The following is a 115,022-nucleotide window of genomic DNA, read 5'->3' on the forward strand; positions in this document are numbered from 1 at the left end:
GCAACCTAGGGCACTAGAGTGCTTTTGTGGTTTCAGGATTCACCAAATTTGGTGTTAGTTATTCTTGTGCTGCTGATGGTTGTGTAAGAACACTCATACTAATAACAAAATCTGTAGCTGTTTGATTTTGAGATGTACATAGCGTTGCATAAGCATAAATTGTGTGCTCCGTAGCTTCTTGGGGCTTGAAGCATTTTACTGATATATAGAATAACAAAGTATCTTAAAACACTGTGCCTCTTTTCTCTCATGAATACCTGTAACTTCTCTTAGAGATTGGGGACAAGAGAAACATTTAATTCAGTGGAAATATAGAAGTTAGCTCCTCCTCTAAATCAGGTTCCTCTGAAGCCGGTTTCTTGCTGGAGCAGGTTCCTCAATCTCTGATTCCAAGTTGCAATATCAATGTGGAGATAATTCGTTACTGTTACATCTTAGTGCTTTGGACAGTGCAGTTAGCATAGCACTTATACTATTGTTACTTCTGCTCGTCCTTTCCATGAGTAACGCCATCAGCATGCTTCCTTGAATCTGCTCTTCCAGCATCCTCGAAGATTGGTATCTGTAGTTGTTTCGGGTGAAAACAATGGGACCTTGCCGAAGGTCCGCTGAAATGGAGAAGGCTGGATTCGGTCCAAGTTATGTTGGGCCGAAGGTTTCCTGCACAGTAAACACACGTAAACTAGCCTCGGGGGTGTTGCCGAGGAAGGCCCCTCCGATGCTAAAGTCAGTACAATGTGTAAGAAGAAGACACTATGCAAGAGAGTTTGTTGCTTGAGGCTTTTATGGAATATATCAGAATATATGAATGAACATATGAATCTATGAATCAATCAGAATGAATCCCCCCTTGAATCTATCAATATGATGCTTTATACCTCATTATACATGGAGAGGTTGGGCCTTAGCCCAATTGGCTTGCTTTGTGGGCTGACCTTTGACCTTAGCACAATTGGAGAGTTGAACCTTGACCTTGGGCTTTTAATTGGATCATTTAGTGCTTAGGCCCAATTGGACTAAATTGGACCCAAACAACTTGCCCCCCAGACCCGATTCGGAAGGATGACGGGTCGGGTTTGATTTAATTCAGAAAAGGAGGGAAGTAAATGATTTAATTAATCCAAAAATTTGAATTTAAACCGTAATTAATGAGATAACAACGATTAATGATTGTGGAAGTTGGACGGATAATGGGCAGTTTAATCACAAGATCATGTGTTTAACGGTTACTTAGTGGAGTATTTAAGAGAAATTAAAACGCAGACTTCTCGTATCCCGTACCTGGAGATATAAACAGAGGCGCGTCATCTCTCCTCACTTATTCACCAACACAAACCCAGAATTCTCGAGAGAGAAACCAAGAACCCGCATCAAAACTTCGCAAATTCCCCGAGCATTAAGCTTAGAAACTGAGACTTGCCACTACGAACTTGTAAATCGGCAACTTTCGCTTCAGATTAAGGTAAATTCCTTTGATTTCAGTTTATTTTTCTTCGAATTCGAACTCCTTCCCCTTTTCTTTCGACTTTTTTCTTCGAAATAATCAATGGCAAGAGGAGTTAGAGGTAGAGCCCGTGCTCCAAGAAGAGCAAGGCCGATTCCCGATCCTAGGAACAGGATTGGGACCTGGAATGGACAAAGGCCAGAGTCTGACCCTGCTGAAGGGATTAGGGCGACTCCCCTCTCCTCGGCTCCTCCTCAGAGAACGGAGGAGCCGAGCGCTTCTGGACGGGATGATGAAGTTCCCGCTGTCCTTTGGGATATCCTCCCCGGGTTTTCAGAATGGGAGAATGCCGAAGTTGCTTCGGCCATGATAAAGAACCGCCCCTACCCATGGTGGGTGGAGAATGCCGATCAATATCGATTTGCCGAGCAAATTGAGTTGCATTACGGCATTTTTGAAGCTGATGGGTATTGGTGCCGAATGCCCTCGGCCTCCGATAGAATCCATCGTCCACCCCCGGGGTATGTGGGGGTGTACACAAGACAGCTTCAGTACGGGCTGAGGTTCCCTTTGGACGTATTCGTCCGAGACTTGCTGATCCATTACAACATCTCTCTATGTCAGTTAACTCCCACCAGCATCCGAAGGGTGATGACATACTTATGGGTCTGCAAGTTCTTCAAGTACGTGCCGAACCTGCACTGCTTCAAAAAGCTCCATCGGCTAGTGCCAAATATTCAAAGTGGGCACGGAAGCCATGGTTCTGGGTGGTACCGGATTGAGTCCCGGCCCCAATACCTAACCATGTGGCCAAACGACTCTTCAGACAAGGACTGGAGAGGTCAATGGATTTGGGTTAGGGCACCCACAGATCCGGGCCACCCTTGCGTCTTCAGCGCTCCCCGGTACCTCGCTGAGCCTGATCCCGAAATGGGAAGTCTAGGTCCCCCCGCAGATAACGGGGCGGATCCGAACCTGGATCAGCAACATATCTTCGGCAAGCTGCCGAACCGGGGGGGCAGTGGCCGAATGCAGCATATCCCGGAGACTTGGCTCCCCGATACGCATTACGTTTTCCAAGAGAACATGCTAGCAGCTGTTGGCCTCAGCCGAAAGTTTAAGGATGGTAAGCTTCTTCGGCTGGGGCCGAGGCTTTTTAACTATCTCTTTTTCTTCTCTCGCTTCGCTTTTTTATGCTGTGCCAACCTATCTGAGCTAACCTTTCCCCTTTCTTTTTTTCAGAGCGGGACGAGACCAACGTTGGCATTAACTACGCTCGTCTTGGTGTCAACCGAGAACGAGTTGTAACTGAACGGGCCCCGTCTATCACTGAGCCGAGGCATAGGGAAGTTCATCTAGACTCTTCCCACTTCCAAATTGAGGCTGTTGCTCTGTATCAGAGGCAGAAGCCTTGGTGGAAGAAGAGAGACCCCTGGTTTCAGCTGCTGGACGAAGAAGCTGAAGCTGCCCGCACAGCCGAAGAGGTTGCACGGGTTCTCGAAGCTTGCGAAGGAGGAGAAGGGTCCTCCAGAGCTGCTGAAGCAGAAGCTGCAGCTAGAGCAGCTGAAGAAGACGAGGCTTTGCTGAAGACCTCGGTGAGCTTTCAGACTTAACTTTTTCTTTTTTCTTTTCTTCCTTTTTTTTTTTTTTTTTTTACTCACATTCTTCCTTCCCCCTGTCTGTTACAGTCTGAAGAGAGTAACAGACACAGAGAAGGGAAAGCTCCTGCTCGTCCCGAAGACCAAATACAAGGAGAGTCTTCAGATTCAGATATGGACGAGCAGCCCCTTCTGAAAAGGCGCCGAAGGATGGCCATCATCGGCCCTCATGACTTTCAGAGGAGGCCGATGACCATCGGCGTTGCAATAAGGGAACCCGAGGAAGGCAATGGATCGCCGAGGGTTCCCCGGCCACCACCCCAATCACCTCAAAAGACCCCTCCGCCACCTCCTGAGATGGAGGTGGATCAGAGAACTCCCGAATCTAAGGGAGGGGTCCAAGAAGAAATTAAGGAGAGTGCTGCTGAGCACGAAAACAAGGATGCCGTGATGTCCAGTGCTGAGGGCTTCACGGCAGACATCGCAAGAGAGGTTGAGGCTTTCGTCCTCACCCCTGAAGAAGAGGAGGTCATAGTAATTGACTCCTCTGAGAAGGATGATGCTGAGCCATCCAAAGCTAATCAAGCTCCATCGTCATCCTTCCCTTCTTTCCAGACTCTGCAATCTGGAGAAATGGGTTTCTCGGCCCCCCGAATTCCAATCCCAGACCACATCTGGGACCTCATATGGGGTCAGAACCGAGAAGGAGCTGCAGCCTACTTCGGCGATTTTGCTGGCATGTCCGAAGTAGATAGGGCAAGGATCTGGTCGCTGAAGGCCACTGCTGGGATGGGCGAATCCAGCAGATCAGTTCCTGACCCAGCCAGGTCTAACCAACTGCTGATGATGCAGGTAATTTTCCTTGTCTTCATTTCCTCTGAAATTCAGCTCTATATATTTTTTTTATTTATTATTTTTTTTTTTTTTTGTCTTCCTGTTTTCAGTTCGTGCACAATCAGACTCTCACTGTAGAGCTGATAGATACCCTACAAGATAGGGTAGACGCTGCTGTGCACGACAAGAAGGTGGCTGAAGAGGAATTAAAGCTTGCTAAGCTGAAGCAAGCAGCAGCTGAAGAGAAGCAGCAGAAGGGTGAGGAGTATGAGAAAAGAGCTGCTGAAGCCCTCAAAACCTTCTGCGACGCTATGGAGAAGGAAATTTTTCCCCCACTGATGGAAGGGGAAAAATTCCTCCAGGAGCATATGGGAGTGGACGTCTCAAAATTCAAGGCTGCTGTTGAGAGCCGTATTCAGGAAGGAGCTGCTGCACAAGCTGAAGTGCAGCAACGTCTAGAAGCTCTTGAAGCTAGCCGAATGGCTGCTGAAGAGCTGCTCCGGGCCAAAGATGTCCAACTCTCAGAGGCTGCTGCTGCTGCCGAAGCTCAGAGAGCTAAACTCCATGAGGCTGAGGATCAACTGATGACACAAAAAGTTGAAGTGGCCCAAGCTCAGACAAAGGCTTCCCAAGTTCAGCAGGAGCTGAATGAGCTGAAAGGTTCCTCATCCAAGCTCGCTGATGAGCTGAAGAAATCCAAGGACGACTTGGAGGAGACCCAGAAGAAGCTGGCTGATGCTGAGGCTCTACTCAAAGTCCGTGTCTATACCCAAGAGGAATATGAGATGGGTTTCAGAAACGGGTTCCGAGTATGCCTAAGAGTCTGCCTTCATGCTGAACCGAAGCTGGACTGGTCTAAATGTGCTGAATGGGTCCAGAATCCCGAAGACCCTCATATGAAGTATGCAACTCCAGCCGAAGCTGAAATCCTTAAGGCTGAGGAAGCCGAGGAGGAAGCTGAGAGAATGGAGTTGGAAGCTGAACAGAGGGAAAGGGAGGCTCGGCAGAGTGCAAAGCCCGCTTCTTCTGCTGCTGGGGCTGAGGCCACCATGGGGCTCAACGCTGATCAGTCTGATCCTCAGGCTGAAGCATAGGAACTCGGGCAGTCGTCTTCAGAATCTTGCGGTTCATCATGTGCTTAACTTTAGACTTGCCGCTTTCTGAATTTTTTGCCTTGTTTTTTGCTTCAGCTTGCCTTGTCGTACAGCAGTTTATTTTTTTTTTTTCTTATGTACGTATTTCGGCAGCTGTTATTTTCCGCTTGTGGGCGGCTGCCGATACAGTTTAATTGAACTTGTAGCTCAATTTCTGAGCATGAATTATATATCTGATGCTCTTTTCTTCAGTTGCTTTGTTTTTGAATGCTTTACTGTTTCTGTTTCTTCAATTCTGCCGTACATACTTGCACTGAGAGTGCTTCTTGCCCCCCAGAAATTGAAGTATGACTTCAGCGGAATAAGCAATTTCTTCACTTCTTCAAAATGGGTATCCGAAACACAGGGCCAACTGAAGGCAATGCTTCTGGGATACAAGTCTTACTGAAGATTGACTTCATCTGAAAGTTGGATATCCGAAACACAGGGCTAACTGAAGGCAATGCTTTGGATATTAGCTTTCTGGGATACAAGGCTCAGTTAAGGCAATATCCCAGAATTGTCCATGGACTAATGTCTTTGGAGAACAAGTCTTACTGAAGTTTGACTTCAGCTGAAAGACCAGTGTTCTTTAAAAAGACGCATATCCGAAACACAGGGCCAACTGAAGGCAATGTTTCGGATAATGGCTTTCTGGGATACAAGGCTCAGTTAAGGCAATATCCCAGAATTGTCCATGGACTCATGTCTTTGGAGAACAAGTCTTACTGAAGTTTGACTTCAGCTGAAAGACCTGTGTTCTTTTAAAAAGACGAGTTTTGTCAGCAATCTGAAACCCAGTTACCCGAAGGCGAAGGTTTCAGACGAGGCTGATATAAAAATTTTCAACTGTTGCTGTTATCCTTGATTTTCTGTCTATCTTTAAAAAATGGATACCCGAAACACAGGGCCAACTTAAGGCAATGTTTCGGATAATGGCTCTCTGGGATACAAGGCTCAGTTAAGGCAATATCCCAGAATTGTCCATGGACTCATGTCTTTGGAGAACAAGTCTTACTGAAGTTTGACTTCAGCTGAAAGACCTGTGTTCTTTTAAAAAGACGAGTTTTGTCAGCAATCTGAAACCCAGTTACCCGAAGGCGAAGGTTTCAGACGAGGCTGAATAAAAAAACCCTTAAAGAGTAGATAGAACAAAGAAAATTTTGAAAGGATAAAAAGTTGCAAACATTTATATAAATGGCGGTTCCTAGGCCTTTCATTAGTTCAAAATGTACTTACAAAGATTGTTCTGCCCCGAAGGGTTTACACATGGTATTTTTTCAGTACATCAGCGTTCCAGTGATTTTTCAACTCAGTTCCATCCAACTGCCGAAGTCGGTATGTCCCTGGCTGAAGCTCATCATAAATTTCATAAGGTCCTTCCCATGCAGCTGAGAGTTTCCCATGGATTCGGCCTTTCTGAACTGCAGCAGCATTCCGAAGGACAAGGTCTCCAATTTTGAGAGGCCTTGCATGGACCCTTCGGTTATAAAATTTGCTGATTCTCTGCTTATAGACGGCCATTCTATCTCGGGCTGAGTCTCTTACTTTGTCGAGGAAATCAAGAGATTCCCTCATCAGTCGCTCATTCTCAGCCGAGAAGTGGTGCACTCGAAGGCTCTCAGAGCCAATTTCCACTGGAAGGACGGCTTCGGCACCATACACCAGTTCAAAAGGTGAGTGGCCCGTTGCCTCTTTTTCAGTTGTCCGAAGGGACCAAAGGGTTCCAGGGAGCTCCTCTAGCCATTTGGACTTTTGATCTTCCACCCTCTTCTTGAGGGCATTTAAGATCTGTTTATTTGCAGCTTCGGCTTGTCCGTTACTTTGCGGGTGGCATACCGCTGAATATGCCAGTCTGATGCCGAACTGATCTGTATACCGCTTCAGCGGTAAGTTATCAAATTGCCTCCCATGATCGAAGACAAATACTCTCGGGATGCCAAAGCGAGTGATGATATTCTGCCAGATAAATTTTCTGACAGTTTGCTCTGTAATGTTCGAGGCTGCTTCGGCCTCGATCCATTTACTGAAGTAGTCGACACCAACTATCAGCCATTTTTTCTGGTACACAGCCTCTGGAAATGGTCCCAGTATATCCAGTCCCCATTGGGCAAACGGGAGTGGATTAAGGATCGGCTGAAGATCCCTTGCTGGCTGATGGATAACTGGAGGCGTATTTTTGACATTTTTCGCATTTCCGAACCAGCTCCTTAGCATCTGCGATCATGGTGGGCCAGTAATATCCAGCCCTCAATGCCTTGTGGGATAAGGTTCTTCCCCCAATGTGGTTCCCACAGATGCCGAGGTGAATCTCCCGTAGGATATAATCTGCATCTGTTGGTCCCACGCATTTCAGCAATGGGGCTGAGAAGGACTTTTTCAGAAGTTCCCCCCTGAAGACAATGAACCTAGAACTGGTTCTCTTCATCTTGGAGGCCAAAGCTTTATCCTCAGGAGTTTCTCCCCGAAGCTTGAAAGCTAGGATGGGGTCCATCCAACTAGGCTCTGGGTCAGCGCAACACACTTCAGGTGCTTCGTCGACACTTCTCTCTCGACGCACTTCTACATATACAGATCTGTTCAGCTCGGTAAAAGATGAACTAGCAAGTTTGGAGAGTGCATCGGCTTGAGTATTCTGACCCCTTGGGATCAGCTGAACCTCAAAAGTTTTCAGCTCTGCAATGACTGATTTGATCTTGGCAAGATAAGCTATCATGGAGGGCTCTTTGGCCTCGTAGCTGCCACTGATCTGATATGCAACTAGCTGAGAGTCTGTTTTTAAGCAGACATGATCGGCTTCCAAGGAGATGCACAATTTTAGGCCGGCGATTGCTGCCTCATACTCGGCTTCATTGTTCGAGGCCTTAAAAGAAAACTTTAGTGCATACTCAAAGGATTTGCCTTCGGGAGAAGTTATCACTACTCCTGCCCCGAACCGTTTTCGGTGGAAGACCCATCCGTAAACACGGTCCAAACTTTCTTTTCACTGTCTAGCGCTTCTTGGTATGAGCATTCGGACAGAAATCCGCTAGAGCTTGAGCCTTAATGGCAGCCCTCGGACGGTAGCTGATGCTGAATTCGGTGAGCTCAAAAGCCCACTTGGCTAGCCTACCAGATTTTTCAACCTTGCCGAGAACTTTTTCCAACGGCTGATCAGTTAAGACCACTATCTGATGGCAATCAAAATAGGGCCTCAGCTTCCGAGCAGCTACTACTACTGCGAAAGCAACTTTCTCGAGTAGAGGATAGCGAGTCTCGGCATCCGTCAGTGTATGACTGACGAAGTAGATCGCTTGCTGACTTTTACTCTCTTCCTTCAGCAATACTGCGCTGATGGTGGCTGGGCTAACGGCCACATATAGGTATAAAGTTTCTCCTTCAGTTGGGCTAGCCAGCGTTGGGAGTTGAGCCAGATGCTCCCGAAGCTGTTTAAAGGCGTCTTTTTGCTCTTCCTCCCAAACGAGCTCTTTTGTTTTCGGGAGTTTCAGAGCTTTGAAGAAAGGTAACCCCTTATTCGAAGCTCTGGAAATGAACCTCGAGAGGGCTGCCATTCTTCCGGTGAGCCGCTGAACATCCCGCTTCGTTTTCGGCTCAGGAAGGTCGAGTGCCGCTTTGACTTTAGAGGGATTGGCATCAATCCCCCTTTTGCTGACCATGAACCCAAGGAATTTCCCTGACTTCACGCCGAAGACACACTTCTTCGGATTCAGCTTCATTTGATGTTTTCTCAAGGTGGCGAAAGTTTCAGCCAGGTCCTTTACATGGTCCTCTAGTTTTTTTGCTTTTGACGATCGAATCGTCAACATAGACTTCCATGTTTCGGCCCTTTTGATCGGCGAAAACTTGATCCACCAGCCTTTGATAGGTTGCCCCCGCATTTTTCAATCCGAAGGGCATCATTTTGTAATTGTACACCCCAGCGTTCGTGACGAATGCTGTCTTTGCTCGATCGTCGGGGTGCATAAAGATCTGATGATACCCCGAGAATGCGTCCATGAAACTAAGCTAGGCATGGCCACTTGTCGAATCGACTAACTGATCGATCCTCGGCAAGGATAGAAATCCTTTGTACAAGCCTTATTTAGGTCCGTGAAGTCAACGCACATCCTCCAGGTACCATTGGGCTTCTGAACCATCACCACATTTGCCAGCCATTCTGGATATTGGCAAGGTTTGATGAATCCTGCCTCCAATAATTTTTTGACCTCGGCTGCGATGTCTCGGTTCTTATTGGCGGAGTAATTCCGCTTCTTTTGCTTAACTGGTCGACACGTCGGGTCAACATTAAGCTTATGGGAGATGAGGTCTGAACTTATCCCGGGCATATCAGCTGCCGAGAAAGCAAACACATCTCTGTTGTCCCGAAGGAGCTGAATAAGTTCACAACGGGTGTTCGGATCAAGGTCCATCCCGATTGTTACACATTTCTCACCGTCTCCTTCGGCCAACTCAACTGTTTCAGTCTGTTGGTCCATGTCCATTGCCGATGGACTGGACTCTTCAGAATCTGGCCTGCTGCCAATGTCAGCAGGTGTCCCAGTCTTTTTGTTCTTCGGCTGGCTCTCTGAGTCTTGCGGCTCAGCTGAAGAGCTAGCCTTTTCCCTTTCGGGCCCTTTTTCTCTGGGCACAGATCCTTGGGCCGAAGCACTTAGGCCTTTTGGCTTTTTTGTGCTTGGCTCTCTTACTTTTTCTTTCTCCTCCTCATCCTTGTCGTCATCTGGGCGACTACTGGATGGCTTGAGGTAGTTGCACCTTCGGGCGTCCTTTTGGTTGCCCTGTATCCTTTCGGGGAAGCCGGCGTCTGAGACGTAAATCATCAGCTGATGATAAGTTGAGACGACCCCTTGGATCTCGTGAATTATGGGTCTCCCCAAAATCACGTTGTACACTGAAGGAGCGTCGATGACCAAAAATTCAATCATGACGTTCCGGGCAGCCTCATCGCAACCGATGGTGACAGGAAGTGTCACCTTCCCATCTGGATAAGTTGAAGCCCCATTGAACCCGGATACCGGATAAGGTACCGGCGTAAGGTGCTTGGGCTTCAGCTTAATTTGATTGTAGGCCTTTCGGAACAGAATGTTTGCTCCACTGCCACCGTCAACAAGGACCTTACTGACGTCGTGGTTGGCCACCGTGGCGATGATCACCAACGGATCCTCGTGAGGGAACGTAATCCCCCGGCAGTCGGCGGCTGTGAACGTCATGTTCGGCACCGGCGACTGGGGAGATTGAATGTCAGCGTTGTTCACCTGGTGAGTCAAACCTCTAAGGTGGCGCTTGTGCTCCCTCCGAGAGTATATTCCTCCCGAGATAACATTGATCGGAGGGAATTTCCCCTCCGGCTTTTTACTGTTTTTCCGGGGGAAGTCGAGGTCCTGCCGAGGGTCCTTTGCTGACCTCTCGGATTCTTTTTTCTCGCGGTGATCCGCGATGTATTTTTTCAAGTATCCCTTCCGGACCATGTCCTCTATCTGGTCCTTCAGTTGGATACACTCCTCAGTGTTGTGTCCCGAAGACTCGTGGAACTCGCACCACTGATTTTTATTTTTTCGCTGATACCACTCTGGGAGTGGTCTCGGCTTTCGGTAACTCTGCTCCTCCTTCGTCACGCTGTAAATTTTGGCGCGTGGAAGAGAGAGCGGAGTGTAGGACTCGTATCTGCCTGTGTATGAGGCAGATCTTTCCTTCTTTGGGTCGATGGCCAAAGATTGCTCCGGGGCCTTTGACTTTCCCTTTGCCTTATGGCCTTGGCCTTCAGACAAGGGTATTTGTCTCTGTTTCCCTCCCCCGAATTGAGGTTGGGTTTTCGCTTTGTTCCATTCTTCGGCTCGGATGAACTTATCCGAAGCATTAAGAGCTTCCTCCAAGGTCTGCGGGGTATGCATGACCATGAAGTCTAGGAACTTTCCGGGCTGAAGGCCATTCTGCATTGCAAAAACGGCTAGCCCCTGGTCCAGCTGGGAGACGCTTGATGACTCGTTACTGAAACGGGTCAGGTAGTCTCGGAGGCTTTCGGTTTCCCCCTGTTGCAGACTCATGAGCTCTGCGGTAGTCTTCTCTCGGCGGTTTGCCGTGGAAAACTTGCTCCTGAACTTGGAGGACAGATCATCCCACCCTGTTATGGAGCCTTGCCTTACTCCTTTGGAGATCCACGCTTGCGCGACCCCCTTGAGAGTGGTTGGGAAATATTTGCACCAAGTCGCCTCGGATCTGGGGCAAAGATGCATATGACTCTCATACGAGGCCACGTGATCCTTCGGATCCGTGGTCCCGTCATATGTGATGTGCGACGGTATTTTAACCGTGGGTACGCGCTCTTCCAGTATCCATTGCTCGAATGGTGAACTGGCGGGTAACATAACGGCCTTGCCCTTGTTCCTGGCCGAAGGGACCGCGCTCCGCCCTCTTAGAGAGGTAGGAGTGGTTTTCGTCCCTGGCTGGTAAGTCTGGGCCTCGGCTGCAGGGAACGAGAGGCGACTGTGCACGCTCGGTTCCTTGCTGCCGAGTCGGTCAAGGACACTTCTGCGAACAGTCTCAGGTTCTCGGTGAGTAGATTCTGGCCGAGAAGCTGAGCTGCTGCTCTTATGCGCTTCTGGTCTTGAGGATGAGGATCCTTTTAAAAATTGAGGGTTCTTTTTCCTCTGTTTTTCATTTTTCCAGGAATCCTCCTCCCACTCTTCCAGTTCCCGGAAGGAAGGAAGCTTCCCACCATCATGGTCTAACTTCCTCCGCTGATGCCGGGTATGCGGAGGAGTTCGATCACGAGGTGGTGGCATATTTTGTGCCCTCATCGCCTCCATGAGTACTGCCAGCGCTCTTGCCACCTCTTCCGAGCTGGGCCCCGTCAAAGGGGTCCTCGGCCGAGTGTGGGAATGAGGGCGTGCAGCCGATGGTTGGCTTTGGGACACTGAATGTGTCCTATGATCGAACTCATCCCTGCTAGACCGAGAGTGACTCGGCCTATAATGAGAGTCATGAATTACGGGAGATAGGGAATCCTCCTTGTATGATCCTCCCCCCGAGCCGGCACCCTTGGGAGAGTTCCGGTCCGGCGAGGGTGATGGTGTAGGGGTTTTAGGCTTTTCGCCCGCTCCTTGACGGAGGCTTTTGCTCTTGCGGTTCTTAGCCATTGCTGCTAAGATAATTGCAAGATGATCTTGGTTAGGAATTTGGCTTAAAGATTTTTGAAAGTCGTCCCCACAGACGGCGCCAAATTGTTTTGGGTGAAAACAATGGGACCTTGCCGAAGGTCCGCTGAAACGGAGAAGGCTGGATTCGGTCCAAGTTATGTTGAGCCGAAGGTTTCCTGCACAGTAAACACACGTAAACTAGCCTCGGGGGTGTTGCCGAGGAAGGCCCCTCCGATGCTAAAGTCAGTACAATATGTAAGAAGAGGACACTATGCAAGAGAGTTTGTTGCTTGAGGCTTTAATGGAATATATCAGAATATATGAATGAACATATGAATGAATCCTTGAATGAATCTATGAATCAATCCCCTAAATGTATCAATAATGATGGCTTTTATACCTCATCATACATGGAGAGGTTGGGCCTTAGCCCAATTGGCTTGCTTTGTGGGCTGACCTTTGACTTTAGCACAATTGGAGAGTTGAACCTTGACCTTGGGCTTTTAATTGGATCATTTAATATCTAGGCCCAATTGGACTAAATTGGACCCAAACAGTTTGAATTCTCAACACACACACTCGTGCCAAAGTCCCTATAAAACATAGCAAGTTCATCCATTTCTTCTATTAAAAGACCTTCCCACCTCCCTTCATTATCACATAATTCTTCAAAATAATATTTATCAAAAGTAAAAGGTTTACAGCTTATTGTGACATTTCCTTTTTAGGGACATAAATTGATCGAGCATGATAAAAATCAAAGAAATCAATCATAAATAATTAAGCAAAGAACAAATTGTAGTTACAGCAAATAACCTCGATGAAAACCCTAACATCAAAATAATAATCACTTCCGACATTGCTCACGGAAATCGCTTCAATCAATTTCCGGGGCGGCGCAAGGGGTGGGGGTGGGGTGGTCAATTGGTCGTTCAGGCCATAGGTTGGACGAGGCTGGGGTTGTGTTTTTTCTTTTTTTATTATTTTTTTATTTTTTACAAAAAATGAAATATACCTGTTAAATAGCAACACGTGGCAACTAACCTAGAAAAACAGGTTACCAAAATAATCCAACTGCTTGAGGATTGTTAGAAAAAGAATAGGGTGAAATGTGGGAATGTTTTGGAATAATTGAAAAGTGGGATTATTAAGAGAAGATAGAGCAAAAGTGGGTTATTGGTTGCCTAAAAAAAAAAAAAAGTTATTAGTTTTCATTTTTCCTTAATGATATTGAAAAACGAATTTAACAAAATCTAATAAGAATCAATTGAGGAAGGACTAAGGGTCTGTTCTCATTGACTGAACTCAGCTAAACTGAACTGAATTGAACTGAACTGAGCTGAGTTGAACTGAACTGAAATGAATATTTTACAAGAGAAGGAAATTAGGAGCTGAACTGAACTGAGCTGAACTGAACTGAATTTCAACGTAAGAGAATAGGCCCTAAGAATCCAAATACAGAGTACATGAATACTTTCGTCAAAAAAATAAAATAAATAAATACTCGTATAGCAATTCAGCACATTTTCTACTCGTTGTCTCATACAACTTTTTGAGTGGTTCCGTCGTCGCTTCGCAATTTTGAGAGAACGTAAATTCTTGTGCTGATGTCGTAACCAAATCGAAGCAATAATCAATCATAGCCCCGCATAATTAAGGAACAAATTAAACTCAAATAAAACCTTGTCTTTCGAAAGAGTCCGAAAAACCTTGTCTTTCGAAGGAGATATAAAAAAAACTTTATCTTTCGTAGGAGATAAACTTTTTCTTTCGACGGAGACATTATTATAATCTAAGGAAAAAAAAAAGCTTAAAAGAAAATAATGATTGGGGATTTCCACCTATGAAATCTGATGGAAACCCCTTCAAAATTGACAATAGAGGCTAGAGTTTTTCATACGCGGAATTTTAGATCAAATAGTAAAAACTATTCGTATTAAAATCTAAAGGAAGTAGGGTCGGTGGAAAAACAAATAAAGTATGATAGTTGAGAGGAGAGAATATGAAAATATTAAAGTATGATAGTTAGAGGTCTACTATTAGAGGAAAAAATTACTCGCAATAAATAGATGAAAGGTTTCCAAAAAAGAAAATAGAACAAATAATAAAATACGACCGCAAAGGGAGAGTGGAGCAAATAATAAAATACGGAGGGAGTATTCGAAATTCAAGACCGGAGATTGGAACTAGTTAATTAAGGATCGGGACTGATAAGACCTAACTTGACCGATTTGGACCAATTTTAGAAAAAAAATAAAAAAAGAAAGAAAATACTCCTTATACTTCTATTTTTATATAAAAAAAATAAAGGAAAAATTAAATGTTTAATGTCATTCTTATTCCATGACAATGTACGTGGTATAATTTTATATCATTGGTGTGGTTGCTCACTTGCTATTAAAGAGCAAGTGAATAACATCATGAATGACTGAATGTACAAGGTATGTAGTTGAACCAATATGACCAAAATACCTCTAAATTTATTAATAGCTAGCAGCAATTGCATACTTACAAACAAGATAAGGATTTTGAGCAACCTAGAATGCAAGTTTTTCTTTGTACATTTCTAGAAAGAGAGGCAAGGTCAATTCTAAATGCAACCTTTTTCTTTTTTTTTTTTTCTAAGACATGAATTATGTACAACAAAGAATTTCGATCTTCTGTTCTCCTTGTACCAAACAAAAAGGAGAAAATAGCCCTAAGATTATGTACCAAAAAGACCCAAGAAATGAAAAAAAAAAAAAAAAAAAAAAAAAAAAAACGATTCCGTGTAGGGGATCAAGAATTAGTTCACTTGATAAGTTGATATGTATCAGGGGCTAAGTCTCTAGAATCTATATTTATGGTAGGCGATTCTGAAGGTTTATAGACATCATCAAAATGGAGCTTAAAATCGCCACCACTAGTACCAAATTCAACAGGATCAGTTGTTCGAGACAACCGGTGGTAGTTGCCCCAATCCAATGGTTGTTCGTGCTCATCTATGCTCCTCTCTGAGTGGCTTCCGTAGTAATCACTGGCATTGTGACGATTAAATTCAGGAGGCTCGAGAAAGCTGGCTTGTTGGGGCCTGCCATTGTATCTGAACAGCGGAGGCTCAAGAAAGCTGCCTTGTTGGGATCCACCATGGTGTTGAAACTCAGGAGGCTCAAGAAAGCTTGCTTGTTGATGCTCTGCACTGCTAGGCCCACCACGGTCCCACCAGTGGCTCCTAGCAGATGGCAGCATAGTGCTTGAGTCGTGATGCCGCAGAACACTTTCCTCCTCCGGGAAGACTGGAGATGATGTGGAAGCTTCTAGATGGCTCTTTGACCGATTCTCAAAGAAATTAGGCCAACTTTCTCCATGATTGGCTTCAATGTTTAAGGATGGCTTCCAGAATTCTTTGCTTTGATCATTATCAATGTCCATAGAAACTGATGGGATGTCATTAGTACCAATAACATGACGAGCCCCGGACACATAAAACCAATCGAGAAGGTAAGGGTGAGTTTTAGGATCAGTTTCGATAAGCCACAGAGAGCCCAAATGATAACCCGGTGCAGGACTGTTGTAAGGCGATTCTCTTCTGAAGTAGCTGTTTCTGGAGTTCTGATCTATCAAACTTGGACTCTGTTGCCACCTTCTGGGTGGTGAATGCCCACATCCAGGATTAGGCCTTCTCAACTTTTCATTCCGGAATGCTCTGAGAGTGGTTAGAAACTGCATCCCTTGAGCATCTGATTGCCAATAGGGATAGCTGGTTTGAAAGCTGTAAACAGAAAAGACAGCTTAAATACGTTAACAACATCAACAACACAAAAGTAGCATGAAAATGAGTGCAAGTCGAGAAAACTCGTGCCTCAGAAAAGATTTTTCCATCTTTCCTTGGGAGCTCCTCAGGGTGGGAATTGAATTGTATGGAGAAGCATAATTGCCGTTGCCATGCTTTTGAAAGTCAAAGGCACTAAAGCTGCAAGAAGAATGAGATACACTGGGTAAAACAGGAGGTAGCATTTCACAAAAGGTCAAACGAAACATAAGCTGTTGATACACAAACCTGCAAACATCACCAACTCCATCTATGTATACCGTAAATTCAGAGATGAACTGCAGAATGTCATCAACTTTCTGCAATAAAGACACAGCATAAACTTAAAGTCATTCAAACCAAGTAAGAAATGAGTGATTTAATTTAAATGAAAAATTAATAACCTTTGGCACAACATATATGAGCAGATAAGGAGTTAAAAATATAGAGGCCATCTCCTCCAGCCACGTCATTGCTGTATACTGCAAAAATACATAATTTATTAAGCATTTGTAGCCCCATGCTATTTAGTTAGCCAAAGATTAAACAACTAAAACAGCATCAGGTTTCCAGCCTATGAAATTACCTGAAATAAAGTTTCAAACTCCATCCTGACCATCTCTGTATTTTCTTTACCACGCCATCTCTTTGGCATGTGATGAGTGTGCTGAACCACCAAGGACATTGTGCCCTCGGGGTCAAGAACTAGAAGCTCATCTGTCACAGCATCCCGGCTGATATGCGTAATTGCTCCAAATACAGCAACATACCAAAACAAATTACGGCCAAATATCTTCAAGAATTACAACAAAAAGGCATTATAATAGATTGTCAGCCACTGTATCAACATACATAGGGTCCATTTTCTGTGGTGAATTCAAAAGGTACAAAAAAAGAAGAAGAAATTACATGGCCCTCCAGCAAAGATTCATCCAGCAAAGCAATAATGATCAGCACCGCCGCAAAGCCTCCAGATATGAATGAGATGAATTTAGCAACAACTGAAATTATGGGAGATGGAAATTGTTTCAAGTAATCTGAAGCATGTATGACACTGCTGTTTATGCGGTGTCTAAAGAAGTGTTCCACCTACAATGCAGGGGGATAAAAAGTCAATGACAACATCAAGGAATAGGGGTACAGAAAATTTTATGGGCACATCATCTTAACACTATGCAGAACATTTCGGGTGTTGGATAAAACATTATTTTACATTTCACAATACTCATCAGTTTCTAAATCACCTTGATGCAGCTAGGGCATTGGAGTCAATCAACTTTCTAATACACCTTTTGTCTATACCTAAATAATTTACATTTGATCTCCAAATATGTTAGCACCATAATATTACAACCCCCAACCCTACCCATTCCTTGAAACAAAATGAAAAATATAGTTGATGGCTAATTCATACATGATGAACAGAAATAAGTTTAAGAACAGGTTCTCATATCTCAATCGTTCAACGGCTACACAAAGGGTGTTTGTTTTCTACATAGTTCAGTATGGCATCTTGAGATTTCACTACTTAATCACAGATTTCTAAATTATCGGAAGAGCTTAAAAACTCCTAAGCGGACGATTCACAGTCCTTAAGTCATTAAACTGTAAAACCACCAAGCAAGCAACCTCCATGTCACTAGCATAGTTGAATGTAGCAACTGCAAGTTGATATAAGCTCCTAAACAGTAATCCCTTCTAGTGTGATTAACACTGCCTAGTGCCTACAGACACTACAGACAGAAGCTCATTAATTCTATTTTCAAACTAAACTCACAAGAGCTCCTACAGGTATAATCTCAATACTCCTATTGCTACCAATGAGCCAGCCATGACAAACAGAATGTAATTTTGGCGTATATTAAACGCAACTGAAAAGCAATACACTGAATGTTATGTCCTCACGCGGCACTACAATAATTGAACTCTTGGAAGTGGCAGACATGAATATGTCAAACTTTTGTACATTATCACAGGCTCGTAGTCTCTTCAGCTTTTTTGCGTCTACTTACATTACCATTTTCCCCTCATTTTAGAAAGCACATATCACTTCCAATACCCCTCCCATATTCTAAACTTAATAATTGTGTCAACTTTAAAAAAAATGTGAGGCACGAACTCATTCGAATTAAGCCAACTAGGATATATTTAGGCCACCCTAGTACGCAACAATCCTTGCATGAATATATCAGCAAGCTAGATTCCATATTGCCATCATAGCCCAACCAACCACCAACACAATAGGACTGCCACTTCCTGACAAAAATATCTTTAACAGAACCATTATCTAGGGCCACAAAGCCATAGATCAGATCTTTCCTGTAGGTACGGAGAGAACATGGAGATAAAATAAGGTTCAGGACACCAAAGGCTCGAAGACTGCAGTTGGAAAAATCTATGTCAACAGATGAAAAGCTATAATTGCATCCTAATAAGTATGCTATATCAGAATTCAGTACTGCATGTTCTGCAATTTTGTTCTTGAGTTTTACTTTATAGGATGTACATTGTAACTATATATAGCCCAATGGCAAATGAATTAGAAGCTAAAGCTAAAACTGTTATAACATTCAATAATGTTGTACAGGCACATTATTTGTCATAGATCCCCACTTCATGTCAATTTACTATAATGTAGGATCGGTTGAGGAATGAGATACAAGAAAAAGTCGGGGTGACACTGATTGAGTACAAGATGAGGGGGAATCGCTTAAGGTGGTTCGGCCGTGTAAAAAGGAGACCAAGTGAGGCTCTAGTAAAAAGGCTCGCAGAGTTGCAAATTGTTGGGATCGCAAGGGGTAGGGGAAGACCTAAGAAAACTTGGAAGAGGGTGATTGAGAGTGATATGAGTGCTTTGGGGATTTAGGAAAATATGGTGTTGGATAGGGCGGTGTGGAGGGGGATAATTCTCGTCAACATGTCATGATTGTATACATACTTTTGTTTATTTAATCTTATTATTTACTTTTATTATATTACTCAGTTTGTGTTTTATGAGCTTTATTGATTTCCCTAGCTTAGAGTTTTCTGAAACCTTTATATTAATTACTCCCATGTTTTTACCCTTCCTTTAAAACTTTCTTCAATTATATTAATTACTCCCATGAATTATATTCTTGGTTTCCTTATAAAACTCTCTTAATTTTTACTTGGATGCTCTTTCTTTTTCTCACTTTACACACCTTTTTTCAAACTCTATCAACTGATTAACCTTGTTACATCCCTTTTTCTATATCGGATGGTTCCTCATGACGATTCATGTTATCTGACCCCAAATTATTTTGGGACCATGGCTTTGTTCTTGTTATTGCTTTATTCATCGCCCTTAGCCTTAGACCCCCCTTCTATTTCAATATTAGTAAAGAAAACAAAGAGAAATGAAGGGAAGGGAAAATAAAAGACAGAGAAGGGAAAGAAAAGAGATTTTATTTTCCAACGTTTGGTTCTTAAATAGATATGAAGGGAAGAGAAAGGAAATTTGATTTACTAACTATTATTTTTCACTTTCATGCAAATTCCTAGTGGAAATGAAAGTAAAATTTTGTAAAGGGATTTTCCTCCCCACAAGTATATAAAAAAGTGTGCCTAGGAGCTGAGGCGCCATGCATTTAGGGTAGAGCATAGCACAATCCATGTGCTGCACAATCTGCAATTCTGTAACCACACTCTAGCTGATAACCCCAACCAGTATAATATCTTTTTTTTTGACACAAACCAGTATAATATCTTAGATCAGTATAGAGTATAGATCCAAGAATAATTTGATAGACAATTTGACACATCAAATTGCTGTACAATGGAGTATGTTCAAATATTTATATGTTCCTGGAAAGATTCAAATAAACAAAAAACTTAAGGGAAATAAAGAAAATACTACGTAATAAATTTACAAGTACAATGTAATACTGGTAGTAAATATCAGCTATTAAACATATGGAACTATGAATTGCATGGATGTCTGAATTTTTTTCTGGATTGCTTCAAAAATCAAAATGCTCTCCTTGCTTCTTGGTTAGTACTTTGGAGTTATGTATATTAGTTGTCACATTGATCTATTTGAAAACTCCCCAAAAACTTGCCAAGTTTCTATTATCATCAGTCTATAAATTTGTATATTACATAAACCTATATGGTAAAGCCTAGGAAAGTTATAAGAAATGATGTTCCTTTCTAATCAACCTTTTCCTAAATTAAAAATTAACATAGGGCAGGGAGAGTATGTCCAAAACTAGTAACACAATCAAACTTAAATACCAAAATGATACAACAAAACCATGCCACAGGAAAAACAAAATAAAACACAAAGTGTAGAAATACTTGCCTCGTTAAATTCCCTAAACATCCACTTTGACAAATTTGACCATCTTCGAGATGATGCTGTTGTTGGGTGGTTATAGAATTGTTCAGCGTGCCTCAAGAAGAGATAAACCAGCATGAATATTACTAAAAATGGAGAAAGAAGAAGCATTGCCAGTCCAACTACTACAAGTCTTTTCCTCAAAGCACCGGGATTTGAGACAAACTCCTCCCTGATACAGAATTTCCTGCAGGCATAAAAGAGCTTTTCAGCCACTAAATGAACACAGCATCAAATCCCAAAGCTTCTCTTGTACAGAAACATTAATAGAAGGGAAACATATGAAGAGAAATCTCAGAGAAGTTAAATCATGGTCTCGTTACAGATATATAGTTCACAAAAACAAACTGCTTTCTCATAACAACGAACAAAGATGTAATCAACATAGTCAAAATATTCAGTATAAAACAAGAACTCAGCTTATTGTGCATCCATTACCAACTGATCAGCATAAACATCAAGGCTTGTTGCCTTACTTGAATAAGAAGATGGTGAAAAACTATAAGAACAAAACTAACCAGCAACACTCAGCACATAATACAAGGGTCAAATGAAGGCAGCCATACCTTTAAGGTCTGTATTAGTGTATTAACCACAGTTAGTAGAAGCTTGTTTCCGTTAAAGTTTATGACAAAGTTAGTCATTTCGTACAGATTTCAGCACATGAAAGAAAGCAATCCCAAAGCAAAGAAGTGAAACATGATTGGATAGGACTTTCATGCATAAGATTGACCCGTGAAGGACTAGTGACCTTCTACCGCAAGCAAAAACAAAATTCTCATGAAATGAAGTGAACAAGATGTGGGAGAGGAACGGACATAACAGCCAAGGATTCCACATAACATTCTAAATTTGGAAATGAAAAAATAATTAAACAATTCATCGGCTTATACTTTACTCCGTACTTCAAATTTTCTTGTTTTCACGTTAGCCAATGTATCTTCAACCATTTATTTATCTTTAATCATGTGTTTGTAAAAAAATTATAAAACTAAATTTCTTAAAGTAAACATTGAGATGAATCTAACAAGACCCATATGACTTTTTTTTTTAATATAGCATAAATCACGAAATTGTAATTGAAGTTGAGTATGTGAATAATTTACACTATAGAAATGTTGCAAGTAAAAAAGGACGAAGGCAGTACTATAGTCATGCAATTATTACCTGTCAAACATGCTCTGTAATATGGACCAATTCAAGGTCCACTCAAGTGTCTTTGTCAATATGAGGCGTTGACGGCCCCTATTAGGGCCAGACTTGACAACTGGACCAGCACCAGGGATCCACTTAGATATAGGGAAAGCAAGAATCCCCTTGTTGATCATGCCAATCAAGTAATTTTCCTTCCGCATCAATCGCATTACAATTTCATGAGCTGACAGATCCTTCACAACACATAGCTTCTGTGAATTCTGAACACGAACCACTTTTTCAAGTATAGAAGGCCATGGCATGGTCTTCAACTCATCATCTGTAACATGGAGACTGCAAAGAACGCATTCTTAAATTAGTGTATTCCCAAATCAAGAGGCAACACCATATCACCATCATACCCCTGCCACAATAGAGAAAGGGCGAGAAAGACCAGAGAGAGAATGAGGAATATAGCAAATACAAAGTTGTGCTTATATAAGCTTACCAGTTGTAATAAAAGTGGCGTATCCTAAGAGTCTCCTTAAGCTGAGCAAAAAACCTTAGAAAACAGAAGACCCAATATATGGAAAATATACCCAGATACCCAAGAATAATTGCCTTGGGAAGTGTAAGTGGGGTTAATGGATGCGCATGGAGAGCTTCTATTGCAAGGTCACAGGGCTTAGTTCCAGATTCAACAGCATCGATTCCACATTTAGCATTGCGGAGACCATTCCAGTCAACGAATAGTAAGAAAAATCCTGAAAAGCATATTGTAAAAGCAAGACTCAAGAGTTCAACTATCCACTTCACAATGATGCACCAAAGTCCTTTTTCACAATAGTAGCTATACAGCCTTTCAAAGAACAGGTCCAAATCAGCAATAGGTTCCACTTTCAGGCTCTCCCCGTTAAGTAGCCCAGAAGGGCTTTCGCTACCAGGACTCGGCACCCTTCCATATTCAGATAGTTCGATCTCAGGAGGAATATCATTGAGTAGGCCAATGGATAGTGAAGGATCACCAGGTTTTTTCCACTTGAATATGCTCAAAGCATTTCTACCCCCTTGCCAATTGGACATTATTTGCAAGCAACAGCAGTAGTTGTATACGGTAAGTCCATTCCCCGCTCAAACCCACAAGAGCTAAAATTAGATGCTGATGGTCCTGAGATTGATGCACTATGTATGCCTGCTGAGTTAACAATCAAATGAAGGTCCTGAGATTGATACAATAATAACACACTCAATAAAAACAACAAAACCCACAAGAGCCAAAATTAGATGCACTATGTATCCCCACTGAGTTAACTACACCATTAATCGAAAACAAGTAACTATAATGTATAAGAGGGCTGGAAGTCTGGAATTGGAAAATTTCAGGCAAAGAGAACCACCGCGATTCCCTAACAAGTTCAGTGCTATATCAGCTATAAATCTAAATTGTCAGCATTGACAGATAAGCAATGTAGTGACATTATAAGTGTTCAGCGCCAGAACTCCTAGAAGCATCCCATAACTAATATGAGCTCAATTATCAAGAATCCATGGAATTTTCAAATTTTGTAGTTTAGAAGTCTTCATGCAACCACTAGGGTGAACATAATCTGTGCATATGCTGAATAACCCATATAAATCCAATATGTTCAAAGTCATCACAGTAGTAAGACCTTTCATCCTCCATCTCATAAGTCAAAATAAGTCAAAATAAATCAAAATGTGGTATCATAATTCAGTATTTTCATAGCAAAACAAATATTAACACACATTCAAGTTAGTACAAATTGGCTTTAAATTCCATAGCACATCCAATTAACGAAGATGAACCAAATGACTAAAATCAAGGGTTACAAAAATGTAATAAATTTAACTCAATTAGCAATAATTTGATTAAATTAACAACATTAACTATCAAAAAATTCCAAGTACAGCTAAAAATTCAGTCAATTCAACACCCAACCAATACTTTACCAATTAAAGGATAATCAAACAATACTTCAATTCAGTAATTAACCATAATCTGGAAATCCCACCCCCAAAATTCAAAATTAAACAAACCCCAACTTTAATTTCCTGTAAAACATTAAAATAAAGACCAAAAAACAAAATTACCTGAAAACCCACAAATTATTATGATCAATTGATACACGAACAACAAAAGCGCAGCAAATATCACCCGATTAGACCTCGAAAAAGGGGATTTTTTTTTCCGCAAACGGTGAGAAAGAGATGAGAGAGAAAGAAGGAAAAGAGAGAAGTTTGGATTGCGTGGAAGTAATAGGGAATTTCGGGGGTTTGAGAAGAAGAAATTGAGAAAACAGGAAAAAGTATTTTAATAATTGGAAGAAAAAATTGAGTAATTTCTTATCTTTCTCCTTTATTATTTAATTTCTTAAATAAACTAGTTACAGAGTTCTTTACCCAGAAGAAAGGAAAACGTTGTTGTATTTTGCCGATTTGTAGACTTGGATGGGGTTTTACAGAGCTTTTTCGCATTCACTGTGTTATTGGAGTTTTTGAATTTTTTTTTTTTACCCCCATCAAGTTTTGTTAAGTGGATGTGTTTTAGATTTTAAAGTATTTCGAGTTTAAGTCGGGTTAGGACTTAATGTCTTGTTGGGAATATTATTTTGAAAGTGATTAGGAATTTTAGATCAGGTTAGGTTTTGTTAGAAGTGTTATTTTTTGGACTAACGGTTGAGAATAGAGATATTCTATTTTATTGGACCTAAATTTATGAATCAACTTTAATGATATCAAGATTCAAGACGTTTAGTGGTGACCGGGTGGGATGATCAATTTTTAAATTTTAAATTGTAGGCATTTTACATTTTTACCTATGAAACAATTTCTTTTTTTAAGGAAAGTTTTTGTTATAAGAAAGTTTCACTTTGTGGTTTAAAACGTGAATGATGTAGGATGATTAGTCGAATTGTAGTTTATAATTAAAATTTAAATTCAATTTTTACATATCTTTTGCAATTTTATTTTATTTCTCTAAGGTAAATCTATAGTGTTAACATGAGTAATTATCTTAGAAATTTGTAAACTCCTTAGATTTATAATGCAATTTTTCTATGATTGTTATTAAAATGCAATTACTTCCATTGATTTCTTCTGGAAAGATGATTATGCAATTTATTTAAAAGCATTGCTCTGTGATTTTACAGTTGATCGTGATGGATTAGCAACTTTAATATTATCACTAAACATAGATATATTAAGACTTAGCTTTTGACTCAAACTCGTTGTTTAACACTTGGATTTGCAAAGTCAATTTACCGCTCAATTCTCTTTTTAGAAAACATAAGACTATTTTTAATATCTCAATCCTCGTTGCCAATCAATCCATGAACATAACGAGTCAAGTAAGCACATTCATTCATCACTTCTATACACGTCCACTCATAAAGCTTGCATAGATGCTAAATTTTCAATTGGACCATACATATACTACTACAAATATCTTAGGCCAATTGTAGACCTCATATTATAGCCATGACTATGGCTCTAAATGCTTTATATCTATCAAAATTATCAATACAAATTGTTAAATTATGCATACCTAAGTGATCTCGAATTACAACTCACCATCTACAAGCTTCGGAGCTCATTTGACCATACCATCTAAGTTTAGAGCATAACATCCAGCTGGGAGCTAATATTATATTACAATTAAATAATTTTTTTAAAACATGGAGAAGAAGGCGGCTCATTTGAGGGGGGACATAATATCACTAATTATTACTGTAAGATGAAAAGGCACATATGGTTTAATCATACTCCATACCTTATCAATCTATTATAGACACTACAAGTGATATAATCTTGTTTAATAGATTGATAATTGCACTTGTATTATAGTTGTATATCTCAATTAGATTAACCAGGTCACCTTATATCATAAAACGAATTTTACGAGTATAATAACATATTTTCAGTTTAATTGTAAAAAAAAAAATCTGTTCCTTTTAGGTTAAGTTATTTGGAATTTGACACTCCTTTCTTCCAAGTTGTTTTATTTTAAAAAAAAAAAAAATTCAATCAAAAAACAAATTTACAACATTACAGTTTGGACTAACATGGCAATTGGGCAGGTGGACATTATCCATTAGTTCATCACACAATCAAACCATCAAAAGCCCATAAATATCAACTAATGGATAATGTCCATAATATCCAAATTTTCAGCCCACTAATATATGGGCTAGGGCACACAACACAAGCCCATAAAAAAGCCCACAAAACTCCCCGCGAAAATAAGCTTACATTGGCGGTAAAACACCTTCCCGCCATAAAACCCTACTCCCCTCTTCTCCCTCTTATACCCCCCAATCTCCCTCCATTTTTTCCCACTCATTCTCACTCTCTCTCTCCTCATTCTCCCTCCTCAAATCCCTCTAATTTCTTCATTTTCTTGCTTCTTAGTTCATCAATGGAGCCCTCTGAACAGCCATTGATGATCCCCTTCAAGTCAAAGAAGCCATTGCTCGCTACTCCAAAAAAGAAGAGTATTATTACCTCGAAAGCCGACGGTCCTGCTATCGCTACCCCGGAACGAGCTAATCCGAAGCCGGTTACTCGGATCCGTAATCAGAAGTTCGCGCTATCGGTTTCCGAGGTTCGAAGAACTGCTCTTCAGCTGCAGAAATCTAACAATGTTGGGTCGGATCTTAGTAAGGTGGTGCCGGAGAAGGTGGTCGGAAGTGGGATTGGTCAGAAATCTAAGGGATCCCAGAAATCTCCTGCATCTTTGCCCCAAAAGTATGGATTGATTAAATTTTCGAGCTATTTTTTAATTGATTTGACCTTTTTTAAAAAAAAAAATCAAATTTTGTTTGTTTGTTGTGTTTGGTGGAATTTGATGTTTGTTTTATGTGGAATGTTTTGATTTTCTAGCTATTTTTTATGTTGATTTGAGATCCTTTGAATCTGGCATTTCGAATTAGCGGAAACTAGGGTTTATAAAATTGTGCACTAATTGTGGTAATGCAGTATGATATTCTTTGATTTCTGGTTGTTTATTACCCTGAATCGTGGAAATGTTGTTGTAGTTGACTTCAATTTATGTGAATCGTTGAGGCTGATTGATGTTTCGTGAATTCGTGAATGCTGTTATAAATCTGGAAAAAATTAGGGTTTAATCTTATTAAGTGAATTGCATTTTTGAGGTGTCTGTAAAACCCTGGAGTAATTGAAAGGTATCTATGAGGTTAACTTGATGTTAATTAGATTTTCATTGTGTCTTGACATCCTGTATGCTCTATGTGTATGAATCTAAAATTTGCCGATTTCGCGGCAAATTGAAAGCTGAATTAGTGAAATGTAGTTCACTCTTCTGATATTTTGGAATCAGTGATTGGTAGTTTGGAATTTGTAAAAGTTTTTATGCTAATCTACATTGTCAGCATGTTATTGTAAATTTGGGTTGATTGAGGTGATAGTATCTTATTAACTTATTAAGTTACAATGTTAATGAGTTGTAATACAAGATAATGAAGATTGTTTGTGTTGATTAATTAGTGTTGTACTAATCCTATACTGATTTAATGATAGGTATGAGATCCTATGTGACTTTTTCAATTCAATGGTTGGTTCAATTCGGCTACTCCGGTTGAGAAGACAGCAACCAACCTTTACTAAGCTTGCTAAGAGTATCGAGTCATTGACAGACAGGTAATTGCTTTAGAAGTATTTGGCATGGAACTTTTTTTTTTTTTTTTTTATGTAACCTGGTTGATTTGTTGTACTTCAGTTCATGTATCTTAAAGTGCATTGGACCTATCTTATTTGTCATAGGAGGTTCACACTACATCACTTGGCTCAATTGAAGCACATAATGCCAGAGGTTATTGTGGCGAAGAAACTCCGTGTTCAAGATGATGAAACAAAATGTATGATGGAGGATCTTCTTTTGTCTCTAGAGGTGGTTGCATTGGAAACTGACAAGAATGCTAAAGGTGGTAGTGGGTTTTCACAATTGAAAGATATCTTTCGATCACGAATGCTTGACTATTACAAATCTCATCATGAGGTATTAAATTGGTGTTTCTTTAATCTTTTAATTGGAGGCTGTTGGACTATGAATTGATGCACTTACTGAATTTTGAATTGGCTTTTGTTCACTATCAGGATGAGGAAGATGTTCCTGAAGGAGAATTACCGCATCTATTCCATCAGCCAAAGCAGGAACCTGTGCAAAACGTGATTAAAAACCCTGCACCATTGACTGCATCACTTACCGGTCCCTCATTTAAGAGGCGGTTCTCATCTAGGCCTCTTGGTACTCCAGTTCTGGATTCCATGGCTGATAAGCCATCATCCAGCTTGTCTGAAACCGGAACCAAGGAATCCTCATCTGCTGAGGCTAATGATGTGGATTCTAACACTGTAGTTGAAGCTGATGCAGCAACTTTTGATGCTGCTTCAACACCTGCCAAACATGCTTCAATATCTATGAAATTTGCTTCAACACCTGCAGAGCTTGCTTCAACTCCTGCAAGGCTGATGGCAGCCACACCTTCAATACGCCCTCCAAAACGTACTCTCATGACCCCAGATCATGATACTAGTGAATTACCCAACAAATCAGCTAAACGTAGGTCCTTGAACTTTGATGAAAGCAATGTTGATATTGATGAGAGTATTGCTCCTACACAAGGGTCCAATCTTTCCAAGGATGATGTCCTGGATATACTTCCGGAAGGCCTTTTACAGTCGGTAAGTGGAGCTTTACCTTTGTGAAATTTGTTTGTGTTGCATATCTGAAGGAGGTTTTAACTGAGAAGAACTCCATTTTGCAGTTGATGGAGAAAGAACAGAAAATCTTAGAAGAGAACAACCCAATCCTCTTACAAGCAAAGAGGCGGCAACAGTTGATGGCGGGTGTACCTAAGCTCTTTGACATGATTCTCCTCTTATTCAAGTCTATCAATCGATCAGTTGTCACAAAAGAGGAGCTTATTTACAAATTAATTGCTGGTCATTTGGATGTAGTTGATAGAAGTAAGGATTTGCTTCTACTCTGGTCAATTTATAACTGGTCATTCATATATTGCTGCTGTTCTCACTGTAAATGTTTCTGTTCTTTTTTGCAGCCGAGATTGAAGAACAACTTAAGTTGCTACAAGAAGTTGCACCAGAATACATATCTGAGCAGCTGAGCCTCAGTGGGGATACTCTTCTACGGTAAATTTCCTTCAAGGCCTTTTCTATGATGCTGTTTCGCATTACACAAATGAATATACTCCTTATAGGCTTATATCAACAGTTTTGTTAGTGTTTGCTGATGTTTATTTTTTGTGGTCTTTGCAGGCTCAACAAATCTTCATGTCATGAATCAATACGTACCAAGCTGTTCGAAGCAAAATGAGATTAGAAGGCTTCCATAATCTGACAACATGAAAACGTAAATGAGCTTTATTAGATTTTTGTAAGTTAATCCAGTAGAAAGGCAAGTGGATGAACCAATTGAGGCTTCAGCCATGCTGCATTTTGTACATGTGTAGTGTAATAGTGATTGATTTCTTAGCTGATCTCTTAGTCTAATTTAGTGATTTGTATAGAGATTTTCCAATATATCATGACGGAATCCATTGATTATATGTGTCAAGCTCTTCAAATTTCTGTCAAGTTTGAATGCTTTGTCTTTTAACAAAAATTATTCATCAAACTCGTCTTCTCCTTCAACTGCCTGCTACCTTTAGCACTAGCCAAACATTGCAGCTTCATGCCTTGAACTTGGAAGAGGTCTGCGACAGTTGGGGACTTAATGGGTTATGTAAATAACTACGAGTTATATGGAAACCTTATGAAAAGGTTACCTAGCATGTAACAAAATTTTAGGTCCTAATTGCAAAAGGAAATGATAATTGAAGGGAAACCTCCTAAAGTCTTGGTAGCTAGTACCCTATAACCTCTAAAATGCTTGATACTATTAACAACACTTTTCCTTACACAGTTACACTATGATATTGGAAGTTACATTGTGGGAGGTTTTCACCCGAGTTCTTATCAGTATCTTCACGTTCAATTTTTGTAAGAGTCATAGATGTTTGCAACCGATCACTTTTGTTAAGGCAAATTTGAAGGCTATAATATACGAAATTGGAGTAATTTAGTAAGTGTTTGGACTCAGTGTCGGAAGTTCACAAAATACTACGAGATGCATCATGTGGTCATATAATATTGCTTCGACCCATATATGACCATTATTAGGCTACATAAAGGCTTTGTGAGAACTTATAGTCAATACAAGAGACGTGTACGAAAACGGATAAATTGGATGTTTAAAGGCGAATTGGATGATTCCACCCACCCAATTGGACTCTCGGAGGCTATTAGGGTCCACTATAAACATCTCAGCAATTTTTATTTCCGGGCCAAAAAATACCAAAATTTTCCAAAATTGAAGACTATTTATCCACGTTTTTTTGAGCAATTTTAAAGGTTTCGGGACCTAGTGTCGAAAAATCTTGAAATACTAGGGGATACATCTCGGGGTCATATAATGCCGTTTGGAAGCATATATTATCATTATATGTTGTCATAAATGTCCGTGGTACGCTTGGGTTTATGAAATCGGTGCAAGTTGTAAATAGGTAAGTTGACCGTTTAAAGACATTTTGGATGGTTTTACCCACTCAAATAGACTCTTGGGATGTATTAGAGTCCATATTAAGCATATCGACAATTTTTGTTTCCGAGTAAAAAAAATTAGAAAATTGCCCAAAATTGAAGGCTATAATACACGATTTCGAGTCAAATTTTGACATTTTTTCAAAAAAAGAACTGAATGCATGGGGGTGAGTCTTGGATCATATAAGGTGGTTTAAAATCGTAAGACATCGATAAATATGTGTATACGTACCAAAATGAGTTTTGATTATTTTGAAATTCACCCGAGATTAGTTTACAAAAGTGCAATAAGAACAACACTTTCCCTCTACTTATCATATTGAATAACTTTTGTTGAAAGTAACTACTATCACCTCGGGCTAAAGATGGTGTTGGGTCGGGTTGGCCCAAAGCTCGACACAGCCCATCATGAAAAAGGCATGGCACGCATGAAAAAAGAACGGCATGGCACAGTACTTGTGTGTGGATTGTGGGGGCCTTTATTTGGAAGAAGCATGATAAGACACGACACGAATGGGCCTGACATGACAAAGTAATGCAATTTTGTTTAGGTACGCAAGCCCGGACACGATACGACACGACACTATGGCACATGGGCCTAAGCCATGCACGGGCCAACCTTTTAAAAACTTTAACCCAACACGACACGGCACGAAACTCGTGGGTTGAGTCATGGACCAAGCCTAACCCCTAAGCACGTGGGTCTGACATAAGGCCCGACCCGACACGGTCCAAAGCTATGTTTACCTCTGGCACATGAGCACATCCTTTCCCGCTCAATCATTATGCAAGTAAGAATATGGTCACCCTCTCCAACACCTCCAACTTGACTGAAACTGTAGTAGCCATACTCGAAAAGTGCAAAACTCTCAACCATCTCAAACAACTCCAATCCTCTCTCATCACTCTTGGTCATGCGCAAGCTCAGTTCTTCGTCTTCAGACTCATTCGTTTCTGCACCCTTCATCTTTCCGACCTTCATTACGCTCATTTGATCTTTGATCATGTCAATTCGCCAAATGTTTACCTCTACAGTGCAATTATCAATGCTTATGCAGCTAAATCCAATCATTTTGCAGTTCTTAGCTTGTATAAGAACATGGTTGATAAGGGTCGTCCTCGACCTAACCATTTTGTTTACCCCAGTGCTCTGAAATCAAGTTCTGAAGTTTTTGATTCTTATGGATTGAAAATGGTGCATACCCAGATTGTAAAAACAGGTTTTGGATCAAACTCTATTGTTCAAACTGCACTTGTGGATTCTTATACTAGGTTTTGTTCTGATTTTGGGACTGCACGCCAACTGTTTGATGAAATGTCTGAGAGAAATGTTGTATCTTGGACTGCTATGATATCTGGTTATGCTAGATTGGGGGAGATGGGGAATGCGATTATTCTGTTTGATGAAATGCCTGAAAGGGATGTTCCTTCTTGGAATGCTATAATTGCTGGGTGCACACAGAATGGGTTTTTTCCGGAGGCGATTTCGTACCTTAGAAGAATGTTGGCTTCATGTGGGATGAAGCTTAGACCGAATGAAGTTACTTTGGCTTGTGCTCTTTCTGCTTGCGGTCAAACGGGTATGCTTCAGCTTGGGAAGGAAACACATGGCTATATTTGTAGAAAGGGTGTTGGTGGTGATTCTTATATCTCGAATGCATTGATTGATATGTATGGAAAATGTGGTTGCTTGAAGGAAGCTAGACTTGTTTTTGACACTACACCTGTTAAAAGTTTGACATCTTGGAATTCAATGATCAATTGTTATGCACTTCATGGGCAAAGTAGGAGTGCACTTGATGTTTTTGAGGAAATGATGCAAACTGGGAACGATGTGAGGCCTGATGAAATTACTTTTATTGGTCTGTTGAATGCTTGTACTCATGGAGGTTTGGTTGAGAGAGGATATTACTATTTTGGCTTAATGACCGAAGTCTATGGTATTGAGCCTCAAGTTGAGCACTATGGGTGTGTAGTCGATCTTCTTGGTCGAGCAGGTAGGTTTGAAGAAGTTATGGACATTATCAGTGGCATGAAGGTCAAAGCTGATGAGGTTATCTGGGGTTCCCTGCTCAATGGGTGTAAAATTCATGGCAATTCACATTTAGCGGAGTTTGCAATCAGAAAGTTGATTGAGATTGATCCTAATAATGGTGGCTACATGTCAATGTTAGCAAATTTTTATGTGGGATTGGCTAAGTGGGATGAGGTCCGTGGAGTGAGGAAGATGTTGAAGGAGCAGGACGCACAAAAGATCCCTGGTTGCAGCTGGATTGAGGTTAACTGCAGAATCCACCAGTTTCATTCTGCTGATAAAACACATCCCAGAGCAGAAGAGATATACAACATACTGGAAAGTCTTTTTGATTTTATTAACCAAGGATTACTAGATCATGTGACGTAGAAAGCAATATAGCGACTTTCATAACCTGAATCTTTATTGATAATATACAGAGGTGGAATGTGAATAAGAGAGTAGAAAGTACTTATTCCGTAGTCTAATGGTCCAACCTTCCTGATGAATTGGGTTGAAGTGTCAATTTATAATGCAGAATAATCTGCATGCTTTTAATGACATAGAAATTATCATAATGTTGTCATAGGTTCCTTCAACATATATTCCTGAATTTCATGCTCCTTTATTTTGTCAAACTCATCTCTCAAAAACTAAAATGTGGAAGAAAGATTAGTCAATTTTGTCTCTTAATCACCTGCAATATGTAAACATTCTGATGTACTTTGCTAAATGTGGGATGGTCAGACATCTTGGTATCTTATGTATTAATTCTTGCTCTTGTCATGATATCTCAATACAAAATCTGCTATCATGTTTATTTCTAACTCTCTATACTTGCCGTGATATCTGTTTTTCTAGCGTATATTGCTGTAATGTTGTTTGCATGAGCCGGAGAATTGCCTTTTTTTTTTTTATCTTTTTGTCTGCACTCCTGTTGCTGTTTGATAGCTTCTGGAATGAACATTTTGGTGCAAAGCTTGGTCCATATGCTACTGTCTTTTTCAGTTAGTTGACGAGAGTATCAATATTTTTTCTTCCTTGCAGGTTTCATCTAGTGATCCAGTTGCTCTTTTTCTGGCACTGTCACTATTTGCATCTTTGGTTCAGTCTGCTTGGTGGCAGACAGGGATGGTTGCTTCTTAGTTGAGACTCTGATTTCTTGGTCTTTTTCTTTTCCCCATAGCAACAGATACAGACCTATGATGATTGTAACTCCTCCTATGATGCTGAACAACCAGTCATAATTTAGGACGTCTAATATATTCGTCATAGTAAGCACAAAGAGGATTTTAGTAATTTCGCTTACCTGCCCGTGTATAGTTTTTCACCAACAATGAAATATGCGAAAATCACCACTAATAGTGTTTGTAAGGGACAAAACATAGTTACAAACACAGGACCTTTTTCTTTCGAATACCATACGATCATGATGAAGTTTAAAGCAGAGGAAACCACTCCCTGCAATTTATCACCAATAACTGTTTATTATGTCTTCCAGCTAATGGGAAGAGGGGGGAGGGATTTGTTGAAAATGTATTTTACTCTGTTATTCCCAGATTCAACTTACCCCAAACAGAATAGTGGCTATGTCTATGAAGGAATGCCTGACCCATGCAGCTGGTTGATGTCGAACTGCCAAGGAAGTGAAAGCAGCAGATTGTAATGCTCCTATAAAGTTTGCCCATGTGGCTAATGACAGTGGTGCTGGATATCTCTTCAAAGTGAATCCCTGCAAGGATCAACATCATATTAACAGTATGTTTTTTTGCTTGAAAACTCTTCCGTTTAAGTTTTCTTTTCTAAATGCCAAATTACTGCTAGTACCAAGTATTTTCCTATTCCAAATGAGTGGTCCGTACAAGCTCAATCTAGTAATTCCATTTTTAAAAATCAATCTGGTACTTGTATTTATGATGTAATATTTTGGCTCATGCTAGCACTTATAAATAAGTCATTAGGATGTGAGTTTACTAATAGACTAATAGCCCTATTACTCTCACATGCATTGTTGCCTTTGTTGGATACAAAGTGTTTCTTATGCAATTGAAACATTGATGTCCTTGAGATAATTCTAGACTGAAACTCATTGTATCTTCCTTTTCTCATTTGTTTTTGAAAGCTTCTTGAACACATGTGTATGCTAGGAACTTCTTTGAACATGTACTTGGTTGCATTGTGCTGTTAAAAATTTAGCTAGGGATTGAGATACCTGCATTGTGAACCATATTGACCAGGATATGCAACTTGCTAGTGAAAGTATTGGACCTTTTATCCAATTTTTGTGGAACTCGCTTTTCATCAGGTGTATTGGAGGTTCATACAGGCGTCTGATTGCTGGTCCTCTGTATAATGCTATGACCATGACCCCAGCTAATGATATTAAAGTTCCAGTTGCTTTTGCTAGTCCTCGACGTTTTCTCAAGTTTAGAGTCTCCAGCCTGCATATGATTTTGGAAATACCACAAAGGTTAGTTTTTTTAACTGCAATTACATGCTTAAATCATTTTACATTAGAAGGTAAGATCTGTGTTTCATTAATCTGCTAAAGGACATAGCTATTACAACAGAAACTTGGTATCACCTGAATATTACTGCTAGTATAAAAGTCAAAGTAGGAATCGTGTTTACTGTTGCTGACAGAAATGCTGGTGAAGTGTATTGTAGACTTGCAAAGTACATGTTTATTGTTAATCCCACTCTGGTATCAGTGGGGAAAAAAAAAACTTTCAGATCTCTTTTTTACAAAGATGCAGTAATACAAACTGTAACTTTTACAAAGATGCAAAAATGAATCAGGAACTTTCAACTGTAGAATTGAACATATTAGAAGTGAGTAGTGACGTACCCAAGTAGAGAATAGAGAAAGATTTCCATGAACATGCTGAGTGTCATCTTTGGCCTTGTTTTCCTGCACCAAGGGATTATAGTGACAACGCTCAGAATGTCAGAATTAATAACAAGTGAAGATTCAAATCATTGTCAGTTTTTCCCCCTTTTTTAATAGAGGGGCGGGGGGGAGGGATTTGTAGACTTGTATGCACCTTTCAAGGAAATAGGCAAACGGAAAGACTGCAATACAACCTACTATGTGGCGGTAGGTGACGTAAACATGAGGATTCATCCCATGGTTGAAAGCAGCTTCTGTTATGAAATAAAGAAAGGCCGAGGCCAACTGAACTAAAACCATGAATATGTGTGGCCTGAGCCTTCTGCAAGTGACCCTCATACTAATAGAATCAATAACCATGACTTTGTATTATTGAATGCTCTTCTTCCTCTTAATAAGCATAGCCTATAGCCAATGATGTCTTTAACTTTTATAATGGACGTTTTTAAAAGCTGTTCGATTCTCTTGGCATATTGTACGTATCATGTTCTTGACCCATTCATGGCCGTGCTTTCTAATTTGCACACAAATGAGAGTAAAAGAAATAATATAATTCCAAAAGGAGAAATATTCTGTGTGTCCCTGCCCCGCCCCCTTCTTTGCATACCCAGGATATGTTATTTTATCAATATTCCCATGTTTTCATGTACAGAAATTCTGTAAATATATTTGATTGAAAATATAAATGGACTTTATCTTGTCTGATTGAAGTTCTTGAGCATTGGTGCACTTGCAGGGAAATAAGTGGAATATTCAGTGGGCGGAAGGGAGCAAATGGTGGAAATGACACAGGAAAAGTAAGAAAATGCTACACTGAAGCTTCGTTTATTTTTTTTCATTTATTTATTTTATCTGGCTCTAACAGTGCAATCCACTAGATCTCTTGCTTCTTGATTTTTTGAAATCTATTTTTTTGCTAATTATAGCCCTTAATGAGCATTAAGTTTATGTCCTTTATTTAGAAAGTTAGGAAAAGCCACGCGTTTGAGTGTTACTGAACTGTTTTGTACTTCTACTATTAACATTTTGTTTTTGTTTTTTTGTCTCCTTCAGCTATCTCTAGTTGAGTGATCACTCGAGCTCTTTGGCTAAAAGTTTCAGGGGAGGTTTCACTCACTTAAGCGAGATTCTGCATAATCATATGGCATTGCCCTGCGTTTCCACTTTCTTATCTGAGGTACTTTAAATAATCTGAGGTAATCTAATCAGGTTTATTAGAATTCTAGAAGCACTGTCTATAGCATAAGCTTGTTTCTGTTCTCCTAGGAATAGTCAGGACTCTAGGCTGTGGCAGCTGCTGATATAATATTTGCACTGGTTAATCAAGAAGTCAGCTCACAAAGTAAAGTAGGAATGGCACAGTGCGCTTGTGTACACGCATGTAGCAGCTGGAATATGATTTTGAACTGTTTTATTAAACGTGGTCTAATGAAGACGGTCTACTGAAGTAGACGAACCTACTTGATTCTACCTATAGCAATCTCAAGAAAGTGAAGATCACGTCTCTATTTAATAAGCTGAAATTTATCTTTTCTAAACTTAGAATTCTTTGAGTCTTGGTAAAGAATAACATTCATATGCTTTATGCTAACTAGTACTATTTTAGCACATTAAGATGCTTATTCTCCAAACTTCATAGTGGACCATGTTGGTTATTCTTAGTGCCCAACTCTCTTTTCACTTTTGGTGTCCCTGTTTAGACTTCTGGGGACTGTATGAAACCTGTGTACTTGTTACCATGACATAGATCAAATCTGATGCGAGCACATGTGGCCGCTTAAAACAGTTGCTGCGCTGTTGTTCCTTTTTCGTGTTAGCTTACAGATTCCAATTTGTGATCTTACATGCAGATATGCGAGAATAATGGCTGATGCTGTGTTTATAACAAGTATCCTTATCGGCCTTATGGTTCTTTGATTCTTGCACATGTCTCCTTTACACAGATGGAGGCGTCGAAACCTTGGATCATGAAAGGGTAGTTATGTGTTCAATCTACTTAGGGTGTCCTTTTGGTTCTGGTTCTGAATGCTGGAATTTTTTTGTGTAACAGAAGTTGAGGGTGACACTTTGGGGTCCCAGAACAAATATGATGCATTGGTTACCAATCTTACCTTTTCTAGGTATCTAAGTTTTGCTGGCTACCGTTATTTCTCAATGGATGGGTGGTTTAGTTTTGATTATTTGGGAGTTCGAAAATTATGAAATTTAAGATTGTTCGCATATATACCAAATATTCTAATCTTGTTTATCGATGTCACCTTGTGTACTTGTATATGATTAATTTACGATTAGTATGCCATTGCCCATTATCTGGCGTGCTATATAAAGAGTTGTTTCAGCATGAAATGAAAAGGATAATACTCTTTTGACGAGTTTTGAGCTGTGTTTAAGAACATTAGCCCCGGAATGATAAGTGGTCCTCAAATGGGCATGATCAATTAAGTGGTCAACCAAATATTAAACATAACCAGAAAACCTCTTACGGAGATCATGGTTAACTGGTTAGCATGAGAGGACACAACACGATATGACTGGCAAAGTAGCCCCTGGCTAGCCAACTTCAACATTGTCTAATTAATCTTTTAATCAACTAACAAAGCGGTGCTAAAAGGATCATGCGGTTGATCAGGCTCCAAGCCTACAACCATGGGAAATTGGGTCAATTGCAAGCCCAATGTTAATGGATGATACAACACCTTTTATGAAGCCCATATATATATATATATATTAAATGGATACTGTTTTACATGGCTTTGCCACATCATCAACAATAAAAATTTGCTTTTATAAAGTTTAAACTCAAGACCAACTATTTGATCAACTCTTAAACCGGTAAAAATTACCTTAAACTATAGTACCTTAAACATTAATAAAAAAAAAAGGGTAAAATTGGCATTAACACCTTTAGTTATAGTTCGGGTGCACCCAACACCTCAAACCCGAACTTTGAGTTATAGTACTTATAGAAATAGATAACATACTATCAACTACATATTGATTTGCAACGTGTACCACCAATTATCCTTTAATTACCATAAATATCTCAATCTAATTGCCAAAATATACTCATTAATGACATGCGTTGCACTCCAATTTACTAGTTGGTGATGTGTCAACTATTAGTCAAAATTTAGAATGTTTAATGCACCCAAGCTATAGTAATAGGTGTTGAGGCTAATTTTACGAAGGTAGTCTAGATAGCAATTAAAATAAATGTGAGTTAAATATACGGAGTAAATTTAGGTTTGCATGTGGACTGCACTTTGTACGTACTTACGGCTTTGCATATAAACATGGTGGCCACGATATCATAAGCATCTCAATCTTGAGCATAATATCTAGCATTTCAGATGAATGGTCTATAATTTTCATGTGAATTAATGCACTTTAACTTACGTCTTCTATCAAACAACTATTGCTCTTACGTATTTTCTCTAAATGTTAAAAGCTTAACAATGAAACCATTTCATATATAATATATATGTCTTATATCGGAAACAAAATTAATCATGAATTTTAAGCACAATTTTGTTAACACATGCATGTAATAACCCCGAGTGGTGCTTGACAAAAGAAGCAGAACAATCTAGCTATAAAATTATATTATATTTGTTAAATAAAAGTTTAACTCTTTGCTATTATATTTTCTATGGCGTAGGCCTCCCTACTAATTCAATGAAGATTCCCAAGATCGTTCCAAAAGAATCTCAACTCATTATATTAGGGCAAAATATTATTGTTTTGAACCCATGAAATTGAAATTTCCTTTCTTGTTGTATCTATACCCTTGTTGAAACGACAATATCATGCACCTACATACGATTGTTATATATATTCCGTCTTATTTGATCAACCCTTTCATTTATACGTGCCAACATAAGTAAATAAGTTACACACAAGCTAAGCTAGTTTAGCGTGCTAATTATATGCACTTGTATTTGGCTCTTTTAATTCACATTTTTATTTTCCTTGATTGTTCTATAAGTTTTTTTTTGTACCATCAATCTACACTCTTGACCCATGACCCGCATTGATTCAACTCGTCCAATCACCATGTCTACATGTCCAACAAAATCGGTAGGCAATAGTTTTCTGGTTACCTTAATTGACATTTGGAATATCTTTTGATTTCTCAAGAATCTAGGAAAAAAAACAACGTTTTTTTCTTTAAAAAAACATGCATTCATGAGGTTTTACGCTTTCATATAAAAGAACAAGCATGGTAAGATTTGCTTTCACTGTACTAGGCCCCTTAAATTATAATTTATAAAAATAAATAAAGTAAAAAAAAGAAAATTTAAAAAAAAAAAAAAAAAAAAAACTTGGTTTGTTCAATGTATGGCAATCATATTAATCATGCATATTGTCAAAATTAGAAATTATAATATGTAAAAAAGCAAAATGGTGTTTTCAGTGTACATAATACATAGGTGATCATTGGCCTCATTGGATTCCCTTTAACTTGGATTTTTTTTTTTGTGTGGTCCCTTTCACCCTTTGGAAGTGAGATATGTAAGGTTCATAAAGTCTCATGGCTAATTAATCATCAAGCTAGCATGGATTGGTAATCCAATGATAATTAAGTTTTGTTTTTGCTAATTTGTATATTTATTGAAGTTAAACAATTCAAGAAATAATTGGATCACCTTTTTTTTTTTCCTTTTTTTTTTAGAAAAAAATTGTCTTAAGGTTGTAGGTAGCTATAGATCTTTAATTTCGAGTTTTTAGATTGAAAGACATTTGCAAAATGTTATTCATATTATCGGTTTTTTAAAGTTTGTACTGTGATCCCATATTGCAACACAATATTAACAAGTCTACAAATTTTGTATAGCTAACTACTCCTCCCTCTAAAAAAATTAAAATTAAAAAAAATAAATTAAAAAAATAGATTAAAAATAATTTATAAAAACTGGCCTATAGGAATAAGGAATTTAGGGGAGGTGGATGGTTTGACTGTTTAAGTATAGCTAATAGCTAGGACGGCTAGTCAAATTTTGATCTTAACATTTCATGCATTTTTGACATCGCATTATATCGCACTCTTTGTATGTAAAACGTCATTGAAAAGCAAACCATTGTCGATTTTTTTTTTTTTTAAATAATTGTTTGTATATTAATCGTATTAATTTCACTTTCAAAATTTTGATTAAATAACCAAGAATCACATATCAATTGTTCCTCAAAAAAAAAAAAAAAAAAAAAAATCATATCAATTGCAAATTAGTTTTTCTTTGATGTAAAATACTTTTAATGAAAATTTAGTTTTTTCACGGAAAAATATTTTCAAGAAAAACTACAATTGCAAATTAGTTTTTCTTTGTTTGGTTTCATCAAGAAAAGCTATAAAGAAAATAAAATTAGGGGTGGAAATGTAAGGATGGAAGAGAGGAAAGTAAAAAAGGAAGACAGAAGGAAAATAAATGTGGCTTCCCTTTTAGGCTATATTGTTCCACCATTGGAAAACTGTTTTGCACCCCTTCACAAACCAAACACACGAAAATGAGAAGAAAAATAAAATGAAAAAAAAAATCATTTTTCATGAAAACATTTTACATCAAACCAAATAGGACATAGATTGAAGTTAAGTTGAAAAAACAAACAAGCAAAATCGGATGGAGGTTGATGATCGAGAACTTTACGTGTTAGTGTGGAAAAAACTTATCTAGCATTGAATAAATGATAAGAAGATAACATTATGCACATAAAAATAATAATAGAGCTATTCCTTTTTATTGTGGAATGGTCTTGTCTTAACAAATATTCCATAGATTGAAATATTGATTGCATGTGTACATATATATATACTCGTATTAGAACTTCTTACTTAGCTTGGTAGTAAATTGTTGTAGGCTTTTCGTTTTTTCTTGAGACCAAACATCCAAATTAAAGACAATGCATAATGTTTAATTTCTCTTTATTAATTGACCGTTAGATTTTGTTCATCCAAGTGTGTATATAACATATAAACAACTATTTTCTCCAATTTTTCAACATTAGAAAAACTATTTCATCAAATATGACTCCAAGGATAAAGTGAGTGGATAAAGTAAGAGGAACAAAGTAATTCCATGTATATTAATGTATTTTTTTTTCATACATGATCCACTCGTCTCTCCTAAAAACAAGAGTAAGCCAAAAAAAACGAAAGTAGTATACATTAGACCTTACTCGGCGGATCAAATTTGAATGCCCTCCCAAAAACCCCAACCCTCCAACCAACTGGACCCAGTGCACCCACTTTGTCCAACCCCTAACTTCACAAGCCACACACATTGATTTAATTTTGAAGTCACCTAGGAGCTACACCATGACTTTCCAACAAATTTAATCAAATAACTTGGCTTATAAAACTAAATATCATGCTAAAAAGTGTGTTTTAGCACTTCATTAATCCTATAATCCAACTTTAAATTACCTTTTGACCTTAACTAATAAGCTAGATAGGTATGAAGTTCATATAGTTGACTAATCATAATACACACATACATATATATTAAAAGAAAAGCATATATTATAATGTACATTATATTATACTCCTAATATTAATTATCGCATTACCTAATTACTATTCAAAGTATACCTTCGAAAATGCGATCATAAATAGTATATTTCTAATTTGGTAATCCATTTTCTCGCCTAATTATGTTGACTATTTTGGCAAGAGAATAAAAATGGAAATTTAAGAGAGAAAAAGCATTTTTTTATATATTTTTTTAAGTTTTATTTATTTTGGGTGGGTTTGTGGAAGAAGTACTTATTGGTAGAAAGACTTAGAAGTCATCTCTATAGATTGCAATGTTAGTAAAAAGCTAAGCTGCAAAATCTGTTAAACTTGATTTTGGTTCCCTATTCCTTCTATAAATAATTAGGGAGGCCAAAAGAAATATAAAAGGAAACCTTAGAATTTTCCAATTTCCATGAATGGTGGCCTTGGATTTTAATTTTTTATATATAAGCTTGAAAATGTTATTAATTACATTTGTGCATGTGTCTCTTTGGGAGAAAGAGTTCCATTTTTAATTAGAAATTTGCTTTAAAACTTAGGTTTGGATTCATTTTGAATCCTTAGAGCTAGATTTTCAAGGTCCATTTAGTATATTATTATTGTCAGTTTAATTAATTTTTAAAATCATACAATATAAATGAGATGAAAGTATAACAAGGGTCTGTTCACTTCAACTTAATTAACTTCAGTTTAGTTCAGTTCAGCTCTTAATTTTCTTCTCTCATAAAATATTCATTTCAACTTTATTCAGTTTAGTCTATTTTAGTTCAGTCAATTCAGCTCAGTTCAGTATATGTGAACAGATTCAAAGTTTAGAATTTAGCATGTACGTCATGAGTGATTGACACCTATATATGAAACAAAGGTAATATATCAAATGTCCGAGCTAGGTTAAGAAATCTGTGCCCCTATAGTGCTTTACATAAGACTTGCCTCATAATCTCGTATATAAGTATGAATAGGACTTGAAACAGTGGACCAAGCCAACTAGAATTTGAACACCTTGTAGGATCAAAGTACTTCATTCGTATAGGGTTGACAAAATAAGAAAGGAATGGTGTATCATTATAATTTGTCACTTTGTACTCATGATCATCATTTTAAATTACTTTTCTAATGTATTTATATATTTTTTTCACTGGTTGGAAAAAGATGTATAATGATTATATTGATCACTTAACCAGCTGAATTTTCTTAGATAATTAACCATCTACTCGAAATAGCCATTAGAAAGACTTGAGTAGGGATCTCTTTAATTATTTCCCCGGCCAGAGCGAGTAATATATATATTCTATCCATTCGAAATTAATTAGTTGAATTATTCTATCCACTCGAATTATTCTATCCATTCGAAAGTAATATATATATTCTATCCACTCGAATTTTCTTATATATATTCTATCCATTCGAAATTAATTAGTTGAATTATTGCCAATATGACACTCCTTATTTTTTAAAAAATAAATACTCATCAATAATATACTATGTAATTGATGCATTGTTTCCATCTCTTCCAAATTGCATGATTTAAGCAAAAAATAATAATTAGATCAGAAAATTCTTTTTTATACTTACCTTTAATTACTACTCCCTTCATCCATGCATGAAGTTCTTCTCATTTCAGTCTCTAAAACTTTTAAGTTTATAAAGTTTTATTCATATAGTAATAAAGATATGCTTCATTAATAGAAAAAAATATGCATTATTTTCGGATTATGGTAATTCGGAATTTGAATTAGCTTGGTCACAAACTTACAACAATAAGTCTTATATATAGGACATGCTTACATTAATTTTACTATGAGACGATTATTTGAGGGTAACTTTAACAATAACTTAAATCCGTCTTACAAATAACTTAATGAAAGTCCACCTAAATCAATAATGTGTTAACTTACAATAGTATGCAAAATCTTGCTTTTGTCTTTTATATTATAAAGTTAAAAAGATCTTACTATACCATAATCAAACACTCCCTACATACTTGATAAAGGTTAATTTAATTTCTTAGTGAAGAGTGCTTGAGAAAGTTATAGTTGACCTATTTATGTAAGGGAAACAAGTTCACGATCCATATATGATGCATGTTGTTTGAGAGCCATTATTATGGTCGTTAATTCCTTCATAAACTCATATCTCATGCTTAATAAAATTGAAACAGTTTTGAATAAATGGAATGATTTAAGTGATGATTTTTGCCTACATTTAAAAAAAAAAATATAGTCAATATAGGTGTATGGCATTTTGATCTATTACTTCCGACAAAGTGAATCTTCTTGATTAAAGCAACATTTTTATGTGATAATTTACCATGATTGATTTTTCTTGTTATGATTTCACTTTTTTTTTTTCATCACTATTTTTGTTTCTACTCCTACATGACTACCAATTGAATTTGGCCTTGTTAGCTCAATAGACAAATTAAATATGAAAAAAAAAAATTATTAGGTTTTTAACATAAGATTTTATAAAGGTGAGAGTATGAAAAATGATTAGATATGATCAATGGTAATAATCACTATATATAGACCTTTGTTGTAGAAATCATTATACTTGAAGGATAATGTTGAGTTGGTGTGGTGCAAGAACATAAAACTCTCAATATACCGACCATGTCATGAATATGGGTTAGAGGAAATAATTCAAATTATAATTTTATTTTAAAGGCAAATATATAATAATAAATTTACAAAAGTAGTACTTTGTAAGTTTTTTTGAACAATGTAAGAATTGTTACATTATGGTGTTACATTATTCCAATATGGTATTATTTATTTTTATATTTTTATCAAAGGAAATAATCTGCATGTAGACCTCTTACAAAAATTTTAAAATTAGAAGAGCTATCTAAATAAATGAAAATAAATATAACAAAATTAAAATTGGCTATTAAATTTATTAGTCGGATTGAAACACTTAGCTTGTAGTAATACTGTACTACCAATCTACCATATGGTTTGTAAATCTTAAGTTATTGTTGCAATTCAAGAGCAATGTCATAACAAAATTTCATTGAGATATATAGTTCAATTATTTTACATGCAATGCAATCGGAAAGCTGTACGTAGAATCTTATAATACTAAGGATTAATTATGTTTTGCATGCATGCATGCAAATTGCAATGGAGCTTGAGTGTTTGACGATTGACATGTAATAAACACTCCAAATAATAATAAGTAAGCACGATAGATGTGAAATGACTATAAATTAACTTGAAATATAAGTAAATTTTATTACAATTCTTTTAAAATAGAATAAAATTTTGACATAAGATTTTACTAATGTCACTACAACTTACTCATGTATGTGAGCGTGTGGTAATACTAATGAGGCTAATGACCAAGGAAGATAAGTGTTTGTATCTATGACTTTCTTTTCATGGCTACAAATGGTTCGATCACTTTATTTGCTATACAAATTCCTAGCTGTTAAGTTATATATATATCGGCAAAATATATCTAGTAGCTAATGCCTAATAGATGCTTCGTATTTGGCAAATAATACTCCTTTCATTTCCTCAAGAAATAAAAAAATTAATAATACTCCTTTCATTTCATATTGTCTTTTAAGAATATTATTATGGACAATATAGTACTCCGTAGTACAATATATATAGTACGTACGTACATGGATCGCAGAATGTATTATGAAAAAATCGGTGAAATGGACATATAATACGAGGATAATAATAATAAGTTATAGGGATAATTTGACTAGATAATGCATGTTTAATAGCTTTGACATATTCACTAGAATAGATAGAGCATAGAAAGGAAATCAATTCAACTATTGGAGAATAGTAAGTTGATAGGGAATACAATACATATGGTACAAACATTATTTTCCAAATTTAAAGGATAAGACTTCCTATAAACCATCATGTTAATTAGATTTTCTACATGGATTAAACCTCACAAATAATCCAAATTAATTAAAAAGGAAAAATAATACACATAAAAACCATACATTATAAAGATAAGGACAAATGAATTTAAGGTGGGTGGGTGTCACAACTTTTAGCAGTAAAATCATGGTGCAAAAAAAGCCCTTTTTTGTGAGAAAATTTGTGGTTAAAAAGTTTGATTTTTTTGGATGTGTAAGAAGAGTGATGGGAGGATAAGAAGCAATTCCTCACCATAACATCATGTTGTTGGCCATTGATTCACTTCTTTTATGACCTACTACTCAATTACAATTTGGATTTCATTTTTATAAAAAACCCAACAATTTTTCCACTAACCCTTCAAAAATTAAAATCATAATTCCCAAAAAAAAAAAAAAACCTAACTTTCTCTCTATAATTTGTGAGTTTGTTGCTAAAAGAAGAAGGGTACTTGTAAATTCACTATTTGAGCATAGTAAAGAAACTAGTGGTAATGTTATTGGCTAAGTTGTGCATGGTGCGTAGGATAAGGAAGGGTAAAGGGTGCGTAGGATAAGGGCGGAGTAGGTTAGAGATTGGCACTTCACATTGCACACTCAAAAGCAAGAAATTTTTTTCAAAAAGCTACTCTAGTTTTTAATTATAAACACCCACATTAAAAAAGGAGGCTAAAGATCAAAACTTGGCTCCAATTTGCTGATTTTTTAACTTAAAAATTAAAGGGAAATGAAATTAAATTAAAAGGGTCACTTTCTTTTTCTACTTTTTGGGAATTTTTCTCTCTCATAAAGGGGTGGGGAGGTGATGGAATTGATTGATTTTCAGAGGATTGAGCTTCTTCTTGTTGCTGAGGAACTTGCTGTAAGAGAAAGACTCAAACTTTGAGCAAAGTAAAAAGAAAAAGTTCATTACTTCCATTCAAATTTTTACAGCTTCTTCAGATTCTTGGTTTGCAACTGAAATTACTCTCTTCTGTTGATTAATTATAGCTTCAAATTTCAGTTTTTGTTGAGAATTGCAGTTGTGTTTTCATCAATTCTGCATCAATTGATTCATACTTTTTTGACTAACAATGTCTTCTGATATTAGTTAAATTATAAGAATTCTTGAGTTTTTGAGTAAAGTTTGGATTTTTTTTTTGGTGAATTAGGTAATACCCATATAGTGAATTTGTATTGATGATGGAATATTGTTTGAAAAAAAGTGTTTATAAAGTAAATCATGTTGTGGGTATGGTTAGTTTTGTGAAATTGTTGTGAATTTTAGTAATTTTAAGGGTATTTTGATTGGAGACTGCTTCTAGGGTCTGTGTTTAGGGTCTTTCGTTACTTCAATGGGGAGAGATTGCCTGCTGGTACCAAATGTTGGACCGCCAATAAAGCGGCGTGCAGGGTTGAGGAGGAAACAGGCTGGTAGAGGTTCATACAGAGGAAGTTAGATTAGATAATTGAGATATTTTAGGCTGGTGATTTTGTGTGACAGATTGACATTTTTAACTAACAAGCCCGAGCTCGGCGGGGTGCAATTGTTCTTAGTTGGGGAAGGGGGATTTTAGACTTTAGATTTGCTGGTGAGTGCCAAGATGGCAACTCACTTGCAGCAGTTGCTTCGGAGCCTATGTTGGAATACTGAGTGGAATTACGCGGTATTTTGGAAGCTCAAACATCGTGCTCGAATGTAAGTTTCTTCTCTCTAGCTTGAGTTGATATTGCCCTTTACGCTTTCATTGATGTTTGTGTATTGTTTGATTACTTGGATGCTGCAGAGTTAAGATTATAGGATGCATTACTGGAAATCTATAAAGTGGCATTTGAGATGATCACACACTATTACTAATTAGTAATTACCTTCTAACTAAATGTGGTTGGTAAAATTAGGATATAAACTGTGTAATAGCATGTATTAATGTCACTTCAATTTTACTTTTCCAAATTTAACAGTAAAGGTTACCAAAATGCTGAAGTCTTGTGTTAGTGTTGTCATTTTATTTGGATCTCTGTTGCCTGTTTGATTTGGTTAAATCTATAGAACATTTGACAAACTAATTAACATCTGCAATATCATGCCTAAGATGCTCATTTTGACATTTTCACACATCTTTTTCTAGTAGTGTTGTCAATTTTTTGATTTAATTTTTTTATTAAAATTGTTGGTAAACCCTAATTCGACAAAGTCATTTTCTTACTAGGTTCGACCCTAAGTCGTTTGATGTGTAAGTCATGTAAAAGTATTGTTTAAGATGTTACTTTTTTTGATTCTTGTAACATGCGTTTTTGGACCATTTGACTAAAGTAAATTATGACATAGAATTTTGAAAGTTATGTGCAAGACATTCATTTTCACACATCTTTGGTGTTTTGAGGTATTACAATTTCAGTCTTGATTGGTAGAGGTATTATAGTGAAATTTACGTTCTGACTTTGTTGGAGCAGATAATGCCTCGTTTCCATATCCTTCCCCTATCCCTCTCCCCAAATGCGCTATATACAACCATTACCAGACCACAATGACTCTAGATTTGTAGGCATGTCACATAATAACATGTTTGTGAATTGAATTATATACTGTGAAATTTATTCCAGGGTATTGACTTGGGAAGATGCTTTCTACAATAATCACTCTAAATTTGATTCTTCGGAGAGTAAAAGCTTTGGTGAAGTATTTGAAAGCTTGCATGATGGGCATGTTGCTCATGATCCTGTTGGCCTGGCCGTGGCAAAGATGTCTTACCATGTTTATTCTCTTGGGGAAGGGTAAGTTTTGCCAGATATATGGAGTCCTTGTAATGATTTGTTCTTCGAAATTTTCTTCTGTGTGTAAATTCGTTTAACAGAATTTCTTGAACAGAATTGTTGGCCAGGTGGCTGTTACTGGAAAGCATCGTTGGATTTTTGCTTGTGAACAGGCAACGAGTTCCTGCACACCACCAGAGGTGTGTTGCCACTCATGAATGGTAGTTTGTCTTAATAAGATAATTTTATATTAATCCCCACTTATTCCCTTTTGTATATGTTGTTTCTGTACCCAGCTCTGTGATGGATGGCAAGCTCAGTTTGCAGCTGGAATTAAGGTATGCCTGATCTGAGGTTATTAAAAAAAAAATTCTTGTTTCTGTGCTGTGTTGGGTACGGACTGAAGAGTTTGCTTAATTTAAACTTCATTCTTCTGCAGACCATTGTCGTTGCACCTGTTGGTCCACTGGGAGTTGTACAACTTGGCTCCCTGAACAAGGTGAGATATTTGTTTTTGAATTCGTTAATTTTATTTTATTAAAATAGTTGCAATCATTCAATTTTAAATGTCCATAGACTCCGTACGATAAATATAAACATGCACTTTAGTTCAGGAAATTAGAAAGTTAAACCCTCTAGAATTGATGAAATGACTAATCTTGCTTGCATAATAATCCAGTTTGCTGAGTAAATTTTTCTGAATGAGCTTGTTGCCCTAGACAGGTCCATATGAACTAAAAAGGGTTAAACTCGTTGCTTTGTTAGAAGTGGTATTTCCCTTTCAATCCCTTAGACTCATGAAAGTAGTACTTCTAATCAATGTGGGTATGCGCTTGGGATATTATAAATAAACATGGTCAGGATGAGTTTGTTTCACTAATTTTTCTGTGTACTCCAAAGACTCGTATGCTTGGCAGTAATAATAGTGATTTTAGATGTAATTTTGCAAGGAAGACCCCATCACAATGTGCACTTTATTTTCTTCCAAAATTTTCATTACCACCGATAATCAGTGGTAATGGAGGCTTTTTAAAACAATAAGACTTGGGAATACTTGGGGATTAAGTTGCATTCTATGACCACTGGCATGGAACTTTCCTTGAGATAATGGGTGCAAAATCATTATCAATACTACTATTTATTACTGCCTAGAAATAAACGAAATTGTATCAATCAATTTTCACATGTTGCAGACCAACTCTTTAGATGCTATCATGTCTATGTTAAAAGAGCTATAAATGTGAGGATGATGCTATTAGCAAATGACAACATCTCTGTTTTCATTTGCTAATAGCTTCATAGCTCACCACTGTCTACTATACCCGCAGCATCTTCCTTGATAGAACTTAGCCTATACTTCTATGTTATAAACTTCTTCATTTGTTGAACTTGGCTCTTCCTCCCATTAGAGTTTCAATGGAAGCTATAACAGTATAACTATTCCAACGTCCCACCTCTTCACAAATCAGCAGTTAAAGACGTAAATTACTAAGAAATGGAGTAGTATCGTCAGAACTTGTCAAATACATTTTGGATATTTACAAGTCACTCATGGACAGAGATTAATAGAAGTTATGAAATATATCTTGGATATATGTGATTTCATATTCTTTAAGGGTTTTGGTCTGCCGGGTAGGGGAAAAGAGAGAGAAAGAGAAGGGGGGGGGGGGGGGGGGGAGGGGGCGCTAGCTTGTGTAAATGTGAAGATTGTCAAGATTATAATTTCAGCTTCTTGAATGACAATGTATGTCTTTCTAAACTTTGGTATCTTTTTTGGGTGTAGGTCAATGAAAATATGCAGTTGTTGACACATATTAGATATGTATTTTCTTCTCTTCAAGAGTCAGCATGCCATATCCAGACTCCAATACAAAGCAGTCTGCAGAATGTGCTCCAGATGGTATGAGGCTCTCTTCCCCCTTCTGCATCTATATTATTTTACTTTTTTACACATCTTGAACTTAGCTATCTTCTTTACAGTCGGATATACCAGTGAGCACTTTTGGTTCAGATGTCCTTCAAGAGTGTGTACTTGATCTTGATAAAACTGCACATAATGACAACACTTCTTCCCATTCTCTTGGTATTCAATCTCCCAAGAGACGCCTTGTTGATTCTTTTGGGGGATCTTTGTCTGTTGTGCATCTTAGCGAGGCAGTGGAATTGATGAGGAAAAATGGACTTATTCAATCAATATCTGAAAATCAGCAAACTACTGATCTGCTCAATGACATTAGTTGCGAAAGTAACGGTTATAAGATCCAAAATGGAGTTACTAGTACTGCACGACAAATTTGTGCATCCTCTCAAAGTTGCCTTACAGAAAATAGCTCTTTACATGATGTTAAAGTTTCAGCTGAAAAGTCCAGAGCTCACTTAGACAGCAGAGAACATCCTTCTGAGGAACTAGTTCAAAAACAGGTCGCTTCTGACCCCTTGGAAAGACTTAAGTTGGAGGATATTTTGGATAATCAACCAGAATTTAGTTGCCTGGATTCTCTAGGCAACTTCAAGTCACCTGTCACGTTCTCTGCTGGAACTGAGCTTCATGAAGCTTTAGGACCTGCTTTTCTAAAACAGTGCTACCCTTGGTCTTGGGAATCTGAAAATCCAGAAGGGCTAGCTTCTCAGATGCCAGAGACTATGGAAAGCAGCTTAATTACATCAGATTCTGGGACAGATCATCTTTTAGAAGCCGTTGTAGCTAATTTTTGCCGTAAGGATGCTGCTTTTAAGAGTGCAAAGTCACTTTCTACATCCGAATCTATGTTAACAACTGAAAAAATGCCAGAGCCATCTATTAATAATAGCCATACGATTGGTTCATCATCATATTACTCGATTGGCTGCTCATCGCTTCTAGAGGAAAGTACACAGAACTGCTTGAACTCTTCAGAATCTTGTAGCATTAGGTCTTCAACTAGTTCATACAGAGAGCCAATGGTGAGGCCAGCTGATCAGGGTAAGGCTAACAAGAAGAGAGCAAGACCTGGTGAAAGTTCTAGGCCTCGGCCAAGAGATAGGCAGCTTATTCAAGATCGGATTAAAGAGCTTCGAGAGCTTGTGCCCAATGGAGCAAAGGTATTTCTCCTTTGGCGCAAATTGTGGAAACTGGTGCTTGTATATGGAAAAATTCTACTATATTGATATGTTCCCTTTTAATTGTGCAGTGCAGCATTGATTCGCTGCTGGAGCGGACGATCAAGCATATGGTGTTCATGCAGAGTGTCACAAAGCATTCTGACAAGCTCAGTAATTGTGTTAAATCTAGGGTAAGAACAAACTACCATACCCTCTTGTGTGTATATTTTTCTCACATTTAATCATGTCACTATTCAGTAAAATCTGAAGATGCTGTGTTCTATACATGATCAAACTAAATGTTCAAATAAAGCAGAAATTGTGTGTTGTTGACCTGACTATATATTCCAAGAGTTTTGAACATTATACAATCTATTTGAATGTGTAGGGTTGCAGTAATGAAATGGGAGCTCTAGGATCTAATCAAGAGCAAGGCTCAAGCTGGGTCGTGGAGGTTGGAGGCCATATGAAAATATGCCCAATTGTGGTTGAAAACCTCAACATGAATGGGCAAATGCTAATTGAGGTTTGTGTGTCATGCTGATCTCATTATTTCAAAATCTGTCCAGGAAAGAGTTATAAAATTGGACTAAAAAGTCTTCTTGTGTCTTATAGTTTACTTTTTTTGTATTTACAGATGTTGTGCGAGGATTGTGATCATTTTCTGGAGATAGCAGAAGCTATTAGAAGCTTGGGTCTGACTATTCTAAAAGGCATGACTGATAATCACGGAGACAAAACATGGATGCGTTTTGTGGTTGAGGTAAATTCTGAACGCAGATCCTTTATCTGCCTTGAAACTGCTCCCCTAATTGATTTTGTAATCCTCGTATTCGGCTTGTCATTTTTGGAGCTCTCTATATCAAACTTTTTACTTCATATATCCTTGAATTGTTTCACATTTTCTAATTAATTTTTAAATTGATACATTGCAGAGTCAGAGTAACAGAAACTTGCATAGGATGGATGTCTTGTGGTCACTTGTTCAGCTACTTCAATCAAAAAATACTGTCTAATGACTTGCCAGCTTGGTGTCAGCAACTTCAATTTCAGCGCTTTGTTTGAGGTTCTGTGAGTTGTTTAGTGATGTTTTATGATGACTACCTTGTTTAAATTTAGTGTTTTATGGTTGAGTGATTTGGGTTTGCTTGCTCCCTTTAATTATATATAGTGTGCCAGAGAAAAGAAACCCTGAAATTCTAAAGAAATGGGTCTTTTCCACTTACTTTTATGTTGTGTTTTTCACCCCAAGTTGTAAGTTTTCGGGAGCTTGAAACCCTTTTTAATGAATCTGAAGTGTGCATTTATTTTTTGCATTGCTCTACTCTTTCTTTCCTTGTGTCTTCAAGCTTTACATGAGAAATCTTGACATGTCTTTTATTTGAAACTACCGTTATTTGATGTGTAACTATAACAAGAGAAACAAAGAAACTAGGACATTAATGGGACTGCTGTAAGAATTGTGAGTCCATCACAGCTCAAAATGAGGAAGAGCTGGCTGCCCATCAAGACCGTTGGCCCTATAATAGGCTAGATATTCGGTGGAACTTGTTCCCCTGTACAAGGGTGGGTTGTTTTCTGATAGCAACTCCTCTATTGGCTGGTATATCTCATTTTTCTTCTTGGTGCTTGGATAGAAGAAACACGCAGCTGATGCCCGTGGACAGTTTTTCCTTAGACGTACTCTGTGTTCAACGCTTCTGAACTTGGCATTTGTGATCAGCTGCATTTGTCAAAAAGCATACGAACTTAGACTGTACACCAGTTATGATAGTTTATATTGGGAGAGAATTAGAGAGGAGCTAAATAGCGAACTGGTATAATAAAACCTCAATGGCTCTCTATGTCAAGGTTTGGAATGAAAATTCTCAAACCTGAGGATGCCAGGTTGTTTACCAAAATTTGAAGTGTCAAGATGAGAATCACTTGATCTTTCGAAATTCTGTACTGTACTTCAGGCTTAAGAACGATTGTATATCATCATTTACCATACCAGCCTAGCTACTTGGCCAACAATAGAGACTAGAGAGTAAATGCTAAATAGTACCTGCATTAAGTCTCCAAGATGGACTATTAAAGCTCCTGGCCTAGGTTGAATGTCAATCCATTGCTCTCGATGGAGGACTTGGAGGCCACCAGTGTTGTCTTGCAGGAGAATCGTCATGAAAGATGGATCACAATGCTTCGTTGCACCTAAGGTTAGGTGTGGTTCTGGGCATGCAGGATAGTAGTGGCATACCAAGTTTGCAGTTTCCATACATTCAATCTTGGCTAAGTAGTCCTTTTGGAGTCCTAAAGCCGCTGAAAGTATTTCAGAGAGCTTTTTCTTGAGACTTAATATATTTTCCATGTACTTGGTTATTGCTTCCCTGCAAAATTCTCGAAGCAGTTTTAGTTACTGTTAGTTTAGCAGGTGTTTACTCCTCTTGCAAGAAGTTAATGGTCACGTTGATAATAAATTTCTGTAATTTAGAACGTTCTTCTGACAACTAATTCTCAATCAAGGTGATAAAATAGTGAAACAGAGAAAATTTTAGTCAATGACGGAGAAAGAGGAGCTGAGCAGTTTAACCTGCAAACAAGAGGCACTTCTTCAGGGTTCAGATCACCATCCTGATAGTCACAACTTATCGAATCCCTCCAATTAGCGACTCTTGATTCCAAAAGATTTCCATTGCTGTAGTACTTCACCTTGTGCTTGACATCGCGCCTGTAGAACCTTGTTTTCTCACATGTGGGCTGTTCATGGAACCTCCGAATGCCTTTCAACGTTTCCTCCATGACTTCCAATGAGATCCCATGGTTAATTAGCTGGAAAAAGCCCCATGTTTGAGCAGCCTCGCGTATTTCTTCCAACATCTCTGAATTCTCCCTGCATCCATCAACACCAAAGTCTATCACCGGAAACTCAACCAATTGGGATGCATCAGAATTTGATGAAAGGTTTTCTGGTGGGTGAATGAAGATTCGGGGTATGGTCAATAGACCAGAGTCCGTGAGCCCTTTGACTCCGGCCTTTGTTTCATCGAATTCTTCGACCTCTTTTGCTCGGTCATAGAGGTGTTCATGGATGGGTTTGGCTGCTTTTGCCATGAGAAATGAGAGTTTTGGAGAAGAAACAAAGTTCTTGGTGTTTATATTAAAAATTGACGCAAGAGAAAAAGATGAAGACAAAGGCTACCTCCTTACTTTGGATTGTGAAATTTATCAACACATTTAACATGTTTTTGGACAAAAGACCAAAACATGAGCTGAGGTACTCAACTTGGCATTTTCTCATGTCAACTATAAAACTATTATCCCATTTAGAAATACTTTATGATTTTCCACATTACTTATATGGTTGTTTATGTTAATAATTTAAGGACTAATGATATGGACACATAACCAAAAACATGATATGAAAAATGTTACCTATAGTAAAAAAACTGTTGCATCAAAATATTGTAATGTGATATCAATTGTCTTTGATGTTTTATTTTTGGGTTTTTCTAAGCTATACCCCTAAGGTATTCGAGTTTCTAAGGTGTACCCATGCTTTTTCAAGTTTCTAAGTTGTGCCCCTCAACTTACTACCATTGATGAATGGTGCCCTCCTTGGAACTTCCACGTCACCTAAAGTTAACTATAAATTTAATAGATTGATGATAAAAGGTAGGGAAATGGTAGGAGAAAAAAATCTTAGCCACCGCAACCCTAATAATGAAAACTGAAGCCACAAAATCACACTCTCAAATAACATTTAAACAACTAATAAGGGTACATTTTAGTATTGATAAGGAGTATAAGGGCACAGTTTAGAAACTTGAAAAAGTGTGGGTACACCTTAGAAACTCGAATACCTTAGGGGCATAGCTTAGAAAAACCCTTTATTTTTTAAATACTCCCTAGCTCTAATCTATAATAATTGTCTTATTTTGACTTTTTTTTATAGTATTTATATATTAACGTGGATTGTAGTTTTTAATAATGATGTATTAAAAGCAACTAGTATCATGTAAAATGTTTCTAAATACTAAGTAGATATTTATGTGAAGCTTAATAATATTTACTTATATGATTTTTGTTCGTTAAATAATATATAAGTGGTCAAACTCATGTATTGGCATGTGTGCTAAGCTTGACCGTGATAATTATTATGAAATAGATATAAGACCGATAAAGTTAATAAGGGTGATATTTTACATTATTGTTAGACCCAAAGTGTATCACTAGGAATATTGTTGAGATATGAGTTTTAGTTTGTTACAGAGCAAAAAAAAAATTATAATCCATGATATTATTCGCTCAAAATTAGTAGATTAAGGGTGTGTATGACAAAATATAGCTGTAGATCTCTCCATTCATTGAGAAAGGGTTTACGGGCCATATCTATTAGCTATGATGGTAATTGTTAGCTGTTAGCCGCAAAAATAAATAATTAAGTATGATTATTTGGTAAACTAGCTACCAGTTGTAAAATTCTAAAAATATAGAAGAATTATTCCAACAGCTAACTAGCTTTTCGCAAAAGCTACTCCAACCACTAAACTCTACTCCCATCACTACATTGTCAAACACTGATATTCTTTACTAAGGATGTTTCGATTATTCTTTACTAAGGATGTTTCGATTCTACTTCCCTCCTGAACAATCTACAAGATAACCTTGGTAAGGATGTTTCGATTATTTGGATAATTGAGGAAATTAGGGAAGTAGGGGCCTCTTTTCTTAAGTGTGCGATTCTAAAGGTCCCTAGAGAACAGGTAAAACGGGCTAACGACATGGCCAGAAGATGTCGTCTTACTTTGTCGAATGTTTCTTAGTTTTTGCTCCTTTGCTATTGTAAAAAAAAAAAAAAAAAAAAAAAGATATTCTTTACTAAGTAATGGTTTGAATAAATCAAATTACTAAAAGCTACTCAAAAGATAATATCGAATGTGTAAATGGTGAATGAGGTTTTTGTCGGTTTGATTCATCTTACTATAGCTACTTAGAAGAGGAAAGTGAAAAAAGAGTGATTAGAAGTGTTTTTCAACTGTTTGAGTAATTTTTTTTAATATAGATACCAATTGCATGTGACTTGCCTAAGATATTGAAGTCTTTGAATAAGAAATAAACTTTGGCTACGTTCACTTTCATTCAAGTAGTTGGACACTAGCGTAGCAAATAGCAAGAACTATATTGTGCTTTGTTGAATTATTTTAACCAAATTAGGTTGCAAAAAAACAACATAGGTTGCATGTACATTAGAAGATGATACAACATATGGGAAATATAACAAATCCAAAACAAATAAAGCCAAAGACTTGTTCTTTTCTTTGTCTTTTTCATTTAAATATGACAATTTTTTAACATGAGATAGGTCTCATTTGGTGTGACATTGATATTAATGCAAGGGAATGGGAGCCAAAATTAGTGATTTTGCTTCTTTTGTTTTGTACGTAGTAAAAAAGTAAACATAGAATACTCTATGGGTGAATTTATTTTTTAAAAAAATTAAATAAATTGTACTCCGTAAAGGTTTGTTCCATAATTTATGTAAAAAGGCAACTTAATAGGTTTATATTTTGTCTAATTAATCTTAGTTAAACAAAAAGCTACTCCATACTCCGTATAATAGTTTTAAAATGTAAGATAAAAAATTATTTGCTAGTATCCAACTAGTTTTTTTTTTTTTTTTTTTTTTTTTTTTTTTTTTTTTTTTTTTTTTTTTAGTATTCATTTAGTTAAATAGAAAGCAATACAAATTATAAAAGTACTCGTTGAAAAAATTATAAGTATGCAATAAAAATTCAGCTATATATGTTTAACGCTACAACTCTATCACATACAGTACTTCGTTTGAATTACTCTTTGAATATTTGATTCGATTTTTTAATATTTTTTATTTTTTTATTTTTTAACCTTCTTGAATAATTTGTGTCAATGAAAAAAGTTATGATTTTGTTTTCTTTCATTCTATATTCTAAAAGCTTGAAGGCAATGGCCCATTTTTTAAAGCAAAAGAAGTTTATCTTGCAACAATAGTTTCAGTTGTATACTTGTATGGCCATTCCAATAAAAAAAAGGGTGGATAATAAACTAGTGAATTATTAGAATATATGCAAAGGTAAATTTATTTAATATATCCTCTTTGATACCAAAAAATTCAAAATATTTAAATAATTTTGCCGTCTTTTTTAATCAAATTTTATTTAAAAGCTTTATTTGGAATGAAATTCTGTATACAAGTGTCATTTAACTGCAAAAAGAACCAAATCATATCAATTCAAAATCTTTAAAGCACACACGTTAACTTGGCTTACAAAAATTATGTATTTTTCTAGAAGCTAACATAGTTTATTGTAAGATAGATCACAGATGTTTTTTTATAAAATGTAGCGTGACTGTTGAAGTTTACCATAGAATATAGAATGATTTTCATTGAGAAAATTATGTGTTACATACTTACATTTTGTAAGATATTATACGTGTGCGCACGTGCACGTGTGTGCATGCGCGTATGTGTGTGTGTGCACGGACATACCGGATTACCGGAAGGTTTATAGTGACACCAGGAATGTGTTCTTGCTTTGCATACATAATTATTATCAAAGGGCTAGTTTGTCTTTGATATATAGAGCTTGAGAATCAATTAACTTGTCTGTACGACAGTACGAGTCATCTGCTATAAGTAACAACTAACAGCAGCTGTAACCAAATTTAGATTGATTTCTCTTCAAGGCTTCCATAGATACAGGAGATTTGTATGTGGAGAACAAATTCCTGCATCATTTTTTGGTAATATCACAGTAGTTTCGAGTTTGAATTTATTTGACAATGAATTCCATCATTTTATCCTGTTTAATGACTTTTTGTTCAATGTAAACAATGGAATCTTTTGATGAAATGAAGAGTCCGGGTAACATAGGTTATAAATGTACAACCAACTAAAGGAGCATGTACTTAAAGCATACATAGATGTTGTGCTACAAGTGGCCTCCTGCATTCAGAAGTGCAGAACACAAATCGAGTCCACAGTTTAGTACAGAAGAGTCTATTTTACCCAGAAATGCCTGAATTATAGAACAGGACTACGCTAACTGATTCGTCCCTGCAGGTTGGGACTGTACATTTAAGGGCTGAAACAATACAGTAATAGAAACCACACTTGATTTTTAACTGAACTGGTGAGTCATAGAGTCAAATTATGGGGGTTTAATGAGCAATTTTACTCTCATAATGAGGAAAAGATCTTGTCATAGTTGCATGATTATACCAGTAGTTACATATGGTTAGTACTGATCGAAAAAGATTAAATCTTGATATGAGGAAGAGCTTTGGAGCCGCAACTTCCATGTACACCATGATGCTTGAGATATTCAGCATGAGTGATTTCTTTGTATAATGCAGGATTCTTATCAGACAGAAGTTCCTCTATTGGTCCATGATTCCGGTCTTTAATTCTGCCATTCGGATAGAAAAAACATGCTGCTGACAATCTGGGACCTTTCCGATTTGCTAGTACTCTATGTTCAGCACTCCTTAATAAATCATTGCTTATCAGCTACACAAAAAACCAAAAGGCACAATTTAGTGTGTAAGATTGCAAACTGATCTTTATTATGTATGATCAATTTCAAGGCTTCGTACTTTAAATCTGAAGATGCATATAGGCCATCTGAAATTAGATGTAAGGTGAAAAGAAAAAAGGCTAACCTGCAGCATATCACCTATTATAACAATAAGTGCGCCCTCCATTGGTGGCACATGAATCCACTGATCCTGATGCAAGACTTGAAGTCCATCAATGTCGCCTTGTAATAAAATCGTAAGGAAATAAGGATCTGTATGTTCCGCTGTGCCTAGAGTCAAATGTGGCTCAGGGCAAGCCGGGTAATAGTGACCCACTACCTTTCGAGGTTCCATGCATTCCATTAGTTCAAGGTGATCACACTCTAGCCCTAGAGCCTCAGAAAGCAACTTGGTTAACCTCTCTTTTAGTTCAACTATGTGTTTGACATAATCAAACATAGGTTCCCTGCAGGAACCAGGAATACAACACAGCGATTATACAACCGAAATTAAATGACAACTTGAAGGAATAAACTATAACATAAGAGGACTGAAAACTGAAACCTGCAAATAAGAGGCAAGGCTTCAAAATCTTCTGTCATGTTCTCAAACTGACAGGCAATTGTGTCTTTCCAAAATGCAGTTCTACGAGCTGGTTGGACAGTCGCGTAATACCTCACCTTCCTTGTGGAATCATGAGAATAGTAATCCTTTTTTAACTCATTTGATTGCTCGTGAAATCCACACACACTTTCTAGCATGCTCTTCATGACAGCTGAGGGAACATCATGGTTGAAAATCTGAAACACGCCCCATGTCTTTGATGCTTGTAAGACTTCATTCACAATAGTCCTACGCCTTTTACCTTCATAGCCCTTGAGGTTGATGACTGGAACTTGATTCTCGATACCATTAGAGCTCGTATGCTCCAAATAATTTACATCTGCAGATGACAGAAAGAATCTAGGGACCTTAACAATACCAGAATCAACAAGTCCTTTTACTCCAGCTTTCGTAGAAATAAATTCACTGAATTCGCTCTCCAAATCATAATTCAACACATCTAATCCTACAGACTCTTTGCTATTACCATTACACTCCATTTAAGCAGTGAGTGATTCAGAAGGTTCAGAATTTGTGTTGAACTATACAAGAAAATTACAGAATGCTCAAGTTCAGTAATCAACAATCTTTTTTACTTAAACTTGAGCATATTCTTTATCAATATATTATTAATAGAATCGATATAATGTTAATTACAGATGCTTCAAAGCATAAAGCTTTGCGATTTTTTAGGAAGATGAGACAAATACAGTATGTATGAAGATTTAGATTTTCCTGCACCAGATACTGTGTTTGTCCTTAGTATGAGAAAATGCTAGTTTAATCTTCCCCATGGTAGCAGTTACAACTTACACAACAGATATAATTGTTTACTGATTAACTTTTGTAATTTTCTAACAAAGCATGCTGTCAACAAGCTTAATAATTGGTAAGAGTTTTACACTTCAAAACAAAAGCAAGAAAATGACTTTCAGATTAAAAATTGAGCTGATAGGCCTCGTTTACAGAGTTACTGATACATAGAAGTAGATTTATGACCTCGACTAGAACATAATGTCACATTGATCTTGGCTTATATACATCTAGACAGACTAGACTTATAACCTCGTAAAGTTGTAACTACTAGAAAACTGTAAAAACAATATAAGATCCAAGTATAGTCTCTGTAGTCTGTATTGCCAAAATTGACCAGAAATAGAATCCAAAATGTGAAACATATGTCAAGAACTGAACCTTTTTTTTTTTTTTTGGTACCGAAGATTCACATATAACAGGCAAGTGTCGCCCTGTGACCATTTTATCAGGTCATTCGTCATAGCTCCATACTGTTTGAGGCTTGAGCAGCACATATCATCTTCACTATACGGAGTACTATATATGAATCTGAAGACAGTTACAAAAAGCTGGTTCGAAACAATATATACTCCTAGCAGAACCAGCCATATAAGTGTACGTAGTAAACTACTGATACCATATTTATGAGAAATATTTGGGTCCTCTCCTGACTCCCGGATCAGTGATCATCCCTGCAGAATCCTGCTTGCATAATTCTATCTCAGATAACTGAAAAATGAATTGGCAGAAATGCAAGAACAATAGATTAGCAACTGTCAGATAAAAGTTATTCCCTGTATAAATCATAAAATGATTTTAGTTTTGCCTCAGATTGTGCCCTGAAGCATAACAGAAAATCAGCAAACTAGTGAGCTGAGTGCGGATTGCCTCCAAGTACAGCAAAAACAGAAAGTAAACAAACTGAATAAGAACGTGCCTAAAACAATAGTAATGCTTCTGAGCACACCAACTCATCAAAGCCGAGATCGTTGACTACATCAAACCAGACTATAACTTGTCTGAAATCATTGGAGTCATCTGCAGGTTTCTGTAAGAATGCATGATATAGATATATATCAGTATGATACTAAGGGCAACTTAAGCCATATATACAGTTGATATCACGGTGCATATCACATTTCACGGTTGCAGTGTCCGGAAAACAGAAATTATCAGCAGAGTATTCTTTTCTAAAGCTCGGTATAGCTCAGCCACCACTGCTTGTGCATAAAACTTTTGAAAGAGCAACAACAGAATTCAAAATTCCCAGACGCCTTGGAGATTCATTACGTTCGTTGGAGATTAGAAGAATGGTCGAATGGTCATAACTCAAAACTCAAATACATCATTGCACTGCATAACTGGCCAGAGTTTTAATTTTCAAGAACAAATCAAAATTATTACTTCAATCCATTCAACGAAGATTAACTTGAATCTCAACCCTCAAATAAGTTCCTGAGTTCGTTCTTCGTTTTCGATTAGATTATCGTCTGTCGATTGTCCAGTAGTTATATCTAATGAATCAGTAATCTAACATTAATTTCCTGGTAGTTAAGTTAAGTCAACATTGTTACACAGTTCGTGGTTGGAGTAGCACATACAGAACAGATGAAATGATTAAAATCAGCCTTCCAAAATCAACAATTCAGCGAATCAAAAACCAAAATAATTGTTTAAATTAATTGAAATATGAGCAATAAACTTAATTGATTACCCGAAAACGACTAAGAATTTATAAATATCAGTAATTGCTTATAACAGCTAATAAAAATTTAGCTGGAAGAAAATTACAATGACAAATTACAAAAATTCAATTTTGCACAATATTGAGCTCAAACAGGAATTTAATTTCTATGTCAAGCCTTCGATATGTGCTTAATTAATTTAATTTACACAAAGTTATTTCAAAATTTACAAAAAAAAATCCCAGAAAAATTGAAAATTTAATTAAAGAATGATCAGACAGTACGAATACGTGAATACACCATCATTACGGCGAATCAAACCAATAGGGAAATAATCACTCATCACCTCATTCTTCATTTTCCATTAATTTTAATTTATAAATTTATAAATTTTACAAATTTATCAAAAATAATTATAAAAAAAATTAGTATAGTCGCCATTAAAAAGGGATTATCAAGCTATGAAATAATAAATAAATAAGCAAGAAAATCCCAAAAATGGCGACCTTTAAAAATTTAGCATATCCTATGAGCTCCACAAGGTATTGAATAAGCTTAACCAGTAAAGCACTCGAGTATGCATTAATCTACAAAATTTTAATTGAAAATTTGTAAACTAAAAAAAAAAAAAGAAAAAAGGAGAGAAATTTAGATCAGATAGAGCTAATACATAGTATCGCCATCATATAAGCGTATCATTCCAATAGGGAAAATTGCTCATCATTTCATTTTCTAAAAAAATATAAAAAATCAGATGAAATAAAGAACAATTTTAGATAAAAATACAAATTTTGAGAAGATGAACCAACAAATTATTGATTTATCAGCTGAATTTTGATTTGACGGCGTCGTGAGTTCGAAGAAGAACAAAGTGGGATGAAGAACCCTAATTTCCGATAAACCCTAATCTGGAAAATTGCATTAGTGGTTGTAGTATTTATATTGGAGGAAGTGAGGAAGGTTAAGAAAAAATTGTGGGTTTTGGTGAAATGGGTATATGAAATGAGCAACATGTGGCCCGCGAAGCTGTAGTCTAGGCTAATATTGGGCTTAGATCAAATACATTCATATTTGTTGAATGTTTAGGTTAAATCTCCAATTTGATTGATGATGTAAATCATTTTAAATAGAATTACATAGTATTACATCTGTTTTGGGTGTTTTTGTCTCTCGGGAGAGTTACAACACAAAAACTGATCCGGGGTGAGCTGTACCTGCAAAACAAACGGAGACACCAGTTGGGTGGTGCTCCGCCTCCGACGCACAAGTTAGAAACTTGAAGGGAGAAAAAAGGTGCGGAAATTTAGGTAGGGATCTGCTCGGATTCCAAGTTCAAGATGCCTCTATCAAAGAGTAATTGTGTAATAAATTATCAAACGTGTCCTTAAAATGAGGGACATCTTCCTATTTATAGGGTCTTTGGGAATCGTGCCCCTGATTAGGTTACTGAACCCTAATCATTGGTGGGCTGCGCCGTTTGGCGGCATTCTCGGGATTTGGGCCTGAAGGCCGCCTTTTCCCTTGATTTCGGGAATGACACGTGTCGAGCAGGGATTGGTCCATTTTAGACCAATCTAGGGCTGACACGTATCACCTTCTGATTGGGCCACGTGGCAGGGTAAAATTACCCTAAACAACATCATTGTACTTATATAACTTCATTAGATTTATATGACATTATTATTGTCAAGTCACATCACTTCAATATAATTATATGACATCATTAATTTCATTATGGTCAAGTAATATCACTTTCATCAGAGAATTTCTAGAACTCTAACTGTTAGATTCATATATAAATAACAGGGGTATTCTCGTAATTTTACCATGTGCCCTTGTATATGAAAAGGTTGAGAAAAGGATAGTTCATGGCATTAAAGAATTCAGAAAGGGGATAATGACAGCTCTTCCTCAAAAAATTTCATTTTTACTTTCTCTCTCTAACATTTTCAGTTTCTCTCTAAAATTGGGGAAATATCTCCAGCGACTTTCGATCGTTTTCCGGCCAATATCAAAGCGAAAGTCCATACTATTACGGCCTATAGGTAACAACTCCTCAAGCTTTGGTTTTAAGATCCATCCTTTTCTCAAACTTTTCATTTTTTTTATTATTTTTGCAAGTGCACAGTAAAGTTTGCGAGAATACCCCTGTTAGAGTCATGACTAACAATTAGAGTCCTAGAATTCCTCCTTCCATCATTATATTCATATGACATCATTATTGTCAAGTCACATCACTTCAATATACTTTTATATATAACATCATAATATACTTTTATGACGTAATTATATTCATATGACATTATTATTGTCAAGTACTATCACTTCAATATACTTTTGTGACATCATTATATTCCAAAATTTCAAAATAGAAACATATTGTAACTCATTCTCGGCACTTTATAGACATCTTTATATGTGCGTTATGGCTTCAAACTACCTTATATGACCCCAGGAGTCACCCCACGTATTCAGTGTAATTTTCGAAAAAATGTCAAAAAATAACCCAAAATCGTGTATTATAGCCTTTAATTTTGGACAAATTTTCACTTTTTTAAACTCGGAAATAAAAATTGTCGAGAGGCTTCCCATGGACCCTAATAAACCCTGGGAGTCCATTTGGGTTGGTAAAACCATCCAATATACCTTCAAACTGTCAATTTACTCGTTTGCAACTTGCACCGATTTCATAAACTCGAGGTTACCACGGATATTTATGACAACATATAATGTTCATATATGGTTCCAAACGACATTATATGACCATGGGATGTATCCCCTAGAATCTTGAGATTTTCGACACCGTGTCCCGAAACCTATAAAATTGGCCAAAAAACGTGTATTATAGCCTTCAATTTTGCCAATTTTTGACTATTTTTGACCCAGAAACAAAAATTGCCAAGAAGCTACCTATAGACCCTAATACCCTCCAGGATTCCAATTGGATGGGTGAAACCATCTAATTTGCCTTTGATCATCTAAATTACCAGTTTTTGTACACGACATTTGTTTTTTTAAAAGTAATCGTCTATGAGGACTAATTATTTTTGCTGAACTTAAATTATTTTTACTGAATTAAAATTATTTTATTGAAATTAAATTAATTTTATTGATTTTCAATTATATTTCCTCTTTAAAATATTATTGATTTTTACTCATATTTTTTAATAAACTGATATAATTTTTAAATTTTTTTATTTTTTTATTTAAGGTGAACTGAATAGGGCCTTAAGCCCATTAGCCAAAGTAAGAAGCAATAAGAACCACACTTGGACAACCCTCAACCCAAACCCTTGTTGAGAACTCAAGATGGTTAAGGTGGTCAATGGCAAAACATAACATTCTCAAAATAACTAGAAATAGAACAAATCTCTCTAACTAGCAACCCAAGGAATGAACCGTCTCTTATCTTGCCATTCACTAAATTAATGAGTGGCATATAATTGTTTGCCACAAAAGTGCAATCCCCCCCCCCCCCCCAAAAAAAAAAAAGGAAAAAAAAAGGACATTTACTAGTGCAAATAAATGTGATTATGTCCTTAATATTTAAGGAGTTTGACATGATCGAACAACTTCACTTTAAATAAAATTCATAACTTGTATATACTTGTCAAAATTAGGATTACAATTAAAAGATACTCCGTAATAAAATTGTACAAAAAAAGGCACTGAAAATAGATTGTTGGTGTGCTTGATAGTTGATGCCATATACCTTGTTTCTTCTTGTTTTTCTTCTTGTTTTTCTCTTCTTTTTGGATTTCTCTTGGACATGTAAAAAGAAATTAGCAAATCAAATGCTAGTGGATGTCTTGATGGATTAAGGTCCTGTTATGATCACCTTATTTTCACTTATTTCAGGGTTAATAAGTTCAGATAAGGATTAATAAGTTCCGATTAAGATAAGTTTAGGAAAAAATAAGTTTAGATAAGTTTAAATAAGTTGTGATTAGGGTTAATCAGGGCTACCCAAGTTTAATTTGTAACTAAAATCTAATATATATATATATATATATATATAGAAAGGAGAGTTTTTCCCCGAGTTTTTAGAGAGCCACGTAGGATTAAATTTTCTTAGCGCGCCACGTAGGATTGTAAATTTAAGTTATAACCAATTAAATAAGAGATTATTAATTTCTTTTACAATTAAATAATTCAAATGTCACGTAAGTAAAATTGACGAATGAGATTTTAAAATTTAATTTAATTAAATACAAAATATTATCTTTTGAGATTAGGAATTTTATTCTAATATTTTAAAACTAATATAATAGCAATTTTAATAACATAAATATGAAAAATATTTTCTTGAAAAAAAAATACTAACAAACCGTGCATCGCACGGGCTTCATCTAGTAAGTTCTAATAAGGGATAATAAATTCAGATAAGTTCAGATAAGATTAGATAAGTAAAAATCAGGTGAATAGAACACACTGTAAGTCACCAAGGCATCATGGTATTTGTTTCAAAATGACAAATCCTAATTTTCACTTAACCAACCCAATATGTTTGCTCTTGTCAACTCTGGCAATTAGTGACCAAGTGAAAATTGAAAATGTTATAATGTTAGGTGAAATCCTGAGTTGTAGGATAATTTAAAAGTTAGGAAAAAAAAATGATACACGAATAACTATCTAATTTGTTTGTTTTTTTTTTTTTTGGTGCAAAACGAGGAGAAGGCCCCAACAAAAACAACAAAATAAACTAGGGAGGAACAAAACGTGGCAGAGCCACACCAATGTAAAATACAACCCAAAGCTAAAGGGGGACTTGAATCAACTGAAATTTGTTGTTCTGGTTTACTCCTTGATTAGCAAGCCAATCAACCGCTTGATTAGCTTCTCGATAAATATGCTTGATCTCTACTTCCCATCTTGATTCTGCTAAGAGCTTTTGACAGTGAGCAATATTATAGCACTCCCCTGCTGTAGCATTTGAATTCTTAAGGCTTATAACCACAGCCTGGTTATCAATTTGAATCTGCAGTTTAGTAATACCCAGTCTTTTTGCAAGTTCAAGACCATATTCCACAGCAAGAATTTCAGCCTTAAAGGCATTGCAGTGGCCCAGTTTCAAAGAGTAAGCATAGCTGAATTTACCTGTGCTATCCCGAATGATGCCCCCTCCACCAGCAGGGCCTGGCACCCCCTTTGCAGCTCCATCAGAGATTAGAACTATCTAATTTGTAATTGTTTATTTACGGGATGTAAGGAGAGGGATTAGGGATCATGGAAAAAGGATATTCATGTTATTGTGTTTGTTTAAAAGGATAGAGACTAAAAATTAAAGAACGGGGGTAGAACAACGATTAAAACCCTCTATCTTCATCCTACTTACCACCCAATAATTTCATTTTCTTTATTCTATCCTCTTATCCACATCCTTCACATCAAAGGTCTTGTTTTTGTGGTAATGTAATGGTGGTTTAATAACTTTAAACGAAATAATTATACCAATTTGAATTCTCTTTTATTTCCAAACAATCAACAAGTCATCCAAACGATGAAACGAATATATATTTAGTGGTGTCAATTCGGATGATCAGATCGGGTCGTTTTTAAAAATTAAGTCATGCTAAATTATTAAATTATTATGTTTACGCAAGTCCAAATCTAAATCGGATATTTTTTTGACTCAAATGTGCTTTTGACACCTCTAACATGCTCCATTTCCTTCGATCCAAAGTGTAAATATGGCTTTGGGTTTGCTCAAGGCATAGCAAGATTCGTCATGGGAAGTCATCATTAAATTCCCCTACAAACAATGATTGGTAATAAAAAAGCATTAAAACTATCCCATTGCCTAAATTCATTCACAAAACCTTGATTAGCATAAATACCAATTTATTTAAACAACATTCATTTATCAAAATGAGATTCTCAGTATTAATTTGTCCATTGTAGTGCTTAAATCAAGGTTTCAGAAGTCTATAAGATACGATTATAACGAAGCACAGCCTTCCCAAAGTGAACTCCCACGTAACAGGTGCGACCCATACCCGTATTTACAAGATTATCAACCAAATACAATAACAATAGTTAAAAGTCAAAAGATTTTTCAAGCTTTGTAAACAAATATTTGCGTCACTTGATACTTTGTAGGAGCTTATCTCAAGCTATGCAAACAAACAAGCTCAAGAAACTCCAATCAAGGACTCAAATCTCGCACAAGCGATGGGCTCAACAGGGGTATTACAGTCTTTTCACCTGCTCAGCCTTCAACCTTGTGCCATCTTCATTTTCCATCAGTAATAAATCCGATATTCAACAAAATTATTTCCATTCAAAATTAAAAAAATATACTTTGAAATAAACAAAAATAGAGAACGATCAGAGTACGAATACGTGATTTCGCCATCATTCTGGCGATCAAACCTTGAAATTGCAAGGATTTTATGATTAAATTCATCAAATCGATCTCTTTATAAATTTTCAAATTCGATAATAAAATGTATAAAAACAAAACAAAAAAGGAGAGAGAAAGTAAGAAGATCAGATAGAGCTAATACATTGTTGCCATCATATCGGCGAATCAAACCAATAGGGAAACATAGTTCATTCATCATTTCAATTTACTCTCCAATTCATTTTCAAAATTTAAATCAAAACTAAATATAAAAATCGCAAATTTGAAAAATCTGAGAAAGTTATGATAATTGAGAAGACGAGATGAGAGAGAAAATATCGAAAATGGTGTGAGATAGGCTGAGCTTGTGGTGCTGCTGTTGCGGAAGTGAGATGAGGTTAGAGCAGATGGAACCCTAATAGTTTGATTTGGGATTTTATAGAAGATGATGATTTGTGGAGGCTGGAATTTTGATATCCAATTAGGGCATATGGATGTGTGATTTGTATCCCAAATCATAGGCCCAAATTTCTTCTAGGTTGGAACCTACAATCGAGTGTGCCGTATACTCGGGATTATTTGTTTTTTTATGGAGTAATGAGTAAATAATTATTAGCTCATTTGTTGATTAATAATCAAATGACCCCGAGTGTACGGTACACCTGGATGTATATAACAAATTTTATATAAATATTGAACAATTCTTACATGATGACTACATAAGTATTTTGAATTTGAGAATTTACAATAATAATTGATACAAATGTTGGTTATTTAAAATTTAACATAATGGTGTGGCAATAACACCAATATGAACCTTTTATTTTAAATAGAAATACATTATACTTCAAATAGATATTAGCAACGGTTTAATGAGTACATAGGTTTGGTATTACTATCGTAAATGTGTTGTATTGAATAAAACGGGATACTTAATGGAGGATAAATGTATTGTCAGCATTAAAATGCATTGAGTTTACAGCACTGGGGCATTAACATAAGAGGTTGTTCCAATGAGCTTTGATGATCATTGAGGCCATAAGGGTGTGTTTTATTCCTTACAATTTTACTTATCGAAATATATCACAAATGTTTCGTTTAAGTGAGGCTGTGTTTTTATCCATTTAGCTTACTTTAAGAGTATTTTACTAGATGAGTTTGGTTCCAATTTATAAATAAGATAACAATCAGAGTTTAATTCACAATTGAAAAATAAGGCCTGAAAATGATCAATCCAAGAGATATAAGTTCAAATGATTGAAATTTTGGTTAGTAAATGTGAAACGCTAAACATCGCCCGCAATTTACCATATAAAGCCCACAAATATGATATGGTTTGACCATTATGCCCATTTTCTAAAATTGAAATAATCTCGGTGTAAAAAATGTGGAGCCGTACTGGCTCGCCGGGGGAGACCGGAGGGCAGGCCGGAGATGCGGGGGACGCCGGAGGTACGTCGTCGTCGACGGAAAACGAGGTAAGTCACCGTTAAAATTCACGGTTTACCGTCGGAGTGGCTCCGGCGCCTAGGGTGGACGCCCAAACCGTAGCCTGGACGTCCAAGCCAGACGCCAGAACCACCAGAGTGGCGTCCAGCCCAGACCACCAGACTGGCGTCCTGGCCAGGCGCCACTCCACTGGGTGAGGCGGCCCTGCTAGGCGCCAGTCCAGTGGTTGTGGCAGCCCTGGCAGACGCCACCCTTATAAATTAATTTTTTTTTTCTTTTTTGATTTTGTTGTTGTTTTTTATTTAATTTTTTTAAAAAAAAAAAAATCGAAAATGATTTTTTAAAAAAATTCGAAATGGGTTTTTTTTAAAATTAAATTTGAAAATTCGAAATAGGTTTTTTTAAAATTAAATTTGAAAATTCGAAATGGTATATTTTTAAATTTAGTTTGAAAATTCGAATTGGGTTTTTATAAAAATTAAGTTTGATTATATATAATTATGCTTTTTTTTTGTGTTAATTCTGTGTAAATATAGAAATTAAATGTATTATCCGTTAAATGTATTTATTGTAATATATAATTGATGCAGGAATATGGTGGAGACGAAAATGATTACAGTGGGATATTTGGACATGATGGTCCATTCGAAGAAGCTCAACAGGCGATTGATTGGGTAAAACAGGTTGCAATTGCAGCTGGATTTTGCTTGGTAGTAGTAACTCATAAATCTCAACGGGATGGTAGAATGGATCGCATTTTGAGATGTGACCGTTATCGCAAAAGAGAAGAAAGAGATTTTCGTACAGCCACTCGGTTTGATACAAAGCGGAAAGGTTGTGGGTGTGAGTTCAGAGTAAAGGTTCGACAACTACGGAGTCGTGACGGTTGGGAAGTGATTGGTTACTCTAAATGGGGGTATCACAACCATGAGATGATAGTATATGAAGAGGGTCATCGACAACTGAGCGGCTTAAGTCCTGCTGCGAAACTAGTTGTGAAAGAAATGAGTGATGCTCAAGTGAAGCCTGCTAAAATATTAGCATCTGTGTTAGAGAAATTTCCAGAAGACCATCCAAACCGAAGACACATCTACAACGCAGACAGCAACTCAGGTTTGAACGGTCAGAGGGAAGGAACCCTATACAGCAGCTGCTACACCAGGCACAATCACGTGGTTACCTGTTCTGGTTTGATTCTGATGAAGATACAGCGGAGGTGACTCATCTTTTCCTTGTGCATCCTGATTGTGCTGATATGATCAAGTCTTGGCCATTTGTGATTTTGATCGACTCAACGTACAAGACAAACAAGTACAAGTTCCCACTGGTTGAGATGGTTGGGATGGCTCCAACGAACCAGAACTTTCTGATTGGTCATGCAATCATCAAGGATGAGACGGCTCCAAGTTATTATTGGGTGTTGGAGAAGCTGAGAAACTACATCGGGCCTAATGTTCATCCAGCAGCCATCGTCAGCGACTGTGAGGGAGGTCTCTTTGCCCCCATAGCAGAGCTGTTTCCCGAATCGAACCACTTATTGTGCACATAGCACATCAACAACTGCGTGAAAGTGAAAGCCTACAACCTTTTCAAGAAGAATTTGGAAATGGCAGAGAGATTGGTGAATTGTAAGTGGCGGAAGATCCTACAGGCTACCACAGAGGAAGCGTATGAGCGAGCATTGGCTAACTTCAGGGATTCGTACCAGTGGTGTCCGGCACTGGTGGACTATGTGATACATCAATGGGTCCCTCACAGGGAAAAGTTTGTCAAATATTGGACAAACCAGGTACTTCATTTTGGGAACACTACAACATGTAGAGTTGAGAGCGCTCATAGAGCTACCAAGGACTGGATTGATTCATCGACCGCTGCTTTGGATACACTGTTCGCTAGACTGAACAAGTCAATTGAAACTCAGAAGAACGACATCAGGAACTCTCTAGAGGACTCCAGACGACGACATGGTACGATGTATAGCCATTTTATATTTAAGATTCTCCATGGTCGTGTGTCGCACTACTGCTTGGGGTTGATTCCCACTGAGCTGAACAGGGTGAGGGACTTGGCTGACGAAGTGTATGCTCGGTGTGGGTGTACTATTTCAGTAACTCATGGATTACCTTGCGCATGCACCATTCACCGCGTTATTACAGAAGAAAGGGCGTCGTTACATGTTGATCAGGTCCATTCATTCTGGAGGACGCTTGTTATTGGTGAGCATGCAGACACTCAAACGGCCGACCGTGAACAGGAGGAGTTGGAGCAGTTTCGTTCGATGTACGACCGAGTGTCCTCCAGCCATCCTTCTATTATTCGTGACGCTACTCATGTACTTCATGACATGTTCCACCCGTCTACCTTAGATTATGAGGAACCCGAAGGAGTTGACCGTCCTCGAGGTCGACAACGGCGGAACAGGAGTGCGTTTGAGTAAATCCGTGGTCTTGGTCGTGGTCGTTCTCGTGGTCGGACATCGTCATCTAGTCGTAGTCAATCTTCATCGTCTGTGAATATGCCCCTGAGAACTGGTACGTTTTGGTTGTTTTTATTGCACATAGTTTTAAAGTGTTACTCCTGCCTTCTTAACTGTCTATAATTATATGGTGAATAGGAAGAAACGATGTTGAACAGTTTCCGTACAAGGAAAGGATACCTGCGATCATCATGTCGTACTTGGAAGGGTGGAATGATGTAATCGGAGATGGTAACTGCGGATTCCGGGTCGTGGCTGATGTTTTTCAAATGGGCGAAGACAACTACGGTTTGGTGCGTCAGTTGATGTACAACGAAATTGCCTCTAACCGAAATGTTTATCGTCATGTGTACCAGGATGACTTGGATGGCGCTCTGCGGCGTATCCGGTGGGGAGGTGGACCTTGCGGCCAAAATCATTATTTTGACGCGCCCCTAGATCTGTTTGCCGTTGCAAACATTTACAAATGCGCAGTCATGCATTTCGTCCTGGGAGTGCATAGTCAAGCTTATTATCCTTGTACCACGGTTCTCCCTTGGCGGTCGCGTGAGACTGTCACCACACCGGTCAGAGAGCTAGCTATTGCGTTTCTTGGGTCGTCATACAGACATTTCATCCGACTAGACATGTCAACCGATTTTCCAGTGCCACCGATTATACCTCGGTGGTACAACATTCGCACAGCGAACGTAGAGGGTTGGGATGCGCTATATCATGACCGGATCCACGAATGGAACACCCTAGCTGCATTTTAGTTTTTCATGTTTACATTCTTTATTTGTAATCTTATTTGTACGTTGCTCTTTTAATGAGAACATTAATATTTTATATTGTATTGCTTACTGCATTCTATATGTTGCATGGGTAAGTTGCGTGGATCCACGAACGGTTATATCAAAATTTAAAAACAGCACTGATAATATGTTTAAGTTGGAAGCTAAAAGAACAATCTTACAACATAATGTCCAACATAATGCTCTATAAATAAAATACAATATCCATCAGTAATCCCTCCTCGACGACGACTCCCACTGCGCAAGGGTCTGTTCCAGACTATCAACAACAGCTCTCCCTGTTGCACTCATGCTGTCCTTCTCAAGAGAGAGTTTCTGTACGTCCTGCATTATCTTTCCCATCCACTGCATACAACAAAAAACAGAAGATGAAATACAATAACAACATATAAAACTTAATTAAAAGACAACGATAAATATAATAAAAGACATACCGCTTCCGTGGAAGTAGGCGGTGGCACATAATCATCATCGCTGTGGTCGAGATCTGCGATCAACCTCGGGTGCGAATACCGGTTGAACCATTCCATGTAGTAATGGTCACACATGGGAGTAACCCCAGAGGGCGGCCGCTGCAACTCCGCAGTCCATAAGCGGGCCACCATCGGAAACTGGTCCCACGTCCCGGTCATGATATCCGGCCATTGCACGACGTAGTCCCTCGACGATGCAGGTCGGACCGCCTTCATCGGGCATGCCGGGGGAGGAGGGACAACTTGGACAAATCCAAGCTGGCGAAGACAACGCTGGGGCATGTACGCCTCGACGATCTCACGATACTGAATGAGTCCCGTGTACAGGGTCCTGGGTACCCTAACACTAGGGTTCGGGCCGAAAGGCATCCAGTTCACCTGTACAATAACAACATATAAAATTTAATAACATGAATATAATATGTGCAAATAATAAAATGTAGAAACAATTTATAGGGATCTTGGGAACTTTAGCAATAACGGTATATAAAACCTCCCTAAGCAAACTGCCAGAGTTTAAGAAGGAAAGGATAGCATCCAATACAGCTTCTCCTACTCCTGCTTTTATAAACGTTACCTCTAAGGGGGACAGCCTGTCCAGCAATAACCGTATCGATCGGAGGCGGTCAACGGACTTCTTCTCCGAGCGCGGACTCCATGCACAAGCACGCGGCATCCCCTCATCAATAGGAACTGGGTCACGATGTGGTCGCAATGCAGGAAAGTACTCGTATATCCAGGTCTGCAATAGAGTCAGACACCCAGTGATACCTGCCGCGTCAGCCCGACTCGCAAATCCTAGTTGGCGATACAAATACGCCAACGTAGCCGATCCCCAGGAAAACTGGCCTACACTGTCGGGGTCACACGCCTCTACTATGTCGCGTGGCCTGAGCTTGTTTCCGCCGCTCTTATCCGGAAACAAGGTACATCCGAGGAGTAGAAAAACATAAGCACTCAGCTGTGCGTCGGGCGTCCTACGTGCACTGGGGTACAAACACCGCTGCAACACGGATGCGATCTTCACACCTCCGTGTTCCCAAACACCTAGCGCCTCGGTGTACAGTGCAACCCTGTCCACCGCCAACAACTCCGCCAGCAAATCTGCCTGATCCGCATCAGCCACAGCACAAAGTCGTTTACCCTCAACACGAATCCCCAGAATGGCCTCAACGTCATGTAACATGATCGTCATCTCACCGAACGGAAGGTGGAAAGAGTTTGTATCTGGCTGCCATCGCTCAATGAAAGCCGTGATCAGCGTACTGTCAATCTTATCGTGCATGGTGGCAGGAACGTGATTCACCCCAGTGCCCTCCAGTCGCTCGAACATCTCGCTCTCCGTCGGCCAGGCCTCAGCCCATGTACGCAAAAAGCTACAAGTCTTTTCCCGGGTATGACATTTCAACAACCCCGTAACTGAAGGCCTCTCCTGGTCCTCCCAAATACGGGCAACTATGTGTCCTAGAAAGCTAGGAATCACACTCCCGTCAACAGGCCCACCGGGCACCTCACTCCTAACAACCCAAGAATCATTACCGGTCCTCGACCGTTTCCTGCTTGCCCCAGATACAGTGGACGCAGATGATGTGCCAGATCTACTAACAAACCTACCACCCCTACCCTTACGCACCTCCACCATATGTGTCTCGTACATGTCATCAACCCTCTGACTGAATGGACCGTAATCATCATACGGTCCACTGCCATCGTCCACATCCTCATCCTCATCTGCGCCCTCCTCCTGCTCCTCCTCCTGGTCACCCTCCTCAGCATCATCATCGTTCATCGTCATCCTCATCCCGACGGTGGATCCGTTCTCTACGAGCTGAGGCCGAAATACCACGGGATCTGACATGTCTATGCCCCGACCTCTCCACTGAATAGCTTCTACTAAGAAGCTCTATATTCTTCCCCGCACCATGACGACCTAGTGAATTCTACACAAAATTTTAAAATATATAAACATACAAAAATTTATACGAAAAATAGCTACCACTCCCAAATCAAATAAACTAAAAACATACAAATAATTGTAAACAAAATATAAACATAGAAAAAATACAACGAAATTGAAAAAATTTATAAAAATAAACAACAAAATATAAAAACAATTCAAAAATATATTACACAAAAAAAAAAAAATTAAAAACAATTTTTTTAAAAAATATAAAAAAAAGAAAAAAGGGGGGGGGGGGCGCCCTGGCTGGACGCCCAGCCAGCGATGGTGGCGCCAGCCGCAGACGCCGCCACCAGTGGGCTGGCGCCTGGGCTGGACGCCACAGCCACGGCTGCGGCGCCTTGAATAAACGCCACAACCGTGGTTGTGGCGTCCAGCCCAGGCGCCAGCCAACTGGTGGCGGCGTCTGCAGCTAGCGCCACCACCGCTGGCTGGGCGTCCAGCCAGGGCGCCCCACCGCCGTCACGACGGTTTTTCCCTTTTTTTTTTTTTTTTTTTTTTAACAAAATGTACCTTTCCTCCTTGGGACATCCTTCCCTCCGCCGCCGCCGCCAATTCCTTGCCTTGCCGCCTCGACATTGCCGTTGTTTGAATTTTTTTTTTTTAGAGAGGTTGAAAGAAGATGAGCAATGAGAGTGTGAGTGATGAGAGTGTGAGTGTTTTTTTTAAGGTCAAGGGCAATTTTGGCAAACCAAGTGAATTTTGTGGGCTTTATGTAGTAATTTGTGGGCGATGTTTAACAAATCCCTAGTAAATAATCCTTCATTTTCTTTGCCAAAATTAGATTGAACTCGTAAAATTCAGACCAAACTAATTCAAATGTTCATATTTCACAAAAGTCTTTCATCTTTGTATTCAATTGGTTTGTTAATTATTACTTCATATCTTCTTATTGGTCATCGGGTGGGTTGTTTGACCAAATTTAAAAAAACTGTGTGGTTAATTCAATCAATCGTTGGCCCGTTAGGTTTTCAGTTACAAGCTTATAACTATGCAAAATATCATTAAACCATACAAAGTAAAGATCATTTTAATTTAACAGAATAAGTTAACCAATAAAAAAATCACTAACCAAAACATCTTACTCCGTACACACTAAACTTAAACCGAACCAACTTGTTATTTAGGCGAAAAGAACGCACCCTTAAGAGTATACCCAATGGATGACCCAAAATTATTGGTCATGATTATTTATATAATTTCTTCTTTTTCCACTCATCTATGACCAAATCACATTACCAACCATGACCAAAAACTCCCAATGGTTGCCCAAAATAAATTTGATCATGCTTGAATTTGTTGCTCAAATACATGCAAATAGCCATCTCCATCTTCCAATAAAAAATAGCCACTTGTCAAATAATAGCTTCATGACCAAACTTTTATCTTGGTCATTCAATGACAAGATCATGAACCTCTCTCATCCATTTTTTTCTTTCTTCCATTTATTTAATATAAAAAGTCCTTTATCTCTCCTCATGACCAGGTCATGGGTCAACCAATGGCCACACTCTAACAATGCTTCAATCCATTTCACTCCAAGTAAGTCAAGCTAGGCCCAATGAAATGAACAATGATGCCCAAAACCAAGGTGTTGACACTTGACACAACCCAAAGCGGCACCGCCGCGCCTTTTCTTCTGTTCGCGTATCTTCTTCTGCTAGTCGAACACGCATCACCGCATCACAAACACTACTCCCAAATTTCACAATTCTTAACCTCTTCCCCATTTTTCTCTAACTAACTTCCTTTCTCTCTCTTCCTCATCTTCGCCCAACAATGGCGATTTCTTCATTGCGTCGTCTTTTACATCACCTAGGTAATTTTTCTTCTTCATTTGATAAAATTGATGAAACTATTAACCATCATTTCTATGTGATTTTTGCCGTTTTTATAAGTTGTACTTTATGAATCAATTGTTGCTGAGAAATTTCCTAATTCAAATTTTTTTGTTGTTAGAATCCTAATTTGAATGTAAGAATTGATTATTTAGTTGAAACTTTGTAGTTCTATTGAGTAGTGTAGGTGTACAAGTTTATACTGTACTTAATTTTAATAATATTTATTAATGTATTGTGTTGAATCATCTCTTTGAAAATTTGGATAAATTTGAGCAAGTATGAAGATTTTGATCAAACGGTCACAATTTCTTGTCGGAAAACTCTTTTTTTCTGTCGAATAGGTTGCTCTTTGTAGTAGTAATTAAGCAAAGTAAAAATGTGGATGTATGTGGACCGTGGATTAAGTAGGCATTAGGCAAGCCGATAAATGATTATGAACGAACTATTTGTGAGCGTAAATGAGTCAAACACCTCGTTGGTGGAGCTGAGCTTGTTTATTGGATAAGCTCGGAAATGTGTTCGGGTTTATTTGTTTACATAACGAACGAACTATGGCCGAGTTTGTTAATGAGATGTTCGGGTTCATTGACATGTCTAATAAGCTACTAAACTTGTCTAATAGCTACTAAACTTGGTTATGGTTAATTGGTTATGTCTAATAGCTACTAAACTTGGAAGCTACTAAATTTGGTCGGGTTCATTGACATGTCTAATAAGCTACTAAACTTGGTTATGGTCTATTGTTGCAATGAGAGGTGAAACCTTGAACTTATTGTGACATCCATTCCTGAACTTAGAGAATCTTCTCTTGTTAATGTATTGAGTGTACGATTGCATTACGTCAGGACACTTAGTGAACGCCTTGACTCTTAGCCGTTGGTCTAATTGACTAATTGTTTATAATTTGCTTCATTTTGATGTTGGCTTATAGTCTGTTTGGATCTATTCTGCTTTTATTTTTGGACTTTGGTTCCAACTATAGATGATAAGTTGATTTGCCTACTTTTCTAACCTAACTATTGGAAAAATGTAGTTCATATCCTTTATCGACCATAGAATTACTCTATGAATAGGTAATGTCCTTTTTGTTTCTTACTTGATTTATCTATGAAGTTCTGTGCTAATATCAGTTGCAAATCATAGTTAATGAGAATAAAGTTAGTTTCGTGGTCAAGTATATGTTTCTTTGGGCTGAATGGGTTGAGCTTTTAGAATTATAGGGGTTTTTGTTACCTCAAACAATAAGCATCAGCTGCATAATTAGTAATACAGCTTCTTTTCTTGCTCCATGGTTCTGTTTCATGATTGCCCTTACCCAGTTCTTTTTGCTACTCTGTTTTTGCTCTTTTTTTTTTTATTAGCTTAAAATCTATTTGCTATTTCAGTGTGCAAAACTTACTATCTTTATTATGTCATTCGCTCGTGACCTTTCTTTCTTTGTGCTGAAGTATTTGCCCATCATTTTGTTATGCTTTCTTCTATTATATGTGTTAGTAATATTTAATCACATCTGTAGATAAGCACATGGTAAAGAAACATGAATCATATGGAATGCTCGTGTATGGCGCTCTTACCAGGTTTCGATCACTATCTTCAAAGTCTGAAAGCAAAGGTTCATATGAGGCACCGAAGAGGTCTGAGCTCATTGATAAGACAGATTATGATCGCACACTTGGAAAGTATAGCTCTGATGACGATGAACTGAATGATAATACACGAAAGTCGGAACTTGCATGGCTTACGAAGGCACTTGAACCTGCACTACAACTTTGTAGGTGGGCTTTCCCAGGTCTGATAATTGCTAATTTTGTTGTTCATATACAAAGCTTTATATCAAAACAGAATATAATAAATGTTTTCATAAATGGTATTTTAAGTGCACCATAAAGTTGTTAGTCATTTAAGGGACTTTTAGCTTTAGAATTTAGATCAAGGGCTGAAACTGTATGGATAAGATTGCATATAATCCATTTCTCTACCTCTTTGGGTTGAGACATCCTTAAAGGCATTAGGGGTGGTGGCATCATAGTTTTCAATATAAGGCCTTATTTATGCTTTCTTTGAGAGTAGTTAATTCTGTCATGCCAACCTTGCTTAATTTGCATGATTCGTGTATCAATTCTTTAACCATTCCAGCTATACCAGTTTCATATCACAAGCTTTAAATGCTTGCAGTCTTTGTCTTTCCATTACTAACATAATTGGATAAATTGTTTTCTTAATTATTCCAAAAAAAAAAAAAAAAAAAAAAACTTGCAACGCCTTGAGAGGTCCTTTTTGAAGATGAAGTATTTTGTTTTCTCTTTCTTTCTGTATAATTCTATTTTTTTGCTACTCAAATATTTTTTTAATGAAGACCTCCATAAGTATTCATTTATCACTCTATAATGTTACATCTTCTGTATCTTATGCATTGCCTTGGAATCACTGTACATCGTAAGTGTTGAATGACAAAGTGGCTGCATCATTAATTTTTATTTGTTGTAAATTATTAGGAAAGTTTAAAAAGATATTTTGTTTGTATGGAGTCTCCTTTGAAATTTTTGTTTCATTCTTTCAGTTGGTAACTGAGGAAGTTGTTTTACGTAGCAGGAAATGGCTCTGAAAGTAAGCCTCCACCCAGTAGTCGTTCAATCGCTGAAATTGTTGCTAGTATCCAGAGAAGTAAGACTGGATTACAAGACTGGAGCCTCTCTGATCTCACAATTGGACTGTACCTTGTTTATCTTCGTCAAGCATCTGCAGCTCCACTTGTAGATGTTAAGGGTGTTCAAATCACCTCAGAATCCGTGGTAAATTTCAGAAATAATGTCCTAATAAATATGTTTACCTACCAATAACTTAGTTGCTGCAGGATTCTCACTATGTCTTGTTTTTGTAGTTTTTATTTAGACTATTGATTCTTCCTTCTTTTGATGCCTATGTGAATCAGGTACAAGATCTTATATATCACTTGGAATTAGCTAGAGGATCATATAGGGGCACCCCTGCAGGCCTCGCCAGGCAAAGCATGCTTCGAGAAAGCAACATCCTGAAATTCATCAGTAATTCGAGCGTGATGAGACCTGGCTATTACATCGGTATTGATCCTCGCAGAAAACTTGTAATTCTTGGCATCCGTGGAACTCATACAGTATATGACCTTGTAACTGATATTGTGTCAACAAGTGATGGAGATGTCACCTTTGAAGGCTATTCAACCCACTTTGGTACTGCTGAGGCTGCTCGCTGGTTTCTGAATCATGAGATGGGAACAATAAAGAGGTGTTTGCATAAACATGAGGTTGTGAAGCTTTTTATGTAACTTAATTTGATATCTATTTCCTTTTTCAGCTTACTTTTACATACATGTATACATTTTGCCTGTCTTTTTCAAGGCTGCTTTATTAGTATGGCCTAATTTATTCACAGGGTTTTAGGTTACGGTTGGTGGGGCATTCTCTTGGAGCTTCTACAGCTTCTTTATTGGCAATGATGCTTCGTCAAAAATCAGCCACAGAGCTGGGATTTGATCCCAGTACTGTAACTGCTGTTGGAATTGCTACTCCTCCTTGTGTGTCCAAAGAACTTGCTGAAAGCTGTTGTGATTATGTCAGCACGGTTGTGATGCAGGTAGGCATTTATGAGTATGTATGTTGAGTTCTGGGGCTATTAGGAGAGAACTTTATCTGACCTATGCATGTGCGGTCAGTAGTCACTACTCTTTGAGTAATATATGTTATATCGTCATGCAGGACGATGTTGTTCCTAGGCTAAGTGTCGCTTCTTTGGCAAGACTGAGGAATGAAATCATTCAAACTGACTGGTAAGCTAATGCCCCCTCATCATTCAGTTATTCCGACCTAAAATCTCTAACATTGCAATTTAAGAAGCAGGAAGGGAGGTTTGCCTATGCATCATGTTATTTGGAAGAACCTTTGTCTCTCCTGTATGTGTACTTACTTCTCCATTCTAGGTTATGGTCTTATGTATGTCCAAGTTTTTGTTCTGTTCTGCCCGGTGCTTCTTTTCCTTGCAAGGTTAAAAATGTCAATGTTAATTTGTTCAATTTTTATATCTAATTCAGTGTGCTTCTAAACCTATATATGTTTTTGTTATAACTATAATAATTGTAATGTTGTTGTTTCTGTTGTAGTTACTATGTTTCTTCACTGTTTTATCTTAAGAACATATTTGGTTGATCTAAACAGCCTTGCCTATGGACCAATGGTGAAATCCGTTCTGAAATGTTGTTGCTAGGAACCTCTGCTGTACATTAGCTAATATTTTTCCCTCTTAGGGGCGGGGGTGGGTTACTGCCTGTAGAATTTGTGAATAGAGAGTTGACTTTCATGCTTAGGTTGTGGACAATGTCAACAATTCATCATCCTAGCGCAAATCTGACAAGTGATTATGTATTATAATATGTTGTAATGTAAACGATTTTTTTTTTTTCTTTTTTTTTCTCTCTGCTACTTTGTCCTTGCCGACTTTCATTAAATCATAGCTGATAATGATTTCTTTATATCCCCTGATCTTCTGTAGGATGAGTGTCTTGAAGAAGGAAGATTATAAAAGTGTGATGGAATTTTTCACAAATGCAAAACAGGTCATGTCTTCTGTACAAGATGTAGCTCGGAAAGTGGCTGACTATGCAAATTTTAGAAGCAGGACCAACAACTCTGGTATGACTCTATGTCCTTGTAAATGTACCAATTGGAAACAGCTATTGTTTCAAATTGTCTAAAGATTTGTATTGATTATGCATATCTTGTGTCTAGCAGTAAATATTTTGACAAATGCATTATGACTAGTTATTATATATACCATGATCTCATTTTCCCATGGTTTTTATATTCTTAGGAGGGTTTGCAATAATAAGATAGTTGATACTGAGTAACATCGATAAACTTTGTTTTGTACATGTTGTGTAAATTGGTAATATAGTGGAAAGGATTTTTGATGGAAGTCTTTAACCCCACGCTTGAAAGGGAAAGAGTTGCTGATTACTCCATATTACTTTAAAGCTTGGTATTAGTTGATGGATAAAAGGATTAGTTATGCAATTTATGTGTATACTTCATTACTGGATATTTTGTAGTCATAATTTCCACTCCCATTCATTTCTGTAGTTGGTAAAAGTGGCAATAGAAAAATAAATTAGAACCAAAGTTTTGTAGTTACTTACTTTGGACATTTATATTGGACAATTTGCGTGAAATAGCACATATACTTAAATTATCTCAGCACATTATACCATATGGGCTGTCATTATTACATTTTTTATGCCTGCTCCAGAAATGAGATGAGAAAGAGGGTGGTACGGCCTTGTATTACTTTCTATATTGAAGGCAAACAAAAATTTGTATAAAGGAAATCTTCATTTTATAGGGTCATCCTTTGATATATATTGTAATTGTTATTCTTTCTAGTTTCTTGGTGCTTTCACCATAGGTTTCCTACAAAGTGGCCTAGAATCTGGTTTGCATTATTCAAATCATCAATACTTCAATATTATATATTAAAAGACACACCAGCGATGACACATGTCATCTCCTAGTGTGTCCTTAGTTATTTTTTCTTTTTTTTAAAAAAAATATTTTAATAAAGGAAACAAATCATTTACAAAAATCGTATCTTTTTTACGTATTCCATATTGACACGTTATATTTAAAATATAAGATTTTTTCACAAATCTTACTAAAAAAAAATTTGGCAATATATACCAAAAATCAATATTTTTAAATAATTAGTGACCTATTTTACAATAAAAAAAAAAAATTGCTCAGATTTTTTTGCCTACTTTGTTTTAGTTGTGTATTGGAAGTTACAATTAAAATTGAAAATATCAAATTAACATATCACATACTTTTATTATTTCTTGACTAATTTATGATTATAATATTTCTCAATTAATAATATATAACTATATATATATAGATCACCTCAAAAAAAAAAAATATATATATGTATAGATCACCGTGCATGGCACGGGATCTAACCTAGTGATCTTTTATGATAACTTTTTCATTATGTCGGCTCCATTTGGTTTGACTTAAAACATTATCTATGAAAAATGAATTTTCATGGGAAATATATTTTCAAGGAAAAACCACGATTGCAAATTAGTTTTTTTTGTTTGTTTCCTTGCAAAAAAAGTTATAGAGAAAATGAAAATATAGGAATGGAATGGTGAGGATACATGAGAGGAAAAAGGAGGTAAGGCAGGAGTAATATGTGGCTTCCTTTCTTTTGTAAAGGAAAATGTTTTCCACCATTGAGACTTGAGAGTGTAATTTTCCACCACTAGGAAGATTGTTTTTCGCCCCTTCACAAACCAAACAAAGGAAAATAAAAGAAAATGGGAAAATCATTTTCTATGAAAACATTGTACATGAAACCAAACTGTTAGAGATATGATTACTTCTTATTTTGAATAGTTTTCATCTAAAACTTCTTATTTTGGATAGTTTGTCAGAATATAGATTATGCACCAAATATTGTACATGTAACCAAACACACCCTTCATTGCATATAGATTATTTATTTTGGATAGTTTTCATCAAAAACCCGACTGCATACCCAGTATGCTATCTGAGTGATGAGCGTATAAGAAATACAAACATTATATTAGGGCATTTATATGACAATTGTAAATTGTTGCCTTGATTAACAGGTATATTGACAAGTGAGGATTCACTTGCTGGAGCCGATGGTCCGCCAGTCTCCAAGCCAACTGCTGTTATCAGGGACAAAGATGCTGTTATCAGGGATAAAGAAAATGCTGCTCTGATGCATGAAGAATTGTTTGTCCCAGGAACTGTTTACTATCTAAAAAGAAATACTGATGGCCAAAACAGCAGCAGCAACGGAAGCAAAGCGAAAGAGTACTTCACGCTCTGGAAATGGCATCCTGGGCAGCATTTCCAGGAAATTTTACTCTCGAGCAATTTAATTTCAGATCACAAATGCGAAAGCCACTATTATGCTCTCAGAGATGTAATCAAAGGCTTGCCTGGATCATCCAGTGATGAAGGTATTTTTTAACAACTTAATCCTGGGTATAATAATGAGTCATGCCTTGTGTAAATAGTTGTAGCAATTGTACAAGGTCCAACAATTGTCAATTTTGGGAAATTTGGTTGATAAAATTATCATACCTAATGATCAGATTTTGATTTTTTGCTGCCGTGGCCTGAATAGGATTGTTATTCTAATGTAAGAATAATGCCACTATTCCCTTGTGTAAAGGTTTGTTATTTCGTCCTAAATTAAGAAATAAAGACTTGGTAGAGGTGAGGTTTCGTATATTTAGACCTTGTTGGTTTTACTAGCTAGAAAGAGTCCGGCGGGTTGCTGGAAATAGTTCGAGGACTGGTTTTCCGATTATAGATAGGTGGTTCCATCCAGTTTTCTCGTCTTTTCTACCAGTACTCCAGTTTTGCTGCTTGCCTTTATTGTGGTTTAAAGTAGTGCATCAACTGTTCTTACAGTAATTCTCCCTTTTTATCCTTTCACATTTACAAGTGACATTTCCTCAAAATGTTTTTGCCGCGTATCTGATCTATGGCGTTTTTGGTTTATGGAGTAACTTCTCTCAGTATGAAAACTAGGTTAACTTCTCTCAGCCTTAAATTGAAACTGTTTGTTGTGACTTGCGGGTCTGTTTGCTAGTCTAAGCTATGAGTGGTAGGCTGGTTGCTCGATCTGGTAAGGTCAAGATTGAGTCGTTTTCAGCTAATTAGTATGATTTGCTCGAATTAGACCGTTATTTTACCCTATACAAGAAAATCAGAAATTGACCCGATATTGACATAAATATGACGAACCAACACAAGTTTATCCAAGATACTTGAAACAAATTTGTTCTTTAAGTGTCATATTTTGGGAATATACTAAATGCAAGAAAATTCTAAAGCAACACTATGCATATGTTTGGGAGAATCCACGAGGTTATACTGTGGTAGCAATGTAGCATCTTTTTAAGCATATACTAAGCTTGTTTCTTTATAGAATTGTAACATAAAAACAGTGGATGCTAATATTAGGCATCATGCTAAATAATAAAGGCTAATATTGTTAGTATATTTGTTTAGTTTTAGTGGGTTTAGATTTTAGAACATTGATTTGACCCAGTTTGTCCTTGCTTACATGCAACCTGTGAGTTATGATTGTGAACTCTCCTCGAAAGGGCATCTGGATAGACCATAAAGTTATAAACTGGTTGTCTTTTTCTTTGCCTTTTTCTTCCTCTTTATCAGTTGATGAACTAGCAAGACCCATAACTATCATACCTTTATGGCTTGCACAAGTCGTACAATGTCGATCGACTTGCTAAGTCACTGTTTAGTTTCGTTGACATATAAATACAAAATACATACTTATGTACGGAGTAGAGATGTCAATTTGAGCATTTGAGTCGGCTTTAGTTCGTGTCAAGTCAGGTCTCTAGCCATACTCAAGTTTGTAGATATTCTATGGAACTCGCTGAGAATGTAATACAAAAGGTTTAATTTTTTGTGCTCAACTAATTGATATGTCCGCTTTTACTATACACTGACAATTTCAGATCCCGTCGAGTATCCGTTGTTAGTTGTATAAAGTGGACAAGTTTTATAAACATTTTACATAGTACTCATATTAAAAAATTGTTCGATTCACACCTTTTAAGAATGATGACATGGCGTTGTTATAAGTATAACTCGAGTGATTTGTCTCAGTGGTGTAATAGAGTGGTAGCTAGATTAATGTTGTAGTCATAGTTAGCTGACCAAATATCTTGATTAAATGTCAAATGTGTAGGTAATTATTTTGATGAGATTGTAGAGTAAGTGAGTAACAGCTTTAAGAGTGATTTAAGGATAAATCAAATAAGAGAATTAAAAATGGTAACTTAGGTTTTGATTAGAAATAATTAATTAAGGTATCTTTCTAAATTAGTGCGAACCTCTTTCCGACCATGGCCAAATGGCCGTAATCTTAGAAGGCTAGTGGCTAGTCTCTCTTAGCTCTTAGCTGTAGTAGTTGTCACATTTACTTGTACAAGAGTATAATAAATTAAGAGTAGCTAGGATTTTGTAGCATGCAAGAAAAAGTGTTATTCAATTCTATTCTTCTTTTCATGTGAAATTAATACAGTACGAATTAGTTTTTTCACCTTGTTAAATCAGATCATGACGTGCTCTTCGTTGCTCGTTAAAGGAATTAAGGATATTATTCATGCACTCGTGATTCATGCACTAGGGTTAAAAGTTGGTTTTCTTATGTAGTTAGGGTCTAATAAGTTTAGACTCGAGTGTCTATAAGTTCAATGGTAGTGCACCTCATATGTTGGTACATGTATCGTGTCTTATTATTTAGGTATGATGTATGTATCACCATGCATTATGCAGTGAATCAAATTTACTAAAATTGATACAAATAGCCTACTTTGAAGAAGCGAATTCTCCAAGCCAGATAAGATAACCTTACCATTATAAGACCACTTTTATGAGTCAATACAAAAATGTGACTATCACTTTTTTTCTCTTTTTGTCTCAACTCTCAACCCACCTGCAGTATAGTCTTATGATGATAAGACAGTTTTATTAAAAATTTGTAAATTCTCTAGTAAAGTGTTTGAGAAGTAGGTTATTAGATGATTTAAAATTTCAATATTAATTACTATGTACAAAATAAGGTGTAATCTATTTAATTTTCCGTAGTAGGTCATATTTATGAGCCGTTTCAAATTTAATAATACTGCTTAATTAATTCATCGAAAAGGAATCTTTATTCATAGACGATCGAAAACAAAAACTTGAAAGCACTTGCTTGAATTTTAAAGAACAACCATTGGTCCATGACCAAAGTCATGGCAGAAGAAGACGAGGCAAATTCATACCTTCCACAAATCTTATTAGTAGTTAGTCAAACATAAATCCAAATTAGCTTAATTGCAAAGTTCAAATTATGCTCTTTAATATCTACTATTGTATTGGCTTCTCCAAAGTTGTCTCCACCTAATATGACTACCTTGTGCATAACCAATATTGTAACATAGATTAATGTTTTTGTTTAATTTGTTAATACAATTAAATCTTCTTATAATTAGTCTTCTTGACATGACCGTCCAAATTGTCTTTTGTGTTACTTAGTTCTTTGTAAAAGAATATTATCAACTCTTCTTATCTCCTATATTTAAGGTTTAGACTTGGAAAAATTGCTTCCCATTCAAACTACATTTTCAATTAAATTATATAATCGTGTACGTAACTTAGAACTTTGTTATATTAATATAACAATAATACCGAGTAATAGTAATTATATTAATTGGTTATAATGATAAAAGTTAGTAATAATGATAGATTTAGTCATATAATCTTGAATGAAAATGATTTAAACTTACTTGTGTCTCAATCATTAAGCAAAGGCCATTTTCATTATCAGTGTTTTGTGTCAATGCTTTTCAAATTTGCTGATGGTAACTTGCTTGAGTAGTTTACCATTTGGTTTAACGCATTTAGTTGACATTTTCTGGTTGCTCTTTTGGCCGAAAGAGGACATGGATCCATGTATTAGGGCTAGTAGTAATGGATTAATTTGAGTATAAGAGATTATATAGTGATATGGGGTCGTAAATCAGGACCTGTTCAAAATTATTTTTCTTAAAAAATAGAGATTATATAGTGATATGGGGTCGTAAATCAAGGCCTGTCCAAAATAATTTTCCTTTAAAAAAAAAAAATACATATGTTCTAAACATGTAACAATACATGAAATAGGCACACTTGTTTTGTGAAAATTTTAAGGTACAGGCGACTGTACCATGCTTGGTACAGACAAAAAACGCGGAATGAACATGCATATGTTTGGTAAAGAATATACAACTATTTTATAAAGAACATATAGCTGTTTTGTAAAGAACATCCAGTTTTATGTTTTTTTTTTGTTAAATCTAAAGAACATTTGTAATATTAATAAAGAACATCATAATATTATGTAATGAACATTATTTATATGTACCCACTATAATTTGGAGACAAAATTCAAAAAACATTTAACAATAAGCAATGAGCATTATGTCACAAATAAAAGCACATTATACAGATAATCAAAGAACATGAACATATGTTCTTTTCACTTTTTTTTGGTGTAAATATGTTCTTTTCACTGAAGGGTATATGTTCATTACATTTTAACAGTATGTTCTTTTCATTATAGTTATATGTTCTTCACTTTTCTATATTATGTTCTTTCACGCAAAACGGTTATACAATGCAGCATACCGGCGCCTGCAAGAACCACTTATTGCTTGTTTTGATTTTATAATGGTGTATTGGTATATATATTTTGTAACATCAAATTAATTGAAATAACAATGTAAGATAGTAGTATTTTTTTTTATGATCAAATTAGTTCTTTCTCCTATAATTATGTGATGGAATTGAAAAGATTAAGGAGTATAAAACAATATTTGTTGCTCTTTAGATTGCTTCATAAGTGTAAAAAGTATCTATTTGACTTAAGTCTTTTGATAATTTTTGAATCCTATATAAATGAGTTCTTGTTTGAACTTACATAAACTTATTTGAGTTCTTGTTTGAACTTACATAAACTTATTTTAGGTTATCTAAATTTAATAAACCTTATTTAACCTCATTTTCGTTGTAAATTGAACATAAGTGTAGTCATTAAAAGAACTTTAATATATTTTCGTAGTCCCGAACTTATTACTTCACTAAAATTTTTCTTAGTCCCGAACTTATTACTTCACTAAAATTAGTTTTTTAAATAAGTGAAAACAAGATGAATAAAACAGACTTTTATTAATTTATTTTGTTATATTATACATAATTTATACTTCGAATTTTCGTTGTTAGGGATTCTATAGGATCGAGAGATAACGATTGATTCAATTAACAATAATTAAGATGAAATTTATCATAGATATGAAACAATAATAACACATACGTACACGTGCAAAGGCTACAAAGTTTTGGTATAATTAGAGTGTCGGCTTGACTAGTCTATTGAAGAAGACATGTCTACATTATTCTCCGACACCATCGTTATCCATATTACGCCAATATCACACAATTTATATATATGATAGTATTCAATAGACCTTCTCTTCAAAATTTAATATATATATATATATATATATGTTTCTTTAATTTAATTAATGTGCAATCTAAACTAATTCCCACTAGTATTATTTGCATCTCTTTTAAGACTAGATGTTCCACTTAACAACATATGGTTTCATGCTTTCTTTTCTTTTGGGTCGTGTTTAGGTCTAATCATCTACTCTATGTGCTCGTGAATTTTTTTTATCATGAAATTACAATGTAAGTTCACGTACTATCTAAGCTCATAATTTTGTAGAAGTTTAGCGGCTGTTATTATGATTTTTGAGATTTTTCGGATGTGATGATGATTATCTTCGTATTAGTTACAATTTTACGAAAACTAATTACAATGATAATATAATATCATACATTTTAAGTCACTTAGAGTAGATACATATTTCACTAATGAGTAGTTCACAAATTTTTATATGCGGCTTGTTGTACCATGCGCAGCAGGGGTTACGTACTTGAGACTTGAGTTCTCGGTCAGGGCCTCAGGGGTTACTTGAGTTTCCGGGGTTACTTTAATTTCTCGGTCAGGGGTTACTTGGGTTTTTCCGGGGTTAATTGAGTTTTTCGATCAGGGGTTACTCGAGTTTTTCGGTTAGGGGTTAGTTACTCGAGCTGCCGGAGTTACTCGAGTATCTCGGTCAGGGGTTACTCGAGTCACAATTTTTTGTATGCGGCTTAATCAAGAAACTCGAGTAATCCCTGACCGAGTAACCCTTAACCGAGTGAACCCTTCGAGTAACCCCTTTATGAACTCCTCAAGTAACCCCTAACTGAGTAACTCAAGTAACCCTTGACTGAAAAACTCAAATAACCCCTGACTAAAAACTCTGTTAACCCCTAACAAAAAAACTCAGATAACCCCTGTCACATGGTGTTGCCTGCTCTTAATAGTTACTTATCAATAACCATCGAGGTTACGATTAGGACTTCAAATAACTAAACCAATTTCCACGTACATAAATCTACGAGCTTGACTTAATTATGGATTTGGTGGAGGAAATAATATATAAACTGATGTTATCAACAATTAATTGACTTATACATATATATTAAGCGATTTACAAAAAATTGTATGAGAATAGTTTTTGAGATATTGATTGATTTAATCTAGAATATATACTCCATGTGCATCTCAATGAAGATGATAGATTGAGAATTTATTCAAAACGGAAGTAAAATACTAGTAGTTTTTTTTACTCTTCGCTAAAAGTTAACAACCTCTACCTTTATTTTATATTTGTTGTAACTTTGAAATATTTTATATCTCACAAATAATACCCCTAAGTCACAACTAATATGAAACTGAGGTAGTAAATTTTATTTAGTCACGGATTAATTAATTACTAATTATATAAATGCATTGAGAAGATTTGAATGAAACTCCGCTTGAAAATATTTTGTCTTAAACATTAATGTAACAATGCTATTATTGAAGTTAGTTATTCAAACCAGGCCAAGTGAAGACATGAGACCACACCATACCTTAAAAATTGATATCAAAATAGATCAAACTTTATAAAAGAAAACTAAAACACTTGATTTATTTAACGTGAAGAGAACAACTCTTTAGTCATATAATTTAATTATTTCCTTGAGTTGGTTCAAATCAATTTAAATTGAGATTTTATCGTGTACTCGGCCAGTTTTGGGTATAGTTTAGGTATATCCAAAGTGAATAAATGAGATTGGTATTAGAACAAGTGCTAGCTAGCTAGTTTTTTTTTTTTTTTTTTTTTTTTTTTTTTTTTTTTTTTTTTTTCATATCCATTACTCATTTCCGTTTAATCTAGCTACCATTGCTTAAAGAAACTTGTATGAAAAAACATTGAGCTAAGAAAAAGTTAATTATAGTGTGTCAAACGCGGATCTGGGCCTCATCCGCAAATCAAGAGAGAGAGAGTCCACTTCACAAGTCCAAGGAGGTTCCATCCCAAAACCATATGGCAATAGGAGGAGTAGCCGTTAGCCTTATAAAGTGTTTAACTCTCTCTTCTTTAACCAATATGGGACACTTACATGTGGTGACACTTGAGAGGTTTATTCTTCAATACAGTGTTATCAAACATAATATCAAAACGTATAATCATGCCTAGCTAATTTGTATTTTTATTTATTTGCCATGAATGTTAAACTATATAACTAAAAAGGAAAATTAAAAGTTTTTTTTTTTTTTTTTTTTTTTTTTTTTTTTTTTTTTTTTTTGACACAGAAAAATTAAAAGTTTAATGAAAAGACATTTGTAAAACCAATTGTATGTTCTTCTAAAAGCCAAACAAGAAGAATTTTTTTTGACAAAAAAAAGTTGAATTATAATTGTAGCCAAAAAAGATAACATAAAATATATAATACGCTTAATGTATATTTCTCTAATTTTGTGTAAAAGAACAGACAGTAGATAATGTCACCTTTCTAAGATTCGTATTCTTTAATTATTTAAAAATTTATATCCAAATTACAAGTATAATAAAATCCAAATTAAGATGAATTATTATACAAAAGTTATATTATAATGTATACTCGTATATTTGGTGTACATGCATATTTGGATCCGACAAAGTTAATTAGCATTATTTATCTAGGTATTTGTTTAATAAGAAAATTAAGGGTCCGTACGTAATAGAACATGATTAGCACTTAAAATCTATGAAATGATGTTATAATAGAGGTCAGGTGGGATTTTGCGTCATACTTTCATTTGGTACTTGTGAATTATATGATCAAGCTGTATGTAGCTTGGATAAATGAGAAAATTAAAGTTGACTATTAATTATATATAGTGGTATTTAATTATTTATTACAATATATATAGGAAAATAAAAACCTTTTCAACTTGCACAAAGTTATTTTTTACTAATCTTATTTAATTTAATCACGTATTAATCCAAATGGTAAGATGATATACAATGTGTCAATACATGAAAAAGTGGATGTACAAATATAAAATATTATATTATTGAATATAAATTATTAAGAAAATTGGTGGATATACATAAACATAAATGGAATTTCATTCCCGGCCCTACAATCTAGAGTTTTTTACATCGGGTCTCAAAATATATGAAATAGTGAAAATAGTTTGATTTGGTGAAAAATATATAGCCTTTAGTCTTGGGTTGTTGGAAAACTTCTCATGGAACCCATGATGCCTCAGGACGCCATTTGCATGGCGTGTATATAACCATCCACTTAACTTTAAACTAGCTATTAATTTAACATTTAAACTGTTAATCTAACCATTTGTGAACACTCGTGCCTTAATTAAATCAATGCCACCACGTGCCTTTACGTTAATGGCTCGTGTACAAATATGGTCTCAAATAACATTATATAACCCCAGTATAATGAATCACTTATAATTTAGAGTTTTTTTGACGCAGAGTCCTGAAACCTTATGATAATATCTATCACTCTAGAAATTGCATGGTTGGTCTAAAGAAGTCACATGAGTGGTTATAGAACCGTTCCTTTATTTTATTTTTATTGTAACACACTTTGTCTTCAAACAATCGATATACATAATAGTTGTGTTTGTATACGTCTTATTAAAGGCGAACCAAAACCTTTATGTGACCAGCTAATGAGGGGGCCGGGTAGTTCGATATACTTAGATGAGTAAATTGCTTTCTTTCTTCTCTGAGATCGATCACTAACAAAATAATTTTAAATTTAACCTTATCTCATAATACATGCTATATGGAGTTAGTTGATGAACATATTTTATAGACTCTAGGCTGAATATATAGCATTAAGCCCTTATATATCTAATATTCTGTATAATTGAGATTAAACTAATAATGGACAAAATCATGACCTACATACTAGGCTACAATCTATTAAAACCTAAGAAAATCTATCATATTCACATAATCATAAATATTTCATATTTTCATGTAAGGGTAGGTCAGTAGCAGTTGTACGTGCGCAACTTGAAAATTTGTTCATCTGGAATTATTTCATGTTACACCAGTGGCTTCAGATTCCTAGTACTACCCAATTACGTTGCATGCGGCATGCCTATTGTATTATTTGAGTTGCTTTAAATTTGTTATCAAAACCAAAATTGAACAACTTAAATTTTAAATATAATGTTAATAATGTAATAATTTTTTATTTTTTTTAAGGTAATGCTATATGCAGCCCTTAAGCATTTAATATTTTTATTTTTTTTTATTTTTTTATTAAGAGAGTGAGAGTCACAAAGGCAGGTTATGAGAATCAATCTCAGAATAACTTAAAATCGGAAGGGAGACTTTAACCACTTGAGTTATCCCTCACTCTTAATAATTAAATAAGATAACATTACAAATTTTACCCTATCTATTATTTCAAGTTATGAATTTTAGTTCACTATGAACATTGTTTTTTTTTGTTTTTTTTTGTTTTTTTTCTTCTGCACATCACACTATTAAAAAAAAAAAGAGTATCCATAATTTTTCAGCTCAATTTTAATTTAATTTTATTTATTTATTTATTTTTAACTACGTAATTATAAGGACTATTGTATTATATATTATGAGTTACAATATAAATAAAGAAGTTTTACGGAACTCTCTTTGAAGGGTGAGTCCTGAGAAAATTGACTATGTCAATATCACAATTAAACTAATATGAAATCAATTACATTGATTATAAGTAGCTTCATTCTAAGTGGAACAAGGAAACAACTAATTTCTCATCCAATTATTAGCTTATCATCATAATAATTAATAACTTATATAAATAATCAAATTTGGGTGTTATGCCCTCGAGCACATCAAGATTAGTCCATAATATAATTATGATTAATCAAGGTTTAGTACAATCAACAGTACAACAGTGAGGTTAAATTAAAGTTTTAGGTTCCAACAGAAGAAGCTGGCAAAGCATATAGACAAAATCCATCAATTCATCATTGTAATCATATAAATATTCACATTAATTACACTATTAATCATTTTTACATGAGATTTATCAGTGGTATGTACATGTACGTAACAGCTCACATGAATCTTTTCTCTTAAATAAAATTGGATTTTATGTAACATAAAGCCAATACAAGAACTTTCGTTACTTACTAAAAAGTCTAAAATACATTTGAAAAATTATTTAATTAATTATTCCCTTTAATAATTTGGCGTTTGTAAGAAAATAAATAAATTAAACTGACTATTGCACGGTTACATTAAATTGAATAATGCATTTGTTAAACAAAGTATCCATAAAACTTGTATTTTGTACTGTAGTATTATATAAAAAGGGATCCAGAGAATATATAGATTCGGGGCTTTTTCTTTGTGGCTGGCCACACTGTGTGATATGAGTTACTTATTTAGGAGTTACTCCGTCAGTTAAGGGTTACTTATTTTGGGATTATTTAGTCGGTTAATGTGTTTTCACGAGATTACTTATTTTGGGGTTATCCAGTCAGTTATCGCATTTTCTGTGTGAGAGTAACCCTTGACCGACTGAGTAACTAACCCCTAACTAACCTAATAACCCCTAAATAAATAACCCCATCAATAAGTAATCTCGTGTGGTAAGTCAAATATAAAATTTGTGATGTAGATTATATAGAGCTTGTATTGTAAATTATTTAGAGTAAAATGTTTCCATATCATTATTATACGATTAAAATGTCAAGCTCCCAAATGAGTGGGCCAATAATTACCAATGATCTTACGTGTATAAGTGTCCTAAACCCTTAGATTATTTCTTAATCAATTGAAGCAACATATGTTAATTATCAATTTGTCCTAATTAAACTCTCGCTGTGATTGCATATATGTCTCCCCGCCCTAAATAATACGCAGTTGGTAGCTAGTTGTATTTTACTAAGACTCTTAAGACATTAACTTAATTTTTTTTTTGAGAGAAAGATAGTGCACTAATTAATTTGTACATGTGCGAATTTAGACCCTACGTAGTGCACTTTATTCTTATTGAACTAAAATTATTTTTATAAATTAGAATTTAGTTATTTTAACTGATTTTTATTATATTTGCTTTTAGTAAAGTAATTGAAAATTACAGGTTAAAATTATTATAGTAATTAAAATTATTTTTATGAATTATTATTATTTTAGGTGAAGAGAACATGGCTTTAAGGATTACTTAACTTTTAATACCTCTTTACATTGTTGAAACTATATTCAATCACCATGGACACACAGTGCAATAAGAAAAATTAAAATGTATAGAGCTATGTTCATCAAAATGTGAAAGATGTAAATTAAATTGAGTAGAAATTCATGTAATAGGCTAGAAAAAACAAGTGAGTAGAACTATAAAGAATGGGGGGATATTCACCTATATTTTGATTATAGTCACAGGATTGGATAAGGAATAACTAGACTTGTGATCGAATGCACAATATTTGTCTGTTGTAACTCTCTCTACTAAAAAAATAACAACAATGTATATGTAGTAATTTTCTAGTGAAACATTCGCTATTAAGAGTACTACACCAGTACACAAAACAGTTATTTTTTTTTTTTGGAAAGAAAGTACACAAAACAGTTATATGAGTAATTGAATATATATAGTTTCAAATTGGTAGAACTTAATTAATTGATTAAGTAGAAGATGGAACAGACCTAATTAAAAAAAAAACCAAAAATGTGTAAAACGGTAAAGGATTACAGAGTGTCGAGATTGGAAGGTGAAGTGTCATTTCTGGTAGGTTTTGAAGAAACAAACAAATAATAATTCATGATGCAAGTACTTCTAAATTTATTATCTATATAATTTTTAATTGAAAATCAACTAGAAGTAGTTCTAAAATTAAGCTAATTGGTTTATACAAAAGTTTATTTAATGAGTTTCTCAAAACATACTAGATCATACACGTTATCAAATAATTTATTTATTGATTTATGTGTATTAAAGGGTGTACAAAGTTTAATTTATAATTAGATTAAAATTAGATGGGGTTTGTTTGGTGTTCTCTTTTTGTATATATAAAAAAGTATTAATAAATAAAAATTGAATTAGTTAAATTAATTAATCCATCTTTTAATCAAATATGCCTTCTTGTCTGTAAGATAAATCCAACCATAGAAAGCTAAAGTGGCAAACAAGTACACCTGAGCACGAAAGATAATAAAGGGCCACAAAATTCCCCATATTCGGATGTTGGCTATGCAAATGCGTGCAATGCTTCCATGCATAAATATAATGTACATTATTGTTATTGTACCACCTTATATTAGCTTCTTTTGTTACGTTTATGTCATCCAATGTTTTTTCTCCATCTGATTAGCCTTGTCATCTTCTATAGTGTAGTGGTGATTTAATGAAACATGTATCACAACACAAACTCTTAAGTAAGGCGATTTTGAAATTATCATATAGATTGTAAGATAGACGCGTAAAATTGTCACGTCACTTTAGTTTTGCCTATATATCTATGTTGTCAAAGGAAGGAAAATCTGGAAGTTTTTTTTTGGAATGTGTGCAAACTGAAATTTATAACCTGTATCTCTGAACAACATACGTGAGTATCCCAAATTGATAAAGAGAATAGAGATTTAATTATTTTATAAGGCTACTGTAATAAGCTATCCATCCCTCTTGCGACCGTCATATGGTTAATTAGTTAATGAGATGAAGAGGTGTGTACCTACTCATATAGGTTCAAAGCCACACATGCATGCCGTAAATTACCGAAAGTGACAGAGTATATAAATTAATATTAGGCTTCAACTATCAAATTAAGTTAATTAATTAGTTGATCCTCTAATATGATATTAAGCTAGTGTGACAAAAGGCCTTAATCTGTTCAAATCTCACCCTTCTTCCCTTTCAAGTGAAATTTATTTCATGGTGGCCCACTACAAGAAAATAACCTTTTCGTAACGATTATTTTAACCTTTAGTATCGATTGTAATTGCAACAAAAAGCTTTCCCAGCGAATAGTCATTCGATACAATATCCCCCGTTGCCTTAGCCTTTAGTATCGATTATTTTAACCTTTAGTATCGATTGTAATTGCAACAAAAAGCTTTCCCAGCGAATGGTCATTCGATACAATATCCCCCGTTGCCTTAACCTTTAGTAGTGGTTTTTAATATCGTTGGGGTTGGCCTCAATAATCGATATGAAAAACTAAATTCAATTGTGGTGATTATTGTAGCGATTACAATCGCTATTAATGTTTAACTCATTTTCTTCAAAAAAAAAACATGCGTATGATCTTTACAAGATTCGAACATGTAACCTCAATCTCTTTTTTTAAATGTTTCACCAATAAGCTATGACATATTTTATGTACTCTTTGTCAAACAAGATTTATATATCTAGTGTTGAAAAGACTTTTCGTATCGATTTTTAGGATTTAGTGGCGATTGTATATGATACGATTTCTCAAAATTATATAAATGTGTAAAAATAGTGTGGATATGTATTACTATGTTTTCCGTATCGATTTTATATGGGAAAATCATGGCGATTGTAAAATGATACGACTTCCTTAATTATTTCACAAACATACTTGCATATTGTAGCGAATGCACAATTGCTACGAAATAATCGCTACGAAAAGACATTTTTCTTGTAGTGGCCGCTGGGTATGAAGAGGCCCAAGTTACATCCATATTTTAAACTCTTTGGACTTTCATGTGAGGGGGCAATGGGGCATGATAAATTACATAAACTTATTAATCCACATCATCAACCACCAACTTATTTAAGCTTTTGATTGAGTTGGTACTCCAACAATTACATACTCTAATAATAACAAATGAAAAATAAAACGGATTCAAAAATAATGATCTATCAAACACTTGCATTTAGTCTATTACACTGGGCAAATAATGCCTCTAGCATTAAGTTATGATTGATTTTGTTATTTCCGATTTATAAGTCATGATAACCAATATCTTGTTAGCTATACAATTATTCAAGGGATTCGAACCAGTGACCTATCAAGCACATGCCCTTAGTCTGTATCAATAAATGACTATGTATATATGTTGAATCTGATTTAAAAGTCATGACCATTGATGTTTTGTTAATTATACAAATACATATCTCTTTTGTCAATGACAAATTATTATCATGATAAATGAGTAATCTATTATTAATTATAACTTGAATGTCAAATAATAGATCTTTACCCTAGTTAATTCCATCTTTAATCAAAAACAAAATGTATAGAAGAGCGAGGAAAACAAAGTAGAAGGACAAGCTAAGGGACATCAAGTCAATTTAAAGGGACCATTTCATAATTATGTGGGGGCTATTCTAATATTCACATTTAGAGTAAGGTCGATCTCTTGTTTGTTGGGTACCATTGTGTGACACTAGAAAGTGACTTAAAAATCAAAATTCAATTAAATTATTGATCTTAGCTTAATTAGTGATAATAATTTTAATTAATAATACTGCCGTATTGCTCGACAAGCTGTGACCCTCTTATACATAAACAAATACACACACACGTACACAATTGATTACACAAAGTGAGAAATCTTATTTTTTGTATTTTATTTTTCAAAGGATTCTATCTTTCTGTCACAACCTTTTGTTTTGTTTCAATTTTAGAATAATAGGCTCCATTAATTTTAGGGTATTTTGATTTTTACCACCTTCAAATAACGACTTTGTCGAATTTACCACCTCAAAAAAAAAAAAAAACATTTACTTTACCACCTCATAAAAAAATTAAACATCAGTTTTACCACCAATCACCTCCAACTAACGGATTCCGTCCAAAAATCCGTTAGTGGGGCCTACCTTGCACACGTGTCGCCATATTATTGGTTAAGTTTTAAAAAAATAAATAAAAAAAAACAAAATAAAAAATAAAAAATCCCCATCAAGCAACCGATGGTTGCTGCCACCGTCGGGACCCCCACCGCCGGACCGGCTACAACCAGCCCCACCACCTAATCGTTACAACCAGCCCCCACCACCTAACCGCTACCAGCCACCGTCGGGACCCACAGCCACCACACCGATTTCGACCTTAAAACCCTAGCCACCACCTAACATTTACGACCAACCCCACCACCTAACCGCTACCACCGCACCGCACACCACAGCCGCGCCGATTTCGACCCCCTTTCCACCAATTTCCGACCTCAAAACCCTAGTCAACACCTAATAGCTACGACCAACCCACCACCTAATCGCTACTACCGCACCGCACACCACAGCCGCACCGATTTCTACCCCTTTCCACCAATTTCCGACCTCAAAACCCTAGCCACCACCTAACAGCTACGACCAACCCCACCACCATCCAAACCCAGACCAGAAACAACCGCCACCCAGACGCGAAACCACCCCGACTCAAAACCACCACCACCCACCAGAAACCACGCCAGCCAGACGCGAAACCATCGCGACTCGAAACCACCACCACCCAGACGCGAAACCCACACGAAATTCCGACCAACCGAGGTAGTTGATTTCGTTGCTGGTTGGTTGACATGGAAGATCGGGGAAGATGAAGAAGAAACGTAAAAAACGTGGGCCCTACTAACGGATTCATGGACGGAATCTGGTAGTTGGTGGTAAAATCGATTTTTTGGAAATTTTGGTGGTGGTAAAGTAAATCTTTTTTTTTTGGAGGTGGTAAATTCAATTAAGTGGTTATTTGAAGGTGGTAAAAATCAAAATACCCTTAATTTTATTATTTCAACCATTATTTTTCCACTTTGCAATTTTTATTTTATTTTATTTTTGCTTTTCTATATATATAAAATAACAATTGACCACTAATTTAATTAACCTAATTAGAAAGTTCTAATGTAATTATATTAACATGTAGCCAAAATATATTGGGGTGACCCAATGTCTCAAATATGGGACATTGTTACAACTCTTTTATGGTTTCATATTAATATAATAATTATCCAATTACAAATTCCTTATGTTTCCTCTTTAATTATTAGAAGGATCTTTTAATCTTATAATTAAAATTTAATTAAGTGGGACCGAAAACTTCCCTGTAAGATTGAAGTGGGTTTGTGTCAGATTTTACAGTAATAAAGCTTATTATGCTTAATAATTTTAATTAGACAGCAAAGCTTCCAAAATCAAGATTTGTGTGATTAATTCTGTTAAATTTTTGTAGTTAAATGTATGTAACTGCTTTTATTAAGCTAAGAATATGTAAAAATGTACATTAAATATTAATATATAGTAGGACAATGATGATTTCATAGTGTCATTTTGTACCTAATAAGAAAATATGAAGTATATTTTTATTTCTCATGGTTCCTTTTGACTGTTCAAACATAGTTTTCTTGATGTCTATTCTCTTTATTTTGTCTTAGCATATATATTATAAATCAAATTTATTTCTTCTGTTCAATGATCATTTAAAGCTGCCCATCATTTTGTCATTGGCAGTTGGCATAATGGCATTGTCCAAATTATATAAAAATTAACAAAAGAATTCTTCTAGTAGTGTAGTTATTATCAACTGATCAAAAGCTGAGTCATCCTGTTTTTTAAGAACTAGAAAAACAGATATTAGCTTGTGTATATTATTATTTGCAAAATGACCAAAAAAATGCATTAATTTGAATAAACCAGAAATTATTTTACCTTATTGAAATACATTTTGCGATTTCTTACAATCTCACATTTGTTGTGCATATAAATTAAACTAAGATGATTATAACAACCTTTAATTTGCTTTTATTATACACCCGGGTGTGTAAACATCTGCTCAACATAACAATCATTTACCATGCACATTTGTGCCGAGGCTACATATTACATTATTATTACATCGATTGAGGATGTATACACAACAAATAAATAAGTTTAACTTGTATAAACAATAACACAATTTTATTGGTTCATACAAACTCTAAGTCCACCTACAATAAAATTATAAAGATTGTCTTAAATCAATACAGTACATTATTTGCGCGTACACATTATGATATACTGTAAAGCATAGTGTCATGAAAAAGTCTATTTCTCTATAAAATGGTAAAGATTGACTAATACTATCATAATCATTCGAGATAAATCTCAATTCCAATAAATAATTCGGTCAGATTGCTTAAACAAATTATATTAATGACATAGTTACGAGTACAATTATAATACAATGACTTGTCAATTTGCATAAAAAACATATGAAAAATGTAAGGTTATATAAACAATTTTTACTACTAATCCAAGGTAAATATTGGAAGATTCCTATTTTAAAATACCTAAAATTACAACATGCACCTCGGGATACTAAAAAGAAAGAATAATTATTTATACGTAAATTGGCAAATAACAATTGATTAAGATTATTTTTTGTGAAAAAAAAATGGTTAATTACAAATGGATCCAATAGACATCCAGATAGATACATAAATGGGGTTTGGTTTATGCCTAGCTCTTGTCGTTTAAGGATGTTGAATGTGGGAGTCTCTAATTAAAGTATGAGATTATTATTATTATTATTAATAATTAATTTAATCATATGATCTTATAACAATGGAGGGGTTAAGTTAAAGAAGAGAGGGGTTTATAATTAACCAATTTAATAATATAGTTTGTAGGCCATTAAGGGAACATAATGTAATTAAAGTAATGATTAAAATATAGTAAACCTCCCCCATCCTATGGTGTTTATAAACATGGAGGTTCTTCTTTCCTTTGGCCTTCAAAACTCCCTTAAAACAAGTAACAACTATTATCTTTTTTTTCACCTAAATTAAAATTAAGCATAAACTAATTCACAAAAAATAATTTAGTATCCAAAAAATTAAGCAAAAATGACTGGTTCAAGTTCACCTTGTGGTGCTTGCAAGTTCTTGAGGAGGAAATGTGTGAGGGGTTGTGTTTTTGCACCTTATTTCTGTCATGAACAAGGTGCTACTCATTTTGCAGCCATCCATAAGGTTTTCGGGGCGAGTAATGTGTCGAAACTACTTGCTCATTTACCGGCTAGTGATCGTAGTGAGGCCGCCATCACCATTTCTTATGAGGCTCAAGCTAGGCTCCAAGACCCCATCTATGGGTGTGTTTCTCATATTTTTGCCCTACAACAACAGGTAATCTGTGTCTCATCTAAAACACGATAAATTAAATCGCGTGTTTTTATTGTTTATTCATTTTTTTTGTGGCTCTTAGTAGCCCTAATTTTTGAATCGAATGAGGAATTTATAATTTTTGATGAAAAATTATGCAGGTTGTAAATTTGCAAGCACGATTAGCAGCTTTAAAGCAATTACAAGCAGCTCAAGGCTTGTTAAATGGTAATAATTCTAATCAAAACCCTAGTGAAAGATCTTCTTCTAATTACCCTCAAGATGTTCATAGTTGGTTGCAATCTGAGTACCCACAAATGGTACCTCCCTTTGATCCAAACCACCTCAACTGTAGCGCCGAATCTTCAACAATCTATGGATCAAATAATAATCAAGGAGGATATAATAATAACCATAACTCAATGGTTTTACAAGATGATCAAGATGCCTCTTTTGCTAGCTATGAAGGATCTTCATCTCATCACTCGGCTTCCATGGCTTCTCTTGAGTATGAGAATAAATCGAAATGGCCTTACCAAGACGCCGATGATCTTCACTCTATGGCTTTTGGCTACACTCAATATTCATTGTGAAAGGAAGCAAATTAAGCCATGATTTGAAGGTTTTTAAGTCTAGTTTTTATCCAATTTTTGAGATGCTACTTGCATACATCTTTGTTTTTTTTTTTTCCCTTTTCTTTTTTCGTTGATCAAAGCATGAGCTTTGATTACAATGATTAAATAGAATCCCTATATAAATCTCTATCTTAGAATCTAGATAAATATTTGTTAATATCTTTTAGATCGAAACCCTAATTTCGTATTATCTGCCTTCTATAGTAATGTTTTCTTAGATCTTTCTGTACCCATGGAAGATGTTAGATCAATCAATAATTATAATAATAATAATGTGAGTTTTTCAAAAATTTAAGCTTTTATTAGCTTTATAATTGGATTCAATTATATAAAGACCTAAAGCTTTGACTTAAGGATCTTTTTTACCTGACATCTTTTTGTCATAAAAGGTTTTTCCTCTTCAATCTGTTGTTAACCCTAATCTTCCTGATCATTTTCTTAAGTAATTAGTTTATTTTGGATTTAATCAGCATCATACCAAAATCTTCTGTCTATACATCATCAAACAATTTAGTTTAATGACAAAACCAATTTCAAAGTAGCTTAATTAGGTATCTAATATAACTGATCTGAATATGCTTAATGTTTCTTTCATACATGTGCTTGGAACTTTCCTGAAAAATTTAGGCTTACTTTGGTAATAAGAGGGAATAATTATGTATGATGCTTTTATTATGAAGGAGCTTACCTGTGTAACATATAATTAGGGAATGACTGATGGTAAACAAGAACTAATGTAACCTTGCGGATTTTACATTGACACATATGCTCGTGTCAAATTAAACGTATATATGTGTCCAACTGTCTAACTCAACTATCAAAGTTTTGGTCCAAAATCAAGTGTCCATGCCTAGGTCGAATTGTCAATAATTCAATGCCCGCCTTTGGGATATTCGATCAATCAAGAACTAACCATTTATTACTTATTAGACATTAACAAACTTCATCCTTCCTCCAAGATAAGCTAATGAACTCCGATCCTCCTAGCTTTGGCATGCCGTGTTTCGATTTGGTTAGGCAGCATGCACTTAATTAGACCAAAACATTAATATTAGAAAGCAAAATTATACTTTATATGCTATTAAACAATCCCAAGAAGATAATAATGAAGCTCGTTATCCTCGTTTTGTAGGGATAATTAGAGACAAACCTAACTTCTCCTAAATTAATCTCAATGATCAATATATTCTTGTTACTATACTATAGCATAAAGGTAGCTAGCTCACCAGTGTGAACTACGAAAGCACACAATCAATTTAATCCTATTGGGGAAGGTGAATTAAGAAGATAATAGCTTAATTATAATATTATTAATTGTATCATATGCGGCTTTAATTATCTTGGTAATTGGTTTTCTTAGGGATCTGCTACATATATGTAGATGGGGGTTCTATAATTGTCCTTATTAGGTTTTACAAGGTCAACAGTGAATTATTGGTTATGTAATTTATGTTATTAGGAGATGTGAATCCTATGATAAGATGCCTAGGCTTAAAAATGCTTCTTTCTTACTAAAAAGTAATCATCCCTATGCTAGATTTCTAATTAATAGCCACCAATTTGAAATCTCGAATAGCTAACTTTAATTTAGATTGTCTAATTCAGATATCGACTTCTTTTATTTCAGTTTAAGGTGTTTTGAACAATAGGTACACTATCCTTAAGTTTTTTTTGGTTATAATTGTTGATCTTAAAAGATCTTGAAGTATTACTTATAAAAGGCTCATCCATGCTTAATAATGTCAAGCACATAGAAATTAAATAAACCGGATCCATATCAAGATATAAAGCCATTCATATTATGTGGCCGACAAAAAAACACTCCAAAAAAGACATTATACTTTTCATCTACGTGTTTTAATAGATCTGACAAAAGTGAGTACATTAAGAGTTAGTTACACAACAAGTAGTAACTCTAAGGGTGAAATGTGGCTTGTTGTTTAGTAAAAACTTATTCTATGATAAATTTTAGAGGTTGATGTACTGTTTTCCAACTTTAAGATAATATACTTAGTAGTTCATTCATTTGATAGCTAACTTCTAATAGATAACATAAATTAGCTACATATACAACAACTTTTGCCGAACATGCCTTAGCTTAGAAACTAGATACTCGGATTAATAATAGCTTCGAGTTTTAGCATGATCAAATTTCCAACTTAAGCTTCAACAATCATCCAATTAAAACATCTGAAAATTCCTGGAATTTGGCATTGTGCATCCTACAATGCCATTCAAGCTCTCTGCCTACTTTCCCATTACACATTTATATAAAAATAAAACCACTTGAAAAGATTAACATATTTTCATGCAGATAATTAAACTGAAACATTCAAAGAACAAATTTAATTAACCTAAAAGTTTGGACATAAAGGAGGAAAAACTGGAAGATGTACAATTCTTTTGTCTATATAGATCTAACTCTAATTGCTCATATACCTCCAAGAACAGAAATTATCTTGCTAAAATAATTGTGATTTTCAACATTATTAACATCAACATCAAGCAATAATCAAATTAAACCATACCATTTTTCCTGTCACGCGGCCGAATTCTTTCCTTTAGCTAGCTGTTTAAGAAAAGATTAAAAGAAAGAAGAAAATATCAATTACTTAACCATTGAAATTTTTTAATTAATTAAAGTATAATACATAAGTATAGTAACCTTTTTGTCTTTTTGCTTGGTTTAGTAAAGCTGAAATAAGCCTTTGATCTGACCATGAATACAAAACCTTCAACTTGATGAATTTGTAATCTTTGACAAAATAAATGAAGTTTGTAAATTATAAGAAGATTATATATATAATATTATGATATAATGCTAGGGTTATCTAGTGGCAGAAATTGGGCAACTATGAGTGGTGCTGGTTTAAACACGGTGCTCACAATAAAATCCAAACCAAAAGCAACATTATAACGTTACAAAGCCCTAATTCTTAACAAAAATTACTTTTTGTTACATATAAGAACAAACTACCAATTAACAGATAAATAATTTTTTTTTGTTCATTTATACTCTTCAAATTAACCCTTCAATGGTAGGATCCCTATTTTATGAGGTTGACTAGACTTGCTTTAATTTACATGGCGCTTGCCCCACATTCGCACCAAAAAAAAAAAAAAAAGAAGACTTATTTTACAATTCATATTTGATACGGATGTCAACTAGTTTAATAGTAATGGTTAAAAATTTTCCTTTTTACTAATGTTATTGTCTTTTTGGGAGAAATAATCCTATCATTTTCTAAGTCTCAAGTAAATTACTTGGTTTAAGTCTTGAAGTGATAATTAAAACCCAAATCTTATAGTCATATTATGCCATTTGTATTTCTTTCATTAGTTCATAAGGTCTATCCTTTATAAAGGGTGTACAAAATCTATGTACACATATTACAACTTACAAGTTACAAGCATCTCACAATAAACCTATATGGCTATATGCAAATATATAATGTACTATACACTTGAATGCTAATTAGTTTGATTGGAAAACTTATGTATGGTGGTACCCGTTTGATTGGAAAACTTATGTATGGTGGTACCCGTGACATGTGGTATTTGTGACTTGAGGTTGAATTTCGTCTAAAAGTTAGATGTAATACATACTATATTTTGTTACATATATTTTAATATCATGGTTAGCTTAAGTGTGTGAAATGCTATACAACAAGGTTCAGTTGTCAACTATCTCCGATTAATTCAACTAATATATATTTTCCTATTTTTATGGCAGAACTAAGTTATACATTGTTTATATTTTCATCCCCTGAGATTACTTTTTATGCTTCTAATTTGGAATTTAGTCTAGCATATACATTTTTTTACACTAAGGGTTTGTTCTGATTTACTTAACCGAGCTGAACTGAACTGACTAGACCTGAACTGAAGTGAATTGAATATTTTATGAGAGAAGGAAATTAGGAACTGAATTGAACTGAATTGAACTGAAACTGATTGGAATTGAACTGAACTGAATTGAACTGAACTGATTAGAACTGAATTGAACTGATCTGAATTGAACTGAAATCAAACTAAAGAAAACAGACCTTAATACTCTTTAATACATCTAAGTCTCCGTATCACATCTACATACTTTGTATTATTTTTCAGTCAACTAATACCCCCGGTCAAACCGATGCACTTATAAAAACAGAGGGAGTAGGAAAAAATGTGGTTATATTTCTTAACTACTCTAAAAAAAAAAGAATAAAAAAAAATTCCAAATATGGGTATGATCTTAGTATTCTTAGTCTTGTGGATCAATTAGGTCCATCTTAAAATTGGATCATACTATTCATCTTATTAGCAATGTAGCATGGCCGAACAGGAACATCTTATTAGCAATGTAGCATGGCCCAACAGGAACAAAAAGCCGTAAAAACAAAAAAAATAAAGCAAAAATGCGGTGAGCGTGGATCGAACACGCGACCTTCAGATCTTCAGTCTGACGCTCTCCCAACTGAGCTATCCCCGCATTGTTGACTTTTTACTGCTTTATTTCATAATATTCTAAACTTAAAATATTACATATGGACCGGATATAATAATTCTACTAGTTATGGACCACTCTTAATCTATTGGGCCATTTATATTAATATGTATTGATTTAATGGGCTTATATTAGTTAAACCCAACTTTATTTAGTTGTTGAGGGAACACAATACATAGATTAAACTCATAAAATCTACTACCCCGTTTCATTTTTTTTTTTTTTTTGCAATTTTAGGGTATTATTTATGAGATATAAAACATTTTAAAGTAGCAAAAAAAAAAAAAGTAGCAAAAAAAAAAAAAAACAAAGTTAGTAGATTAAAATAATAAATACAAATACGTAGCAATGTGAAGATGAGTGATGAACAATTTTACAAGGTTAAGGAATTAAGCTTTCTGAATTTTGAATTGGAAGCAAAATAATTTTACACATGTACTTATTATTTTGTATAATTATTCATCTTTTAATTACACCTATTAAGCTGAACATTTTGTGATGATGAATATAATGTGAAGATGAGTGATGAATAATTTTACGAAGTAGTTTTTATGTTTTCAAACATAATTGTAATATCATTATGGAATTTTGTTCAATTCATAAACGGATACTAATAGTCTAGTAGAAGTAGTATCAATTTTTTTTTTTCCTCTAAGGTGTACACTTATTGGTGGCATTAATGTATAATTTTTAAAAATGAATATAAACATAATAATGGCCAAAGTTTAATATTGCGAGGCGTAAATATTGCTTTTTATTTTCCTGGATAAAAAAACACAAGTTTACATGACTAGAACGAACTACCATTACTACTAAATAGAAAAACAAAGTAAAATTGATACACCCAAAATCCAAATCATCATTTGCAAACTACAAAAAATAAAAAAATCACTAAAAAATAAATAAAAGCAATCTACTTCCTCCCTATTCCGCAGTCCCTAGCTAGTAAGCTTCAAGCAGTTACAACCAAAGTTAGAAGCTTTGAGCATTGGAGCAATAAAGTCAACCAACCCAAAACATAAAAAGTCAACTAAACATTTTCGTAAGAAACACTACGATTTCACAAATCCCCACTTTTTCTTTATCACCATAATTTGTCCGTTTTACTTGAATTCTTCCAACATTTTTTATTACAGAAATGGACAAGAGAAAAAGAATAATATGGTCGTTTCTCACAAGTCACACCTAAATAATATGGTCATTTCTCACATATACTATAAATTTATGAATTATGATCAAAGGTCTTAAAATTCTGTCCCTAATATATATAATTAATTGAATAAATAATAAATCCTAACACCATATTTATTTCATATTAGTTCAAATAAATTTTTTGAGATCATCACATAAGAAATAAATAATTATTAGTGAGAGCAGTGACTGATGATGAGATTATTGATTAATTCAAGATTATTTATTAATGATATTTAAAATAAATAGAGTATATGTATACCATGTCCTATAAATGATACTCGTATTTTCTACTTCGTATATAATTTCTCATCATATGTACAACACATAATAAAAATTGCTACCGGTTTATTTTTTATTTTGTCACTTTATGTTTACTTTATGAAAATTTTGTAACCAATTTTACATCAAAATTATTAAATTAACCTAAACTAATTTTATAACAAAATTATTTGATTAACCTTTGCCAGGAAAAAAAAAAAAAAAAAAAATGGGACAGTGGGACATGCAAATTACAAAGGCATACAACTTACAAGTACTTCCTAATGTATTGACGACTTTAACGGACACACTTACCACTTTCTTTCTTTTTTTGTAGTTGAAGACTACTTTCTTCCCTCTTTCTAAACCAATCTATTACTTCCATCTCTTTATGCTTACGACTCTTCTTCCTTTATTTTTGAGTTCTAAACTCTAAAGACTAAATTATGTCCCTCCTTTTTCCCATTGGACTACAAGTTTTTCCTTCTTGACTATCATTCTATCGTACTCTTACTCTTAGAATATTCGAGTACTCAATAATAATAATAATACGAATTAAATTTAGTCCTAAAAGCTATCATAGATTTAAAATTTTGTAACATAATTACGTTTTATTTGCATTTTATGAGTCCATCGTCTTTCATACTTTGTTTCTGGACTTCTGGAGTATTAACACTTCCTTTCAAGATTAGTTACACTTATAAACTAATACTTCATCCATTTCTTTATAGCATGTATGTATTGATTTTAACACTATTCACGCACTTTTCTTTGGTCATCTTAACTGTAATCAATTTGAGTACTGTCTTAATTAGATAGATTGTTTTGATAATTGATTAATTAATATATAGCTTTCAAAGTGCACTTGATGTGGCCCAATTATAAGCCAAAAACACCAAGTTGTAAACAAATGCAACGAATTATTTTGGAGTTTTTGGACCCAACACTTTATTTTCCGTTTGCTTGTCTTTCCTTTATATCATGTTGTGATAATTTGTTTAATATTTAGGGTGATGTATGAAGATGGTCAGCCTAGCTTGTTTGACTATAATCAACGTTTTAAACTTTATTTTAAGGAGCTAAAGTTTATGGGCTCGAAAAGATTAACTATTTAGTCAATTGCACTTTTTCTCATTGTCATCATCCACTCTTTGATTTAATTGCAATTAGATTCAACAATTCCATTTCTAATTATACCAAATTAATATCAAATTATGAGATCTATATAAGTTTTTTTTTCCTGAAAAGTATAGTTGGTCAATGCAAGGACCACCACATATGATATTATGTAGATATTTTATTAGCATACCCAAAATATATACCACGATAATTATAAGAAGAAAAAATTCAATATACGTAGTGTAATGTGTAAATATTGGTGTGCCCTTTAATCCTTTGTCTTAGCTTGTTATTAATTCATGTGTATTGTATTTAGTTTATCATAGAGCAAATGAGGTAGGTGCAAGGCCTCGAATGAGAAACATTCAATTCAAATAAGGGAATAATTGAGCGAGGGAAATTAGACGTACTTGATATAGTAATTGACTTGCATTTACCTATTCATCTGACTTGAAATAATAACTTGATTCATCAAATTGATAAATTAAGAACCCGTTCACATATACTGAACTGAACTAATTGGAGCTGATCGAACTGAACTGATGGAGTTGAATTGAACTGAACTGAGCTGAATTAAATAATTTATGAGAGAAGGAAATTAGGAGCTGAACTGAACTGATTGGAGTTGAATTGAACTGAAATTAAGCTGAAGTGAACGGACCCTAAACCGTAACGAAAATTAAGTTACCTAAAACTAATTTGGCTAGGAATTATATTATATCTTTTATAATTTGTTTTATCACTTTAAGATTTGCGTGCTTTCAAAATACCACCTCCGGTCCAAATTAGTCGCAACTTTGGGGTATTATTTGTGAGATATAAAATATTCCAAAGTTGCGAGTAATTAGGACCGGAGATTGTAATAATAATGCACATCACAGTTTTGAGTTTAAAATTTAGGTGAAACACTTTATATATTCAATTACTTATGTTACAAATTCCTTATTTAAATAAAAAATAAATTTGATGAGTTTGATTTCTTCACGGACGGTCAAATCAAAATTTTAACTAATTTATATTTAGAGAAGCTGCCGAAGTTTCTTACGTTTGATGTAGGCTTGTGCTTTCAATTAAGGGGACAATTTGTCCATCTATTTGACAACAATTGTGATTACATACTTAATTTCTTATTAAAAGATATAAATAAATATTTAGATATCTTAATTATATATTGGGTAAACCTACTTATTCAAACATATTTGCTCAAGGCAAAGTTGGGGTCCACTTAAATACTAACTCTCTAGAAATTTGGCATTAGCTTAATGGCCACAATTATAACTTTTGCCTCCTTACTAATCCCTAATTAGTGAGTTAATCAACGTAATGTCATCATTTAAACTTGTACGTGGACACTAATTATATTTAATTTTTATGAATATATAAAAATGTTTCTTTCTTTCAAAAAAAAAAAAAAATGTTTCTAAGAATAAACTTTTTGGTCTTGCTAATATACACAAGTAATATAGTATTATGGACAGCTACTATGTTGGACTTGCGATTTGGAAAAAGGACACGGATGGGTTAAACGTATCTCAATGGACATACGTGTGATTAATTTTTTTTGCTGCTACATACGTGTGATTAATTAACTATACTAATTGCTTTGGTTAATTAGTTATTAGAAGCAATCATTATAGAACCTCCCTTCTTCTCACTTTATAATGAGGCAATTTTATTAACTTTTTCACCATCCATTATATATATATTAACTCTATTTTGAGATATATATAATTAATATCTTCCTGTTGGATAATCTATCCATGTATAAAGCTCATCGACATTAATAGTTAGTGATTAAAACTCAACAACATAAATAATTTTTAGAGATAAATGCCCTCGGTGACCTTGAGTTAATGAATGAGATCAGCATGTGCGCAAATGGGTTAATGACAATTTACAGGCTAAGTGGAGGGATCCAATTAACTGCCCTAATGGTCTCCTTGAGTGTCATGGGGTTTATGAAAAGCACCCTAATTTATTGTTAGGGTCTTAATTAAAAAGTAAAAAATATCCAAAAAATGAAGGTAATAACTCACGCTTTTGGACCAATTTCGAATTTTTTTTTTCTAAAATTGAACTGAATGTGTGAGGCAGTGTCTGGGATCATATAAGTTGGTTTGAAACCATAAGGTCCATAACAAACCTAACAATAAGTTTGTAAAGCCCCGAGAATGATTTTGATTCAGGTTTGTGCCTCTTTCGGAATTATGATTACATTAATAGTGAAAAGAGAGACGATTTTGATCTTACACAAAATTGGTGAAATGGAATGATGATATGAGACTAGGGGAGCACATCTTCACTGGTTAGAACATTCAAAGTGTCAAATCGACTGTCGTGGAATCACCATCTTTTTTGGAATTTTACTTACGAAGTAATCACATTGGAGGTACGTAAGTAGTTTGAGTAAACTCACAAAAGAAATCAACTAGCACCTCTTGGAATGAACCCTTATAAAAAGGCACTAGCTTTTGAATAATTAATATGTAAATTAAAATTAATAGTACTATTTATGTCTGAAAAATTGTTAATTATGAGCACATAGGACAAGATAGGATTCAAATAGCTAATTAGCTAAATACTTCATAGTATGAGTTGGTTACTACTTGTTTGGGTCCAATTTAGTCTAATTGGGCCTGGTCACTGAATGATCCAATTAAAAGCCCAAGGCTAAGGTTCAACTCTCCAAATATGCTAAAGTCAAAAATCAACATCCTCAAAGCCATGTCAAGGTCAGTCAACGGCCCAATCAGCTTGGCCCAGCCCAACTGACTTCCGGGCCCAATCCGCCTCCTTCATTAGCCAAGGTATAAAAGCCAACAATTTGGTCAATTCTTGGTAAGACAAAAAAAAGCCTCAAGCAACTAAACTCTTGCACAGCTTTCTCTCTCTAATATACTGACTTAAGCATCGGAGGGGCCTTCCTCGGCGTCCCCCCGAGGCTAGTTTACGTGTATTTGTTGTGCAGGAAACCCTCGGCTCCTGCGTCGTTCGGACCGAGATCAAGTTCCCTCAAGATAAAAGGATCTTCCGGGATCCGATTGTTTTCATCCGAAACAATTTGGCGCCGTCTGTGGGGAACGCTACTAAATTTCGCGTCAGTCATCAAACACTCCGGCAGTCGCCATGACTAAGAGTGGAAAGAGTTCCAAGAAGGCTAAGAAGGGAGGAGGCCAGATTACGGTGAGGGAACGCCAGCCGGTTTATCCCTCCCCGGAGCAAGCCTCTTCCGAATCGGAGGCCCCCATTTCTCCGGAAAGGGAAGCCTCAAGAGGTCCTAGCCTCCAGGAGGAGAACACCTCGCACCACACTCGGCAGCCGGGGCCATCCCCGAGACCGAGTGGCTCAGGTGCGAGGAACTCCCCGCCGCGCCATAGCGTGCAATCCAGGTCACATCCGCGGGAGACTCCTCCCTCCGGACCCTCCACCGAGGAAGTGGCCAGAGCAGTGGCCACCTGCATGGAGTTCCTTAAAGCTCAAGGGGCTCCAATCCAGATGCCTGATGATCACCAGCCGAGAAACCTGAAAAGGAGGATCGGTCAGGATGATGGTGGACAAGTTCCACCACATAGACAGCTCGGCCAGAGGTGGCGAGGGGACACCCGAAACTCCAGTAAGGAGAGGAGGAGGAACCCTCAACCCTCTGACCACTCTGAAGCTCAGAATTCCATGGGGCCCTCCAAGGACCCGGAATTCGCCCGCCGAAGCGTTCACGAACGCTTGGGTTCGAGGGAGGTGAGTGTGCATAGCCGCCTCACCTTCCCAGAGGATACCGGACCCCACCCAACCTTGTCTCAGCCGGGGACGAAAACCACTTCCACCTCTGAGAGAGGAGGGAGCGAGGTCCCTGAGGCCGGGTACAAGGGGAAGGCGGTCATGGTTCCATCGAACTCGCCCTTCCAGAAGTGGATTCTGGAAGAGCATGTGCCAACGGTCAAAATCCCGGCACATATTACTTACGATGGTACCTCAGATCCTAAGGATCACATTGCCTCTTACGAGGGGCACATGTATCTGAACCCGAGGTCTGAGGCTACCTGGTGTAAATACTTTCCTACGACCCTCAAAGGTGTTGCCCAATCCTGGATCACCAAAGGGCTCAAGGAAGGCTCCATAACCGGTTGGAACGACCTCTCCAACAAGTTCAAGAGCAAATTCTCTACGGCCAACCGCCGAGAGAAGACCACTGCAGAGCTAATGAGTCTGCAGCAGGCGGAGGACGAGAGCCTCCGCGACTATCTGACTCGCTTCAGCAACGAGTCATCCGGAATCACAAGCCTGGATCAAGGCCTGGCCGTGTTCGCGCTACGGAACGGCCTCCAAGCTGGAAAGTTCCTGGACTTCATGGTCATGCATCCCCCGCAGACCCTGGAGGAAGCCTTGGAAGCATCGGATAGGTTCATCCGAGCCGAGGAGTGGAACAGATCCAGGTCTCAGTCTCGTCCGAGAATTGAGAAGCCGAAAGGGCAGCAGCCCGAAGTCTCGGCGCAGAGGAAAGGGAAGGCTAAGGCCTCAGAACCGTCCTCTGCTGCCGAGCCGAAGAAGGAAAGACACTTTCCCTACACGGGAAGGTACGATTCATACACTCCACTCTCCCTTCCCCGTGCTAAGATTTTCAGCACGACGAAGGACGAGGGGAGATACAAAAAACCTCGTCCGTTGCCTCCCTGGCATCAGACGAGGGGAAAGGACCAGTGGTGCGAGTTCCATGACTCACCCGGACATCGCACCGAGGACTGCGTCCAGCTGAAGGACCAGATTGAGGATCTGGTCCGCAAGGGGTACCTGAGCCAATACCTCGCGGACAGGCGCGAGGAGAAAAAAGCTGAAAAAGATTCTCGGCAGGACCTCAACTTCGCTCGGAAGAAGGATAAGGGACCTCAGGGCAAGGAGTCCCTCGACATCCTAGTTATTTCCGGGGGAATCTCGCGAGGCACAGCCAAACGCCAACTGAGGGGTCTAACCCATCAGATTCATCAGGCTGAGCTTCGGCAGTCCCAGTCACCGGCGCCGAACATCCTGTTCACAGCCGAAGACTGTGAGGGGGTGGTATACCCCCACGATGACCCACTAGTAATCATTCTGGGCATCGCCAACCGCAACGTCTGGCGGACCCTCGTCGACGGCGGTAGCGGGGCGA

General features: G+C 36.1%; 9 protein-coding genes, 2 long non-coding RNA genes and 1 other non-coding gene across 16 annotated transcripts; 6 read left to right on the top strand and 6 right to left on the bottom strand.

The window, feature by feature from the left end:
* Nucleotides 1–14,602: 14,602 nt before the first annotated feature.
* LOC110733135 (autophagy-related protein 9-like) lies at nt 14,603–24,330 on the bottom strand. Of its 4 annotated transcripts, none has more exons than XM_021913159.1 (10): nt 23,536–24,330; nt 21,932–22,615; nt 21,457–21,777; nt 20,254–20,476; nt 16,842–17,021; nt 16,519–16,725; nt 16,337–16,414; nt 16,182–16,252; nt 15,984–16,094; nt 14,603–15,893 (listed from the first exon to the last, which is right to left on the bottom strand). In XM_021913159.1, exons 2-10 carry the CDS (start codon nt 22,504–22,506, stop codon nt 14,933–14,935), a joined length of 2,727 nt encoding a protein of 908 aa, XP_021768851.1. In that variant the 5' UTR covers nt 22,507–22,615; nt 23,536–24,330; the 3' UTR covers nt 14,603–14,932. The 4 variants fall into 4 exon arrangements, with proteins under 4 accessions (XP_021768851.1, XP_021768850.1, XP_021768849.1 ...); XM_021913158.1 differs by having other exon boundaries at nt 21,932–22,618; XM_021913157.1 differs by having other exon boundaries at nt 21,932–22,643.
* A 921-nt stretch (nt 24,331–25,251) lies between these two features.
* On the top strand, nt 25,252–29,027 carry LOC110733137 (CDT1-like protein a, chloroplastic). The gene is made up of 7 exons (XM_021913161.1): nt 25,252–26,187; nt 26,980–27,099; nt 27,223–27,457; nt 27,556–28,143; nt 28,227–28,428; nt 28,521–28,611; nt 28,738–29,027. The coding sequence occupies exons 1-7, from the start codon at nt 25,583–25,585 to the stop codon at nt 28,793–28,795; spliced, it is 1,899 nt and encodes a 632-aa protein (XP_021768853.1). The 5' UTR covers nt 25,252–25,582; the 3' UTR covers nt 28,796–29,027.
* Nucleotides 29,028–30,832: 1,805 nt separating this feature from the next.
* LOC110733138 (pentatricopeptide repeat-containing protein At1g33350-like) lies at nt 30,833–32,651 on the top strand. The gene has a single exon (XM_021913162.1). The coding sequence runs from the start codon at nt 30,860–30,862 to the stop codon at nt 32,462–32,464; it is 1,605 nt and encodes a 534-aa protein (XP_021768854.1). The 5' UTR covers nt 30,833–30,859; the 3' UTR covers nt 32,465–32,651.
* LOC110733139 (WAT1-related protein At1g43650-like) lies at nt 32,644–35,616 on the bottom strand. Its single transcript, XM_021913163.1, has 7 exons — nt 35,119–35,616; nt 34,923–34,985; nt 34,659–34,775; nt 34,287–34,515; nt 33,645–33,806; nt 33,384–33,535; nt 32,644–33,303 (listed from the first exon to the last, which is right to left on the bottom strand). The coding sequence occupies exons 1-7, from the start codon at nt 35,322–35,324 to the stop codon at nt 33,129–33,131; spliced, it is 1,104 nt and encodes a 367-aa protein (XP_021768855.1). The 5' UTR covers nt 35,325–35,616; the 3' UTR covers nt 32,644–33,128.
* Nucleotides 33,689–37,304, top strand: LOC110733140. Of its 2 annotated transcripts, none has more exons than XR_002513562.1 (5): nt 33,689–33,832; nt 34,380–34,544; nt 35,701–35,761; nt 36,018–36,141; nt 36,815–37,304. It is a non-coding gene; the product is annotated as an uncharacterized LOC110733140 (long non-coding RNA). The 2 variants fall into 2 exon arrangements; XR_002513563.1 differs by lacking the exon at nt 36,815–37,304 and adding an exon at nt 36,231–36,808.
* Nucleotides 37,305–45,583: 8,279 nt separating this feature from the next.
* Nucleotides 45,584–52,485, top strand: LOC110733141 (transcription factor EMB1444-like). Its single transcript, XM_021913165.1, has 11 exons — nt 45,584–47,033; nt 47,939–48,109; nt 48,204–48,288; nt 48,385–48,426; nt 48,528–48,587; nt 49,872–49,988; nt 50,069–51,169; nt 51,259–51,360; nt 51,558–51,695; nt 51,807–51,932; nt 52,105–52,485. The coding sequence occupies exons 1-11, from the start codon at nt 46,939–46,941 to the stop codon at nt 52,183–52,185; spliced, it is 2,118 nt and encodes a 705-aa protein (XP_021768857.1). The 5' UTR covers nt 45,584–46,938; the 3' UTR covers nt 52,186–52,485.
* A 134-nt stretch (nt 52,486–52,619) lies between these two features.
* LOC110733142 (1-aminocyclopropane-1-carboxylate oxidase homolog 1-like) lies at nt 52,620–54,464 on the bottom strand. The gene is made up of 3 exons (XM_021913166.1): nt 53,742–54,464; nt 53,217–53,538; nt 52,620–52,892 (listed from the first exon to the last, which is right to left on the bottom strand). Exons 1-3 carry the CDS (start codon nt 54,260–54,262, stop codon nt 52,641–52,643), a joined length of 1,095 nt encoding a protein of 364 aa, XP_021768858.1. The 5' UTR covers nt 54,263–54,464; the 3' UTR covers nt 52,620–52,640.
* A 3,581-nt stretch (nt 54,465–58,045) lies between these two features.
* On the bottom strand, nt 58,046–60,038 carry LOC110732909 (1-aminocyclopropane-1-carboxylate oxidase homolog 1-like). Its single transcript, XM_021912896.1, has 3 exons — nt 59,270–60,038; nt 58,850–59,171; nt 58,046–58,697 (listed from the first exon to the last, which is right to left on the bottom strand). Exons 1-3 carry the CDS (start codon nt 59,806–59,808, stop codon nt 58,446–58,448), a joined length of 1,113 nt encoding a protein of 370 aa, XP_021768588.1. The 5' UTR covers nt 59,809–60,038; the 3' UTR covers nt 58,046–58,445.
* A 16,652-nt stretch (nt 60,039–76,690) lies between these two features.
* On the top strand, nt 76,691–84,560 carry LOC110733143. Its single transcript, XM_021913167.1, has 8 exons — nt 76,691–77,102; nt 78,641–78,913; nt 79,717–79,916; nt 80,057–80,407; nt 80,536–80,736; nt 80,859–80,929; nt 81,649–81,788; nt 83,780–84,560. Exons 1-8 carry the CDS (start codon nt 77,063–77,065, stop codon nt 84,148–84,150), a joined length of 1,647 nt encoding a protein of 548 aa, XP_021768859.1. The 5' UTR covers nt 76,691–77,062; the 3' UTR covers nt 84,151–84,560.
* A 16,775-nt stretch (nt 84,561–101,335) lies between these two features.
* LOC110733144 (LOB domain-containing protein 29-like) lies at nt 101,336–104,636 on the top strand. The gene is made up of 2 exons (XM_021913168.1): nt 101,336–102,211; nt 102,349–104,636. Exons 1-2 carry the CDS (start codon nt 101,933–101,935, stop codon nt 102,778–102,780), a joined length of 711 nt encoding a protein of 236 aa, XP_021768860.1. The 5' UTR covers nt 101,336–101,932; the 3' UTR covers nt 102,781–104,636.
* Nucleotides 104,637–105,166: 530 nt separating this feature from the next.
* LOC110733145 lies at nt 105,167–105,577 on the bottom strand. Its single transcript, XR_002513564.1, has 2 exons — nt 105,488–105,577; nt 105,167–105,391 (listed from the first exon to the last, which is right to left on the bottom strand). It is a non-coding gene; the product is annotated as an uncharacterized LOC110733145 (long non-coding RNA).
* Nucleotides 105,578–107,223: 1,646 nt separating this feature from the next.
* Nucleotides 107,224–107,296, bottom strand: TRNAF-GAA. Its single transcript has one exon. It is a non-coding gene; the product is annotated as a tRNA-Phe (tRNA).
* Nucleotides 107,297–115,022: the final 7,726 nt, after the last annotated feature.

This window comes from Chenopodium quinoa, unplaced genomic scaffold (assembly GCF_001683475.1).
Source record: "Chenopodium quinoa cultivar QQ74 unplaced genomic scaffold, ASM168347v1, whole genome shotgun sequence".
Lineage (NCBI taxonomy): Eukaryota > Viridiplantae > Streptophyta > Magnoliopsida > Caryophyllales > Amaranthaceae > Chenopodium > Chenopodium quinoa.

Excerpts from the sequence above, each read along its gene's own strand:
- LOC110733143 (XM_021913167.1), top strand. The coding sequence starts at position 77,063 with ATGGCGATTTCTTCATTGCGTCGTCTTTTACATCACCTAG. Across the intron at positions 79,917-80,056 it reads AAATCACCTCAGAATCCGTG|GTACAAGATCTTATATATCA; the intron begins GTAAATTTCAGA and ends TATGTGAATCAG. Across the intron at positions 80,408-80,535 it reads GGTGTTTGCATAAACATGAG|GGTTTTAGGTTACGGTTGGT; the intron begins GTTGTGAAGCTT and ends ATTTATTCACAG.
- LOC110733139 (XM_021913163.1), bottom strand. The coding sequence starts at position 35,324 with ATGGTTATTGATTCTATTAGTATGAGGGTCACTTGCAGAAGGCTCAGG. Across the intron at positions 34,776-34,922 it reads TTTCTCTATTCTCTACTTGG|AGTGGGATTAACAATAAACA; the intron begins GTACGTCACTAC and ends CACTGATACCAG. Across the intron at positions 33,304-33,383 it reads GAAAAACTATACACGGGCAG|CATCATAGGAGGAGTTACAA; the intron begins GTAAGCGAAATT and ends CTGGTTGTTCAG.
- LOC110733135 (XM_021913159.1), bottom strand. The coding sequence starts at position 22,506 with ATGTCCAATTGGCAAGGGGGTAGAAATGCTTTGAGCATATTCAAGTGG. Across the intron at positions 21,778-21,931 it reads CGCCACTTTTATTACAACTG|TCTCCATGTTACAGATGATG; the intron begins GTAAGCTTATAT and ends CGTTCTTTGCAG. Across the intron at positions 16,095-16,181 it reads GGAGTTGGTGATGTTTGCAG|CTTTAGTGCCTTTGACTTTC; the intron begins GTTTGTGTATCA and ends TTCTTCTTGCAG.
- LOC110733138 (XM_021913162.1), top strand. The coding sequence starts at position 30,860 with ATGGTCACCCTCTCCAACACCTCCAACTTGACTGAAACTGTAGTAGCC.
- LOC110733137 (XM_021913161.1), top strand. The coding sequence starts at position 25,583 with ATGGATAATGTCCATAATATCCAAATTTTCAGCCCACTAATATATGGG. Across the intron at positions 26,188-26,979 it reads CCTGCATCTTTGCCCCAAAA|GTATGAGATCCTATGTGACT; the intron begins GTATGGATTGAT and ends ATTTAATGATAG. Across the intron at positions 28,144-28,226 it reads CGGAAGGCCTTTTACAGTCG|TTGATGGAGAAAGAACAGAA; the intron begins GTAAGTGGAGCT and ends TCCATTTTGCAG.
- LOC110733141 (XM_021913165.1), top strand. The coding sequence starts at position 46,939 with ATGGCAACTCACTTGCAGCAGTTGCTTCGGAGCCTATGTTGGAATACT. Across the intron at positions 48,289-48,384 it reads GTTCCTGCACACCACCAGAG|CTCTGTGATGGATGGCAAGC; the intron begins GTGTGTTGCCAC and ends TTCTGTACCCAG. Across the intron at positions 48,427-48,527 it reads AGTTTGCAGCTGGAATTAAG|ACCATTGTCGTTGCACCTGT; the intron begins GTATGCCTGATC and ends ATTCTTCTGCAG.
- LOC110733144 (XM_021913168.1), top strand. The coding sequence starts at position 101,933 with ATGACTGGTTCAAGTTCACCTTGTGGTGCTTGCAAGTTCTTGAGGAGG. Across the intron at positions 102,212-102,348 it reads TTTTTGCCCTACAACAACAG|GTTGTAAATTTGCAAGCACG; the intron begins GTAATCTGTGTC and ends AAAATTATGCAG.
- LOC110733142 (XM_021913166.1), bottom strand. The coding sequence starts at position 54,262 with ATGGCAAAAGCAGCCAAACCCATCCATGAACACCTCTATGACCGAGCA. Across the intron at positions 53,539-53,741 it reads GAAGTGCCTCTTGTTTGCAG|GGAAGCAATAACCAAGTACA; the intron begins GTTAAACTGCTC and ends AGAATTTTGCAG. Across the intron at positions 52,893-53,216 it reads ATCTTGGAGACTTAATGCAG|CTGATCACAAATGCCAAGTT; the intron begins GTACTATTTAGC and ends TGACAAATGCAG.
- LOC110732909 (XM_021912896.1), bottom strand. The coding sequence starts at position 59,808 with ATGGAGTGTAATGGTAATAGCAAAGAGTCTGTAGGATTAGATGTGTTG. Across the intron at positions 59,172-59,269 it reads GCCTTGCCTCTTATTTGCAG|GGAACCTATGTTTGATTATG; the intron begins GTTTCAGTTTTC and ends TGGTTCCTGCAG. Across the intron at positions 58,698-58,849 it reads TAATAGGTGATATGCTGCAG|CTGATAAGCAATGATTTATT; the intron begins GTTAGCCTTTTT and ends TTTTTTGTGTAG.